The following is a 144,179-nucleotide window of genomic DNA, read 5'->3' on the forward strand; positions in this document are numbered from 1 at the left end:
GTTAGGAAATTGAATAAAGGTCAAAGAATGCGAATGAGTTTCAAAATGGATAGTGTTCTTCTCTGTGCCTTTACAGAAAGCTGTTCAAAAGTTCAAGAGTTACAGCTACAGAAGACGAGAAATTCATCATAGTTCAAAGCTCATTATAAGAAGGTCAGGTATGTCTTCTCATATCCACTGCTTGGCTTGATGTCTATAATGTCAGTGGCTTCACATGTAGTCAACATTTAACAGATATTATTTTTACAAGTAATAAAACACCTCGAGTTAGTTGATGATTTAGTGTGGCATGTTTTGAAATCATCACCACCGCAGTACATTAACATCAGCCGGTTTAAACTGTACACACAAGTACAGTGCTCATAAGTAAAAGAAACATTTAGCTGCAGGCACTCATTTTTCCCACCTCAGCAGCTTGAATGCACAGAGGGTGGGAATGACACCTTTTGCCACTCTAGATTACTAACAAAGGCGACATTAACTTTTATATTGCAATGTTGCCCATAAATAACTTGTTTAATTAGGGAAAGTAACCTGTGGTTTTGTGTTACCTAAAACCTAGCATTTGTCATAATAAGCCAACAGAATGAGGATGACACAACAGTACAAACATTTCAATGAACCCATTCAACCATTAAAGTGTGAAGAAGACACAAGTGTGTCCTCCCTGCTGAAAGGAGCGCTCAGGCAGTCTAAGGATTACCGACTACTGACAGTAATAATCATATCGGAACCTTTTTTTCTCTTTACATAACTCCACAGAATGCCTCTTGTAATGAAGATTGAAATAATACAATAGTGAAAAAGTAAACCATATGCAATAACTGTTCTTTGGAACTAAAATCTAGATTTGAGGGCTTACTCTGTGCTTGTTTTATAAACAATAGGATGGTGATTGAAGCTTACTGGAACTGTGCCTCAAGGTGAACTACTGAAGTCATACTGCTATTTAGGTTCAGAAAAGAGTGTATACACATGCAAACACATCTGGTAAGGAAAACAAAATGCTCATCTTAGCTTCAACGACCTACTGTAGTTTTTTTCAACACTTGTTTCAATTACTTTAATACTCTGGGGCTCAAAATGTTTTACCAGGGGTTGGGAAAGAGGGTTGATACTCACTTTTATCCGGTAGTAGCTGACCTCTAATAAACCTGCATTTAAGAATCACATGGTATGTTCAGCATTACAGGTTGAGCGAACTTCATGGCCTCACTGAATGGAAGAAATGTCTGGACTACTGCTGGGGCAGTCACTAGAACCAAGCCAGATTTCAATAAGTCAGTAAATATCCCAAACTGTATAATAGGATTCTTACCTGTGAAACCACACGGTCTAGTTTTACGTCTCACAATGTTAAAGGTTCACAATTAAAACAGTTAACTCATTTAATTACAGGGGTTAACCTACCAAAACATAATTATGACTATAGTTATAATTAACCCTGTTCATCACTCAGTACGAGTTTAACTCTTAAGTAAACAATTACACAAAACATTTAACTAACATTTAACTATTTAGCTAAGCTACATGTAAACAATGGACCTGAACTCAATAATGATTTCACTACTAAAGCAGAGAAAAACAATTAGACAACAGTAAACATATTTTTATACCTGGTATCAGTAAAACTCAACAACTGCGGGATGGAAACCTCAAATAATTCCACTAATTAAAGGCACTAATTTGCTTGCTTTGGTAGCTAATTTGGCTAGCTCTGGCTAATACAATAAACTTAGCTAGTTAGCTTAGACTAACACTACCTAAATCCCTGCAGACCGACAGGGTTTAACAATGCACACTAAACACTGTTATTAGTAAACACACTTGAACTGCTGTGTTGAGCTCTAAACAACAGCGATTAGCACTTTTATTAGCCTGGGAACTACTTGTGCTAAACGCTAAAGGTGCTTATTTATGTTAACCACTACCGTTAGCTAACTTATATTAACTAATGCTATGCTAATGCTAGCGCTAATCGCCAGCACATACACATATCCCAGCTTTGCACGCCAACTCAGATTCACTACATTATCTGTGAACAACACGTGTGTGTCTCGTTTACTGTCATGTGCACTGTGCTTTTCATCATAGCAGTCACTTTACAGTGTTCCTACCTGTGTACTATTGGTCTTGACTGTAAACTGACCGTAACGCAAAGATTTCCCTCTTCTGACCTTTATCGTGTTGCAGCCATACGCACATTCTCCTTAGTTTCTCACTGACACAACATGTTTCCGTTTTAAAATGTGGGGTTTCACCATTTTCTGTGGCGGTGGTCTTTAACGCATCTTTTGCATGCAAAATATGGTTCCATCTTCTTGTTATGAGATCTAATTACGCTGTTTAAATCATTTTAATTATTTTTAAAACTACATTGGGGCTTTTGATTGGACAAACCAACCCATTTTAAGGTGTTTCTATTTTCCATTATTTTACAGACCAGTCAATCCACCAACATTCAACATTCAACAACATGCAACATTTGTGTTTGTCAAATTTGGGGTTAAGGTGAATTTGTGCATGGGGATGTATGTATTTTGAGGTAAGATCAGCAGTACATGATTTGATAAACAAAAAATAATAATAATACATAAGGTTCATGCAATATCAGTTTCATGTTTGATTCATTCTGGCATAAAGCAATGTAATGACAACCAGTTTAATGAAGGCCAGTAAAACAGGCAGCCAGCTCAGCAACAGTAATACTGTAGTTCTGAAGAGGAGCGGATCAATGAGTTTGGCAGTGCACAAATCATACAGCCACAGAGGCGTACAAAAAGCTGCCAGCTGCTAGGACAGAGTGTGTGCTGGTCTGTGCTAACACAAATACCCATTCAACATCTCTGGCAGATTCAGCTGTGCTTGGGTGGCACAGGGGGATGTGCATCTCTGCTTAATGCTTTCCCTTGATGGAGCAGAAACACAGTTTGTTTTAGGCCTGTCATGGCCTGTTGGGGCTTTGCTCAATGGTGAAATGCCCTAATACATATTGATAATCATACACTGATGGTAATAGTAATAAACCACCTTTGTCACAGCGTTCAGGCATAGAAGAGTAGAACGGATTAGCCCAGGTATTATTTTCCTGTTCTTGGCCACTGCTGCTCTGTGAAATATCAAGCCAAGCTCATTGCATATTCTGCAAAGCACATATGGTGTTGTATTAAAAATTTGGAGGTAAATCCAGAGTTATTAAGCAGCAAGTGGAGCACTTGGAGGCCCAATGCAGCAAAACAACTTAATGTCAGTCACTAATCTAGTTGCAGGTGTTCAGAAGAGCAGAGCTCAATTAAACCAAATTGGCTTTCACACAGTTATTCAAATTAGTTTAGAATCAAACACTTGCAAACTAAATATGCTTACCTGGGCAGAATCGCTCTCTTCCCCTTAGCTCCCCCTCCCCCTGCTCCCAGACCAAGACTGTCAAGATAGGAGGAGCTGAAATCAAAATGAATTTACATTTAAATCAGCCTGGAAGCTGAACAAAAATGTGATCAGGGTCTGTGCTTTTCCAACTACCTTAATCAAAGTTTCGATGTGGTGACACATGTCCCATGAGAAGTTGCCTTGCTTCTAGCTCAAGAGAGGACCAAGATAATAAGTTATAAAAGCCCATGCTGCAATTAAACATCTATTAAAATCATAGTTTGCATGTCTGACAGAAAAAAATTCTAAACCTTGTTCCTGGTTTCTAGTTTACTTCTAGCTGAGTCCCATAAAGTAGGCCACAAGTCCTCTCCTGATAACCTTTTTAAAGAGGCATATGGTGACTTTCTTCATGTTTTGGAAATGATTTTTCTTTGAATATAAATAAAATGAAATATCCGTTGCTTCTGTATAATCTAGGACTGATAAATGGGGGGAAGGCACTACAAGATTAGATTAAATGTATAAACTTTTCATTTGTGGTTATCAGTCAGTTTCAAAATTAGATGTCACATTTTTCTCCATGAAGAATATAAGAGTCTTCATTCCCAGTATGATAAGACATTCCTGGAAAATAATTAATCAGCCTCTTCCTGTGGTTAACACTGCAAAATGCAGAGTAAGCCTGTGTATCTCAAAACCCAGCAGCTGCTTTGTATATCCTAATTGCACAGCTCATATTTTTTCTCTAAAACGTAAGACAAATTAAGCATGCTGTAGTTGTTTGGTTGAATTAATCACATTACTTAAAACTAGTTAGAGATTTGCTGTAACAGATGTGATACTGGCATCGAAATTTGAACATTTGAAGGACTGACTGTTGGCAACAAACCATTTCAAGCACCACTGACCTCACAGGACACAGAACATAATGCTATTTTGTATATAATTCAAAGGATATGCAAAAATGTTTGTACTGTGATAACATAAATGGCAAGCAACAGAGAACAGTACTCTCCCAATGTGAACATGTTCTTCATAATATTTGTGTATTTGAAATATATAGTATGTCCCACTTTATTCCTGTTGCTCTTTAGTTCATTCACAATTTTAAACTTCTATTTACATTTTCTTATCTTTTTACCCAATACCTTTGCTTTTTTATCTTGATTTTTACCTCTTTTCTTTCTTTGTATCTACCTCACTATCATATTCACTGGTCTAGTGAAGAGGAGGATCAGTCAAACTACCCCACTTACTTCATATCACATTGGGCCTATTCTTTCTCCATATCGTCACCATCATCATCATCTTATTCTCTCTCTGTCTCTCACTCTCTTTCTTCTTCTGTATATCAGCACTCTGGTGGACTAAAAGCAGAAGCCAATCAGACCAGCACATACTCTTCCCATCCACTCTGACTATTTCTGTCCTGATGTTATCATTGTCTCTCTCGTGTGTTCTGTCGAACGCGTCTGCGTTAGTATCTGCCTGTCTGTCGCTTTGTGCGGCTTTCTCTGTCTCTCCAGTTCAGCAGATAGAGATCAGTCAAATCCAGTGGGAAGCACACAGCATGTTAACAGAGCCCAAAAGCATCCGTGGGAAACGTAGCCCGGGATGAAAGGTCAACTGATGCTAAGTGAGTCTGTCACTGTCAACTAGAGGAAGGAAAGGGCTGGTGATCCACTCAGTCAAAAACTCACACTGGAAGTTGCTAAAAGAAATTTGGAGAAAATGAAGACCAGTGTGGCAGTTGAGCCTAAAAAAGGAGGAGGATGATATGGCTGACGTGTTAAATATATTTTTACTGCCAAAATTGGAAACTCCCTCCAGGAGATCCAGGAGAATACTCAAGACCTTTGCAGGCTATGACCTTCTGCATAAGCAAGAACAAATTAAAAATAAATGTGACTAAATACACTTGAAAATGCATGGGAATAGATTAGGATAGAATAAATTAGACTATCTCTATTGTGATTGTAATGCATACAGCAAAAATGTACCTTTTTGTCTAAAATTAGTCATAAAAAAGGAAACGACATCTCTTTTTCAAGATAATTAAATCTCAAAAAAGTGAGATTTGTGTAACAGTATAAAGTGTGTAAAACATGCATGCAGAAATATGTTGCTATTATTCTGTGCAGAAAAAAAATTAATAATAAAGAAAAGTTTATAAACAACTGAGGCACAGCCCTGTAAACAACCCCTCATTTATTATTTAACACAGAGACATGGTTCATCGCACACGAAGAGGCTTGAAGGTAACACATGATATTGAAAACTAATTTTTAGTAAGTTCGGTTTAGATCTTTTTCTAAAAGAGAGTTTGTGTACATTCCATCTACGACACTGCATCTTCCACTGTTTCCGTCTCATAGAGTATCCTGTGTTTTGCTGAAACTTAGGACCTCATGAAATGCCTCCAAGGGAAAACTAATGAGCAATTTTCTGATAATACAAACCCATTACCCTTGCAGTCAACATAATACATATGGTTCATTATGTGAATATAGACCCTGTTGCATTTTCTCACATGTGACGTAATACTGAGCTTTTTTTTTTTCTCTGACTACATTTTAAACATAAAAGGTGAAAATTGCACCATAAAATAAATTGTTTACATAGTAATTTGAATTTTACTTTTTTAATATCGCTCATCTTGCTTATATTTGTATACAATGTTGTCAGTAACTGTTATTACAAAGATTTCAGATTCTTTGATTTCTATCCAAGCCATTTTTATCTGCCTGCAGCCTTGGAGGTTCTTTGCTAACCCTAAAAATGGTTTGTAATTTTGAGGGATCGATATTTAAATTTAGTATGTTTAAAACTTCTGAACCGGGTACACAAATGCATTTGTGTATTACCTTATGTATAATGAACACATCAATATCAGTGTATTCATCTTTTTTGACACAGCCTTCGTTGATTTTTTTCCTTGTACTTTGATACTTTACAAAATGTCATTTACTTTTTCAGCATGCCAACTTTCAGCATGGCTACTAACAGATGAAATAGTAGGTGGGGTAATGTGATACAGATTGCATATTGCACATTGCATTGCAATTTTTTTTACATCGAGTTTCATTGTGTTTTGGTCCATATTCAAACTAATGTCTACTGAATGTTTGGGTTTAATTGTATAATTTAACTTTAATAACCCATCAGAGATCTTAGCTTTATTACATACAACCTCGAACAAGAAGTAACAACCTCTCAAATAAATAACTAGCTGCTCCATCATCATTGTTGTGGTTTGAACATATGGAAAATTTGTGGATGGTAACTTATAAGCAAATTTGCGTTTTAAGCAGTTTTACCATGCATTCGTTGCACTTATTTCCCTTCACAGATTTCTGCTTGGTGTCAGCTCCTTGTTTTTTCCACCCGCAAAATCGCATCCATTCTGCTAGAGACAGTAATCAAAGCACATATTGTACAGTGCAGAAGAGGTAGGGCCAACTTGGTAGTTTTTATTACAAACACACACTGGCTGAAACTCTGACTATAACATATTTTAAGGCTACCTGACATGATAGATGAGACGGTCCACCCTGTAGGATATTACCATTCTTCTGCAGTGTGTACTTTCACCTAGCTCTCTCTCAGCGTGGTGCTTGAATCCTATAAATACTGAAAGAGTGCCACCTTTTTAAAGTTTGTTCAGTTTTAACACTTATCTTGACAGCACATTTTTGTAGTTCATTTTTTCCCCTTGCAGACACCAGTGTTTGCATCAGAGCTGACTTTGCAAAAGGGACATCATCATCATGTTCATCGTGTAATAAAGTGATGCAAACAGTTACAAAATGCCAAAATGAAACTCAACAACTATGAGACCTGTACAGTAGTGAAGAGGAATTGTAGTTATTTTAGGGTTGTTTCTTTAACTAAATTTCCAATGTGCTCCTGTTAGAGATGCAAGTGAAACCACCATTGCTGATACCACGCACAGTGTGTCTGTGAGCAGTTGGATAAGGAATATATATTTGCTAAAGTACTGAGAAGGAAGTATTTTTTATACATTAGTTAATATTTTTGCAGAACGGGAACTCTAACAATATTATTATATTGGTTATTCCCTTATACTCGTTATATACATGTTTAACATTAGCTTTTTTGCCTTTGCATTTTTAATAGCAGCATAAACATGTAAATCTCTCGGCAGAGCTCGGCATATGAAAGCTCACACAAACATACCTGTACAGTGTAAACCCAACACACATTTTCAGAAAAAGGCTATTTGAAGGCAAATGTGTGAAATGAATAAACAGATTGTTCTTAGAGATCCAGTTGTTTAATTATGAGCAAGTTGAAAGCATGATAACAATCAAGTCATCTTTCTATATGTACTTTAACGGTAGATTACTGCCCTCTATTGTTAAGAACATGTTGTACGTTTTGCATAAACCACAACTTTGTGACTATTAAAAAGTCAGAGTTTGAAATTTTAAACTTTTTTTAAAAAAATCTGGAAGTAATTATATTGTGTGACATAATTTTAAAACAGAAAGTAGTAAAGTAGCTGTTTGTTGATACAGTATTGGTAATCTGCATTACAAAAAAAAAAAAAAAAGGTTTCAAAGTTCATCACACACACCAAGATTATGACCTCAAGCAAAGGGCTCTGTCCCATCCATCTCACACTATATAGATTATCTCATAGTAGTCTTTTGGAGATTCCACCTAGTCCTGAATTAATTAAAGTAAAACCATAACTTGTTGCCACTCACAGGTTTTGCAACCGACACATGGGACTGTAAAAGTAAATGTGATGACAGACTTTGCTATGATGGCTTTCACAACTGAAACTGATCAAAGTTTCCAAGGTTGTTGGCTTCAGACCACGCAGAGTGCTGTGCCCCATCCATCTCTGTGGCAACTTGGTTACCGCCGGCCAATCTGTGATTGCCCCCACCAATAATAGCATCACAATCAGGGCAGTTCCGACTCTCCATGGCCCCTCCACACTCTGTTATAACATAGACATGGCCATTAGGGCATTTGTGCCAGTGTCCAGGTCGCATGTTCATAGCTGAGACAATCATCTTCCTCTCATCCTCATCGATCCCCAAGCCACTAAGTGGAAGTTTGACATCTAGCTCCTTCATGGTTTCTTTCACTCTGTGTTGATCTTGCTCAGTGAACTGGCCAGACTTTTCCAGAACATTTCTTAGTTTTTCTACCTCTGATTGAATTTTGTCACTTTGCCCTCTTTTGTCTGCCATGTTGCAACGGACATTGAGTTGAGCCAAGAAGGTGAGTCTCTGTAGCTCTTGCTGCAAATCAAAGGCCTGTTGGTCTGTGAACTTTTGGTGGTTGCAAGTGAGGCACTGCACAAACACTTCAACATTCCTCCTAAAGCGGTAGCCATGTAAGAAACACATTTGTTTTTTTAACTTCAGTAGCTTTTCAACTCTTAGCAGGAAATGCATTTTGTTTTCCAGAACCCACAGATCATTTGATGTGAGATAGCGCTCCTTCAGTCTGTCATTCATTTCCATATACTCTTTGTGCTGAGTCATGTCACAGATGTCAAGGTTTTCCCTCCACTGTTTTTGAAGAGCTTTTCTCTGGTCTTCAAGGTCAGCCTGATGTCCATTTATCTTTTCTTTTACCATCTCTATCTCAGCCAGACTGCGATTAATTTGAGATCCATAGCGAAGATTCTTGCGGATTGGAGTTCGACACTTGGGACATTCCTTTAGTTTTATAGCCACCTGCTTTTCTTCATTTAGCTGCTGATTGTCATCCACACCCATGTACATATCCATGGCTGTGTATTCTACGATGTGTCCACAGTCCTCTAGCTGAATAAAAGAAGCCTCAGGGTCATCCTCAGTGCCAAAGAAAATTTCTGTGACCTCATCGGGATTGCAGATGCGACATTTGCTTGGGCATTTGTCTCCACAGAGACCTATGCATGGATGGCCACAAGTCAGGGTCTTTGGACAGGGCTCATTGCATGGTGGACGATCACATGGCTCATAGCAAAGCTTACTACACCTTTGGTGAGGGCACTGCCAGGTGCAAGGTTCCTTGCATGGAGTACAGGGCTGTCCGCATGGTTTCATACACTTACTGTGGGTGCAGCAATTCTCACAAGGTTTCTGACAAGGGGGGCAATTGCGAGTGCACGGCTCCCTACATTTGTGAGAGCATATCAGGAGACGTGTACACTCGTGAGAACATGGGACATGGAAGCGTCCCTGATGACATTTGCCACAGTTACCACGACAGGTATGGCCACATGCTAGCTGATGCTCACATGGGGTCCTACATCCAACCTGCTCAATCTGTGTTTTATAAAAGCAAGCATCTTGCTGACTGTGGCCACACCTTAGCTTTAAGGTGACCTTTACCTTGCAATTACTGGTACATGTTTTTCCGCAGACTGAATCACATGGATGTCCACAGCTGAGCGTTTTCTGGCAAGGCATTTGGCATACAAATGTACTTGGGTCCTGATGGCAAGGAACCATCTGTGTGTGCTCACACTGGGGAATGATCTTCTCAATCTTCTCTGGACATTTCTTTGGGCATTCTCTGTGACACACAAGTGTGCACCTGTGTTCTAGATGACATAAAACCTTCTGGCATGGCTTGCTACACTTGTACTTCTTGTGCTCAGGGTCATAGGGGTGACAGACTCTTGTGCACACATGGCCACAATCCAAACGAAACTTGCATGGCTGTGTACAGCCCCCCTCGGGAGCTTGTTTGAAGTCGTCGGCACGAGATGCTTTTACCTGTCGATCTGGATGATTCTGACAGCACAAGGTCAGCTCCTTTCCAATCTGGCCCTTCTCTCTCAAAGTGTGGAAGATGTTGCTCCACAGTTTGACTTGACTCAGCATTGTACTGTTGCCAATACAGTAGAGACCTTTCTTGGCACGAGACAAGGCTACACAGACACGATTGGAGATATTCAAAAAGCCAACTTTACCCTGCATGTTGCTGCGGACAAGAGACAACAAGACAATGTCATTCTCTTCTCCCTGGTACTTGTCCACTACATGCACTTTGACCCCCGTAAACTCGCTGGCAGGCATATGTTTGTGCAGACAGTGGAGCTGGCCAGTATAGGTTGTGAGAATGGTAATTTGCTCTGGTTTGTAATCCTGTAAGAGAAGATAGCGGCAAAGAGCAACTACAAACATCGCCTCATGTTGGTTCTGATGGCTCTTCCCATCTTTGATCTCTTCTTCCGGGTAGTTGTGCTCCACAAAGAATAAATCGGTTTTAAGGCCCTGTAAGACAGCAAATAATGAAAACAGATTCTATGTTACTCTTTGATATTTATCATATTACTTAGAATTCAGTATTCTTTATCTTATATTAATTGCCTGACTTTGAGTCACAACACATTTAGTCTCAGTCTAACAGACTATTGCAGATGATTTTTACCCATGCAGAAGAATAAACAGATATCCACTGCTAAGAAAAACAAGCAGGAGACACAGCAGGAGAGCAAATACAATATACACCTTGATGCTGTCATAGTCCAGCACAGAGGGGTGGTTTTCTAGTTCTGAGTAGATGTGTGGGGTCAGAAGACGGGCAATGTCTGGCCTCATACGATGCTAAAGAACAAAGAACAAAACAAACACAGAAAACCACATAAACATACGGAGGCTCCCAAACCTAAACCTATGTATTTTACTTATCTTTAACTGCATAATCTAAAAATGTCTACATTTTATAGATAAATAAAGATAGAAAGATAGATTTGGCAATTTCGGCAAAATTAAAATGAATGGATATAGAAAAAACACCTGGTAGTCGAGCCTGACAAAAGGAAGTCCCATGTTCACCAGCCGCTCAAACATGGACATCTCCAGGCTGAAGTTCTTAGCAAGGTCATATACTGTGGCACTGGGGCGCAGCTAAAGGAGAAATCACATGTTTATCATACACCCTAATTGGATTTGTTTCTATTTATTATTGTTAACACAAAAAAAATGTACAAACTGAGATCCTGGTCATTTTGTGCCTTAATAGCAGAAGTGTGCTTTAGTGAGCAATATGGCATTTTTTTTATAGGTTTTGTCAAACCTTTTTTTAATGTTTAGAGATGAGTTTGCATTTGTTTACCTGACACCAGAAATTGCAACTATTTATAGCTTTTACCCTTTTTCCATCCAGGGATAAAGTTTACTTGGAATATTTTCGGTACTACACTTCTAAAAAAAAAAAAAAAAAACCCTAGACTCTAAGCACATATGGGATGACTGTCATGGTCACTTGTTTAAGGTGCTCAGACAGTTTTATAAATTATAGCTAACATGTACACAGACACATTGAGAAGCAACTGCCTCAATAGTAGCAATCCTAGAAGGTATAAACAAAACTCTGCTTTTGGTTTGGTCCTACATTGACTTAATATAACTACAGGATGTATAATGCACTGTAACTTTCTTTTGCTGTCCTGTTAATTTTGTTTGTTTTTTTTTTTACTGATTTGCCTGTTTGTGTGTGCATGTGTCTGTGTGCAAATCAAATTTAGCTAGAGGACAGAGTGTGATTGTACATGTATGTGGGAGGGGTGTGGGGGAGGCAAGAAACATTCTAGTATAAATGTGAAGCATTGTGTTGTGTTCAATTCAACACAAAACCTGTGATTAATGAACAGCATAACAATGCCAAAGCTTATTTTACTTGGTACGTGTGATCCATCCACCTCCATTATATGCACAGATTCAAGTTTGGGTTCCATGAAAACAAAGCTCTGAACACTTTTTCTTTAAGTCAAAATTAATACTATCTAATGCCTTTAAACCCATAAAATACCTTTTTTTTTTTTAACTAATGTAATTGTTGAGTAGCTTAAATTGCACTTGATATATAAAAATAGCCATTGATTTCAAAGTCTGGGTACAATAAAAGTAAATTTCAAGTCGAACTCTATGTGAACTTCCTTGCCTAAACTTTTACTTTCAGTACTTCTGTAAGGAGGTCTGGTTTGTTTGTACATGCATAAATTTATGCATAAACAAACTAAAACAAGAAAATATTAGATCACACAGCAAGAAAACACCAGGATAGAATATTGAGATGTGTGAACTGTGTATAGTTGTGATACCATACCACAGATTTCTAAACAGGCTGTCTGGCCATATGTTCTTGGTAGGCCCTGACAAGTTGAAATAGTCCATGTCACTCATTCCTCCTATAACTCGGGTATGTTTTATATGTATTTTTTAACCCAACATTCTTTTCCGTCAAGACAACACACACACGCACCCACACAAAATCCCTCATGACAGGTTGTCTTTTAAATTTTCTTGTAGGCATCTCAATGAGGTCATCTTAGTCAAAGAATGTTGGCTTATTAAAATAGAGTTTAATGAATGCAGTCCTCCCAAGGGTTTAGGAAACTGTAATGGAAAACTTGCCTAATTTTTCTTACCTGCTGGTGGTCTCCTATAAGGATGAGGTGTTGGCAGGCCTGGCTCAGTGTGGTGATAGTATGAGCCTCAAGAACCTCGGCAGCCTCTTCTACAATCACCAGACTTGGACGCACTTCCTGCAGAGCTGTACGGAACTTCGCTGCTCCTGTTGTTGTCATGCCAATAACCTTTTGCACAGGATATATGTTAATTTACCCATAGTACTAGATTTTCACCTCTAATGTTTTTATGATTAATTGTATTACCACTTCAAGTTATATTTCAGCCTGTCCTTACAAATACAGTATTGCTAATTTGAACAGTCATTATCCTCAGTCTATATAATAGTGTTATTAGTCCATGGATGCTAATGTGAAAAGCCTTCAGTATTTTCTAGTCAAGAGTTATTCTAGAGGAATAAAGGTCCACTGGTTATGTGGCATGACTAGGTCATGTATTTAGAATGGCACTTTGCCAGTGCGTTCATAAATTGTAATTTACCAATAAAATGCCACTGACCTTTACTCTAATGGTAATGGAGTAAAAGCAGAAACATCAAAAATTTGTTTCTCAAAACCAACAACAAACAATCGCAACTTTCTGCATGTACCACTATACTCTATATAGTTCAACTGTTCAAGTGTAAACTGCAATATCTGAACCCCATACTGAGTTCAAAACTTATGTGAATCTGTTAACAATCCATAACTTCCTTCTCGATATCTAATAGTACATCAATGCATGAGCTCACATCAGAATTTGGGTATTTTTAATATTCTTTATTCATTTTTAATTTCTTTTAATTTATTATTTATAAGTTTTGCTGTTAGATCATTTGACTAAACCTAAATCTACTATAAAGCAATTTAAAATGATTCAATGAAATATTTCAAATGTTCTGTACCGTGGCTTTCTTAAGGAGACAGAGGCTCTCTTGTCGTTTTACATCAGCCAGTCTGTCCGCTGCACTCTGATAGGCCTGTTGAGATTCCAGGGCTCTGGTGCGAAGCTCCACCCTGTAGCGTGCCACCCACAACCTGCAGACATGATTAAATTAATAATAGCAAAACACAGTCAAAAAGTCAATTATATTAAAGCCTGAGCCTATTAATTTTCTCTACATCTGGAAGTCTAATCAGAGGTCAGAGGTAAAAAAAAATATATATAATGCCAATATTACTGTAAGTATAGACAACCAATTAGACATAAGACATATTTGCCTTGGAAGGAAACCTCCCTATTTGTTAGTTTAAATGTTTATTAAAACTATGTAAATATGACTCCTTACAGCAACATGGCTCTCTGAGGTAAGATGATCCACTGGGATACATTTTAGTGGTGATTACTTGACTTAATTATACGCACTGGGTATAGACTATTTCTACCAGACTGAGGTTGCTTGATGGATGAGAAGAGTGAAGGAGAAGTAAAAAATGAAAAAATATGAAGGCACAAGAGGGCAAAAATGTAAGAAAGGTACTAGGAGAGGTGATAGTATGGAAGAGTTGAAAAAGGAGATGCATACTGTAGTGAGTGAACAAGGGAAAGAGAAGCAAAACACAGGGACAGATGTACCGATAGAGTCGCCATCTGTCTGGGAGACTGAGGGTCCAAACATTGAGAATGTTATTTTCCTCCTCTTCAGTCATTGCCGAGCTCTTCTCTAACTCTTTTGCGATTTTCTTCTTCATCTTTTTCTTCTGCTCCTTTGGGATCTGTAGAGATCACTACAGGGTAAAACTCAAAACTTCAGATCCTCTGTTCATAGAGCATGCTAGTTATAAGCCGGAGTATAATGGGTGAACTAAGAGCAGCAGATGAGGAAGAAAAGTGGAGAAAAACGTCCGATGTTTAGCACATTTGTGACAGGGTATGCAAGCTACAAGCTTTTCAAAACAGCATTCCAAACATGTCATGAGTATTTACGACCAAGAGGCTTCTGTTGCTAAAGTAGCCCTTAAAGAAGGTCATCTGTTTCCTTTGTAGATTTAATTAAAGGGCCCCTTAGGAGTATGTGATCACTAGCAGTGCCATAGAGCAATGTTTTTTTTTTCCTTAATCAATGGCTGTTTGCACTGTGTGCGAGAAGGTGACATGACACACAGAATGGCCTCAGTCTATTCCACTGACTGACAGTTGGTGTCAATAACGTGCCAAGAGATGAAGTAGTGTGCCAATGATGGCGGGGAATATTGCAAACAAGTAAACATGTACTTAACGAATGAATGTTATAAATTATAAAGATCAGCTCTTCATACGTCTCGTTGTGAAAACGTGTTTTTTTAACACATTTCATAGCAAACCACCTAAGTGATGCTCTATGCTAAGAAACATCAAATGTAACTATAACTGTTTAAAACAGGATTATACAGGGTACTTATGTACACTGCAGCACCTGTGAAGATATATTGTTTTGGCAAGCCCTTAGATTCACTTTAAGAATGTGCATACATCTACACCAGTCCATTATTGTCGAAAATTAATGTGTGATGGAACAGAAATTGCAAAAATGTTAAACTCGTGAAATGTTAAACCTATTACAATCTCCACATGAAAAATTTCCTCTTAATTTTACCTCCCACTTTCCCTTTCTCTGCTCAGCCTGCATTTCATCTTGATTCAGGTTCATAGCCAGCATCATCTCTTCTATTGCTCTGATGTTGCAGTCTTCTTTCTTTCTGCGATTTCTACCACCTTTGGGACCCATGTTGTCTTCAATTATGCGGTCTGCCTGGATCAGATCTGCCTCCTCTGCTATTTCAATGAGGTCCTCTTCTTCCTGTCCTCTTGCTGTCTCTGCTGCTATATCTAACAGTACAGTAAGAATTTGCATAAGAATGATTTAATTCACCCAGTACAGTAAATATGCTTTTTTTATTATTATTTAAACCTTTTAATGTTACATGAAGCATATTAAAGACAAAGGTCCTCACAAACAGAAGGATAACAGAACTTAGTGAGGGGGCAGACAATATCAGTATACATTTAACATATGGTAGGCACTGTGCATTTCATGACAAATGGTAGGTCTTTATGGCTTATGTAGTCTTCTGTAGTTGAAATGGTCGAACTGATTTGAGTGTTAGATTATTTACTATTGCATAGCTACAAAATCCTGCTGCAGGAACATTTTAGACTTTTGAATTTCATGATTATTTTCGCTCTTTTCTGAGCTCTTAAATATTCATTCCTTCTGGCTTGGAGATTGCTGAAATTGTGCAGCAATGTGTGGCTAGTGTTCATACAAACTATTTTGGAATGGGAATGAAAATATGCCATTTTTACTCATCGGTAAAATGAGGCATTAAAATACAACACATAACTCCTAACCTGGGTACATTCCAGAAAACAGGCTAAAAAACAGAAAACAGGCTAAAAAAAAGAAGAGTTAACCCTGAAAAAACAGACTTTTATTGCCCTAAGTATTTACTTTAATCAACTCTAGTGGGCGCCTTACTATGACAGGTTACATCTGTTATTAAAATCCAATCTGCCACCATTTTGGAAGCAACAGCCTGTTTCACGTTTGGCCCTCCAAAGCTTAGCAAATGGCTCAAATTGATAGTATTGCAGTGCTGTATTTAATTTACACTACCTTACATTTTGTAGGGACTAAGTTCAGACCTTTTAGAACACATTCAATAATTTTCTTAACTACTCATATCACTAGACTTAATTTAAATTCATTACTTCTTTAATAATGTAATGAAATGACCTAGTCAGTCAATTACATTTTCACAGCATCCTCACACAGTGACTGTGAAACAACTTTACAAACGCAACACTTGATGTTCTGTTATTATTCCTGTACGAAAATGTGTTAGATTACAATGAAGATTAATTTTTGTTATTTGTTGTTTGCTAACATTATGGATAAATGTGCTGTTAATTGTTTCTAATCAGACCACTGCAGTTATTTTGAAGTGATATTTATACAGTATCAGTGAAAAGAAACCAATTATCAGATCCTCCTATATTGCTACAAAGGTGAACATGAAAAGTTTACCTTGATTTTCGTTCGCATCCTCTGTCTCCCTCTGCAGGAAGAAGGTGGAACCCAAACCCAGCCACTCCATCATCAGGCTTGACTTCTCATTCCAAATGTCAAAACCATCCTGTGTCTACAAATGTTTCATAAACATGAACTCACGAGTTTTCAATGTTTTCTGTTCTTCTTACCATATATATATTATATTTATTATTTATTCAGTAATACTCACAGGTGGTATATGCAGACTGTCCCAGTGCCCTTCTGAAATGAACTTCCTTAAGAAGCTTTCACGAAGGATGCCTTTTAGAGAACACTGCAGCTGCACAACCTGCTGCTGGATCTCTGCCTCCTCCTCATTGAGCTGCTTGTAAATCTGTAAAACAGGTGATGGAGAAATTACACAAGAATGTGTGATATACTGCAACTTGTAGAGCTGAGTACAGTGAAAAGCATATGATAGAACAAAAAGATAAGGTACAAAACACAATATTGATATGATAAACTTAAAACTTTTAATAAAAATTACAAAATCATTAGGAAGCATTTCATAATATACCTTTCATATACTGTATATGCAATACAAAAAAAGTGCAGAGCAACTTGAAACAAGTAAAGTTATAACACAGTCACAATATGGGTCAAGCAGCATGAACTCGCCTCATTATATGCAAGACGCAAGTGACCCGGAAGCGTACGTCTGAAGTGTTCTGAGTGGGTCAGCTCCCTGAGATTGAAACGCTTGAGGATCTCACTGTTGCTGCGGCCTCCTACTCTTACTATGCCACTTCGCAGAAATGTATGAATACCTTCAGATACAGAGGCAGAACAAATGCACAACACATCCCGTAAAACAGAAGTCTCAACTGTCTTCCATCACCTGTTCCGGGGAACAGAGCAGGAGTTTGCTAAGAAAAAAATATTCAATAAGATTTGAAATACATGTTGAATGTATTTGTGAATATTTCAGCTTCTAAACAAAAACACTTGTAATAAATTATTTGTATTGGGAAAATATGCATTCCTTTTTCTGACACAATACCTGACTGTGTTTTTAAAATCATTTTCCAAGTAACTCCCTCAACATATAAACTACATCTGGCATTATTAGAATTGGTGTCAATACTTACCCTCAAGAAACTGATCCAGAGCATGGTTGGTGTAACACACTACCAGCATTGGACCAATGTCATTTGCACCTTTCCTCAGACTCTGATTGGTCAACAGAGCCTGAGCAATCTTAAGGCCAACATATGTTTTTCCTAAGAAAGTGGAAGAAGCACAATAGTTTGATTTTAGGAGGAAATTTTAACCCTACAATTTTTTGTAATTTGTTATTTTGCAAATATGTAAAATACACTATATGTTTCATTTGAAAATTAATTAAGTCACTTGTCCAAAAATGTCTTTAAATGTCTTGCCAGTGCCAGGAGGTCCCTGAATGATAGCCAGCTCCTTTGTGATGGCCAGCTGGAAGGCTTTCATCTGAGACTCATCCAGTCCCAGCTCCTCCATTCTTGGCCACTCCTCTGCATTCAGGCAGTGAAACTGCTGTGCTCTCTGCTTATATTCAGGCTCAGCAATGGACGACAGGCTATATAAATCACATCTTTGCAGGTAAGCTGGAGGGTGCACATCTGTGCTGCATTCTACAATGTATCTAGAAGCATTAAGAACAGGGTGACATTTTTAGTTTGTATTACCTGTTTACAATGGGAATGTAGATATTAACACATTATTGCTAATATGTTATTTCATCAAAAGAAGCTTTCCTTAATAGAGCGCTATCAAATGCTCACAGTAAAACCCAATGCAATAAACATAAAATGATGAGTCTGAAATTTTTGCAGAGTGGCATTTACTTGATAATGATAATATAGTGCAACATTAGCAAATGTAGTGGAGAGTCACTATATTGCTGGAGTCATTTAATAAAGTTAATTACACAGCAATAACTATCTAAAGTTCCCTAATACATTTTAAAGTTAGTCATCATTGCCTACTGGTCATACTAGACCAAGTAAGGCTTTAGTGGCAAACCCTTTGCCTGTACTGACGTGAACAAGGGTGAATTTTATTGCCCATAGATTTAAGGTTTCAATTGAAAAAGTAAAGTGACAGATGGACAAAGAACCGTGTGTGTGTGTGTATACATGTATACATGCATACATATACACACACACACACACACACACACACACACACATATATATGTGCAAATAATATATATTATTGTACACACACACACACATATGTGCAGTTTTGAAAGAAACATGCTTTAATAAATGATGTTTCATTTAGTAAGTCGCAAGAGAAAGGTCTGAAGAGACAGCTGGCCAACAAAATGCCTCATATAATCATTTCTTTGTGGTATCTGTGAAGGGCATGGGACTGTAGACAATAACAGCGCCTTTGAACTCATCCATGCGTGGTAGCTTTTTGGGAATACCATGGCGATTTAATTAACTCAAGCCAGTTAAGAGTGTGATTGTTGACCTTGCTTTGTATTATTTCTCCACCCTGCTGTCCTTTGAAAATTTGAACTTGTTTCAAAAGTGCGGTGGGATTATGTCTTATCTATGACCTTGACAGCAAAATCTGGAACTTTCTCACAGCACACAATCACATACAAACACATACCTCTGAAAGGGCAGGTCGTCCTCACTCTGATCCTGTAGGCCCTCAAGGACATACCGATAGGCCTCAAAGTAGGCTGTGGTCTCAACCATCAGAAACACCTGATCCTTCTGTGGGAGAAAGTCAATTTAGTTCTGGTTTCTTGTCTTGTTTGTGTAGTTTGTTTTGTGGTGTTCTATCGCTGTGCATACTGTATGTTTCAATGAAATCAAATGACTGCAGATGACAATGAGCTTTAGTCTAACACTGTTACAACACAAATGGTAATGGTTGCATTTAATAAAACTGGTTCCTTACAAATAAAATACTTAAAAAATAACCAATCTTTCAGCATCCTTACATGTAAAACCAGGAAACTAACACAGCAACCATGCAGGAATTCACAGGACTGAATCCATATACCCTCTGTCCATTTTTAAATACACCTACCAAATCTAATGCAACTTAAAACAACTAGCCTAGAGTGATTCCTATATTCATTAAGGTTAAAATATTCAGTTTTGTCCAAGCTTTAGAGAAGTGTTATTACTGTAGTTATTTTTGAACAAGTTTATGGTGATTTTTGACATGAGAAGAGTTAACTTATATGTATATTCATATTTTGTCCATTCCATTCCTTTTAGGGAGAGCAGACTAAACAATAGAAGCCTCTCAGTACAGTATTTTGTCTATATGTACCTAATAAACTGCATACCTAAGGTACATTACAGCTATTGTAGATTAAGTAGCTGAAATCAGATGCTTAATAACTGCATGTGTTATGTCCTTATAAAGATCTGTTGCATGAAATGTACTTTCCCACCTGAACTTGGGCCAATTTGAATCTGCTTTCTTCAGTAAAAGTAATCTGGACCTGCCCCTTCTGCAGCTCTGTGGGATCCCGATCTGACACTGTAGCAAACAGGAAGCTCTCAAAATTATCAGAGGATAGGCAAACCAGAGAACCATAGAGCAGCCTCTTGGAGTTCTGCCAGCGCACAAACTGGAGAGAGGGTAGAGGAAGTATTATTGATGTAGATGTTAATGGACGTCTTTATATTTGCCATCTAAATAGCAGATATCCAGTGTATGCTGTAACATGTCTGTGTCACAGATTGCATAGTCAAATGTCATTTCAGAAATAAACAAGCCTCTTAAATGATACTTGGGCTAACCTTAAGTGGCTGAACGTTAAACTTGACTATGTAGGCAAGACCAGTATGTGTGCACTTGGGCATCAGTAGTCGTGTGTCAAAATATATTCGGATATCATCAAAGCGCTTTGTCCTCAGTGGCTTATCACTCTTTCCCATGCCCATCTGGTTCCAAAGCAACTCCTGGATTCCCTCGCGGAGGGGTCGCACAAAGTCCTCTCTCAGCAAACGGAAATGTGTGTCAAGGTAGAGATGGGTGCTTGTATAGCGCTGAGAGGTAAGGTTGGGTCTAAGGAAGGGCCTGTGGTCCTGTCGGAACTCCTCAGGAGTTGGGTAGATGGGTATGTCCCTAAAATCTTCATACTCTTCTTCACCTGGGTCAGAAACAGCCAGAGTTTATGTTTCTTACATATCTCTAAAATTTCCCAAAGATTTCCTGGCAAATTATGCTGTGTTGGCTTGACAGCAGTGTATCAAAATGTTTTAAAATATATACTATGGTGTGTATTATTACCTTCAGTGGGTAAGAGGGCATAGGTGTCCCTGTCTGATCGCAGGGTACCTTCTCTGGATCTCTCCTGGAAGTGCTGGACCAGGGTCTGGAGATTCTCACATGAATCCTCAATCTGTGGCTGGATGTTCACTCCTGATGCCCTCAGGGTGTTGATGGAGGCTTGGAGTAGCGTCAGAACCAGATGTACTGACTGGACTGAGCTCTTAGGATAGCTATTGAGCACCTAATAAGCATAAATCATCAGTATCTTATCACAGTTTTAGAAAAATGCAAAGTTTTCTGTAAGATTTAACCGTGTTGTTTATAACATGTGAGAAATTTCTGCATTTGTGCTTTTGTCATTTGAAAGTGTGGGCTTAGCTAGAAAGAGTCAATGTTTGTGATCTATAAATATGTAATAAATAATAACCAAACATTGGCTGTTGCTTATTTGGTTGTGTAGATCTGTTTCCCAAGGCTTTTGAGGAAATTTTTCCCATAGTTATTTGTAGATTTTGTTTAACTTCATTTGAAGTTACAGCGTGAAAATGATTGAATATACTTCAATTACAGAACATACATATTTACATATTTAATTGCACAGAACTTTTCACTTGCTTAAAAAACAGAGTTCTGTTTTTGCTATTTATCACTATCAAAGGCTACTCATATGAGTTTGCTTATTTTAGTTCAGACAGTGTCACTGTGTCCTTTTATGTATTAGATCATGTACTGTTTAGCTGAATTTACTAAAGGACTGTCCCATTGCTTCCTTTCTGTATTTACCTTTGAGATAATAGCCAGGATGTTTTCCAGTTGCTGTGGATACTGTGCCCTGCGGGCAGGGTTGGACTCTGTCACCATACCCACTAGATAATGGGGGAGGATTGTGCGAAAAAAACTTGAATCTTTCACAATTCCAGCCAGGTATTGCACAGTGGCTATCTCTGTCCGTGATTTTAAGGCTTTACAAATCACCAGACAGAGGAGTTTGACAAGGTCCTGCCTCATTTTTCCCTCATTCAGGACATCACGTAGGGCAGGGTTAGATGCCAGTGTGATGGCCACTACAGATGGGTCTTTTCCAGAGAGTTCTTCCAGTGTTTTATAGCCTAGACCACGGCCCTGTGGTGCCATGACTCTGCCTGTGGAATTTGATTCCCATCCACTACGCTCTTGTCCGTCTCCCTCAATCCCTCTTCTCTCACCCCCTCTAGCTCCCTTTGTACCCACACCATGACCTTCTGTCCTTACACCCATTTCTCTAATCCCACTCCTTGCTCTTTGTCTTTCAACTGCATTTGACTCTCCATTTTGTCGTAATCCACCTATCTGTCTGTCTGCACCTTCCCCTCCAGTTCCGCCGCCCCCTCTCGCTCCTCCTCTTGGTCTGCCTCCTCTTCTCACATCTCTTCCATCCCCTTTCCTTCTGTCTACTGCTGCTACTGCGCCTCCTACTGCTGCTGCTGCTGCTGCTGCTGCTGCTGCTCCTCCTCTTCCTCCAACTCTTCCACCTCTTCCTCCTCCTCCTCCTCCTCCTCTGCCTCTCCCATGCATCACTCCACTTCCTCCTCCATCTGTTTCATTCTTTCCTTGTTCTCTTCTCCTGTCCTCTTGTTCTTTTTCCTTGCCTCCGTTGGCCCCTCTTTGTTTTCTCCTTCTGTCTCTGTGGGCATTGTCATTTTGGCCAGTATCAGAATCTGGGGAGAAAACATTCATACAATGAGACCCTGAACAGTAATACCTTGGTTGCTAGCTATATGCAAAGGTTTAGTCTATACTTTATTGCAGTCTTATGCTGTATTATTACCATTATTAGGTTTTCTTCTCCCTGTTGTTAAAGTCAGTCTTTCCATGGTCTCGCATGTGGCAGTTGTTGAGATTTGGATTAGTAACACAGATTAATTCTGGGGGGGCAAGAAATTAGAGTCACAATGAAAGCAACAGATTTCAGCACAGTCAATCAAGAGTCTGAAAACGTGTCTGCATAAGCCTGTAAACAGAAAACATAACAGCTGCGAGTAATGTCTCACTACTGAGAAGTGGCTATTATCCATTCCTACTCATGGTCACCCCCCTCATTACTCCCATCATTATCAGTATGATTTGCAAGGTCACAGTAGCATTGGAGTCAGATAAGAAGGAATGATCTCACTGCTTCTTAGAAAATCAAAGCAGCTATTTGTCTTGCCTGTCTCTTTATTCTCAAGACTAAACTGTGATGTGCAGTACGTACTATATGAGTGCATGTGCCAGTAGGAGCACACTTAAACTATTCTTACTGTCATAGTAGACTAATGTGTGACATTTTGAATTTGAGTGCACATGGCATTCCAAGCATGAGCCTGTGTTTTGCTTGCAATTGCAATGATTTAGCCTAAATGAAGAGTGAGCCCCCTAACGGGCACACACAGGATCTACATGGGAGTGTAGGTTTCTTTTCATCAGAAATCTCAAGATCTTTAAAACCAAGACATGTCTTGTCATGAATCAACTGAAATATCCAAAGGCTTAACAATAGACTTGCCCAACTAGTTAAAAGGCTTAAAAATGACTTACCCAACTAACAAGGAAATGCCCAGTGACTTTTATCTGCTCGTGTTCTTATATCCAAACTCCACTATAATTCTATACATTTCTTATAGTTAATCATATTTAATTATTAGTCGAAAGCTTTATCTTTCTGTATTCGCTATTCTTAATATTATCTTCTTATTCATATTTAATAATAATTTGGACAGGTATCAAATGACTGAGCTTAAAAGTAACATAAAAGTTGAAAGAAAGAACATACCTTCCCCCCCGAAATCCACCTCCCTGTAATATCAAAGAAAAGAAGTAGGCTTGTTTGCTGTTACGTCGGTACAATCTGTCTAAACCTCCGAGCTGTTTGGATGCTCTGACTGCTCAGTTCAGGAAACAGCTTCTTAAATGCTCCGTCATTTTCGTTTTCGTTTCTTCTGAACAGGCACAAGCAGATTACAGTATGTGTGAGACAGGTTGCTGGATTTCCGGTGTTGTTATGAAGGAAGGCCTATCGCTGAGAAGCAGGTACTGAGGTATTTTAGTTAGAATATGAAAATATGAATGCCCAAAATGTCTCCATTACAATAAAAAAAAGCCCTCATTCATATTATTTTAGTGGGTCAAATTAAAAAGTGGAAGTATTATGTTGCTAAAACCGGGGAATGTGCGAAACTATAAATTATTTTTTTAACGTTTCGTTTGAGTGTTTTTAATTTAGCGTTAACGTTATTCTGCTTTTTTGTTCTTAGTTCATTCATTCAGCATGACTGTTTACTTCTAACTGTTCTTCTAATCGCTGTAACAAGTGAATTTCCCTGCTGTGGGATAAATAATGAAGTCTATCTGAAAGCGGATCCTCTGCTCAGTCCTTTAGGTAGGCTGAGTGACTTGTCTTTAATTAGGTCACTGTCGAGTTGTTGTTCTTTGTTTTAGTGGTGGACTACAAACCAACTCTAAGGTGCATTGCTGCCACCTACTGTATCGGAGTGTGTAATACTATCACCCTACTGGGTTCTTATATTTCGATGTTTCTTTTAGAAATTCATATATAGCACTTTGTGTTTGTAATTGATCATCTCCTATTTCTAATATTCATTTCCTTTCCCATTTCTTTAGCCTGTCTCTGTCAGTTTCGATTTTCCCGCAGCTCAACATTGTGTTCTAAAGTTTCCTTACGTTTACAAGAGATGCTACTGTCTGATCTTGACGTTCCAAGTATAGTTTATCATCAAGTTCTGTATGTCCAAATTTTAGTGTAGAAAAAAAAAATCCTCCTCCATATATTTACTTCTGCTGTTGTTTTTCATACTAACTGATTTTTGAATTTTATTATATTCTCTGCCATTATTACAATACAGGCACTATAATTAGGCTAAACAAAGAGAAGAAGCTCTGACGGACCACCTGAATATGTCGGTAGTCCAAAAATGTACAATTAATAACCAGTACTCCACTGAACCTGTCATAATTAGGCTACAATTCAAGAAGTTAGGTTACTTGTCATTTACCCTGATTAACAGTTGTACACTTTGCCTTTAATGTGACCAGTGGAAGTGCATGTGAAATCTATCATAAAGATTAACTGCAAACACTTATCCACAGTGCACATCTATTAATGCAATCAGTTTATCTACTGTTTCATCTAGGCCACTACATAGGCTATTGCCCTTGTCACTGACTTAACTGAACCTAATCAGCCGTTTGTTATAGCCTCAACAACTACAATAATATACACATTTATCAAACCTCTGACAGCAGTATGAACAGCAGTCTTCATAAACAACAGCAAGACAATAGACCTGACAGTAATAATGACTAGGCTACCACATAAAATATCATAAAAATAATTGTTACAAGCCCTGTGATGGACTGGTGACCTGTCCAGGCTGTACCCCTGCCTTTCACCCAAAGAGAGCTGGGATAGGCTCCAGCAGATCCCTGTGAATCTAAATAGGAATAAGTGGGTATAGATGATAGATGCATAAATGTTTACTTATGGTAAAAGGTCTGAGTATAGATCTGCAAACTAAAGACATTTGTTTTATTTATTTTAAATTTATTTATTCTAAATTTTATTTATTTTTTATTATTAATATTCAGTTTCAATAGAGCTGTTTTATTTGTCCCTCAATTTAAATGGTTGAGTCTGCAAATAATAATCCTTTTTTCTTTTTTTTTTTAAATCAGTGAGGAAGGTTATCCTCCTTCTCCTTCTCCTCCTTGTCACCTCCCATCACCGTGACGTCACAGGTCGGCCTGAGCAGGAAGTGTGGTTAAAGCTGATGTATCCTATTGGTCTCTTCAGGCAATGTAAATATGTAAACACGCTCCGATTAAACGCTGTTTTGTCAGTAGTCGGAACAACGATGGCTGAATTAGTGCGAACAGCGGTTTCACAACCAGGGCAGCATAGTGTCAGCTTGATAACCAGCTAACCAACCACAGGGCCGTGTTTGTATGAGGTTTGCTAATTGGACGGCTAAGCTAACGTTAGCTTCTAGTTGGCAGCCACGAAGAGCTAAATCGAGGTTAGCCGAACAAAGGAGGATGGCGAGTAATGTTATCTAACAAGGACACGTCAAGAGGCGGAGACAACAATGAAGAAATCAATAAGCGTTGGTGCCTCGTCACCTGTGAATGGAAGACAAGGTAACGTTAACGGTAAACCTGTCGTGTCTTCAGTCTGTCATACAGGGTGTTCCTGATATTTAAACAATAAAGCCAGTCTACTGATCGTTTTTAATCTAAGAAAACATGTCTGTGTCTAATAGCATTAGCTTACCACAGTCATTCGCTGCATGTAAAGTGTAAAAGCCAGCCCAGGCTGGCTGGCTGGGTAAAACTGGGTGTTCGTGTGTCTCAGACTGGGACAGCAAACGAAGGAGGAAAACTGCGGAGATCTCCCAGGCCCTGAGCGTGAGTCCAGTGGATGTGGCAGCTCTGAGGAGAATGGCGATCAGTGAGGGAGGACTGCTGACTGATGAGATACGCTGTCAAGTCTGGCCTCGGCTTCTCAACGTCCCCCCTCAGGTGCTGGATCAGGAACCAGGTAATGTCTTAGCTACACATGCATACTCATATGTAACATATACTACATGCCATCCAACATACCTAACTTTACCTCACTGTAAACCAAGAACGGACACAAAATCATAACCGGTGAAAATGCTCCCTTGACTAGTTTTGGTAACACTGACTGTGACATGTCTTCCTCAGAAACAGTAGACCGGGAGAATAACAAGGACTACAACCAGGTGCTTCTGGATGTCCAGCGGTCACTGCGGAGGTTCCCACCTGGTGAGTAGAGCTCTGTTGTGTAGAACACTAATATATATCTAAAGAACATGTATACTGTATTACCACTTATTACTTTAATTTTGGATCTGGTTCCAAGTTGGTAAAATAGCTAAAATCAGTAAGCTGGCATTTTTGATAACTTTAGGAGGATGTGGATTCAGAATTGATAAAATGCTATTGAATGCTATTGGAGCTTTAGTTATGAAAATTTGTTATTGGGTGTATTCATATTTACTGGGTTGCTAGTGCAGACGTACAGAAAGCATTATTAAGTGAATAAGCGTATATATTGTAATGTATTGTGGGTTTACAGGTATGCCAGACGAGCAGAGGGAGGGTCTTCAAGAAGAGCTCATTGACATCATACTTCGGGTTCTGAAACGTAATCCCCAGCTGCACTACTACCAAGGATACCATGACATTGTTGTCACCTTCTTATTGGTTCTGGGAGAGCGGCTCGCAACTGCTCTTGTAGAAAAGCTGTCCACACATCACCTCAGGTAGTTATAGCAAACTCAACTTGTTACTATCTCATGGTCAATTGGGCACACTAAAAGCACTGTTTCACCTTCTTTCTAAGGGACTTCATGGATCCCACCATGGACAACACGAAACATATTCTTAATTATTTGATGCCCATCATTGAGAAGGTCAACCCTGAGGTGCACGACTTCATGCAACAGTAAGACAGTCTGTTACAATGCTATTTTAATAACAACAGGCCAAATAAAATGATTTTCTCTCCCATGATAAGTTAGGTGTAAGTGAAACTTGGCAAAATAAAAATCCACTAAAGCTTTATCATGTAGTATGAACATGACATTTCTTTTATATAGCTTATCAGCATTTCCTGTTACGTGCTGACGTGGGCAAAAAAAAAAAAAAACACTTTTGTGTGCTGTTTGCTGTTGTAAGAGGATCTCTCTTCTGTGTCGATTTGTAGAGCTGAGGTGGGCACCGTCTTCGCTCTCAGTTGGCTGATCACCTGGTTTGGGCACGTCTTGTCAGACTTCCGCCATGTTGTGCGGTTGTATGACTTCTTTTTGGCCTGCCATCCATTGATGCCCATCTACTTTGCTGCTGTGGTGAGTTCCCTTATATAATCATCCTTCAATACTTATCTTTTCTATAACTGTCTATTTATATGAGGCTCTGCCATACCTTGGAGAAATGGATATACCATATTGAATCTTATACAATACATGGCTAACTGTCCCAGTATAAAAAGATCACAATAGTTTTGAAAAACCACAGCATACTGTACAATTGGCTAAGGTGCTCTTCTCAGGCATGTCAGCCCTGATTCTTTTTTTTTTTCCTTATTTTGGCTCTTTGACAAATGTGCTAATGTGTTTTATATGTACTGTTGTTGCAGATCGTACTGTACAGAGAGGAAGAGGTGTTGGAGTGCGAATGTGATATGGCGATGGTTCATCACCTGTTGTCACAAATTCCCCAGGACTTGCCATATGAGACCCTCATCAGCCGAGCCGGAGACCTCTTTGTCCAGTTTCCTCCTTCTGAACTGGCTAAAGAGGCTGCCTCACATGAAAGGTAGTGAACTCCTTAAATTTACCACGTTACCTTTACACAACAATTCTTATCTTCTTTTTATTTCTCTGCTTGTGCATTCGCACACTATAAGTATCTCAGTTTTTTCTGCTTCTGAACAGTTACTCACTGTTCTTTCATTAACCCTTCATTTTCTGTCTCTTTTGGTGTTTCTGTATCTTTCCTTTTATCTCCAAAGCATGGCAACCTCTACCTTCAAAGATTTTGAACTTGCATCCACTCAACAGCGGCCGGACTCTGTTCTACGCCGCAGACGCCGACAAAAACAGTCTGCACTGGAGGGCTCAGCAGCAAACTCAGTAGTAGCAGTGGCTCAGCCTTCAGCAGCTCGGCGGTTTGTTCGACTGGCCGTCATGGGTTTGACAGTGGCTTTAGGAGCCGCAGCTCTCGCAGTTGTGAACACAGCCTTGGAGTGGGCCCCCAAACTGGACTTATTCCCTTGAACTGCTCCTCCTTTACTCCTACACAGCAACCTATCTGTCCTTGACTGAATTTAGCTGTTGGGTTGGTTTCGAAAACCCCTTTAATTAAAACACAGACCCTGCAGTCAGGAACACTGTCTGGTCTTTAGGATGTGTGTAAACATCCTGCTGTATATAGAAAGGCCCCAGCTGAGGGGCATACACCAGTATAACATCTACAGCTACTGGTGTTTTGAAATGAAGAATCCATCCTGTTATGAAGAGACTGTATTTCTAAGAACTATTACTGATAATGTCGTTATAAAGTTTTATTTATATTTGGTATAACAATAATCTAATATTGAGTTATGCTCACAGAGATTGCTGAAAGCTTGGTGGACTCACTACACTTGAATCTGCTGCCAATTAAGAGAGCTGACGTGAATGTACAGTGAGAGTGTGTCTGTGTGTGTGTGTATGTAGTGTGTGGTCACAATCTGTTTGCTATCTGACACCCGGACTGAGACCAAATAGACAATTAGAATCCTCTCTTTGTATAATTTACTGTTTCTTAATATATACAGGTAGGTATGTGTGAAGCTGTATAGAGAAGTGGTCATGTCACACACTTTTGAAGGTCACCATTTTATAGTGGTTTTATTTATTTTTATCCACTCCTATCTTTAAATAAGACTGGCTTTTAAGTCAGAAAATAATTATTTCTCAGAATTCTTTACATTTAACAAAACATTTTGTTTGGGATTTTTGATGGGATCAAAATGGTCCTTGTGTAATCAAACTAAATGGATGATGGCCTGCTTGAGATTTCATTTTGTATGTCAAAACAGCTTTCACAGTCCAAAAGGCAAATATCATTTGAAAACAGTTTTAGAACTTTCTGGTCACTCCATTGTTTGATTGCACAACCTTAAAAATGTGTCTGTTTCATGACCACAACTGACTTGGGTATGTTTTCTGTGCCATGTCTTTTTGGAGTGGATGATTAAAATTCTTCACATAGTTTAGTAAGTCATTCACTTAATGCCTCAAACATCAATGGGGGACTGTGCTCACACTAACTGCATTAGTTGAGCAAAAATCACAGACGTTTGTTGGGTTGGCATTTTTGCTCGCTCCTGCTGGGGGTTGCTCAGTAAAAGTGCTCAAGCCTTCAAATTAATGGTGCCCAACGTTTTTTAACATTACCTTAGCTTTATTTAAACCCATGCCATTTAGTAAATTAGGAGAATGGGCAGAATTAATATTTCCAATGCGAATCAGTCCTCTTCGATCACAGTCATGGCAACTGCATAGGTTTCAACAGTATGCCGCTCATCGGAATACCCAAGTCTTAACAGAAAGTACATGGTGGATAGTTTAATTCTAAAATGGTCAATTTTGAGTGTGCGACATCTTTAACAGAAATCTTCAGAATTGTTGGTCACCATAATATTTTGCATAAGTCACTAAAGTAACATGTTGAGAAAAGGTGTTTTTGCTACTGTATATTTTGAACTGACTACCTGGGCATCCCAATTCCAATATGGTTGATCATTTCATTGCCCTTGAAGCGAACCACTGATTTGGCTGGTAAGAGATCTACAGAAGGTGGCCTGGATGTTCTGAGGTGCCTGACAGTATAGTTACTTAGCAGTATTGTCATGCACCATGTATCTGCACTCAGTGGTTTTCATTTATTGTCTTTGCACTAAATGATTTATCTGCCTTTTATGTTTATTTTGTTATCAATAAACTGTCATACTAATGTGGAGTTGTTCAAGAGAATGCTAATAAAGTACTGTTAAAATGTTCAGTATATTGGTTTGGATACTTATACGTCAATGTGCACACTAATTTACATTTACATAATGGGAGGTACATGTTTGCTGATATCCTTCACAGATCTTTTAAGATCTAGGATACTCTGATTGGAATAATATCTGCCCTATATACTTCTTTCACAAACCTTTATTTGCTTTGTAATGGAATTTACTCATTATCATCTAAAATCATATAAATCAAGTATATATTTTTTCTTTTGTGGAAAAAAATGTAGATGATCCAATCCTAGCTTGTACACTGGAGGTTTCAGATTTCTACATCATGCTTGTTCCATATTGGACTACAATTACTATCTTAACAACTTGTGATTTCTCAAAGTTATGCTTATAGGTTTGCATCTCAAGCACACTCAGATTGAAGATGAGTATAGAAAAACTGTTTCTTCAGCAGGTGAGGTGTGCAAATGACTTCTAGTGTCAAACTCTGCACATATAAGGCAAAGTAAGTGACGCAAAATACATTTTAACCTGAAGGACTAAGGTATATTTTAATATGGAAGATATTTAGTACATTTAAATATTTCTCAGATCAGGAAGAACCACCTGCACCTTGTATGCAATTTATTTTTTCCACATGTAGTTAACTTGATTAATTTAATGCAACAATAAATGACTCAATTGCATATTCCTTAGTATTTTGCCCACTTCAGGACAGCAATAATCCCGAGTAGACAGATATTTCATGTAAAGGTGAAACAACAAATTTCACAGATAAAGACAAAACACACTGCATATATAATACATTGCCTACTGCAATTCTTGAGGAATCAACATTTTGAAACTACAGATAAGATCTGACTCTCTGACAAAAATACATTATTTTACTAATATTCTGTTTTAAACCTGATACTTCAAAGTCATTAAGTGCACAAGAGCAGCTTGCTTTGCATTATGAACATTCATTCATTGTAAACACTTAAAGCAAAGGCCGTGACCAGTCTGATTAGCTGACTGATAAATCAATAATTTTGGTTGCTTATGAATTGTTAAAACCACAGTTAAACTGGTTACAACTTCAAAGGATGACATCACTTTGGTATTTTGGTTTGTTTCGTTCAATCAAAATATGAATTTTGAGTAGAACGGGCATAATTATTGCTGACACATCAAACTGAATTCTGATGAAAACAACATCCGGGGACCAAAATTTATATTACGCAAAAAATCATCAAAAAAAAGAAAAAAAAAAATTATTACTGCCGAAAATCCCAGTTGAGCTTATTTCCTCACATTTAGTATCATCAGCTACAGAGATGTAAAACGCCTGGCAGTTTGTATAGTTTATGTATACCATTTATATCCTTGCTTACCCCACCACTGAAGAAAATGCAGCAATATATGTTTTCCTGTCAGGGTACTGAAATCAATGCTGTCAGTAATGTCAAATTCAAACACATAAATGTGGTTGACAGAGCCCTACACATCAACTGAGGTCTATGTTTCTTCAGACAGTGCATGTGCTTGCAGCTGCATCTCTAATCTGTGTTCACTGGCTTCAGTGACAGTTTTGGCAGTTAGGATGACATGGCCGGTTATTTACTCGACATTTACAGCCACCAGATGTGTCGCCTGCGCCCTGTAAAAAGACAGAAAATTCTGATGCACATTTAAAACTCATAACTTCACTGGACACTGAACTGAGACTGTGTGAAAATATGCTTATGTGGCTCCGTGCAACTGTATGTGCGTATGTATTTACATTTGGTCCCCAGCGAGCTTGTTTGGTGACCCAGCAGATTTCAGTCTTGCACATCAAACAGCAGATCCAATCACAGCCATCCTTTTTTTGGACAATGATGTCACAGCGTGGGCACTTCATGGCCTCACCTTTCTGCAGCATGCTCTAAAGTGACATTCAGTAAATTAGCCAGAGGGAGGAACGTACAAAAATACAACAATCCAGACAATCAAAAAACGCAATACAAGTCCCTTGAAGGTGTTTTTAAAAAGCATGCAAAAATAACCCATAATCTGAAATTAAGACAAGTCCTTTGACTCAATACCATTTATAAGTCATGTTAGAGAGAACAGACCAGCCCAACCATTAAAGCTATATTTACAAAAGAGGTAACATTGAAAAAAAAAAAAAAAAAAAAAAGACTGATGGCAAAAAATGACCCACACTGGCTAAAATCTAATGAGGAGAGTATCATTGACTGTAAATAAGAAAGCCATTTACAATGAACAGAAATAATAAAAACAAGGTTTTTACTCTTCAATATTTTTCTCCAGCACCAGAGAGCAAATGCCTGTTTATTTAGTAAATTTTGACTTTCTGTCTAGGGATGTCACACAGAGCCTTAAGGTCGCCTTACCTCTAGCATCTGTTTAGTTTGCTGAGCTGCCTCGTCGTTCTGTGCTCTGATACGCAGGTCATCTTGGTACTCCTTACAATTCATGTCTTTATGGATTGCCTGAAAACATACACAGTGTTCTTTATGTTCAGTTACTATACAAAAAAGAAACCCTTCCTCAGTTAGTCTAATAAACGTAACGCAGCTACCCTGCAAAGAATGCAGTTGGTTTCTTGACAGAGTTCACAGTGGAACTCGTTGACGTCATCCTCGTAGATGCACCAGCCTCGGCAGTTGGGGGTTTGACAGTGGAAGCTGTGTTCGGAGCGGCTTTCCGCGATGTTCAGACGTAACTCCAAAAACCGCTGGTGCTCCTCTTCTGTGAGCAGCTGCATCCAGAATCATACAGTTGATAAAAAAACAGAGACAGAGCATGAGCGGTGACATACTGCATGACTGTCACCTTTACTTAAAAAAGTATGGAACATGTTACTGTACAAGTGTAGCGTCCAGGACGGACACTGAAGTAAATGTTGAAAACCTAATGAAAGCTCAGTTCATCCCCACTGACCTATTGTGGGACATTTGTTATTTGTGTCTGCTATGTTATTCATATGTTCTTCCATGCCTTGCCTGCTTTAGTCAAAACATTTTACAGGTTCTTACAGGACATTGTAACATTTGACTAGTTATTGTAAAGATTTTTTATTCTCACCGCGTTGATCTCTCGGTCCAGTATCTTACTGTCACATTTGTCAGGACAGGATACCTCACCATCTTGACTGTTCACTATTGTCCCTTTTAGACACTCCCTGAACAAAGGCACACGCGTGAAAAATTACAAACGTATACATGCATGAGAATTAGGCTTTAGACATTTTGCCAGTAATTATATATGTAGGGGCAGATGTAGACTTCAATAAAGTAAGCAAAAAAAAAAAAAAACTTTATCACTTTTACACCATACAACAAAGCTACAAAGATTTTTCCTGTCTGACCTGCAGAAGACGTGTAGACACTCTCTGAGGATGATGCCTTCTCCTGGCTCAATGGGGCAGAAGCAGACAGGACAGTCCATCTGTGTAGCGTTGGGGATGAGGTTCTGTTCTTCTGTCGCCAACAAGTCCAAGTAGTTCTTTTCTCGTTCCACCTTCTGAGCCTACAAGCACACATTATAAACTGATTTTACTGTAGTGCACGTTGATAGCTCCCCGTTAAACAACAACCAAAATGTGTTAATGAGTATGGATAATCAGATGTACATGAAATTTTGATATATATTTGACACCAGGAAGAAAAATTCTAGGAATTCTAGTTGCCTGATTTGTAATGAAGATCACTGTTACCTCCTCATACTGCAACATGGCCAACTCTTCTTGCTGAATTCGTAGCGCCTCCTGCTGGTCTGGCTGGTAGATGGCAGGCACCACATAATTGTCTGGCCGTTCCTCTCCACACATCTCACAGCCAGGACGCGTTGGCTTGTTCAGATATGTACATGTAGTACAGGCCCAGCCCAGCTACACAAAAACACAGGCTTACAGTATATTTGTACAGCCCCAGGACAAACACCATGTAGACCCTTACAGGCCAAGTCACATTGCAGACATACTTTGTATTCTGACCTGAGGTTTAGGAGCCACAGCAGGTTTAGCAGAAGGAGGTTTAGGAGGAAGAGGAGGAGGCGTGCATGGAACGTCTGAAAGGGGAGCTGTCTTCTCACCACCACCTCCGCCCAGCCCTCTGGGGAAAAGCTGCATCGACTCCACGATGCCTGAGATAGATTACCATCCTATAAAACTTCTATTTCACAGGGAAGTTGACTTGTCAGTTCCACTGGCTTTCGAGGGGAACTATCTAAAACCATTTCTGCTTATTTCCTCACACAGGCCTTATTATATGTATATTTTCAATACTGACATAGATGTGCCTGTATCATATAGCAAACCCTCTCAAATAAAAAAAAATGTTGCCTTGTGGGATTGGACAGTTTCTTTGCTTTCTTTACTTATTATCAGATCATATTTTCCTAACTGAGAAGTAGTAGTAAGTACTGTGTATGTAATTTATTATTCATATCAAACTAGAAGGTATAAAAACCATTATTGTTGCAAAAGGGAGGTAATATGATGCAGTGGTTATCACTGTTGTCTCACAGCAAGAAGGGTCTGGGTTCAGGCCCACAGGGGACCTGGGGCCTTTTTGAGTAGAGTCTGCATGTTCTTGTAGGTTTTTTCCAGCTTCACTGCTTTCCTCCCACAGTTCAAACATATGCAGGTTAGGTTCATGGGTGACTCTAAATTACCCGTAGGTGTGAATGTGAGTGTCAAGGATTGTCTGTCCAGAGTGTACCTGGCCTCTTCCCTGGTGACCACTGAGATTGGCTTCCAGTGCCCCCTGCGACCCTCTACAGTATTAGGAAAATAAATGATGGATGGATATTGTTGAGAAATTCTTACAATGCCTAACTCAACGGCTGCCTGAATAACTTGTCCTCTATCAGTTCCCATGAGTTTGGGTATATGTTTGAAAGTAGATTTGTCAATATTTGCGACAGACTGCATCAGTAGATTAACTGTAATAAACTCTTGATGTGTGTGTGTGTGTGTGCGTGTGTATACATGTTTTTCTGTGGTTGTGTGGACACATTTTACCATTCATGTGAGGACATTGTGGCTGGTCCTCACAACTTTGAATGGTTTGTTGAGGGTTAAGACTGGGTTTTCCCTAAAGAGTTAGGGTTAGGGGGGCTAGGGAATGCATTATGTCAATAAGTGTCCTCACAACTATAGTGAGACATGACTTTGTGTGTGTGTGTGTGTGTGTGTGCACTTGCATTTATTACTTGGTGGGGCCTTAGCTCAGGGAGCCCACCAACAGTGAGGGGCCCAAAGCCGTTGTGGGGCCCAAAATGCTGGGCCCCACACCGATTTCAATGAAATATAGCTCAGGAGACTCCCCTGATGTGTCTCTTGCGTTTTTCTCACTTGGCCCACTAGGTGACAAAGATCAGAATAGTGTGTGAGAAATGTGTTGTGAAATTTTTGCTCTCTAGCGGCAACTACAGGTTGGGGACTGGTAATGCCTCAGATACACACTTCCGGAAGTGTGTGTATCATTTCACCCAATAAGAACACACCTGGAATTTTAACCAATGACAGTAGGCCGTGTTGTTCCGCAAAGACGCTACTGTTTGTTTATCGGTGGTACCATCATTTTCTTCATGTCTGCAACAAGTAAGTGTGTTTTATTTGATTTTGACTTTGCTAATTTGATATTGTTTGTTCTTCTGCTTTAAGTCTTTATGCTATAAAAAGTCGAGTACAGTTTCAAAAACGGCGCCGTTCGGTGACGTCCCTTTCTGTCACACACGACGGTGTAAAAAGTTTGCATGCGTGGACGCAGTTTCCCATGTGCTAACGGGATGAATTTAAATGGCTCCCGTTAGCGTGCTGTTAGCAACTGGGCGTACTAAGAGCAGGGTTGCTAGCAGCACGCTAACCTTTAATGTTAGCTAGTTGTCCAAGTTACGGTTCACTTGGGCTTGATATTAGCTCTGACTGCGTAGCTGCTAGTGCTAGCAGCTGCTCACTAAGCTAACGTTAGTTTAACGTCGCAACATATTTGCTCCGAAAAATACATTACGCAGTTTAATGGGTCGGAGCCGTGATGTACATGGCGTTATGTTTGCAAGTACGGACATCTTTACGCGATTAGCACGCATTCATAATTTCATTATTATCATTACGATGTATAAACGTGATCCACAGTTGGCAACTTTCAAAGCAGTAACTTGTTGAATGTAAATTTAATGACAATATTGAGTGGCGTTCTTAAATAACGTAATATTGTGCAAAACGTGACAAATAATAATATTAGTATTATTAGTAGTATTCCTGGATGCTTTGCACTTTTGCCTTTACATTCTGGCCCTCTGTTTATGCATTGTTATTGTTGTTTTAATGCACTCTATGTATTTCATGCTGTATGCTTCCTTTTTCTCTCTGTAAGGTGACCTTGAGAGTTTGAAAGGTGCCATGAAATAAAATTTATTATTATTATTATTATTAAAAATAATATTTTGTGACATCTTTATTTTTTTCCTCTGAATTCTGAACAAACAGCCTCCAGCTGTGGCAGTTGAGGCCGAGATGTCTCCCATAGATCACCCTTCCCAGTATGAAAGTCAAGTTATCATAGGTACAATTCTACACCACCTCATCTGTTGTTTGTTTAAAATGGTATTAAGAATGTGATGCATTCCATCCACTTAAATGTTGCTGTGAGATTGGCTAATACCACTAGAAAAGGCCATGCAGTGTCCTTAAGGTTCAAGTTAACTGTTGTTTCAGAAATGGTTTTCCGCTGAGCTAACTTTTACAACTTAAACTTGTTAATATGGGATATCTATCAGTTCCTAATATGCTCTACCTTTTGACTGAATTCCAGGTGACTACCAAACAGTCTCCAGCTGTGGCATTTGAGGCCGAGATGTCTCCCATAGATCACCCTCCCCATGAGGATTCAAGCAGAGATGATGTCAGCACACAGGTACTGGAGTATGGAGTAATGTTGATGTTCTCACAAACCATTTTTCTGACCTGTACTCTGTAGTTCCATTATAATGACAGGAAGCTGTTCACACAGCTTTTCCAATACAATAATTCAGTCAGGATTACTTCTTGGATAGTTTGTTAAATTTGTGGTTGAAGGAATAGAGTTAACCTGATGTACATCTTTCTCTCACGGGCGTTCATACTGCCAGTTTACCTTACACACTTGTGTTTCTAGTCTTCCCTCATGGGGCCCTCATACAGCCAGTTTACCTTACACACTTGTGTTTCTAGTCTTCCCTCATGGGGCCCTCATACAGCCAGTTTACTTACACACTTGTTTCTAGTCTTCCCTCATGGGGCCCTCATACAGCCAGTTTACCTTACACACTTGTTTCTAGTCTTCCCTCATGGGGCCCTCACACAGCCAGTTTACCTCACACACAAAGATGATTTTCTAGTTTCTTTCCTTATGGGGCCCTCCCGTTTGGATCTCACCTTTAGTGATTTTGACATCAGTGTTGAAACACCTGGCAGTATGAAAGTCAAGTTATCATACGTACAATTCTACACCTCCTCATCTGTTGTTTGTTTAAAATGGTATTAAGAATGTGATGCATTCCATCCACTTAAATGTTGCTGTGAGATTGGCTAATACCACTAGAAAAGGCCATGCAGTGTCCTTAAGGTTCAAGTTAACTGTTGTTTCAAAAATGGTTTTCCGCTGAGCTAACTTTTACAACTTAAACTTGTTAATATGGGATATCTATCAGTTCCTAATATGCTCTACCTTTTGACTGAATTCCAGGTGACTACCAAACAGTCTCCAGCTGTGGCATTTGAGGCCGAGATGTCTCCCATAGATCACCCTCCCCATGAGGATTCAAGCAGAGATGATGTCAGCACACAGGTACTGGAGTAATGTTGATGTTCTCACAAACCATTTGTCTGACCTGTACTCTGTAGTTCCATTATAATGACAGGAAGCTGTTCACACAGCTTTTCCAATACAATAATTCAGTCAGGATTACTTCTTGGATAGTTTGTTAAATTTGTGGTTGAAGGAATAGAGTTAACCTGATGTACATCTTTCTCTCACGGGCGTTCATACTGCCAGTTTACCTTACACACTTGTGTTTCTAGTCTTCCCTCATGGGGCCCTCATACAGCCAGTTTACCTTACACACTTGTTTCTAGTCTTCCCTCATGGGGCCCTCATACAGCCAGTTTACCTTACACACTTGTTTCTAGTCTTCCCTCATGGGGCCCTCATACAGCCAGTTTACCTTACACACTTGTTTCTAGTCTTCCCTCATGGGGCCCTCATACAGCAAGTTTACTTTACTTGTTTCTAGTCTTCCCTCATTGGGCCCTCACACAGCCAGTTTACCTCACACACAAAGATGATTTTCTAGTTTCTTTCCTTATGGGGCCCTCCCGTTTGGATCTCACCTTTAGTGATTTTGACATCAGTGTTGAAACACCTGGCAGTATGAAAGTCAAGTTATCATATATACAATTCTACACCTCCTCATCTGTTGTTTGTTTAAAATGGTATTAAGAATGTGATGCATTCCATCCACTTAAATGTTGCTGTGAAATTGGCTGATATCTCTCATTACCATAATTAACAAGCTGTTTCTGAGGAGGTTTTGTCTTGAATTGCTATTATATAATATCATGTGCACCAATTATGTTTTAAACTTTTTAATTTAATATAGGTGGCTTTAAATATAAGTGTTCAGTGTCTGAGGATTTTCCCTAGTGGACTATCCCGATAGTAATGCAACGGATAGAGGCTCTATACACAAAAAACCAGGATGACCAAAAGCAATCTGGTATGCCACAGATACTTTGAATGCTAGTAAAATGTTGAATCAAGTGTTTACATAAAGTCCCTGTTCTCTCCTGGATTTTGATGGTATATAAACAAAATGCATAGCTATATATTAAGTAATTCCCTTATTCAAGATGGACCATGCATCAGATTTTATTGATCCTGTCTACAATTATGAGAGTGTAGTAGGCAAAAGTGATGAGGATAATGATGTTCCAAATCTCAAAAGGACAAAATATTAAAATTATTGGTACTATTATATTGTTTGTGTGAATCTAATGGATAATCATATTGTAACTCAACTCCTTTTTGCAGATGAACAGATTCCCCAGATTTTTCTGACGCTCTCTGATTCAAGCGATGACAGCATATAGAGACTTTGTTAGTTTGCTGCTTAATAACATGAAAATTCTGGTGTTTCTTGCAGTCAAAAGAAGCCGGGCACCAGATGAATGTGCTGCAGTAGAAAAGCATTTAAGAAAGTTTATAGTAATGAACCAAATTCCAGGTAAGATGGACTATTAGCGCTGCATTGCTGCAGAACCCCATGCCATGAGAAACCAAGACTGGAAAGCAGTTAAATACTCGAGTTACTGCAATGAGAAGAAAACTACAATGATTACTTTCTTTGAAAATGGTTAGAAACATGGCTAAGTTCTATGTTCAGAAACAAATGCTCTACCTCATGTCGGTGTGTCTCTAAAACTGTGGGTGCCTTCCCACTGGCCTTTACATTTTGTTTAAGCACTTTGAATTTGCCAGCACATGCACGCACTAAGCACACATTGATTCACTGTTTGTATGTTGCAAAAACGTTTAAAAAAATTAAAAAAAAAACAAACTTTTTGTTGTCACTTTGTTTGAAGTATCTGCCATTACAATATGTACTGTATTCATAAAGTCTTAGTCCGAAAAAGAACAATAGTGATCTTGGGGTGGTCATTGATTTGGGAAAAGTATCTATGGGAGTTATTGAGCAGATATAAATGTGAGTACTATGGTACTGCCCAGTCTACCTCAAGATGGTCTTAAAGATGAGGGTAACTATGATAGTGACTGAATTAACTGAACAATGGGAATTGGTTGGTGTAGCCTAGCAAGAGATGAGATGCTGCTTCTAATGGATGTAAAATAGAATAGAAATTTCTTTCACAAATAAGATAAAGAGAAACTGATAATGTCTCAAGATTTCGTTCCCTGCTACGATTTTAAAAACTGGAAATGTGTACGTGTGTGAATGTGTAGACCTCAAATACTGATCATTAGAGTCAGACCCTATAAGGGGCTGAAAAACTGGTGTGTGTACAAGTGGACCTCACAACTACTAAATGTTAGATATGGACCCCACAAGCTCTAGAAAAACTGGTTTGGAAATAAAAGTTTTGAATTCTCCTAAATGTAAGTGATATTTGTGGTCAGGATTTTTTTTTAAGCTTCTCTGATTTTTTACAGAGGTCTAGAACCACTGGAAAGGGTGGACCCCACAAGTGGGTAAAAAATTTTGGGGCCTCACGAAGTAGAAAAACAAGTATGTGTGTGTGTGTGTGTGAGATTACTGACCCTCTATGAGTAGCTGTTCCTGGTCCAGCTTGTGCTGATGCCGTGTGAGATGAGCAGCACGAGCGGAGAGGATAAACAGGAAAGCCTGGTCTCCATTCTGACGGATACCATGGCTGAACAACGTTTCCTGGTCCTGAGCCAAACGCTTCCCAATCACCCAACGCTGCAGCAAAGGGGAGAACCCAAAGTCCTGGTTTATCTGTGAACGTGAAGAGGGAGACAAAAACATGAAGCTGTAAATTCACAATGATTTAAAGGAAAATTATTCTCACATCTAAAGACAAGTGATGCAGGTCAGGTGTTCATGTATACGTATTTAAATAAAGCCACACAAATGACAGATTGAATGACAGACTCAACACATCAGGGCTCAGTGTAACGTTTACAGCTTGTATGACTGATGAGACATTACAGGTTGGTAAGATATTAAATATTAAATATTATTTAATAAATTTAATATTAAATATTATGAAATTGAATGTAAACATCAGAACTGTCACAACAGTACCTTGTCTTTAAGTTGTGCAATGGTCATGCCAGAAGAAACCAGAATATTCACTGGGATGTAGGTATCTGACTCAGCATCCTCCACTCCAACCCACAACCTACAGGACAGACAACAGAACTGTCAGTCTTGTGTTTCCTCCATAATGTTGTTAAATACAAATAAGTGTGTAGCCTGTAAGCACACACAGAGACACAGTCTTGTACTTACATATTTCTGTTATTAATTTCATGCCATACCTGACCTTCATTCCAATACAGTTACATAATTCAGCCCTGACTCTAAAAATAAACCCTGATCTTTAAGAGATGGAAACATTTCTTTACAAGTTTCAGTTTTGTAAACATTTGGCCACAATAAGGAAATCAAAGAGCATGACCAACAGGCGTGTCCCACCTTATGGAGTCCTGAGAGTAGGCCTGGTTGTTGATCCTGACAGACACTGGAAGAGAAAGCTGCGACAGCCTCTGACACAGCCGAACCGCTTCATCACTGTCCCCGCTGCTGAGGGCTGCGCTCAGAGACACGGCAAGTTCCTCCGCTGCGAAGGGACAGAAGCCTCAGAGGCTCATGTGACTTTTTATACGCTATTGTTTATTTGGTAACGATGGCTCTTCCCACTGGATCTAACTGCTTTATCGTGTGCAACACTGCAAATACTGTTTTATCTGGATTGCTTCACCACCCCCCTCAACCCCCCTAATATCAACAAATGTGCCAAAGGCCAATATGAAATTTTGAGATCGTCTACTTTAATTTGGTGGGACAGGTTTGTTTATGACTGATCAATTCAAATGATCACATCCACCTCACTTATAGTCAATAGAGAACAGCGACACATACAAAGCGCGTTAATCTCAGTGGGACAAAGTTGTTTTAGGAAATCGGTCTGTTATTGTTATCAGTGCGTAAGAAATGAAGACAGATCCGTCGTAACAAAACCGAAACCAAGTAGAGCTGCTCACCCTCTTTCAAGTTAACTTTCGGTGTAACGTCAGAGGCCATCATTACATCTGAAACCACAGGGAACGGAACGGTTCATGGCACAAATATCGTAGTTACGACAAAACAGATTTATTTGTAAGACAAGTTTACATCCAAACCTTCTCGGGCTCGATCGTGTTGCTGCGGTCCGGTCCGGTCCTGTCAGTTCCTCTACTCGCCTCTGTGCTAAGGAAGGCAGGCTGTTCTTCCGATTCAAGTAAAAAAAAACGTACAAGCTAAAGAAGACTTGTTCTTGTTTTGTTTTTCTGCTCGCACTCTCAGCGGCTGACAGGTGAGCTGAAGCGAAACTGATTCAAGTTCAGGAAGAGACAACGTGAAGGGATAGGTTTGGAATTGCTCTGCTGCGCCCCCTGTGGTACTCCTGAAAGGTTTCGAGTTTATGTTCTTGGTTTTTAAATACATTATAATATTATAATACGTTATAATATATATATATATATATGTGTGTGTGTGTGTGTGTGTGTGTGTGTGTGTGTATATACTCTTCATACACAAACTATTTGATTTTTAAATTCAATCTTTTATGTTATATAAATATATATATATGTTGCCTCTTTTTCATTTTTAATTGAAGGCAGATTATTGTGCTATCCTGAACCTACTAAATCTGAATCATTTTTACAACAATGCTTCAGTTTTATGACAGTCTGATAACCCTGCGTGCAACAGCATAGCCAGTGTACTTTAATATCTATAGGCCTAGACTATATAATCATAACAGAGCAGGCGTTTTATTTTCTTAAAATGGTGAAATCACTGACTTCTGGCATCCAGGAGATGGCAGTGTCTGACAATTGTTAGTCCAGTGGAATTTTACAGCTCAAAGTTGGCCTTGACATAGATGCATATATCAATACCATTAACATTTAAACCTTAGCTTGGACTTAAATGTTAGGATGACTCCATATGAGAGCACTTTATTGCTGCCAATAACCCCGATAGTGAAGTTGTGTCTCCTTCCATCACATCCGGGTTATTCGCTTGATAAGGAGTAGTTTTTAATTATAACCTTTGTATTGGATTTATGTATAGGATTACTGCACAAAGAAGTGAGTAGGCAGCTAAAGGCAACTGATCAGGTTCAGGCTTTTGGTCCAGATGCGCCGCGCAGATAAACGGGCCAGTCACAGAGGATCCAGCAGGAGGGGCTGGCAGCTCAGCTCAGCAGCGCACCACAAAGTTGCAGAGCATCCCTGAGTCGCCGCCTGCCTGCTTTCATTTGACATCGCTCACACCTGCAGCCTCCTCCTGTCCTCTACACTTCAGCCGTCACATCACCTCCACCTTTATTCCGTGTATCAAGGTGCGTCTCGACGCGTTCCAAGATGCTGGCTTGTGCGGAGATGATCACTATGTGCCTGCAGTCGGCCAAGCAGAAGCATCTCCGGGCTCAGCAGCAACAGCAGCCGCTGCACACCGCCGGACAGGGGCTTACTATCTTCCATGATGTGAGTGGATCTACTCTGTTGCATCACCGTGAAAAGTTGTATTCGTTCACCAGATTATCAGGGCTTTAGCTCTTCATGCTTTTGTATTCAAGCTTCCTATATTATAAACTGTAAAAGTCAAAATACTTTAAAACGAAATATTACAGCAAAGAAACACACTTGACATGTAGTGTGATTTAAAAACAGTTTGATTCATTTGACTGTCTTTTTTTTCTAGGATATTAAAGTGACAAGATGTTTTATCAGTATATCAGGTTACATAGTATTTGGCTCTGTCTGTGTGTGTGTGCGTGTGTGTGTGTGTGTGTGTGAAAGTAGGAAGAGCTGCAGCTGCTGCCTGTGCATGATAAATGAAGCTCTCAGTTGGACAGGTTTAGGGACTGCTAGGGGCTCTGCTCTTTTTGTTGTTGAAGACATACACATATACAAACATGTCAGGTCATTATTTACCATCACGCAATACACACAAAAAACACAAGGCAACAAAACACAACATATGAATGCATCATATGCGATCAGTCTGGTCTGTGTTGAGTTTTTTTTTTTTATGTCACTGACATTTATTTCTAGCTGTCTCCCTTTATCTCTTTAAGACACACACACACACGCGCACATACGCACATATTTACACACAAACATGTACACAGATGCACGTACCCCCATTTGGAGCTCAAACCAACAACCCCCGCTGCCTGATTAACCTACAATGCAGCAGCATCTATCCATCAGCACAGTAATTATCCATCCATCGCACACTGGTTTTCCCTGGGTTAGTAGGCCAGCGATGTGTCCAAATCTGAGCTACTGCAAAGTGACAGCCTTTTCCTCTGACACCAATGCAGAACACAGACAGGCCTGTCAAAAAAAGGATACATTACTCACATTTTGCAGATATGTCAGTGGACACACTGTACCTGAATTGGATACAGCGCCAGAGTGCGTCTGAATTTATTTTGCAGTCTTGCAGGGTTGTTCTGTCGATGGATCACCAACAGGCTACCTCTGCTCGATGATTCCCTGCTCAGGAACATAATGATTTTTGAATTGCATATGTAGGAGGTAATGGTGTCTCCTAAGCGAGACTTCTTTTTCATTACCATCCTCATCCACTCTTATGCTCATTGTTTCTTTAGATTAATTTCTGTATAGGTTACCTAGTTACTGAGACCCACACTGACAGATTTTGACTTTAGACTTATTTTTCTATTGAAATCAAGTCAAGCTCTCTTTTGCTTCTAAGGCACAAGAGGTGATTTTTCTTTTTAGCTCTTTAGAGATAATGCTAGTGGGTAAACCTTATTATTGCTTATTGATTTTCAATAGTCCACTGAACACACTCACAGACACAGTATAATGGGGTAACAAGCTAGGGTTATTAATTAATGTTAAAGTATTTTAACGTTTTGGAACCAGGGCATTTAGTTTTAAATTTTAAAATTTAAAATGCTGTACTTTGACATAGTGATAAGTGCCCTGTAATGTTAGATACAACAGTTGTAGCAACTTGTGTTCCCCACAGTGAAAGACAATGCCTGCAAAAGATGCTGGCTTGCTGGGGGGAGTTCTAATCCACATTGTTGACAGTTTTTTAAAGGTCTTTATTATTGTCTGTATCCAATGGTTTTGCATTTGTGAGGCTTACTCAATAAATAATAATAATAATAATAATACATTTTATTTCATGGCGCCTTTCAAAGTCTCAAGGTCACCTTACAGATAGAAAAGGAAGCATACAGCATGATATACATAGAGTGCATTAAAACAACAGTAACAAGAATACATAAACGGCGGGAGAGAATGTAAAGGCAAAAGCGTGGATTATCTAGGAAGTGGGCGAAGTACAGTAAAAGTAAATTGAAATACAGAAACCCAGATGACAGAACAACAAATATGAAACAGTATGAGACAATATGAAATAGGCAGAGGGTGGTAGGACATCACGGGCTGCTTTGAGAAGTTAAGAGAGTTAGGTGGAAAACGCTATACGGAACAGATATGTTTTGAGTGATGATTTAAAAGTTGATAAGTCCGGAGACGACCGGATGCGATGAGGGAGAATGTTCCAAAGGCGGGGCGCAGTGTGGCTGAAGGATCTAGCGCCCATGGTGGCCAGGCGCGCTGTAGGGGTGCAGAGGAGAGTGGAACTGGAGGAGCGGAGAGGACGAGGCGGAGAATAGATATGAAGTAGTTCAGTGATGTATGGTGGGGCAATAGAGTGGAGGGCTTTGTAGGTGAGAAGGAGGATTTTATAGTTTATACGGAAGGACACAGGGAGCCAGTGAAGTTGTTTAAGGACAGGGGTGATATGATGTGAGGATGGAGTTCTGGTGATGATTCGGGCAGCAGAGTTCTGGACAAGTTGAAGTTTGCGAAGTGATTTGAGAGGTAGACCAGTGAGGAGTGAGTTACAGTAATCCAAACGAGAGGTGACAAAGGCGTTAATGAGTATTGCCGTGCTATCGGTGGTGAGTGAGGAACGGATGCGGTTTATGTTACGGAGATGGGAGTAGGCCGACCGGGTAGTGGTATTGATATGCTGAGTGAAGGAGAGAGTACCGTCTAGGATGACACCCAGGCTTTTAACTTGGGGGGAGGGGGGGACAGTATTGTTGTCAATTTGAATGGAGAAGGTGCTGGTTTTAGAAAGGGTGGATCTGGTGCCCACGAGGAGAATTTCAGTTTTGTCAGGGTTGAGTTTCAAAAAGTTATGGGTGAACCAGGATTTGATATTATGTAAGCAGGTAAGGAGGGAGGGAGGGGGGAGGGTAGAAGATGGAGCAGCAGAGAGGTAGAGCTGGGTGTCGTCTGCATAACAGTGGAAATTGATGTTATGTTGCCTAAGGATATTTCCGAGAGGAAGGAGATAAATAATAAAGAGGAGGGGCCCCAGGACAGAGCCCTGAGGCACGCCACAACTGACAGTAGAGGGCTGGGAGTGGAAGTTCTGGAGATGGACGGACTGGGTGCGGTCAGATAGGTAGGAGGTGAACCATGAGAGGACCGAGCCGGCTATACCGATGGAAGCAAGGCGATGGAGGAGAATATTGTGTGAGATGGTGTCAAAAGCTGCAGTTAGGTCAAGGAGGATGAGGATGGAGACAAGGCCAGAGTCTGCGGCTACTAGGAGGTCGTTGGTGATTTTGACCAGGGCAGTTTCAGTGCTGTGAAGTTGGCGGAAACCAGATTGAAAGTGTTCGTATAGGCTATTGGCGGAAAGGTGGGTATGGACCTGGTGGTGAACAACTTTTTCCAGGATTTTGGAGAGGAACGGGAGATTGGAGATAGGGCGGAAGTTGTTAAGGTCGGCAGGATCGAGACCAGGTTTTTTTAGAATTGGTGAGATGATGGCTGTCTTGAGTGATGGGGGTACGATGCCAGAACTGAGGGAAGTGTGAATAATGTGGGTAAGATGAGGAAGGAGAGAGGGGAGACAGAGCTTGACGAGGTTGGTTGGTAGGGGGTCAAGTTTGCAGGTTGAGGGTTTGGATTTGAGGATCAGGGAAGAGATAACCGTGGTGGGTGGAATGATAAAACTCGAAAGCAGGGAGGATACTGGTAGAGAGGGAAGGGTACAGTGGAGGCAGTTCGCAGTGTCACAGATGGGGGGAAATTGCTGGTGTATATTTTCGATTTTTGATGAGAAGAAATCCAGGAAGTTATTGCACAAGGTGGTGGAGAGTGAAGGGAAGAGAGGAGTATCGGGAGGGCCCAATAAATTTTTGACAGTGGAGAAGAGGGAACGCGTGGAGCCAGAGGCGGATACAATAAGCGAGGCATAGAAGTCAGATTTTGTTTGAGTAATGGTTTGCTTGTACTTCAGTATGTGGTTTAGGTATAAGTCCTTGTGGGTGGATGAACCGGTTTTTTTGAAGAGACGTTCAAGGCGACGGGCTTGGGTTTTGAGGAGGCGGAGTTCGGGTGTGTACCATGGAGCAGAGTGCGTAAAGGATACAGATCTAGTTTTGAGTGGGGCGAAGGTGTTGAGTAGATTTCGTAGCTCACAGTTGAAATTGGATAACATGTTGGAGAGGGACGGTGTGTAATTAGTACATGAAAGGTTGTTGAGAGCAGCAGTGAAGGAGGGGAGGTCGATGTTCTTTAAGTTACGGAAGGTGATGGTGCGGGAGAGGTGGGTTTTGAAGAGAGGTAGTTTGGAGTTAAAGCAGACTAGTTTGTGGTCGGAGAAGAAGGTGTCGAGGGTAGAACATGACTGAACTGTGACGCCAGAGCAGCAGACTAAGTCGAGGGTGTGGCCTAGAGAATGTGTTGGGGAGGTGATGTATTGTTGGAGCCCAAAGCTGTCCAGACAGGAAATTAGGTCTTTTGTAGCGGTGTTGTTGGGATTGTCGAAGTGGATGTTAAAATCACCAAGAAGAATTATGTTGGCTGACAGAGAGATGAGGTCAGCTAAGAGGTCAGACAGTTCGTCCAAGAAGGTCGGGTTAGGTTTTGGTGGGCGGTAGATAGTGGCCAAGAAGGTTGGTGTGTGACCATGAATACGTACTATGAGAGCTTCAAAGGACTGGAAGGTGATAGTGGGGTGGATGGATATTTTGTATTTAAGGTTGTACAGTATGGCGAGGCCGCCACCGCGTCCCGAGAGGCGTGGATGGGTGAGATATGTGAAGCCAGGAGGAATAGATTGATTAAGTTCAGTGAAGTCATTGGGCTGCTGCCAGGTTTCAGTTAAGCACAGGATGTCGAGATTGTGTTTAAGAATAATGTCAAAGATGAGGGATGCTTTTTGAGAGAGGGAGCGAACGTTAAGAAGCCCAAAATGAGTGTTGTGGAAAGGTGTCGAGTCCATGTTTCTGGGGATGTTAGCTAGTACAGAGTGGTTGATCTGGCGTATACCTGATTTTCTAGACTGAGGTCGGGAGGATGACCAGATGGAGGGGATTGGTAGTATGGAGTCAGATAGTCAGGCATGTGGGACAGAATGGACAGATTGTCCAGTGTTAGTGTGTGGGGTACAGTGAACTGCATGTTGAATGTTGGTGGAAAGTATATGGGAGCCCAGGCGGTTAGGATGCAGACCATCTCCTGCAAAGAAGGCAGGTCGGTTCCAGAAGAGGTTGAAATTGTCGATGAATTGGAGATTGTAGGACAGGGAGACAGACTTGATCCAAGTGTTGAGACTGAGGATTCTACTGAAGCGGCCAGAGCCTCTTCCAAACGTGGGGATGGGACCAGACATGAAAATAGTCTTACCACAGTTGCTTAGGAGGTGGAGGAGAGAGATAAAATCTTTTTTAGTCAGTTCAGACCGGTGGAGTGACGTGTCACAAGTTCCAATATGAACAATCACTCTAGAGATGGAAGACGGAAGTGTTGGCAGTAATCCAGGAAGCATGGCCAAGATGTCAGAGGCCATAGCTCCAGGGAGACAGTGAGTAGTGGCGTTGAAAAAGCGTACATTCCTTATAATTGAGTCTCCGATGATTAACGTGGTTGGGGGGAAAAGGGGGCGTGGAGAAGACGCCAGTAGTTGGCCGTTTGAGTCGTGTCGTCTTGCTGACTGGCGGGGAGGCGGGGCGGTGACATCAGGTGCTGAGGTGGAAGGTGGAGGCGGCAGTTCGGTTGGTCCGTAGCTAGGGAGCCCGTGAGTGTGCCTGAGCACGGCCTCGCGAAGGATCCTACGGCGCACTGATGTAGTAGCTGAGCGGGATGGAGAAAGAATCCGCATCACTCCCTCGGATTTTCTCCCTCACATCTCTGTCCTCCCTCTCCCAGTGTTCATCTATTCTCCCTCCGCTCATGTTGCCCTGTTCTTGAGCAGGAAAAACACAAAGCAGAATAGGGTAGATAGAATATAATCAACAAAATATGATCATTAGCTTTGATTTCCTCTCTCCCAAATAGAAAATCTAATGCATGACAGCATGACAGCAAAACCTGAGAGAACCTACTGTCTTAACACCTGCCACCATGACACCAGAAAAGCAGCACTCTGGGAAGCAGGTCTGACCTTTTCTGGGCTTGCTGTAAATGATGCATTATCAAATCCTGACACTGGAGAGCCCAAAGACAGCCAAATAACAAACATTCTTTAATGATTCTCTACCTGATCTCCACTGAATAGAGCAGGAGGGATAAAAATGCTGCTTCCATGGATGCCAAAGAGAAAGAAAGAGAAGACTACTGACCAACCTAGAAATGACGAAGCTTAAAAGCAGGTAGAATATTCTTTTCAGATTCATATATCAAATAAGAACATTTCAGAATGTCATCATGCTACTAAAAGCAGTATTTAATTTAAGCAAATAACACAAAGACACAGACAGTAATTTCCAGGTTTACAGTCACTTTTAAGTCTAGACAGGTGATTCAGACATAGAGCAATGAGTGTGTTATGAAGTGGTTTGAATTCACCTGGCTCTTGTTATTAGTTGGATTGATGTAGCGAGACAGATATTGACAGATGGAGGGCAGACCTTGAGCTTGCTGACCTATGGAAAATGAAAGTGTGGGGCAGGTTTTGCTGTTATTAATAACCTGTAGGTCAAAAATGTCAATCCTGGCCGCTGCCTAACAATGTAAACAACAGACTGAGGGGGTTGAATAGAATCAATAGAAGCGAAAATAACATCACTTTTTTTTTTCACTGTCACTGGAAAATCTATGATGTAGTTAGACTCATCCTTGTAGGAGTTGCATTTTGTTCCTCTGTTTGATAATGGTTCTGCATGTAGGAAAAACAAAATCACATATGGAAATAGATGCTTAAGCAAATTAAAACTGAATTTGAATTTGTTTGAATTTGTTAAAAAATACAGATTTAAGAAACTTTTTGAATTAATCGATTCAGATTCAGTTTTCTCTACTCAGTTTTTGCAACTGAATGTTAACTTTTTGAAAAACAAATCTCTGTGCACAGTGGACTTGGGGGAAGATTCTCTTTTTTCATTATTTGACTGAGAATGATTCATGATAGAACAGGTTTTCCCCAGTTTGGCCCAGCCATCTAAACCATTTATTGGTTGTTAAAAGGTCAGTAATGTTGTTACGCAAACTGTCTATTGTAAAGATCTATTTGATTCTTAAGAGCTATTTTAAACTACTTTGTCCACAGTGCTTTAGCTTTTTTGTGCGTACAACAAGAAAATTCATTGAATGATTACAGCAGTCATATTGGGGGCACTAACCTTTAGTTTCAGTGTAGACAAGTGGTTTATGATTTATGATAATGGTTACACTGGGGGACCTATTTAAAACCTGTCAGACCATTAGTGCAGTGTTTCCGTGCAGTCGGTTGTCCTCAGATCCTGCCTTGTGCTTAGGTCTTTAGAAAATTGAATCCTTTTATATCTGCACCTATGTCTTTTGAAGCAATGCTATATAGCAGGGTTCCCATCATAATTGTCTTGTTTTGCATTTAATTTATGCTGTACAGTGAAGCCAGAAAGAATTCCTATTGTGTGGACCATAATGTTTTCAACAAACTAAATAAGATCCAGATTATGACAAACAAATTTCTTCTGTTGGCCAGAAGGCAGTCTAAGAGTGCTAGCAGCTGATTAAATGACAGCTGACATAACTTCAGCCACAAGCCATATCGTAACCTTGTGTCCTCTTCATTTCAGCCAACAAATGACACTGTTCTCATTCGGTTGCTGACTTCAGCTAATCTTTGCCAGTCACGTTTTCTAGGCTATTTACTGCAGAAGCAAAGCTCTTTTATACAAGTGGCAGTCTTTGGCAGTTGTGAATGTTTAAATCTCCATGCCAATTCCTGACCAATCAAAACAGACAGAACAGATTATTGGAAGCATGTTTTTTCTTTGGTACATACAAAAAAAACACTTTTGTATTCATCCTTGTCATATTAACATGGAGACTGCAAACACAGTAAAACACAGCAGAGATCTCACCTCTACACTTGTTGGGAAAATGTTTTGACAGGTAATGTTACCCAGTGCAGTTTGTGCTTTATATATGTGGTATTAAACAACTATGACACAAATTAATAAATTAACATTAATCCAGGTTGGAAACTGACAAACACTAACCATGAATAGAGGCAAATCACCGTTGCCTTTAGTCTCTGTATGAGGAAAATACTATAAAAACTGTTAATATAGAAAATGTCCAGCCCTAGCCTTTAATGCAGTTTGTCTATAAGTTGATTTTAATTTTGGAAACTTTTTTTCTTCTCATGCCACATGAGTTTGCAAGTTAACACCTATTTAGCCACTTTTTAGCACTTTGCTACTCAGCAATCTTACGCTGTTTGTGAAATTACTGTTTACTTCAGAAGTGATAACTGTTAAGCCTATTTTTGACAATCCAACTGGGATTCATTCCAACATGACTCACTCATTCAGTGTGTAACAGTCTTTGTAAATGTCCTTGTTAAAGTCATGTTTTTGTTTGGGCAGCAGACAAGAAATGAACCTTTAACATCAAACATCCTATTGTGATTTTTGATAAATTGCTATAATGTCTAATAATTTGTACCTGCCTATAGCAAGAATCCCTTTAGTGATGTTTGGCTACAAGTGATAACCATGTCCCCCTCTCCTCTTTTTACAGATTTTCCGCCGAGCAGACAAAAACGGTGAGTAAACAGTGCATGTTCTGTGATGAATCAGTTGTCACAGTGCAGAGGGGCAGAGAAATAAGGCATTTACATGATTGACTTTTCAAGTGAAGCTCCAGTCCTCTTCATGCTCCTACAACTTTCTCAGCCCAATTAAAATGATGCTAAGATGTTGGATTATACTCACAACTGGAAGAACATGTCACACAAAATAAAGCGCCTCTATGTCACTGTTGACAAAGATGACTGGGTGCTGTTTACAAATGAATGTGTGTCGTGTTCCAGCAGTGAATCACTGATAATATGGCTTTATTAGCAAGTGTAAACAAGGTATCCTAACACTGGGGGTGGGGGTAGTTTTGCTGAGCTTCTCATACACACATGCTTCCATGCTTCCTGACATAACCAAGAATATTTTTAGCTCTTACTAATGTTCATTTGGGGTTCCCCAAAGCAGATAAGTGTGAGGAATGGACCCCATGGGCTGTCTTATGCAGAAGTTGACAATTGTGCGAGGAATTCTTGTTTCTAAAACAATGGTCCTATAGTCTGTTTCAAAGTTGAGACATAAATGATATTACACAGTCTAACACAGATTGCAACCAAGATTATATCTGACTGTCTTACACAATGAGATATGCACTGTACTGTACCTGTATGATGACTGTTATTGCACACTACTGTATATAGGGCCCTCCAGAGCATTACAGCTATAGAGTTTCAATCCACTAAAGAAATACATGGGCTCAGGCAGGGTTTGTTGTTTGTTGTTTGATTCAGCTATTGGTAATACAGTATGTACCCCTGGAATAATAGTAGATCTGAAAAAGCACACAACACTTAAAAATCTTTTGTGTAACAACAATTGGCCTCATTGCCTCTGCTGGTGCGTGAATGTCCTGGCTAAACTATTCATTTATGTCTAACTATGATGAAATAAGGTGCCAACGCAAATCAGGAAAAAGTGGACGTCAACACAGGGGCTGCTTTTACAGAGGCTCTAATCAGCCTCCAAAACGGCAATTACTTCTCAACAGCTCTTAACCTTTGGTGCAGCGAGTTTTGTGCATGATGAATTGTTCTGTGGCTTCCAGCCAAATATATTCACTGTTAGATTTTCATTATAATGAGCTCAGCTGAGATGACTGTCATCACTGAACCAGCTGTGAAGAAGGAGGGGGAAGGAGCAATGTTAATTTAAAAGGAAAACTTAAGAACATAGGTAATCTTCTTTCTGTAATAAATCCCAGGCCTAGTATGTAATGTCATTAAAATAAAGATAAGGTCTCTTCAGCAGTAGAATTTGGTAAATAGTAAATGTATTATAAGTATGTTTACAGCTGTAATATATAATGAGATACCTTTATTGACTTAATGGGTGAAAAAATGTAAAAATTGGAATGAGACAAAACAATCCCAAATTGAAGCCATGTACTAAATTTATAATCTGGAGATTTTAACCATTTTGCATGGTCTTCATCGGTATGTTCATATGTTCATAGTGTCTTATACATCGTTTCCAGCCACAGCACGTAGGTTTTCTTCAGTGGATAAACTTTAATCAGCCCAGTGTATACTGCCCCAAAGGCAGAGTACACTCTGGACAGATTATCATAGAAACATCCAGACAGACAACCACTCACATTCACAACTATGGGTAATTTAAAGTGACAGATCAACCTAACCTGCATGTCCTTAATCTGTTGGAGGAAACTACTTGGAGAAAACCCACACAGACATGAGGAGAACACGGTCGAACAGAACCTTCATGTTGTGAGGCTATAGTGCTAACCACTGTGGCCCACCATGTCAACTTAGATATACATTAGATGTGTTATGCTTACAGCTGGTTCTTCTGCACACAGCATACAAATTGACAAAAAAATCTCTGTACAGAGATTTCACTTACTTATTCCATACGCTTTCCCTTTAAGCTACTGAACTTGTAGCTTTACTGACATAAATCACGTTCGTAACAACAGAGCAAACACCTTGAAAATATTATGCGACAGTTGAAAGCTCTGAAAAAGAGTAAGAGATTGTGAACCTTGACTTGACTTGCATCCTATAAGGATTAATAAAAGAAAACTTCACATTTTTTGGATACAGTCATAGAACACACACTTCCCTGCTGTTTTAATGTTCTATTTTCCTCCCCAGCTTCTAATGAACCTTCTCCTTCTCTTCTTCTGACATCTGCTCCAATATCGAGAAGAGCAGTCAACTTCAGACCATTAGTGAGGTGAAGAATAGGGAGGCATTAGGGTATGTGCTCTAAAAGCAGCATGCAGGCTTAAATTAGAATAAGGGAAGCTAAAAGGCACCTTATATCACAGACGTCCTCACAGATGGCCTGGTGGAACATATTTTAAGTAGACCATTGATACTAAGAATACCTGCATCAGAAAGGCTTTGAGTATATTGGGCATTGCATAAGAGTTTACCATATAGAAACAAGACCCATTTTCATAGTATTGCTAGTTTCTTCTGAATGCATTGGTGGGAATTTATGAGCCACTTAGAAGAGGCTGCCATAGGCGTAATCATTGAAGGGAAATAGTGCAGCCTACTTTGTGCCCTACTTTACAGGACCTCTTCACTTCCACATTTGGTTCTTGTTTACTCTGATCCTCTTGGGTTATACTATCCTGAATTAACTGACAAGGAGAAAAGTTGCACAGTTCACCAACCTATGCAATTTCTCTCAAAATATTTTCTCACCTTGAAATTAAATAAGTGGATACTTGCTAATTATAAAAAAGCATATGCGTATGCATATTGCTTTTGACTTAACCTGGGGTATGCTTTATGGCTACGTTTTGCTGCAAAAATGGAATTTCCTGTTCAGCTATGCGCTGTATGAAGGCTTAAACTGTGTAGGTTTTGCTTAAATTCATAGAGGATATTGAAGAGCTAGCTGGCACACTGGTGATTTATTGGTTCCAAATGAACGAGATCCAGTGATAAATGGTTATAGTTGAGTTTTTATTCCCATACTTTTTATGATTTTTTTTTTTTAAACTCGTTTCCATGTAATCTTAGAGCCTTTCTGTCCCATTCCTTGTTGCTATGTGAACAGACCATTTTATTTTAAAAACATTATATAATATGAAAAAATGTCACTAAAATCAAGGACAACTTTGTAGTACAAATTAAAATAAACTGGGCATATTCAGTTTATTTCAAAGAGCTCCTGCTTCCCTTTACACCAGGTAAACAACATTACATTTGCTTATGCAGAGTATAACTCATTTGCAGTCAGACTGTGCAGTTTTTCACCAAGGAAGCTCATGGTTGTTTTCTCTGAAAAATGCTCCAGAAATGGCTGCTGTAAAATCACACATAGAAAAAGAGAATGCTGCCTCATAAGTCGTGTATTATAGACCTAAATGTGTACATTATGAGTGAATTTCAAATGGATGATCTATTGTATGTCATTTAACCACGCATGACTGATTCATTTAAAGACGCCAGCTGACCTTTGGTTGATGTTGGGTTGAGTTTCTGTTCACTAACTGGATACTGGACAGTGAAGAGCCAATAAATTTCAGTGACATTTTAATGCAGCCAATTTTTAATAAAGCACACTGGTTAGAGGGTAGAACACAGAGTGATATGTACTAACACCATAGAAATAAAAAGATGATGTAAGGTGTTGTTTAATGCACATTGAGCTTAAGAAGGTTATGAAAATAAATGTCGTAATATATTTAAGAGCTTTACAGATTTAAATAAACCACTGTATCACATTATTTCTGGATATGCAAGGTGTGAGTGAAACAGAGGGTTTATGAACTCTTTAGGTCCATAGGGGGTTTGAGTTAGGATGTGCCAACTTTGGTATATCAATACTGCAAGGTTGAGATACTCTCCTCAAAGACAACAAATCAGTGCATGATCAGTATAAATGTTACAGCTGCATAACACATCATAAACAAATCTTATGCTGTTTATAATAGTAGAAATAAACCTCACTTCAGAACGTCACTTGACTAAACAAGGATGTCACATTGTCAAATTCAAATTCCTGCACAGTCCTCAGGTCATACAAAGAGATGAATGTGATAATGGTGATGATGCATAAATTAAAACTGAGAAGAGATATCACAGGTAACATGCTTAAGATAACATAATCCCCCAACCTAACTGTGGATCTTAATTTCCCTGATGCTTGTACTGTGATCATTTTATTCCATCTGTAACCATCATCCCTTAAGGATCTAAGTGAGAATAAAAGCAGGATTTCTGATTGGCATTTATTGCGTGTTTTGGACAATGTTTACATATTAAATTGTGTCTGTTTTGCACACATAGGCTGCTCCTATAGACCGGCTTTATATTTGTTACTATTATTATGGGCAGGCAGATAGTGTTGACTTTAGACAGTGACCAGTCATGGTTCCTATTTGAATATGGATGTAAATTCTAAATTTAACATGGGATTTTAGTGTTTTCAAAGAAAACACAAGCTAAAAAGTCACAGAAAACAGACTTAAAAGTTAGTTAACAAGCGACTCAAAAAAATATTTTTTTTATATCAATCAATAATAGAAGAATTTACCACATAGAGGCACAGTGTTGTGTATTTGTTGTGACCGTCCTTTTTTGTGCGGAAGACCTTAGGCCCAGAACTGTAATCATCCATCATCATCCAGCAAGGACATTATCAAGAGTGTCACTTCTGAGTATAACTGCTGCCGATCTAGTAGTTTGGCAGACCAAATATAGGGAGTCTTCCAAATACAACCCTGTGAGAGAAGACAAAGACATGTGGAGGGATCTTTAGTCCCAGATGGACAAACTAACTACAGATGGCGTCAAAATATAAGTAAAACTTTGCAAACTAAGCATACATGGTATAAAAATACCATTAAAGTGTGATGATAATGAATGAATGTAGGTTCCTGATAATGCTCTACATAAAATCTGAATTAAAAGGTAATGAACTTTACATTAAGAGTAACATAATGTTCTGTACCATGTGCAAGGTCACTCACTGAGATAAAGGAAAAACAGATGTGTTTCATTCAAATTTATTTCGCTTTCTTAACATCGGTTTATGTGTTGGTGCACTTTTAATATTTATTTTTGTACTCTGTATCTTTTGACAGTAGAATAAAAAAGGAAAAGAGACAAACTTTTCCTTAAATCCCTAAGGATCTTTAAAATCTTATTGTCTTTTGGTTTTGGGTGAAGGAGGGAGTAGCAAATAGAGAATGAGAGGAACATAAAGCCAAACTGGAGAAGACTATGCATTTTTTTCTGACCAGCAAATTAAACATTCTGGTCAGAGATCAGTGTCAAACAGGCTCCAGCTTAACAGATGGTTTTCAAGCATGCCCTTGAGTTTTCAGCTTTGCTGAGTCAACCAACCAGAGCTTTATGGTATATATACTCACATAATGCCTTGTCTTTGTGTAGACAGCAACATTATTTGGATGAATTGCTCAATGGAGTTTAACTGCATTTGTCATCCTGCATTCAGAAGGTTTAAAAGCAGAACCAAATAAAAAATGGGTGTCAATAATTTCCATATGGGCTGAGTAATGACATGGCTGGGTTTCATATTTTTGCTTCAGTAGCTGTCTGACCCTCAAACCATTTGTTTGCCACAAATGCTTGACAATCACAGTCATTTGCCTGTCTTAGCTGTTTTATCACCCATCATTTTGGTCTATCCTTCAGTCACATTAAGTCACTGGGTAAACAACTCCCTCCAGTGTATTCTACCCATTAATCTGATTTCTGATTGCTCTGCAGTATTCTCTATAGACACCAATGTATCTGTTGGTTTGGAATACTTTATGAGGATTAAAACATCTAGCAGTTTCCCTCTGGCAGTCTAACTGCTGACTGATCTGTGCAATGTGTGCCAGCAGACAGATTGATGGTAGGCTCACAAAGGAGCACTTCTTCACAGATGACAACCAAGCTATTTATCTTTAGTTATTGATTTTTGTGCACATTGTCTGTCACAATAAGCTGTGTTCCCAGTTAACCAGGTTGAGGTCTGAAGTGGGAAATTCCAGTCTGCTGACAGCATGAAGTTTTGTCAATTTTGAAGTTCTATTCTGTGCAGTAGTTCCAAGCAATATATGGTGTAGTGCAGTTTTAGTTTTTAGGACTAACTTTTTCCTCAGGCCATACATGCTGCAAACATAACACTGAGCTAAAACATGACTTTTGTTTGATTATACAACAAATTCACTGTCGTAGAAACAGTTCATTTACTTGGCATAAAATGAATGAATAACAATTTTGATGATTGTTGTGTGGACAAAACAATCTGAAAATGTAATATTGTATTATGGAAAATTAAAGTTATTTTTCACTACTTTCTGACATTGTATAGACTAAATCGTTCTGTTTAACAGATTGATTGAAAAAAAAAAATTCGTTTCAGCTCCATAAATCACCAAAGCTATATTCCGGGAAATGACAATAAGAATGGAAAGAATATGGCAGGAAGGATATAGATTAAAGCAAAGAACCAATTTGCACTCCTTTGGTTGCCATCAGTTTGTAAGATTAGTTTACTATCACACCAGAGATAGAAAAGGGGATATAGAAACAAGACAAGGTAAACACAACGTAATATTATACTACAGGTTATTATTATGCTGTTATTGTGTGTTCTATCATTTCTGATCTGTGTTTCAGATGATGGCAAGCTGTCATTTGAAGAGTTTAACACTTACTTTGCGGATGGGATCCTGACTACCGAAGAGCTACAGGAGCTGTTCTACTCCATAGATGGCCGACAAAATAAGTGAGTTTTTTTATTTGAAATTGATTCAGAATTTCATCATAGTGCGATTCATTATAAGATTTTTTTTTTCTTTCCTAAATTTACTTTGTTAAGTAGCCTCACAACAGTGTTCAGCTAACACCTGAAGTGTTTAGAGCTTAAACACACAGATAAAGTGTTTCTTTCAAGTCATCAGATACAGGCTTAATTCCTCAAAGCAGGTTGAATTAGTGTTTATCCCATTCCTTTGGATATGAAGTACTGTGGACTACACTGGCTACTTCCTCTGAAATTGCAATAAAAGAAATCAGCCTCTCGGTCGCTGATGAAATCACTGCAATGCAGAGCAATGTATGTTTGTGAAGCCAGTTGTCATCATTATCTTTGGCAGATTACAATTTGTATTCATGAGAGGTGTGCAGACTTTTTTCTCTCTGCAATTTTTTTGTATCGTACCAGCACTTGGAAGACTAAAGTTTTTTAACTTGACGGCAAAGCCACGTGTCAACACACGCAAAAGTCACTGTAATGATTAGACCATATACTCACAGGCATAAACAAATTTACATATACACACAGTTTTAAAATTGAATTTGTCAGAAGTTTTTTTTTTTTTTTTTGTACCCAACCATTTAGAGTTTGTATTTTTTTTTTTGGCTCCAATAACAGCATCACCACAAAATAAATGGCATTTACATGCTTTTAGGCTGTGACACATCAGACCTCTCTAAACCCGTTTCCAGCTTTGAGGCAGTTGGCATGAGCTAAGCTCTGATGTCTAATTAAAGGCCTTTCTTGTTCTGAGATAAGACTCTTGTTAATTATATGATATCAGTTATGGAAGAAAATAATTTTCACAATGTGCGCAGGCTTTGAAGATTTTGCTTAAGGTCATATAGCAAAGAGAATATTCCCTTTCAGCTAAATACATAGAAAACGATTAATTATCTTTTGGATCAGTGTGATGGTAGCCTGAAACATAGCTGAGCAGTTACTTACTATCACTATCAAAATGGAAATTTACAACAGTAAGCGACAGACCAGACACTGTGTGAGGTTTTTAATAACACAAGCCATTAACTAGCTTTGCTTATGGTCTGCATCTGACAGTGAAAATGGCCTATAAAATGCCATTAAAGCAGCATGGGAAACTCATACAGAAATGCTTCTGCCTTTATCAAACTGAGATACTGAGAATAACGTGGCCTCCAGTGTAATAATTTCTGCCATGACTGGTAAACAAAGAAGTATTGATTTCAGCGTTTTTATTAACAGTTGCATGAGTTTGCAAAGGCACTGCCACAACTCCAACTACATTTATTCCTAGATAGAAAGCTACACAATGTTCTTCATGTCGAATTTTAAAAGAACAACAATGAGTCAGTTTTTGTTTCAGGTAATGATCAGATACTGTAATAGGCTGTTCTAATAAATGTTGTACTAATTTAACTGATTTTAACACAGTGTCTTGCATATGTGTCTTCCTTGGGCAAACACTGTAATATTCACATAGTACAGAGGTGTCAATCTCTCTAGCAGAACTGAGGAGCGGCACAACTTTTTCTAATTAACTTTCTCAATATTTTTCCCATTTATCTCCTCTCATGCTCTGCCCTGCAGTAATCTGGACACTGACAAGCTATCAGGTTGGTGCGACAGTGCTTTGTCTGATTTATTGTACCAGACTACATTAATTTATGTAAATGTCGTGTCATTTAAATTCACCAACTTCACTCTTTGTTGTCTTATCTATGAATTCATATTTTTGGTGGTTAGTTGCATAGAAAACATTAAAGCAATAACTTTGACATACTTTGTTAGAAAATTAGGCCTATTTTTCTAGTAAACTGAAAAGATTGGTCAGAGGGTGTTTCACTTAGAATAACTAACCCTCTCCCTAATCCTAACCCTAGCTGGAAACAGTCTTTGATTATTGTACAGGTTAAACAAATAATACACTGATTTAGCAAGTTAATTAGTGAGATGTCAGTGGATGTGTCTGTGGATGTGGACAGCGCCAGGCAGTTTCCAAAGTTTCCAGTCTTTGTGCTAAGATAAACTAACCAGCTGCTTTTGCTAGATTGGAATTTATTTAACAATCATGTTACCAATCTACTCATCTAACTTTCCAAAACCACTGTGAAGCAATTAACCTATTATCTAAAATGTCAAGCTATTCAGATAAATCCTTGTTAGATTTCCTCAGATGAAACAAACATTTGATCTGCAACATATACCACCACCATCCACTTGCAATACTGATCTGTAAATATGTAAAAAAAAAAAAAAAAAAATCTGGCAGAACTGTTGACCTATATTTTTTTTATCATCTGTGTGTGTTAGATGGCCTGAATAAAGTGAAGAGAAATAGGGCAGAGACTGGTAAATACCAGTAGTACCCAGAATAAAACCTCTGCATAATTTATTGAATGGGAATGGCATCTTTTCCAACTGACATCAAAAGAAGTTAACTGTTCTCCACAACGGTTCCTGTTCCCCTTGTCTTAGCTTTAGTTCACTGAATATGATGCCGGCGTTGCTGAGTTTCTTACACAATGATGGAGTGAAATTCAGTTAGATAACCTAATTGATTTGAAAGGCTTCCCTCACACACTCTCTTGCTGTGATTTATTTCAACCGTTAAATAAAACATTTTCTCAGTTTTGTAAATGACATAAATTCATAAATGTCTTCATTTCATTTGGTTATATCTGGTGTGAAATAGCTCTATCAAGCTTCTGTGTTTAACAGTACACAGATGTGACCTGTTATATTAGCTGATGTAAATGACATTTACAACAACACAGATTAATTTCATGATGTGGTAAGTGCTGACAGCTACAGCCATAAAATAAATTCAACAATTTTAACTCAACTTCTTTATAAACTTAAATATTTTATTCTCGCGGCCCTTGTCATGGTCTGCTTTTAACTGGCATGTGTTGTGGCAGCATGTGAGAGTTTGTCTTCAGGAGTCAAAATAAACATTGACCTGTTCGTTGCAACCACATTGACAACCTGTTTCCTCTTTCCTGTTAGATTATTTTTCTCAGCACCTGGGGGAGTATCTCAATGTCCTTTCAGCTCTCGAGAGCTTGAATGTTGCCATTTTAAAGGCAATGGATAAAACTAAAGAGGTAAATATTCACCAGAATCTATGACACCATTTAAAATGTGTTTTATGAATCATTTAGCTCTGTTAAAATTACCATGGATGTAGTTTAGGGTAGGAGAGATGTGTCCGTACTGTATATGACTATCTATGAATGTGAATCATGTAACCACTGCAGAAAATGGTTCATTTGACGGGTGCAAGTATATCCAGTGTTTAATAAAAGACTCCCAATTCGATGCATTATTTTATTGCAGTTGACAAGACATTTTAAAATGACCTCAGGACTTTCTGAGATAACAGCCTCATATTTGGGGATTGCTTGGTAAATGAGAAGAAGAGTAATGAGGACTGAATAATTATGCGTCCTTCCTTCTCTATTGTGGCGCTTCTTTAAAGCTGTCAGAGTGGGGAACTCCCTAGAGGATTGTGCAGTCGCTAGTTAGCAGCTGTGGTATGTCATGGTGTGCTCTGGATTGCTAATCCCATGATGCATTTCCAGTAGAGGCTACTTGTCATTATAGGTTTATACGAGGAGCTACTGTACTGTTACTTCATTAGCACATTGCATGAATAAGACTCCTCTGAGAATGCATAATCATGTTTGTGTTTAGGGACTCAAGCAGCAATTATGTCTCCCATTAAATTTCTTCTTTCTCACCTCAAAATGTGGATATGCAATACAAAATAATGGACGTGTTCAGAGAATTAATTAGCCAGTTTGTTTGCAGCTGTCACGGTGCTTTTACTGTAATTGCTTTGTAGAAGTTAAAAAACCTTCCATTTTTGTATGGTCCGTCTCTGAGATGTCTACTTGCTTCTGTTCTGCAATGCTCAGCTTTACCCTCCCTGTCTATGTGTCTCTCTGTCTGGCAGGAGTACCAGGGTTCAAGTGTGTTGGGCCAGTTTGTCACCAGGTTCATGCTACGTGAGACATCCAGCCAGCTGCTATCACTACAGAGATCACTGCAGTGTGCCATGGAGGCTGTGGAAGAGCAGAGCAGTCCTGCCCCGTTAGTACTGTAATATGACACAGTCTGTATTGTGTGCTACGTGCAGGTTGCGAGTCACCGTCCATACTATGCTGCATTAGTTGGGGAGTGTTAGTGTTAGAGTGGCTGTCAGATCTCACTACATGTTCCTATGTTCCTGTCTACATTCAGTTTCATAGTACATGTGGAGGGAGTGTGGTGTTCTTGCAAATATCTTTTTTTTTTAAGTCAGTCAGTCCCTAATGGATAGGGAGTCGGACTTGTAACCCAAAAGTTGCGGGTTCGAGTCTCAGGACCGGCAGGAATTGTTGGTGGGGTGGGGTGAATAGCCAGCGCTCTGTCCACCTTCAATACCATGACTGAGGTGAGACCCTTGAGCAAGGCACCAGACCCCCAGTTGCTCCCCAGGCACCGCAGCGGTGGCTGCACACTGCTCCAGGTGTGTGTGCACTTTGGGATGGGTTAAATGCAGAGCACAAATTCTGAGTATGGGTCATCATACTTGGCTACACAAGTCACTTTCATTTTTTTCATGACCATGAGCTGGTCAGCCATGAGCATCATATTTCTATAATATAACCAAGTCTTCTAGATGCTTTAACTTAAACGCACCTCATATTGTAAAATCCAAAACCGTAAACTCTTGACCCCACTGACTGGTCTGTTGTGAAATTAGCTTCTATACATTATGTCTCTCTCTCAAGCAAAGTATTGCATTACTCAATCACAATCAGCAAAGTAAAATACTGTACAAAATATATTGCACTGTGTTCATACACATAATTTAAAGTGCTACAGGAAAGCAGTCCTATAATGCATTACCAGTGTCACCTCTAATCTGTTAAAAGTGCAAAGATGTTAGTGAAGTCTGCATTGGCCTAAGTAATAAGACTGTTGAGCTTATCTGATGCCTGTCCCTGTATATCAAGGTATGCCTTTCAGCACAAAGCTTTGAATGTGCTGCGTTGCATTGTCTCAGTCACTCTCTTGCTTCGCTAACAGATAGGCTGCTTGAAATTCAGTATGTTTGTCAGAGAGTAACTCTTTTATTAAATGTAAATAGAACTTAATACCAGTTTGGGATTTGGTGAAGTACTGGGTCTGATTCACTGTATTGTGTACTGTGTATTATTCGTTTTGTAATACATTGTAGTTTATGAAAGAGCTCAGCACATGCTCTAACTTTTTTTTTTTTTTTTTTTTTTTGATGTGCCACAGGTCAAAATCATGACAAAAGATTGTCAGATACTTTTAACTGATTGATAGCATTTTAATTAATAAGGATACTTTCCATTACTTTTTGTGGCTACTTTGGTAACATCATTAACGGCCAAGCTGTCTGCTGCACTGTCAGTACCGGGCTCAGCAGACATCTCCTCTCACCCCTCTGGGTGCCACAGTGATATTGGAAATTGAGTGATTATAGCCAAGGTGAATTATTGAGAGGGGACTGGGTGAGGCAGAGTGGGAGCAGAAGGAGAAAGGATGATAAGCCTGGCATTGAAATACAGAGCAAGTGAGTCATGAAGCAAAAGAAAGCAGTGAAAGATAAATACAAAAAGAATAACAAAATGGCACAGAAATCCTGAGGCAGACTGAAAAAAGGAGAGAGGGGGCATACAAAAGGACATGATGAGGAGCTTTTTGCTGCAAATAACTCTTTTAAGATTGTTCAAACAGGTATAGATTTTGAAAAAAAGAAAGAGTGAGTGTGTTAGTGTTGGGAGGGGCAGAATTAGCGACATATTGAGTTGGCAACAAACAGGTTGTTTCTCTCCCTTTTGCTTCCCTGCAGTAGATTTATGGCTGTTGCAGTGGCCTTTGGGCTCCAGGCTGTTCTCAGCATGAGAACCTTCTAGCAATGCGCTCCCTCTGCGCTGTCAGCGTGACACTGCACACACACACAAACATAATGGCATGCGCACACACAAACACAACAAAAGGAGGGTGAGAGAGGCACACATTAATAAGAACAGACAAATTCGCATGGGAATTTAGACCCACGGGCACAGAGGCACACACACAAGTGGAATCAAAGTTTAAACATTCACTCCAACACACACACACGCACGCACACACACTCACACATACACACACTTGTTTCCATTTTTCATAGGGACATTCCATTGACTTACATTTCCTGGGCACTTACCTAACCTTAACCATAACCAACACCTGCGTAACCCTAAACCTATCCCTAATCTTAAAGCAAGTCGGTTCTTTAAAATTCAGTTATTTACATGGTGGAGACCTGGATTTTGTCCCCATGAGCTGAGTCCCTAACATGTTTCATTCCTCCCACAATGTAGGAAAAAGATGTATACACACACACACACATACATTGTGTCACACTCTCTTAACAACACAGTGTTGACATCCTGCCCTTGACAGACATGACAGGAAATGCCTTTCCATCGATGACAGAGCTGTGTGTGTGTCTTTGTATGTGTGTGTATGAATATTTTGAGTGTGGAAGTGAAGGGACTGGTCATTGTTAACACCCAGCATGTGGGTTAATAAGCACTGATGTGTATCTGGCACTTAATGTTTTCCCCCCCTTGTCTGGACACTTGCTGTTTATCACGGGCTCTTGGTATTTCTGCCCCATTGACTGCATTCTCTCTATCTCGCCACAGAGATTAACCTGTCTCTTTCTGATTTAAATCAATTATTAATGCATCCTTCCTCATCTCTGTCCATGCTTCCCTCTCTCTTGTTCTTGTTCCTTTCTTCCTTTCTCCCTATCGTCTTCCTATATGGTTACTTTGCTCCATACTTTCCTTCCATATTTTCCTCTTCATTGCCCATGTGACTCTCTCTATCCAATGATGTTTGTCTCTCGGGGTGTCCACCGCTGTCGTGGCAGGAGAGAGGTTAAGGGACCTGAGCTGACAGCGCTACAGAGTAATGGCAGGCGATGTGGTCGCAGGGTCTACAATAATGTGTGCATGTCTCCATCAGTTCCCTGCACTGGCATCCTGACCACAGGTATGAGGGGTATCTAGTTATATCAAGCTCCTAATTTACGAAAAACTGGTCTCTATTTTAACTATATAGTCAAGCCAAAAAAAAAAAAGTACCAATTTTTTTTTTTTTTGAGCCACACAACTCCATTATTGTGTAAATGTGATTAAAAACAAATAAAAGCCATGCTGCTGCACTCTGAGACATATTGCCTCATTGCACTGACAAGTTTATTTTCTCTTTAATGAGTATTTTTCTTGTGAAGCAGCACCATGGGTCCAGACACTCCTATCTCTTCTTCTTATCAGCAGCATAGTAAAACTGATTGAACAGATTTTGGTCCAGAGTTTGTAACTATAGCAGAGTATAAATGAAGAGGAATGTCTGCTAAAGATTAAGGAGCATTTAAGGGTGCCTGTCAGGTTGTATTTTCAGCATGTTCGTGTGGCCATTAAATATAACACTGGTGATATTCCATATTTTGACACTATCAGCAAATCCCATGATCCATTTCTCTTCCTACTTTATTACCAAGAGGCGCTCAGACCTAAGTCTATTGCTACAGAAGACTTAAATTTCTAAACGCAGGTTGCAAATATATACCTATATTAAAATGTTACAACAGCATTCATTGTGTTTTTGCAGCCATTACTCAAGCAAGAGGAAATACTGCAAACTGCACTGTTCATTTTATCATAATTAAGATCTCACCCAGTGCGGCAGTGGACTTCACTGATGTGTTTTTGGACAGAACTGACAAAACTATGGCATAGAGGAATTGGATGTATTGAACTTTAACTAAAAGAGAAATTTGTTTTTGGATTTGTCTTTTCATTGTAATGTAGTATACTGGGAGCAGTTGTATTGTATTGTATTGTGTGCAGTTGTATTTTATTGTATTGTGTGCAGGCAGTAAGCTTTCCCAAAAGGCTTTTTTTCACTGCTGTTGTTCTGCAGTACTCAAGGACTAAATCACAAATATTCAGTCTTCAGAGACATCATGAACTGTGGCTCGCAACAAACAAAAATTTCAATCATCTGAATCAAAATGTCGTTTTCATTAATAAAAAATGCCTTATTATACAGTTATTGTTAGGTGCATGATTCTTTTTTCAAATGTGGGAATAGTTATACAATAGGCTACAATATATAGAATATTTTTTTAACAATTTCCACAAGAAAGAATTTTCATATATTGTAAATTAACAGGCAATTCTGCTGTTTCAGGTCTGAACCTGGAGGATGGAGAGAACTGGTGCTCTCAAATAAACAGGCTGCAGCAACTTCTGGATAAGCTGGAGTGCCAGGTAAACCTTTTTTCTTTATGTCCTGATGTGGACAATGATGTACTTCTGGAACAGACACTCCACTAATTTTGTTCTCATCTTCCTGTGTCCTGTCTCTTTTAATTCTTAATATTTATTTTTATCTTCGGCACTCATTATGTGTGTAGGCACACAGCTTTGCAAGCTGTACATGAGAAACAATGAGATTTAATAAACAAGTGTTAGACTAAAAGTAATGAAAATTTGTAAATTTAGTAGTTGCCACAGCAACACCACCTCACGGAAACTTACTGCTGAAGGTAAAATGATTTTGGGTCATCTTCATAGATTTTCCTTATACTGTCCCAATCACTTCTGTTACTGTGTCTATACTTTATTGCCATTTTTCTCATGTGAACAAGTTTTGAAAGGTGCTACAGATGTTGCAATTTTCATTATTTGTGAAAATGTTAGGCAGAGCTTTAATATTGTAATCATCCTTAAATGTAAAGAATACATAACCTTTCTAAAACTACTAAAGTAACTAAGATTGAGAGTCATTTTGTCACAGGCTTCCACCTCATAGTCAGTATTAAATGACATATGTAGAGGATATGCAAAATACAGGCACTGAATGCATTCGCTTTTCTAACATTATTTGATTTTGGTGCCTATTGTGTTACAGTGAAAGAATAATTAATTAAGTTTTTGAGGTGTTACAGTCTAAGGGGCCACACAAGCAGCACTGCAGTGAGCATATGTCTGTAGCAATACCTGTAACTGTACTCATTCAACTGCTATGTACCATTCAACTGCAAGTGTATTTCCACCATGCACTGGTTGGATGGTATAGTTTTTGTATCTGCACTGTTGTGTGTAGTAATGTTATTTCGTGTGAGAGTTTAAATTTGATTCAACTTCATGTTGACAGAAATTTTATTTTTCAGAGGATTTCATTAAAAAAATATTTTTTCTAAGAGGAGCTCTGTATGTCTGTCAAACACAGTGGCCTCTCATTTCTCATTTTGTATCCTATGACTCGTTCTCACTATCACATCTCGAAGCCTGTTTCATGCTTTCCTGCCCCATTTCTGCTCCACCCCCTTCTCCCGGCCTGTTCTTTTCTTTATTAACTCCTGTTGTTCCCATCTTTTGATGTTCATTTTTTCCCCCCTCTCCTTTTGGTCTCTCTGAAAGCATTTTTTCTTTCTAGTCCTTGGTTTTATCAACCTACAGGGACTCAGAGTGTAATATCAAAGCAATTCATAACCTGCAGCATGTTCTGAGTTCACAATCCATCTTCACACCTCAACGCCACCACCATCACACACACCTTCTGTCCATCTTGCTCCTGCTGCTGTCTCTAATGTATGGCTCTCTGTGTACACACACACACACACACACACACACACACTCACAAAAACAACTATAACCATGAATACGATAAGCTTATTATTATTATTATTATTTTACTCAATTTTACGTAGCACACAGGCATTTAACTCTTCTTGATTACAGGTGGCTCAGTGGTTTAATTTGTTCCCATTCCTCTGGCATCACTGATCATTCCTACTGACATGTTTAAACCAAAAACCCTTTTCTTTTGTTTGCTATCTTCTTGTTTCAGGGGCCCAAGTTGGAGCCACTGAAAGAGGACCCACTGGCTAGCACATACAAGTCTGTAAGTCTGCCCTGATCTCACCTGGAATTCTGTCTTGTGTGAATCACTGGAAGTAGATTTTAATTTGTGGCAAGTATTGTATCATCATTAGAGTAGTATATTTTTTTATATTGACAGTCATTGTGAACAGTTCATCATCATGAAACACTTCACTGGTGCGTGGAATTAATTATACAACATAAATGGGCCTTGGGCCAGTCACATATCAACTCCTGAGAAGGTGAGAATTTAGAAAAAGTCCCTGAATGCTTCAGGCCTTATAAGACAAATGTTTAAGTGGACATTTTACATAATGTTGAATTTTGCTTAGCCACACACATGCATACACACAAGGAAGAAAAAGTTAGCATTGAGTACAATCAAATATTCAAGGCTATACAGTGAGTGACCTGAGTACTCCGAGCATGGATTGAGTAGCTTCTAGGTTTGAATGCAATTGGGACTTTTCTGGAGAAGAGAGGTGGTCTATGAAAGCTACCCTGACTACATGAAGGTTAAAAAAGTCATGCTTCTTCTCTGTCTGAGGCTATACTGCACTGCTGAATTGTTTTATAGACAACAGTCTTCCAGCCAGTTTACAGTGTGTTGCTTGTCCCTACCTTAGAATATGAAAATCAGGACGCTTGTCAGACTTACCAGACCTTTGTCGTCATGGTAACAATCATACAACCATCCCAGTCAAAACTGTACCAGACCTTCATCATCATGAAATGATTCATAACCACAAGGTTATGATTATGGAACCATCATGGATTGATTAGGTTTATGCACAAAAACATCTTAAGATCATAATTTGGGTTAAAATAACTATTTTCATGTTACAGGACCATCACCCCCATGGTTACAACAATAAACATGTGGTTAACAGTACAGTCATGAAAAAAAACACTGTGTTTCTCAATGCAATAAATTACTGCTGTTTTGAGGGAAAATCCTGTTTTCTGACCCATCCATACACTCCAACCTCCTGCTAGTGTGGACATTCCTCGCGCTATGTATGCCTACTATGTCACCTAACTTCCTCCTTTGGGCATATCATAATTACTTGAGTCACTAGAAGTTGCACAACTATAACAATCATATGACTATTTCACTGGAATGGTTGTGATTTTAAATTTTGACTGATAAGCGTCCTTTGGATCTTCTTTTTACCCTATTTGACTCTGTACAATTCCAGGAGTTAGATTATGTTTCAAAAGGCTGACAAGAAATTATTTAAGCTCGTTTTCAGCTGCACTCAGCAATCCCTCTCACTAGAAGCTGCATTTTACTCATCCAGTTGCCCTCTAAATGTCAAGCAGTACATCTGTTTCTTTTTCAAACAAATGACAATAGAACTACATGTACCAGTGATTATAGTCTTTTTTTTTTTTTTTTTTTTTGAGGTGTTACAGTCTAAGTTGTCTGACCTTGGATCTGACTATATTTAGTTTATTCACATATGATCAAAAGAAGATGTCTGATGCATCATCCATTTGAGAGCTAGAAATGATTTGGAAAACACAGGCAGCTGAGATTACAACCTACTGCTATGTGTAACTATGGTGACAGTTATAATAAGTATTTTTATTAGTGTAAAAGTGGTATAACAGTGTTTTTATACTGGTTGATAAAATTGAAATTGTACAAAGATCAATGATCTGTTTGTATTTCTTTTAAGGTCATGAAATAAGCTGTCCAAAATAAAACCCAGTAAAAATCTAATAAAAAATTGCACTCAGCCTCTCCTCATGACAAACTGAGTGATCAAATGCACACACAGATGTAATTGATAAATCCTTGTAATTTTTCACTGTGCACTATGCACAAAGGTGTTTTTGTTTTGTTTTTGTTTTGTCTTGACATTTTGAGGAAACCAGCCTTCCATTACAACCGAGGTGAAGTTTCATACTTTTTGGTAGAAAGCAGTTGTTCTTCATAGGGAGGCTGTGTTCAGTTTCTGAATAAGATTTTTGAGCTATCAGCACCATAAATTGAAGTCCATCCTCCTTCATTGTATTGAGACAGCAAAAAAAAAAACATCTGAAGAGATTTCAGAAATAGATATCTCAAAACAAAACCTACACGTCACACAAATGTGATTCAAGTCTGTGGAAACAATGTTCACAAACCCTTCTATAAGGTGGTTTTGACTTTATATTGGCTGCAGTATTGACTTACTCTTCCACTGAGCTGATGAGAAGGTAAAGCAGGCAGGAGGCTGTGGAAGATCACACACCAGGAAGAGGATCTTAGCTCAGCCCTACTTCCCTGAGGAGGACTCTGAATCACTGCCAGTTTCAGGGATGTTGCTCTGTAACTGGCACAATGATCTATAAAGATCAAAATGATCTATTTTTTTAATGTGTCTTCTTGTCTTCCTGAAGCATATGTGAGTTCGTGTTTAGTTGAGGAGGAATAACCTCCCAGCTGCTGTTATCAATGCATTATATGAAGAAAGTGGCAAGCTATAGTGAAGGATAATGATTGGATATAATGGCAGCACAGTTATCATAGTGTGGGTCTACTTTGCTGTGTTTTTGAGTCATCAGAGTTTAGAATGGACCTGAAATTAGCCCCGAGCTTATTTTGTGCAACTGCTTCCATTCAGACTTTCAGCTACACTGAAAAACAAAGCTAAAGTGCTGGGAATGTGTCGTAAGTGGGTGCACTATACAAAGAAGCGTCACATTCACTTATTTATATCTCATCTGTTGTTAGATGGTGAGATATTCACCCTTAGGAGGGTACAGTTCCCATCAAATGCTTCAAAAGTATCCAGTTTGACAATCTCTAAACATGTCTGGACCTCAGGAGGTGATATGAGACTGATGCCTCTTCACTCAATCACTCACTCACACACTCACACTGTTCTTCGGGGCAGTGAATTGTTTAATGTGTTATTTCACCTCTTTGTTTTGTCTCTTTCTTCCAGCAGAACATCCTGCTGGTTCAGAGGCAGATGTCAGTGACCGATGAAAATCTGGGCAATTTCCAGAAAGTTCTGAAGAACTACATCGATGCCACCTCAGCTCACTCTGACAACTTGCAGTGCGTGGCTTGTTTGTTTTCAGGCAAAGCCGTATATATTTTAGACATTGTGTCCGGCTCTGCAGCTGAGGCAACATTTTTAATACTGAGGCAGTGCTGAGTCTGTATTTTCAAACTGTTCCAAAGCGAATGTCCATGGGTAAAAAAAGAATAGAAAAAATTCCATTAGCACTTTCTCATCAACCATCCTGGGATATCAGTTTAGCTATTAAATGACCCCAAATTGTGAGCGACTTGATTGAAAATGAGTTTTTCAGTAATAATAGTTCTGCAGTTTCACAAAATGGAGCTATCTCTAACTGTATGAGAATAAGTCCTCATTTTCTTTTAATGCTAGTGACTGTCTTCCTTTATTCCTTGCTTAGTTCTGACATCTCTAAATCTCTTAAAAGTCAAACTTTTGAGTGCAGACTTTCATTCACTTTGTATCCTCTTCTTGCCCTACTCTGCTTTTCTTCTCTCGATGTCAGTGTGTCCGTTCAGAAGCTCCCGGGAAAGTCGTGTTACATAATGTATGAGTTCTGGCAAAGCCGCATGTCTTGGATGAGGTGAGGGCATGCATGTGTGTGTGTGTGTGTGTGTGTGTGTGTGTCTCTCTGTGCGCGTATGTGATGCGTATACCTGGTATTACTCACTTTGGAGACTTCTTCATGGGGAACAGATGCTGTCCTCGCTATGTAAAGCAGTGAATTTTAGAGTGCTTTAGGGTTAGGCAGGTAATGGCTATAGTTAAGGTTAGAATAAGTCTCCAGGAAATTAATGTAAGTCAATGTAGGAAAATCAATGTGTCTGTGCAAAAAATTATCATTATTGTTATCATTAATATGTGGAAGGCATATACAGTATTTTTGTGCGCGCGCGCATGTGTGTGTGTCATATTGGCAAACCTCTGGCAGTTTTAATTTTGTGATTGGAAATCTTCCCCGCCAGTGAAGATGAGCAGATGGCTTATCTCTTGGTTCGCACACACACGCTCACACACACACACACACACACAAATAATATCTATGCCTTCATTTAATCATAAGATTTTTGCACATTCCTGCTAGACATAGTACCTTACAATTTTAAATTAAAAAATGAAAAGTTCCATAAAACACATGAATATGATCACTTTCTTCTGACCTTCTTCTCTTTTTTGCTGCATTTTTATTTTTATTGTGCGTATTTGTTGCTTGTCTCTGCAGCTATCAGCAGTCAAACAGCAGTAAAGATTTCCAGCGCTGCATTATTGACATGTTGGAGGATGCTGAAGTAGTGTCTACTATGCTACTCCCAGGTTTGTATCTCATTAATATAAAATATATATATTTTACATATACAAACTTGTACAAGTGAATTGCATGTAACGATTTTCAATGAGACCAAGCTACATTTTGTACAATTTCACATTTATGTAGAGTTAGACATTGATCTCCTCTATATGTGTTAACATCGGTCGAGAAAAATACTGTAATTGTCAGGCACAAACATTATGATGGCTTTAACTTGGTTATGAGGTATGAGGCTCTACTGCACCACCGTGATTGCACATTAGGCCCAAACTCGTGTGCCAAGAGCTTTCTAGTAAGTCTTACTTTTCTTCCTGTTCAGGTGCTCATTGCCTTTGAGGTGTGTCATTTTTCTGCTGGTTTAAAAAAAAATCATTAGAAAAATATCTGGAGTAGACAGCAATTTGATGTAAGTACTCATGTCAGGGGCCTGCTCATAGTGACTGCATATTGCAAGGCTTTGGAATAGTCTAATGGCTTGGTATTCAGCATCTCAGGCCATGCTGAAAAGGGTTTATATGTGCCCCAACTGACCGTTGAACGTTGGGAGAGTCTGGTGTTTGGCTCACATGCAACAGATCAGACGTGCGTATGGTCAATATAAAGAAACAAGGTTTTATCTGCCTTCATTTCAGACACATTTTCATGTGACAATAAGCAAAATAGGAGCTTTGTTCATGGCAATATGACTCAAATCTGATGCAAATACCTTTTTTCTCTTCAGCACGTCCTTGACTCCTCAGCAGGATCAGCACATGGCAGAATGGCATGAATCACTGTCACGCCAGCCCAAGTTACAATCATGACTCCTTTCTCGTCTTGGCATTTGATTAATTTGTCGCAGGCCTCTAAATATGCTTCAGAAAGCAAAAGCTTTAATGATTATTTCTGCCATTACAGATGGTGATTTAGCTGCGTGGGCTGCATGGGTTGTGATCGTTGCTAGGTTACTGTACATGGTTGTTTACATCCACATCTGTGACTTGCATGTGTGCGTGCACACATAACCTAACACAGGACTCAGATATACCTGCTTTTGAAAGTGTAATAAAGAAAAATCTCATAACAAAAACCAGAGTCAGAGTTAGACATTAATAAAAACAACCCAACAATAGCCCATGTAGGCTAAGTGTTAGGTACCTCACAGGATTATTGCGATAATTTAGCAAACTGAAAGAGGTTCCTCAAAAAATTGCAATATATACAGTCAATATTTGATTAAACTTCAAATGAAGAAGGAACAAAAAAATGAAATATACGCTGCAGTGTCACTAAATATTCTTGATTAATTGATCTTGGAAGTTTTTCATTTTTCTTTTCCTTTGGTAAAGAGCTTTTTAAAGGTGTCTTAAGTTGTCCTATTAGATGCAAACAGGTTTGATTGGTTATAAGGTTAATTATGGACAACCAGTAACGACAGAATCTATCACTTCTATGTGTTGGGCACATCAGAAGCGTAGAGAGGAAATGACTCTGGAATAGAATACAGCTTAATAGAAAGCTGAATAATAGAAATATAAATAAGCATATAATTCTGCTGCTCTTTGCAGTCGCTGTTATCGGTGCCACTGACAGTCACCCAACACTGCCTTCATATTATTTCCAGGAGGAGCTTTGCAGCAGCAGACAGGATAAGGTTATTTAGTTAATGCTTGATTAGCACTAAGACGCTGTAGATGTTCACATATGAAGTAAATGCTAACTAGGACAAGTTAAACATACAGTACTGTGTAATGATTTGCTTTGTAACTGCCCTGTGCTTTCTGGATTTAAATGTAGAAAATATGTGGGTACTTTGAAACCGCTGAACAAAACCCTCTACAAAGCTGGGATTTCCAAACAATTACGAATAATTTTGATTACCCCCAAATTAACTAAATCATTGACAAAATGGAGTTTAATTAAATCAAAATTCAGCTTAATGATTTTTAAATGTGCCTGACTCTTCCCTAAGGAATCATAAATTGCCCTGAGTCATACAGTAAATTGGTCTGACATGACCTAACTCAGTCTCTGCATGTGTGTTTCCTCAGCTTCCTGGTGGATTATGACTAACAACTAACAACCGAATCCAGAATGTCACATCTACTGCCTACACTGTCACACGGACAAAGACACACTGGTGCACAACCCACCCACCACATGCACACACTCACTGAAACACACACACACACACGCACACACATGCACGCATACACAGAAGAATTCAAAATGCATCCATGTGTTTCAAAGCAACAGGGAACTGACACAATGGCGTCATCCAGCATTCTCCAGCAGCATCTTTTAATGCTCCTCTCTCTTCGGCTGCTCATTATTGTGCCACTTATATCAAAAGGGATAGTTGCACCTCATAGCCAAGCTATAGACTTGAAAGTGACTGATTCTCTGCAATGCAAACACCAGTTCTTCTTTCTCATAACCAAGTCTTTCACTTGTGCTATAGCCTCCTTTATCTTGCAGTGTTTTTTCTGACATCCCTTACAGTGGTAAACAACCAAAAAGATGCTAGTATAGGTGACTAGAGTAAATATGATTGGAGCGACAGTTACCATGCGAGTAGTGTTTTGTGCTTTTGATGAGTTGTTTACTGATAAATAAAATTAAATAGAATGAAAAAAAGCAGAGAGGATAAAAGCATAATGAAGCGTTACTGTGGCCTAAACGTGCATGCTGATGACTGTGAGCAAGAGCTTTCAGGAATAGTTCTTTTAAATCATGTTTGTATATGCTGTATGATATTGTAGCACTGTTTTTCTTTCATTTAGCTCCTGTCATGTGCACAGAATGCCAAATTAGCTATCATTATAACAGCTACACTTGCCCTGACATCTATTTATTACTACATGTAGTGTTTAGTTATTTCTGTCTCCTCAATCTGCAGTCTGAGATGCATTCTTTGTCTCTCTAAAAATCTCTAAAAATGTGCATATCTAAAGGAAATAAGACTTTATGAGGAGAGTTCATTGTCTCACTACATAATAAAGAGGAAAATCTATTTAATGTATCATGTATTTATTTTGATGATGGTAGTTTCTTCCATTTGTACATATTAACATTTCTGTTGTGCTTTGGTTTGGCAATAACCACCAATAATTGTAAACAAACTGAAAAAGAACTTTAATAAAATCATTACAGCTACTAATTGTTTTGACAAGTGAAATGCTTCGAATGTTTTATTTGTGACAGTATATTTTCCTAATGTAATACACCTCACGCCTTTTAAATAATTTAGCCTTTCAATAAATACTCAGATGTTTCCATTTCCATTGTTTACATTACTTCCTACTCAAAATTTTTAATTAGCTATAATCAGTTTTTTTATAATCAAGCATTAAATGACAACTTTAATGCTTTTGCTTGGAATGGTGAATCTAAAGAGAATCGTCACCCATAATTGTGTTAAGAAACATTTTAGTTGGGATTTGATTAAAACAACACATGCATATACTCAAACCTTATACTATAAAAAATCAAATGAGGGTAAAACAACTCAAGAGTGACTGAATTAGGTTATAATTCTAAGCTCCAAATTAACCTGACATTAATTAAAGTTAAAGTCTGGCACACACACAAAAAAAAAAAAATCTTTCAAACCACTCCTTTTTATATTTCTACTCATCAGTGTTCTGAAAGCTATGAATTTCCCACAGTGCTTTGAAATAAAGACAGCACTTCAACTTATGCTATCAAACAAAGGCACCTCCCTGACCAAGGTTATCCAACTGTGAAAGCAGGTGTGCAGGGGACTTATTCAGTCTAACTTACAGACTCCAATGCACCAGTGGCTCATGCATATTTCTGACTTTGTCACCAATTGCATATTTATAGGCTATCAACATTTTAATGGCTCATAAGTTAATATTATAAATATATATATTTGTGTAGCAGAAGTACTCATCTTGCTATCCTAATTGAACTGAATTATTTTCATTGTACAGGTTTAATGAAATTATGCTTAGGTGAACCTTTACAGGTACAATGGGTATCAGGTTGGGAGCCATAGCATCACGCCATCATAGAAATCCAGTCTCTTGTCTCCCCCATACTGCAGATGGAGGTTTAGAGCATAATGCAACAGCAGTGCACTTCTACACACAGTGCTCTGCAGATGTATGTATATGTGCATCCTGCTTCCTTTTCCCTTTGCAATGAGCCTATGGCAATGAAAGGTCCAGAGTCCTCCTTTCAGCCAGCAGCCTGTCTTTTGATGACAGGAACTCATAATTGCTGAAATTGTTTGTGCCAAATTTAAAAAGGCACACACGTGCGTGCACAGGCGCATGGGCTGCATTGCACTGATTGCTGGGGCTGGAATATTTGATTGCATGATTGTTACTGGCAAATTGAAGTCCTCTCATCTTTAGCCTCCTGTCAGGCAGGCTGACTGCTGGTAAGGCAGAATGAATATGCAGTGGCCATCGGTGCAGCCATGTAGATGAGGCTAGGAAGCTGTATCAACACCTCCTGTTCCTCATCTATTCCTCAAAATGCTATGGGGCAAGTGTCATCACTACAACTATTACTAACACTACAAAACAGTGTCTAATTTAAAATAGAAATAAAGCCTGTTGCTCTTTAAAGTGGAATATTAACAGCACACCAGATGTCACAGGCTGATGAGTGATGAAACACAGATGGAGTACTGGAACATTTTTTTACTAGTTATTTTCCTTGTTCTCCCAACAGCAACTGAGCCACAACAATAACATAGCTGCTATAAAGTTCACTGAAACACTAATGTTTAAAGTACAGTTCATTCTGACCTGTTGTTCTGACATTAGAGGATTAATAAGGAATAAAGGTATTTAATAAATGTACTATAAAAACATTAAAATAGCTTTTGCTGAACCAAAATGGCAACCATATGCATTATCAAAAATGTGGTTGGGTTTTATAAAACACTTAAAGATGATACATTTTAAGAAATCAGGGAATTGCTTCTAAATGTAAACTCCACCTCAGGCATCTCTTAAACTACTATAAAAATAACATGATTTTACCTCTGTTTATAGCTGATGTTCTGCAAGGCTAACAGTGTTGGTACAGCGATTCCTGCAATATATTGTATTTCTTGGTAATATAGCAGGGATGAACTCACTCAGTCTATTCCATTTTTGCAGACAATGACACTGCTGCTGATGCATGAGCAATATGCATATTGAATTGAATGTATTACTGAATGTATTATTCCCTCAAAATACAAACAGTCTCCGGAGAGTTTGTCTTCCAGTTGGTTTATATATTCCGACTGAAACAACATAAGCGCGGATATGCTTCTAGTGGATTTTAATTGGATAGATATATATATGTGTGCTATTATTCAATACATTGTTTAAAATAAATAAAAAGCCTGTGATGGCTCTGGCACATTTCTGTACCTTATTAACTTTAGCTCTGTAATATTTTTCATTACGTTTTCCCTGTTTGTGAAACAACATTTTGTGTGTGTGTGTGTGTGTGTGTGTGTGTGTGCGTGTGTGTGTGTGTGATACACATGAATAGCCAAAGTCAAGGTTTAAATTTTGTACAGTTATTTCAAACGATACCGTTCTCAGAATTACACTGTTGCCTTTGTATCTTTCCTTTAGCAGGAGAGAAAAGAAAGAGGCCCTTTTAATCTCTTTCAGGTAGGTGACCTTGGCCAAGATATGGGCACAACACAGCTCATCACTTGAGAGAGCCAAGGGCCAGGGCTAAGGTGACCAAACAACATCTGTTGTCCTGTTTCATCACTCCCTCTTGCCATTTACTCCACCTTGGTTACTTTATTGTGCAGAAGGCAAGGCACAGAAGAGATCCAAAGTCAAAGCCCGTGTCACCTCTCTTTGTCTGTGTTGAACGGAAATAAAGTGGTGAATGTAGAGCGCACAAAACCTTGAAGAATGTCAACATGTAGGTAGAAGATGGATATACCATATTCATTTTAAAACTGAACGTGTCATTGTTTGTTAGCTCACATACACATTTTTAACCATTATAACTCATAAACCCAACAATACATCAAGAATTAGCATTTATTCCATAAGATCAATGCATCAAATAAAAATAACGCACTACAGAGCACTACAAAATAAATGATTTTTTGCATCTGATTTGTTTAAGTATGAGTTATCTCCACAGGAATATAGACAGTGGGGCTCAAAAGTTAAAAAAAAAAAAAAAAAGCAACAGCTGTTGTCCTATTTCATGACTCAGTTTGACCATTTCCGTCATTCTGGAAAGTTTATTGTGGGGGAGGCAACTTGGTCAGAGGGCATCTACTCTCTGAAAGAACAAGTCACATGGATTTTGCCATTTACACTATACACTGCTAAATAACACCTGTAGTATTTATTACCCCAACCTAATATTGTTCATATGATCAAATAAGAAAACAACAATTTTTATATCCAAATTTGATTTTATGGAGATGATTTCTCTGTAGCTTTATGTTCTCATTTGTCTCATTGCTTTCACCTGTGTTGTTCTCTCTCCCTCTTAGTGTGTGTTCTCCTGGGCAACTAGGTGATGAGCCACACCTGATGCTCATTAGGGATCAGGTGGATCAGGCATTTAAGCCAGCTCTCCACTTCACCCAGTTTCCAGATTGCACTGCAATCCTTGTTCATATGAGCTGTCTTGTCATTGTCAGAGTTCCTTGTATGCTTAGTTCTTTTTACTTCCTCAGGCTTTTGTGTGTTCCTGGTTTACTGTGTTCTTGCCTGTGAAAATATCTTTGATGAACTTTAGAGGTATTTATAGGCAGATTTTATTATATGTGGGCAGGGTCAGGTGAGCTTTAATACTAAGCTAACCAGTTGCATACATATTTACTATTCAAGAATGAGGGTGAGCAGCATTGTGGTTAGCAGTGTTGCTAACCCAGCAGGGACCTTTCTGTGTGGAGTTTGCATGTTCTCCCTATGCTTGTGTGGGTTTTCTCCAGGTACTCCGGTTTCCTCCCACTGTCCAATAACATGTATGTCAGGTTGATTGGTGACTCTAAATTGCCCATATGAGTGAGTGTGATATACATAATGGATGGATGAAAGAATAGGGACAGGAATCTTCTCATCTCTCTTCCTGGGAGTGCAAATGAGGAAAGACAAAATGAGTTAGTATCTTCCAGTTTCTGATTGGCTGAACACACCTGATCCAGGTAATCAGCAGGGGGTAGGACAGGGATAGTTGGAAAACAAGCAGGACAGTGACCCTTGAGCATCAGGGTTGGGCAGCCCTGGCTTAGATGCTCTATTGTGTATAGCTGGCAAAAAATTCCATATCTTTTATTTTATTTCATCTATTATTTTTATTCTATTTAGTCCTTTCTGTTTTTATTACATATTCTACCCTCTTCATTACTTATTTTACCTCTCCTCTACCTTGCGAGCAATGAAAACGTAATTATGTTCATATGCATACTTGTGACGTAAAAATTAAAGACAAAGTTGAATCTGAATCTGAATATCCATCATCTGTACCCACTTGTTCCTATTTAGGTTCACAGGGATCTGTGGAGCCTATCCCAGCTCTCTTTTGGGGTGAAAGGCAGGGGTACACCCTGGACAGGTCACCAGTCCATTGCAGTGAATTCTATATAAAGATTCTTATTAATAGCCAAATAGAAAACATGAAAGCTAGAATCTTGAACACATTATGCTGTGTCCATGTAACAGCTGAGCCACAGCATGAAATCATTCACTACGTTATCTTTAGGATGAAGCAAATATCACGATCCTGTTACTAGACAGACACTAAAATAAACTCTCATTCTCGCACAACCGCTGATACGCACAATGAAATGTAGAGAACAGATGAGTCATGTTACATTTTTGGATCAACTAATGGTCATTAAATATACTTTAAAATCATAGCCTTTTGTGTAGTTATGTACTTCAATAATATCATAAAAACAACAAAAACAAACCCGCTTGCAAAAATAACAACAGGGTTTAGTGCTCAGCAGGTGGCAGGTGAACAGAGAGGCTGCTAGGTTTACAGACATGTGTTTGGAGTTCACTACGTTAGTTTATTTGTCCAACAAGGGAAAATGTCACAGTGCAGGTGATCAAACTGATTTCCAGGTGTATATCATTATTTGACATTATAAATATGACATTACTGTACTAAATCTGTACCGATAAATAATCCAGATATGATTGGTTTGTGTGAAACATGGCTTAAACCAAACCTTTTCTAACTATCAAAGGAAGGGTTCTGATCAGTCTCTTCAATTGCATAGATTATGCAAGTGTTTTCTCTTATTTCGAGTTCAAATGTATTTCCTACTACAAGCTGGTATTATTGAGCAAATACCGGCAGCCCTGGCTCCTTTCATTTCAGGAAAGCCTCTGCTGAAAATTGTACCATTTACTCAAATCATCTGTCTGCTCTAGTATCTTGGATCCAGTTGAACCTCTTTCTAGCTTACAGCCAAGCAGGTTTACATCCTGGTTTGCTTAAGGAACACATGGCCTTAAGCGTGTCTGGAGGACACTGGAGCACAGATGGTGCAAATCAAAACTGGAAGCTTTCTATCTCCAGTGGCAGAAGTGAGCACTAAAATACAGATGTGCTCTGTTTTTGCTGAATACTTTTAATTACCACATAAAACTGGCACTGTGACTGCTAGCTGCCATCTAACTGAAGCAGATGTATAACTGATACACAGATATGGTTAATCCTCTACTCAGAAAATCACAGCTTTATTCAGTCTCTTAATTGAGTAAGCACTATGTGGATCAGTTACAGGTTAACACATGACACACCTGAAAGATGCAGTGGCTCATAATGATTATTTCACTTAAACCATGATTATTTGCTACAGATTTGAAAATAATTAAAAAAATATTAATTTGTAATGTAAAGTAGAATATTTTAAAACTTAAAAATTACTAGTCGAGAGGTGTACACTTCAAGAAAAATTATGGATAACTTGTGTTGTGATGAGCACGTCTGAGAAAGAGAGAGGCTAATAGCTTTTTAGACTATAAAGGTCTGTGGAATAGTGTTGTGGAATAAATTCATGTACCAGAAGCTATGGGATGTGATTAAAGATAGTCGTGCATTACAGATCATTGCAACAAGTCACACACATTTAGGATCTTCCAACTTTGCAATGAGATGCAAAGCAGGAAGATTAAACTTCTTAAACATTATCTTATACTGCCACCTTGTGGGTACACGTGATATTACATCCTTCTATGGCCTGTTGGCTTTTGATTGGAATGATTTAATGTAAAACACAATGATAACTACAGTAACTGATACTGATTTTAAATACAAACCACTTAGAATTCTAATTATGTTTAGTGGAGGGAAAATTATACATAATACATGACAGATCTTCTCGCCAAGAGCCTCCCCCTTACTTCACACCTGAATTCAAAGATGCTTACTGCATATTTCATCAGGAGTCACTGAATGATTCACAAGATTAAAGAGACAAATAGGATGCAAAAATCAGAGACTTGAGTGGTTTTTGAGAGGAACCTCACCATTACTGCAGCAAAACATGTTTCCTGAATAAGGTGTTGCTGTTTTTAATTAAGATTTTCTAAGATGTTATGTAAAAATAACACATTCAGTAAAAGCAAAAATAAACAGCTTATATTTCTGAAAAATGTTTTGAAACCAAATATTTGAAATACTCAATAGTTTATATTAAAGGATTAGAATATGTTCCCAGTTAAGCTTAATTAGTGCAGTGCTAAGTACACAACATAAAACAATTTTTGCTTCAGTGTAAAGAGTGTTATTTGGTTTAACTAACAAAATACCTCCCAATGTAACAGTTTGTGTCAACCTTCTTGAGGCTCTGGCACCCATCTTTTGTTTTTGTGAAATGTGAAATATTTAGCAGCATCTAGTGGTGAGATTGCAGAAGGCAACCTTCTGAGCATGCCTCACAACCCAGGTGTGAGAGAGGGTACAGTGTCTGTCACCTTTAAAATAAAACATGATTTCCTGTTTACAGCCAGTTGTTTGTCCATTCTGGGCTACTGTAGAAACATGGTAGTGCAACATGGCTGCTTCTGTGAAAGAAGACCTGCTCCCTGTGTAGATTTAAAATGCTCATCTTGAGATTGTGAAAATGTAACGGTTGGTATTTCAAATGATTACATACTAATGACAACATATTTATGAATATTGTATTCCATTTGTGCCAATAGAATAATTACATGTAATTACAGTACATTACAATAATTACAATGAACCTTTGATGGTGAAGTACAATTTAATCATTGAGTTCCTGAGTTTCACATTTTTCCACTGTGTTCATTTTAATTAAAAAATTAATATAAGTCAATCTGTTAAGGAAAAGATGTTTATATTCATCATGGTCACCTTCCAACACCATGATTTGTGTTTTGAAATGACTTGATTGATTTGATAGCTTCACATCATCATGTCTATCAATCCATTCTCTATACCACTTAGTTCAATTCACGGTAGGTTGGAGCCAATCCCAACCGACATTGGGCAAGAGGCGAACTGCACCTTGCACAGACTGACAGTCTATCACAGGGCTGACACATAGAGACAGACAAACACTCACATTCACACCAATAAGAAATTTAAAATCATAAACCAATTAACCTAACTCCAAAGTGGGGTCGCGACAAACATGAAAACTCCCCACATTTTAAGCCAGAACCTTTTTGCTGTGAGGTGACAGTGTTAACCACCGCACCGTGACACCCTAATGTCATCATGTATGCATGACAAGTTCAATCACAGCACAGAAATAACACTTTCTGAAGTGATTTCTTTATTTCATACTTCATTTCAATGTATCTTTTTTATATGAAGTTATGCCTCATAAGAAAAGAACATGTTTAAAGAACAAAAGGGAAATTGTGGCTCACAAAATAAAGGCATTCTCTCATAATATTTTTTACAAAGTCATCTTACAGCGAACAAAAACAAGAACAATGTCTGTAACAGCAGAGTACAATAAAACAATGTTCCACACTAAACCTTTTCATTTTAGTCTAATCATGACAAAAGAAAAAAAGAACAGAATGACCTGTACATACAAATACAGTTTAGCTCCTGAGTTTCTCCCTGGGTCAGTCCGTGCTCTAAACATGCACCACAGCAATGTAGCATCAATTAATATTTAATGTTTGAAAAGCTGTGCCACAAACATCTTTTTTTCTGATGAAACATTGCGGCTATGGACATTTTGGACATCTGACCCTGCCATGCACGACCGGTGATGTGAACAAGTGCCAAAATGAAACTCCAACCAGAAAAAAGTCATAACTGAATCTTCCTGTGCTTACTTGATCCAGTCGCCATCACCTTTACCTCTGTTCTTTGAAGATGATCCGATGATCCAAAATGAAAACTGCGGACCAGAGTTCCTAGTTAAGCTTATTATAAAAGTATATATGACATGTGGGGTAAGTGTATAGTTATCTCTTGTTCACAAGGACATTTACAGGCAAAGACAATGACACTCTTTAGTGACTGATAACTTTGGTGATGCAGAAACGGCTTGAGATACCTGAACACTTTGTTTTTATATTGCTTTGACAAAATGAATTATATGCATTACAATATTCACTGACGGCACGACTGTTTGACACACAATCACACATATGGAAACCTGACAAGAAGTTGGCAAGCAAATATTTAGGTATACAGAAGAGCTACAGAGAAAGCTCTCATGTGGTCTACTGTCAAGACTTTTCCTACATGACAAAGACAGATGTTTTATGGCTGGTGCTATTACACTGTTTACATTTACCACCACCACCTCGCCTGTTTAAATTCATATATAACAAAACGAGTGGAATTCATATATAACATACCTCGCTGCTTTTTAATCTCTGCTGTCTTTGCTCATATGCCTACTTTTCATTATTTCCTCTCAGTTGCCAGAGATAAACTGAGCTCAATCGTCAGTTTTTTCCTCCCCTTGCAGATCCAAGATTTGGGGTTTTGGATGAAGACAAACACGTTTCCATCTGTTACGGAGATCTGTTCATCGAATGAATGCATTCGAGACGAGTCCTTCTGTTCTTTGCCAAAGCCAAAGTCCCAGTTGCCATATCACTCAAACAGTCATCCATAATCTGTCCTTTTTATCTGCCAAAGATTATGATGAAAAATCTGTTATCCTAACTTAACCCACAAATAGTTCCCTCATGCTGCAGATTTAATTCTTCCCTTTTAAAGAAGTGGACGGGTGACACCACTGAAGTCCTTCACCTCCTAGTGTCCATTGGTTTCAGGGGCTGAGGCAGGGGTGCACGGTGTGGAGGAGCGAGAAGCAACTGAAGCCTTCTCTCCCCCTGGACTGCAGACTGAGGGCACGCTGTCAGGGGCCTTGACACCTGCCAGGCCAACAGGAGACATCCCAGCTGCTGCTGCTGCTGCAGCAGCTACCCTACTCGCACTGATGGCAGAAGCTGGTTTAGGTTGAGCCTGAAGTCCTGGGCTACAGATGAGGTGGTGCCTTTCCCAGTCTTTGTGTTGGCAGAAGGAGCCACAGTAGCGAGCAGCATTGCAGCCACTGCACGTCTCGCTAGCTTTGCGGCCACAATTCCAGCAGCACTGAGAAGGAAAGGAGGAACAACTGTGGGTTTTCAACACCATACAATATAAAGTCAGGAAACTTTCTCACTTGCAGATCTGTATCTCGGGAATCTGAGCAAGCCTTCTATAAAATAAAAGTTTATAAGCCTGAATTTGGCCTCTTGGGGGCAGTGAAAACAAGCTGTAAACCAAGACTGACATTCACCTTTTAAGCTGACATTGAACTAACTGAGTCAAATACTCGGCTCTTAATCTGAAATCTGGAAGACCTACTTAGTTTGCCACAAAGTGCAGGAAAAATAGTATGCAGTTGGTCTTTAAGAGAACAGCTGAAAACAGCTTCATGCGTTTGAATGATGGCCAGAGCAAAGCAAGGCAATAAACTGAAAGACAGGGAAACGGTATATTGTGCTGAGGGTGATAAAAAAAAAAAAATCTTTGGCTTCGTTTGTTTCTTTATTTATCTTTTGGGTTGGTTTGTTTGCTACTATCTACATTTCTGCTCACCTCGCTGGAATCCTCCTGTTCATTGATGACCATGATGGCATCTTCTTGAGCCTTTCTCTTTGCTTCAGCCAGAGTCTTTTCCATTTTTGCCCTCTCAGCAGCAATCATCTCAAAAGCCTTCTGCTCGGCCTCTGCTACTGCTTTCTGAACCTCGTCCATGGCCTGACGCTTTACTTCATTCACTGCCTCTTCTATATATCAGGAGACACAAGCATTTCAAGTTTTGTTCACCTTATTTAAAATCTGCACAGCTGCATCATTAAAAACAGACCACAGATCAGCACAATTACTGCTTTAATATAATTAATTATGATTATCACTGTGCCAAAAAACAAAAACAAAACAAAAAAAAACCTAGAAACCTTAGATCATCAAAATTCTAAGGTTAATTGTGTTCTAATGATGTTCTTACCAGCTTTCCTCCAGATCTCATCTTTAACGTATGCTGAGCCTGGCCGTGGAGCAAAGTCGCGCTGGGAGTCTATGGGAAAGCAGAGACAGAAGGGATTAGCACCTGCCAGGGCTTACAAAGATATTAAGATGATTAATTGTTGAAATAATGGTTTAAATTCTAAATGCTTTTTGAGTGACAGCCTAATCAAGGTAACAGGTGCTTACAACGAGGCCACACAGGCAGCCAGTTATATTATCTTACCCATCTAGTCTTTTATTTTCTCTTCAGTGCAATCAAGTCTGCATATCTAGGCCACACAACCAACATAATTGTTGTTTATTAGAGTCTTGGACTGATCTGAGATCTGACAGCTTTACAAAGGAATGTGCTTGGCTTGGAGGGAATTGCGGACCCACAAGCTGTGTCAACATTCTGGCTGTTCCCTCAAATCTCTCCCTCTCTCTCTGCTTCTCAATTCATTTCTGTGTTGCTACTGCGCTCTGCCTCTCCAACAACGCCGCCTTGCTCAGCTCCTCTTCCCCCAGTCTCCGATATACCTGCTCTTACCACTGCTTTCTCTCTTTAAATGTATCTACATCCTTGGTCTTGCACCAAGCCTCCGTGCACTCTCTGCCATCATTTCCACCCCCACTACAGTTTTCCTTAGCCTGAGCCCAGGCAGGCAGGCAGGCAGGCAGGCTTCCCAGCTGGGGGCCCAGATGGTGCTCTGGCGAGTCAGCCAGCTCTGGGTTTCTGAGTCTGCAGGACGGCAGGACGGCCCTTCTGTGGCCGATATGGCCGAGGCCAGTCCTGGCACCTGTCTTTGACTATGGACCAGCAGGGGGACAGCAAGGCTGGCACTCATAGAGAACACTGCCAGTACACAGCAGACTGGGGGGCTAACTGTGGAAGGACTCACTAACACACTGACATGTGACTGCTTTTTTGATGACCACTAGACAGTGTAATAAATATGAAATGGAAGCAAGGCTGACCTGGTTTGTATTCAGATCTTTTAGTATCAAGTAATGTCCAAACCTGCTACCTAGTATCTGCTGAGCTACATGAAAATTAGTGATGCTTTAAGCAGTGTCCAGAATCCAAATAAATCAATGAATGAAATTGGATTCATGCTCAGGTACCGTATTCATGGAAAAAGTTGAGGTGTAAGTTTTTATTGATTTGGCTGCTTCTTGCCATCATAACACTATTCTTGTGAAAAACAATCACGACACCAGAAGCACCGGTCTCTGTCAAATACTAATATCCTTTAACTGCAAATACTCACCTGACTCTGCAGAGTGGGGGCTGTGTGTCTTGGAGAAGGGAGCAGAGCTTCCTTTGCGCAGGTCCTCCTGCTCACTCGAACGCCGTCTCCAGTAGTTGAGCTCTTCACGATCTGACTCCTGGCACCGTCTGAGCACACTCACTGACCTCCGTGTCTTTTCCACCATGTCCACAATGCAATTTAACACCTGAGCACACAAAAAAATTATTGACTAAGCTTGCTTTTAGATGTTAATCAAAAAAATGGTATGTTAATCATGTATCTGAATGAAATATAAGAGGAGGGAGCTGTGTTCATTGTATCTAACAATTGTTAGAATGGAATTTAGAGTGTAAATATTATAGTAAAGCATCTTCAGCCACCCTGGTTTCATCAATCCATAACATCAATGTAGAGATGAACAAGAGTCTGATGGTTTTAAGAATGTAAAACAAATTTTGCATTCTAAATTCTTTCTATATCACAACCCATTAGCAGGGCTGGTCGTTGTCAGTAGACTTACATGGTCCAGATGCCTCCATTCATCAGCCCACTCTCTGTCTGTCAGTCTGTGGTCAACTGGTTCCTCGCGGTAGCCCCCGTTAGTGCCTGATTAAAACACACACAAGACAGACCACAGGCCAGTGTGATTAACATTCTTCCTAATGTAAGAGAAGCCACAAGTGACAGGCATACACACACCTTTCACTCACTATCTGTATCATGGTAAGTGCTTGTGCTTTAAAACAACCAACGTTGTCTTAACTTTAAATTTTGAGACACTTCACCACAAGAAAAATCATGGACAAATTTTCCAGATCAAAACTGACCTTGTGTACACTTTCCTCACAGAAGAGACATGACTCAAAGGTCTTTACAAATTACAAATGATAGGAAGGAGGTAAATTGGGAGTAAATAATAAAAGATTTAAGATGCAAGATGAACCAAGGGATCGTGAGCAAGAAGGGTGCGGTGAAAAGGAAAGAGAAGCATGCGATGCAAAACAGACTCCCAGCACCCAGAGACTGAGCACATCTGGAAGTCAGCTGTCAACCACACACACATACACACACTCTCCAGACTTCTCCCTTAGCGCCTCCCCTCCTGGAGCTCACAGCATTCCAGTAGGGAGACACTCAGGCTGAGTGGAGTGGCTCCACTCCTAAACACAACCAGCCGATCTGACAGTCACTGTGGACCATTACAACCATGAATATATATACACACACACACGCACACACATACACACTGAACTATCTGATTCTAGTTCATTAAATCCACAACACCATGACTTAAGCAATATCTAATTGTACATTTTACAGCTATAATAGTTTGTTTCACACAAAAGCTTGTGATTTGGATACATATACATCTACACAGAGACTGCATTAACACACAGACACACACACACACACTGACTACAAAGATGCAAACCACAGTGTCCTAGTGCACACAAGGCCTGCTGAAGAGAATAATGATTCCCTGATATACACACTCACTAGCCTTCCTCTCGACCTCTTCTCTAGTCCTGGTTCTCATCAATGTTCAAAGCCGCGAGTGTGTGGACTGATGTGTTTATGTGTGTATGTGTCCATGTGTGCCTATGAGTTAAGTGGCGGCAGGCGGGCGGGAGGCTGTCAGACAAGGGACTAAGGCCTCATAAACACAGCGCCTCTACCATGAACATATCAAGGTGTGCGTGTGTGTCTGTGCCTATGAGCTACTGCTGTTTCCACTGTGTGCTGACAAGCCCCAAATGGAGGGCAGATATACACCAGAGGAGATTCAATCCTGCCTGGACAGTATGGCTCTGTTTATACACACATGGGCTCTGGAGACATATGAGGAGGACTATGCTAACACACAGACCACCCGTTATCAAACACTGAATATAATGTGTGTATGTCTGTGTGTCTTTTTCTATGCAAATCTCTAAGTGTATTTATCAGCCACTTGCACTCAGATTATTGTACAGAACCAGAGCCTGGTAAAGGTTTAGTGTTTAGTAATGGCATTCTTCAATCGGTGAGTTTATGTGATTTGACGCCTCTGTGGTTGTCTGGAACTAACTTTCCTAATTGCAACAAGATTAGCAATTTCACCATGACATGAGAGTAATATCTGATGCTGTTTGTTTTAATGAACTGAACATCTTCCACACTACAAGCCATGACTAAGACTTCTCCAACTCTTATCATACCTAATAATGTAAAAAGAATAACATAAACCCATTTGTCATGAACTTCAAATCTTTAGAAATAGTGATTGTGTTAAAAAAAAAACAACCTGTAATACAAACTATATAAACTAACTTTAGAAGCATAATTAAGGGTTCATATCATGTACCAGGAAGTCTGGGCCGGTCTTTCAGCTCACGAATCTCTAGCATGCGTTGGCTGTGCTCACGGTGTAGGATATGTGGTGCTGCGATGTCGTCCAGAGCATAATGCTGCAAGGGTGGAGGGGTTGGGTGAAGCTGGGCGTTGAGGGGCAGTGGGTGGGCGGGGCTGTGTCGGGGAGCAGGGCTGATGGTGCAAATTCTTTTCGCAGCGGGCTCCATGGCTATGGGTGGCCGTTCATGAAAACCATTCTCTTTTGCCCTGAAAACAGACAATAACACAGATCACAAATCAAGACTGTGTTTATGTACATTTCTACCAACATTTCGGTTATTTGTCTTGATGGGCACATTTTTTTATGATTTTCTCAAACCTGCTGGGACTGTGTCTCTTAGTTCCAGATTCAGGAGGCTCCATCAGCAGCTCTGACGAGTCTGGAGAGGAGGCCAAAGTGGTGCTTAGCAGGAGGTGCTCATGCTGGGACAGATACTGGGCTGGGGTCTGCTTGGCTGCCCGTGCGCAATGGAGCAGCTCCCTCTGCAGCAGGGGTAGGTTTGCCTGCAAAGAAAGGAACTTGTAAGGCTTTGTTCTAATTTGTACACTAGACTAGAGATTAGAAAGAAATCTGAATATTCACAGAACATTACTGCACCAGGAGACCAATAAAAAAAACAAAGTACTGGGCTGCTTTAAAGAACAGGAGGGGAGATCTGGAACAATCAAACTAGAATTATGTTACACAGACCAAAAACAAAAAAAAAAAACTAAGCGACAGAGTGCAGATCTACCTCCTTGTGGAAGATGTGCTGGCTGGGAGAATGAGGGTTTAAATGGATAGGGGTAGTTGATTCCTTGAGGTCTGACCGTAGGGCTAGAGTCCTAAGCGCAATATGCTGGTCATAGCAGATATACAGAGGTTATATGTTAACTTTTCAAAATAAATGATACACAGGCTCCACTTCTCCCTCATTTCTTAAGCTCTGTCTTTTTTTAATATATTTATCTGTGACTGTCTCCATCTTATCTTTCCATCTTATGTTTGTTCCCTGCAGTTCCCTAATTAGGAACAGACTCCGGTGTGTTTGCAATTACACCACTTCCTCACTCCCACTTCTTGAGCAACCAGCTAAATAACCACACCATTCTAGTTCTGACTTTGACCTTCTCTTCTCACGTAGTTCTTTCAACCACCCTCTAGCTGATTCTGGAAACCCTGACCCATTGTCCATCCCATTTGACCAGTTGATCCTTACAACATCTCCCTAAAGATGCTGATACTTCTGCTTTATGGTCTACTCTCTACAACACCCATGTGCTCTCTTTTGCCTGTCTCCACTGCTCCTCTGCTTCCCTTCTTTCCCTGGGGCCCCAGCTAGCAGACACATGTGCTGTGTGTCAGTTGAGCAGAGGGAACTCTGGGGTTCAGCCAGGCGGATGCTAGATTGGCAGAGCCTTGGTAGCTGAATGCTCTTTTTAACGGGACGGCAGCTCCATATGGTGCACTGAAGCCCATAAAAAAAAGGGAAGGGGACACTTTATAGGCATGTTCCACACTTCCGAGTCCCCGCTTTTCCCTCTCTCCTCCTCGCCCACCTCTCTCGCGTTTTCAGCTCCTCACCCCTTGACTTTATCCCATCTGTCTCTTTCAACCTTCTTTCCCTCTTTCTTAAGACAGACTCCTCCTCCTTTGCCATAAATTAGTGAAAGGAGGAGAATGGAGGGAATTTCTTGTCTCACTCTCAGACAGACAGATGGAGGGGCTCCAAAGGTGAGTAAGAGGTAAAGTGTGGAGAAAAAAAAGCTGATTTTGACTGCTTGAGGTTAGTACAACTGAGTGAAGATTTATGTGCTGCTTTACTGAGGGGAGCTCCTAAAAAGTATACTCTTGCAAACTCCCCTGGTTACAAAGGGGCTCAAGAGACTGTTTAACACACACACACACGCACACACACACACACACATCTGTTGCTTGTCAAGTCAGCGCACAAATCTTGATAGTTACTTTGAACCACTGAGAAATCGTTTATTGTATTAGAAAACCTACACAAAGGCCTATTTATAGACCACTGCATTGTATCTTGGAAACACAGTAATAAAGTGTAATGAATCTATTATTTTTTTCATCACCAAGACTCAAGCTGTAACGCCCAGTTGAAATTAAGGGTATGTTGGTGTCAAGAACCTCCTGTTTATCACTTGTTATTCTGAGGTTAATAACGTACAGTGGTTGAGAAGAAGGGGTAATGTTTTCAGTATGGCTCGATGATTCTGAGAGGCCACAAACTAACCAAAAAATTATTTCAGAAGGGGGAAGAAAGAGATTGAATAGAATAATGCAAAGCAAATATAGAGAGTTGGAGAGGATGATGAAGATGTGTTTACCTTGAGGAAAGGAATAACAAATGGCCGTAATGGGAAGTTGGTGGCCTCCTGAAGCCGTGAGTGAAACTCCTCAATGGTAACTGTTGAATTCTAGATATGAAGTGAAAAGTGATGTTTTGAGAAAAAACACCAAACGAACCAGATGCCTATGAATTACATTCTCAAGTCAGTAAACAAAAGAGAAAAATGCCTTTTTTCAAGACACTGTTTCATTTATTCATCTTTAACATGATAATAATGGACTTACCACGAGGGCCAGAACTAGGCTTCGGACGCTGTCTCCAATCTCAGGAGAAATGTCATTGCCAAACTGCTGCAGTGTGGTCAGGAAACGTTTCAGCTTGCTCAGCTGTCGAGCCCCGCAGGTGGCCGGCAGCTGCTGGTTAGCCAGCGATGAGGAAGAGGAAGAGGATGGTCCGTTGCTGTAACGCTGCGGTGGAGATGGTACTGCATTCAGCGTTGGTGGGGAATGATGATTCCCATTGGTCACTGGGGAGGAAAGGTGAGATGAACGGCATATGATTAACAAAGGTGCAACTAACAGTTCAGTGGAACTGATTAATTTGGACTAGAAACAAATGCAACAAAGCAGTACCAGCAGAGACTTTTTGGGGAAGAAATCAAAGACATTCTTGACGAGAAAGAATTTAAGTATGACCCTTACATGCCGTGGTAGAAAAAGAGGCCGGTCGAGGGCCGCTGGGGTTGACAGAAGGCAAGGGTGGCATAGTGGAGCTGGCGCTGCTGCTGGGGGCTGATCTGGAATGAGTCTTAGCATCCACAGGAGAACCGGGCATGGCAGGGCTCTTCTTCTCTCTACTATCTGCACAAAAAGACAGAGAGAGAGAGAAGTGAGGTCAGCACAAGCACAATTGTACAAAATAGGTTTTCTTGAAAACCACAAAAAAATGAAGGAATTTAACTCACTATAGCTACCCCTTGACAAATAAATACATAAAAGACCACTAACTTTCCATCAGCTCAGTGGTTTAAAAAAATCCAAAAGCTTCAGGTCTATAGTCACAAAAGAAAACAAAAATGCCCACTCCCCCCCAGCCCACTTCACATCATACAAAACATAATGCCAGGGCCTCAACTACCCTGCCACCCCCATCAAAGAGCCAGATGTCTAAAAGTTTGGGCCTTCACTCCCAACTATTCAGATCAATAACAGAAGAAATGGTGAAGAAGCCTATTGTGAGGGAGAAGAATGTCCCCTGGTTGAGCTACCCAATAAAAATAGAGGGGCAGGGGGGCCAGAAAGAGAAAGGACGGGACTATTTCACGCTTTACTAACAAGATCTACAAAGCTTTTGAATGTTAAATGAAACTTCTCAATATGCTATTGCCGCTGAATGCGACCACCAGATAAGAGGTTTGGAGAAAGTGTAATGGGGGTATGGTGGTGGTGAGATGTGGGATCAGAAGCTGTCTTTGTCTCCTCAAGATCCATGAAGGCTGGGTCCCGTCCCCATTTAGAGTGGATCAGACTTTTCTAACTGCTTCAAGAATGGACGATTAATAGACAAGCATGGTCCCACAGGTCATGGGTCAGCAAAGAGCAGCTTTTTAAATGTGGTTTCATGGTTTTAGGGCTTTGCTGTCAATGGCACCCTTTATATCTTTTTCACAGCTATGAACTCTGTATGAGCTTGATCCACAGGGTCCCAGTTTATAAAGGATTAAGTTGGATAATTTAAGCCATCAGCAGGCAACATAGGAGAACTTAAAAGAAGGCATAACTCTTATTGAATGAATATGAAACATTTTGGTTTGTATGTCAGCAAATTGCAAAAATATGTAAACACATAAAAAAAAAATCAATGCATTAATAAGCTATATTCCAAAAATCCATGTGTGCACACGTATATATGTAAAAACCTAGCTGAACCTTTACTTTGTGTGATCTTCAAACCTTTCTTCAAGCCCATCTAAATGCACAGTTTTTAAATTAGCCCTATGGAACTCATCTGTCATGTCTGCAACTCATTATACAGCTTTGACTGTTCCTCCATCTGTTTTGCCATCCTCTTCACTCTCTCTCTCTGTCTCTTTCCCCCTCATTCTTTCTCAGCCTGGTGGCCTGCCTGCCATCGCCCCACCTGTTCACCAACCCAGGGGGCAGGAAGGAGAGATCTATGCAGACACTTGGACTGTCATACCCACAACACACGCGGTCTGCCACTGCACCGCAGGAAGCAGCCTGCAGCATGCACGCACACCGGTTCCAAAGCTCTGCACACTCCATCCGTATGGCCAGGAAATTAGACTGACATCTCAATAACAGAATAAACGGGGCATATGGCCTTAGTGTCAACACTGTTACTGTGTAAACAACTTTATATATACACACAATTAAGATTTGGGCATTCAGTTCGTGCTATATGGTAGTGTTGCATGAACATGTATTCACACGTCCTTTGTTGAAATGTTGACAATTCGCAACAGTTCTCAACTGGCAGTGAACAGTAGCTTTGTGTCCAAATTGACTGCCATCCTTGTGACGCTTTAAAACACTGTTGTGTGTGACAGGCAGCTCATAGAATAGGCACATGGACTTAGTTGGCACTTTATTTGGTACACCTAGCTAAAATTATTGCAGTCTAATACAGCGGTCCTGTTTTTAATCATGCCTCTATGAAGGGACTTTTTGTTCAAACTTTTTTTTTTTTTAGAGATTTAGAGAACTTTTTATCTCCATTGCATTTCAATGACAGAAGTTTATATTATTTTGTAGGCCACATTTATGTTAATGACAATTGGTTACAACAAAACAGGAACCCCTCTTGTATAATGCGATATAGTTCAACAGCAGCACAAACTCACATACTGTGGAATCAATTCTTCTCTAAAACAGCGTGGTGTACCCTAATAAACTGTCAACTCAGTGTATATCTTACTGTGCATCCATTTAAGCATCAAGCTGAGAAATTAGGTTGCAGGAGTGTTCACACAGTCAATCTTAAGATGTCGATTGGTCTGTTGTTAACCATGCCAGAGGTAATGGCCAAAAACAGGAGACATCAGGTGTGTGTGCATGTAGTGCCGACAGCCCAGAGAGAATTGCCTCTGCTTGTCAATTAGACAGCGTACATAGTTGGATGACTTCATCCGGCTCGCGAGCACCTGAGTCCACCATATATAGTCACAGGACAGTCAGGAGAGGCAGCTGTCACAGCAGCAGAACACTCTCATGCACACACTGGGTGCAAAGTAGTCAAATGTTAACTCAGGTGAATATTGGCCTAGAGGAGGATGTGGGGTGTTTGTCTGGTCTAAATGCCACCTGTCATCATTGCTCTAACGGAACAAAGGGAAGGTACACAAAGCTCCTCACCACACATCAACAGGATTACATGAAAATGTCATGAAGCAAAGACAACACGATGAAGCAGAGGCAACAACGCTGAGAGCAGACCAATGCATGCTGAATATAAAACACTCCTCTGAAATACTTCAGACATGTCAAGATGATATAACCAAAAATAAGTAGAAATGCTGATCACATCTTTCTGTGCTTCTTTTTTTCCCCAATTCTCCTCTCACTGCTTTTCACACAGATATACAGACACACACAAAGTTTTATAGCCTTGTAACTTACTTATTAGGCTGGCTTATTTGCTTTCTACAACAGTTGTGATTGCAGGGATGGAAAAGTAACATACATCAGTGGTGATGGCTGTTGTTGCTAGCCAGGTGTTCCGTGTTTGTTCAGCTTCAGGTGACGCTCGTCTGCATTAAAACATTCACTCGGCCTTAATTGCCTCTGTCTCTGCAGGTGATGCAGAATGAGGCTCAAAAAGGCAGAGAGAGGGAGAAAGAGAAAAGGACTACCGAGCCACTACCGTGACAGAAAGCAATCCATTAAATAATGAAATTGGAAATGATGAGGCAAATAGAGAGCAGAGAATATTTATTTAGCTCCTTACTCTGAGGATGGATAACTTGCTTTGAGTCACTACAAAATAAATTATGCTTTGGATGATGTATAAATAAATGTGTTCAGTGTTAAGCTCTTGGTTTAACTCTGAAGTGTAAACTCTCTGTTAAGGTTAGGCAGCTGTGAGTCATTAGGCATGTGTCTACAAGTGTGTGTGTGTGTGTGTGTGTGTGTGTGTGTGTGTGTGTGTGTGTGTGTGTGTGTGTGATGCTGGCTTGTGTGCATACCCATGTTGTGCTCCTATCACTGTACTGTCACTGTAGATGAGGTGAGAGAAGATGTAAGACAGGCCTATCACTGAGCAAAAAGATAATTCACAGCCTGTGAAATGTTACAACAATGTGAGGTCAGAACGCACACATTAACAACCACGGGGGCCCACATGAACATGCAATGCAGCTAATTGGATCAAATCTCGTCACAGCCTGAGAAATAAATTTTTTGTGTTTTATTTGTATAAAGAAGGTTTGTATTTGAATAAGGTTTGTATTTGAATAAGGTTTGTATTTGAATAAGGTATATTGTGTTTAGTCAAGCTGACTATGTACTGCATGACACTAACCAATTACAAACCAAGCTTCATTAAAAAAATGCCTTGTATTAAGGACCAAAGCTGTTCCTTGTTTGTTGAGAACTTGAGTTGTTAAAATTATTTTCTGTTTGCTACAAAAGTGTGTTTCCCAACATCTGTTTCTTGTAGTCTTAGGTGATGTGAAAAGGTGATAAATGAAATGAAAAAGTATAGAAAAAAAAGAGAAAGAAAAAAGTCATCTTTAAGCTGAAGGGACAAGGTAATAGCCCCCTTAGCGCCCATGCAACTGATGGGCACTTCTCTCTACTCCTCCTCCTACACCATATGGATCTAATCGGCCAAGAGCCGGCCAGCTGGGACCTCCAACAGTCACCTGTGAGGGAGAAGGGGGGGCTGCAGAAGGGACTGCTGGAGCCTCCTCCACTAAGCCAAGGCAGCCCCCTCCTCCACACACACACACACACACACACACACACACAAATCTCTGCCTTCTCTGCAAGAAGGAGGAGGGAGGTGTAGGGAGGGGAGGGGAGGCACGAGGCGACTGAATGCGAGTGAGTGGACTTAAATGCCGGGGAGACAAAGGCTGCACCTGGTCCCCGTCCGTCCATGCACACCACCACAATACAGCACACATCTGTTCTTCTATCCTGCACTCCCTCCTGACCTCCATCCACCCACACAAACACACCACAAAGACAAGGGTGCATGCACCACATCCACTTATGAAACAGTTAATTCAATAGTGCATGGTCACTCTCAGTGTCAGGTTGTTGTTTTAACCTCACAACTAAACAACAAGTTCAAGGACTTATGTTTAGTGTATAGGGGTGTATGGTGTCAAATGTCTTAAAATCAGGAGACACGTGTCAACTCTGCTTATTTCAATCAACTTCATTTATATTATTGCTCTCTTGGGACTGACACCACATCATACAGTTGCTTAAGCAGCCAACAAATGCTTTTTACTACCTAGTTTACAATATACTGGTTTACAACAGGTCATTCAAATATATATCCATACAGGCATTATTTTCAACGCAAGTTCTTTATTAATACAAACAGTAAATTTGATGTCTTTGATCCATGGTTTCACTGTGACTTTGGTGGCATTTTTATGACAATAATGTATCTCTGCTTATAGCTAAATTGACTTATAAGCATTCCAGTTATGGTCCAAAAGTTGCCTGTGTATCATCATGGTAACACCTTTGCAGACACTCTGAGAGTTTAAAATGACTGAATAAGAAACTAGTCTGCACAAATTATTCACCAGAGGTGGAGAAGGAGGGATATAAGCAGGGAGAGAATGATGGTGGATGGGTGGGAGGGAATAACAAGGACAGAAAATACTGTTTTCATTTGGTTTCATCAGAAAGGCGAGCCTGGTTGTCAGACTGAGAGCCAGGCTGTTTTTCTTGGCTCTCATTACCACCTTCCAGCCCCATAGACTACATATTTGGAGAAAACCCAATGTCAACACTCTTCTCCTCACTAGCTAAGGGAGGGGAGAAATGGGGAGGTGGCAATGTTGACACTAAGAGGGGGAAGTAAAAGAAAGATGTACATATAGCAAGAAAAAGTTGGGGGAAAAGAGGAGATATTTTGGCGAAAGACAAATAGGGGTGAGGGAGGGGACAGAAAACATACATGTGACTTCCACGCACACGTGAAAAAATACAGATGTGAGAGAAGCCCTCACATAACATCGTCAGTCAGTGAAATAATTGCAAAAACACTGCTATAATACATCATGCCACATAGTGAAAAAAGGGAACGAGGGATGGAAATGTACTTAGTGGCAGTGCGAGAAAGAAAGCAAAACAGGGGACGGCAAAGCAGACAGACATCGTCCATAAAAACTAAGAATGAGCAGTAAAAAGAGGCACAGTGTTGTGATGCTGGAAGCAGAGATTGGGGGAGGTTTGGCAGAGGCCGCATAGCAAGATCAGACAGTGTCTACGTGTACTTGGAGTCAGACCACAGGGAAAAGACCGACTAGATGGGATTTGAATTCTGTGACCTTTAAACACACCAAAACACTACAGTCCATCATAACTCATATCACCATGTTTTATAGCTGCTGCAGTTTTGGAGTTGGAAGGATCTTCAAACCCAATTTCTTTATCAGCAAGGACCAAAATTTGGTGCCAAAGCCTATTATAGAAGAGCAAAGTGAGTTCTGGTAGATTTCTGAACAGAACTTTAAATGACAAGCATCTAAATCACTCCCCAGGATTGGATGTCAATCAAACTGTCACAGTAGAATCAGTATAAAACATAAACTGCATTAAAAAAATCTATACTCTTACACATAAGATAGCATAAGCAACATCTAGTTTCAAACAGTAATTTACAGTGGCACACTCCAGTTCCTAATTCTATTTCTGGTAGTATTACAAATTACATAAGCTGTGGGTTCAGTAAGATAGTTCAATAAGGTTTATGGCTGGGAACTGAGTAAATGTAGTAAATTATAATATGTAATAAACTATATGTCAAGTATTTGACATAGACTCACACACACATCTGTGTAGTTTCATTTGGCCTCTGTTAGAGGCTCCATTGTCACCGGGTCACCTGAATGTGTGTTCTTCAGAGTGGCACAAACTTCAAACAGAGACACACATCTGCATCACACACATCTGGGCCATAGGGGCTAGAGCGTTGTGTGTGTGTCTGCGTGCGTGCGTGTGTGTGTGTGTGTGTGTGTGTGTGTGTGTGTGTGTGTGTGTGTGTGTGTGTGTGTGTGTGTGCGTGTGTGTTGGCCTCGATTACCAGGTGTTGGATTTGTCATTGGCTGAGTGGACAGAGGATAGCTATCCCTGATGTAACACATACACACCTGTGAAATGGCCTGCCACATACCCACACAAATAAAAACTGTGACATAAAAGGAACAATTCAAGTCTGTCAATCACAACCTCAAACCACAAAAGGCATGTTACTCACACACACATCCACAGACGCTCTCACACCAGCTCCCCTTTACTGAGGCCAGTAGATTATCTGCCTATCTGGTTACGACCCTTCTCACCTCTCCGGAACTAATTGGTTAGCCTGCCCATCAATCATCATGGGCCTCATAATTTAAAGCCAAAACCTTCAAGTGAAAAACAATAATAACAACAGAAACCATAGCATGACCTGTAAATATGTTGCGGTGTCCTTATTTATGTTATCACCCCTGCATGCGTCATTTCAGGGTGAAAAAGATCATATAAAGACAAAACAGACTTAGAGCTTCCCTGACACGTAAGAAAGATCTGCCTTGAGCATTACGACTGCTCATCCTCAACTGCACATTTGGGGTGACATATATATGCAGATACAGCCTGGACTAGTGAGTTACAGTAGTTCATAAAACAAAATACAAGCTCTAGACATGAAAAAACAAAGTGAACATTAAGACTGGCCTGTTACAGACCAGGTGTCAGAGGCCTTTACAGCCAAATGGTCTGGGCTCAGGTCCAACCAGATGTTGCTATCAACACGAGCCATGCTGAAGACATTTACACAGCACTTAGTACAATAACTCAGTAGGCTTTGTGTTTAGGTCCATCTCAAGACCTTCACAGGCGATTTATGGGGGCATTTGTCTTGAATTTATTGATATTTTTGCTTAGATGCTGCTCTCTCATAGATTAGTTAATATTGTCAATATGTCACCGAGAGTACTAGACTCTGTTCTCTGATCAGTTCAAAAACATGCCGTCATCAACACGTGTTGTAAAGAACACTGAAAGTGAGTCATGAGCGCATGAGCAAGGCTTAAGAAAAACTGCTACCAATTCTACTCAATGTATTGTAATAAAACAAAGACATTATCTTTTCTGCAAGCATGCTGTTACCCTCAGGATTTGGGGATGCAGTGAATTAAATCCGAGCAGGAGGAATAGTCCGCAGAGCCCATAAACAGAGCTGTGGGCAAGCTTAGCCCAGCTGTATAAAAAAAAAACAGAGCTCAACAGCTGCTGAAAGAGACAGATAAGTAAAACAAAAAGGCCAGCTGTGCTCAAAACAATGAGGAGAATGAGACAGAGATAGCTGTGAAGGATGTGCACTTGTGAATGTGTGGGCAGATGTGCATGTGTACTGTGTGGGTGTTAAGTGCACAGATGTTTAAGAACACAGTGTATCACTTTTTAGTAGGTCCAATACTTTTTGAGGGCTTTACTGTAATTCCAACAAAGAATTTTCTTCTACAAACAACATGCTGATGTGTCTACTAAAGCATTTTAGTCGCAGCCAAGCAAATGATAAGAGGCAAAAGTTTTCTTTTTTCAGTAAAACTGCACTCATTTTTTTGCCAGCACTTTCTCAAAAAGAGTCAGGGAACTGGAGAAAAAATAATGACTAAGAGGGACAATTCCTGAAGAGAGCAGCAACACCCATTCCTTGTCCACCCACACACATACATGCTTTTTGCTTTTGCAGGCTCGCTTGAGAATCAACTCTTTCATTTGGGTTTCACATTGGAAAATTACCACCTTTCCAGGAAAGTTACACAAGTTTTTTTTTTTTCTTTCACAGGGGTCCACAAAATGTCAGCATCCCTTCTGTCTATCTGTGCCTGCATAATTAAAATTAAAATGCTTTATTTGAGGAATCTTGCTGAGGTCATTTTACAGCCTTTTAAGCATGTGCTGATACCTTCTGAAACCACACCAGCCTAGTAAATAAAGACTGTCCTGGGTCACTGAGTTTCTCTCTCAAGCCAGCTAAGTGTGGGTAGACCTCTGACTCATGCACTTAGCACAAGGACAGGGGTTCGCATACAATGTCAACGGGGTTGCAGTAGGAGAGAGGGAGGAACAGCTAGATGCTCATTGACACAGATCTGCATCTGCGCACACAGAACCACACACACACACATACACCGAGCCATTCATCCAGTCAGAAGACATTCCTGATGATGAAATAATCTTTCAGAGTGCTACTTGTAGTTAGTGAGCGGTTTCTGTTGAGTAAATGACCTAACACTTTCATATCCACACACACACATACACACACACACACACACACACAAACAAATTAACAAGCGCACACATTCAAACACACACACACACACACACACACACAAACAAATTAACAAGCGCACACATTCAAACACACAACCTCCCACTGAACCCCTGGAGCCAGATATCATAGACCTTGCCACTGGAACTAATAGAGCACTTCCTGCATCAAACTGTTGAAGCAGCTACTCTATTTCATGTGTGTGTGTGTATGTATGTGTGTACGTGTGTGTGCGTGTGTGTGCATGTTGAAAAAAGGGGTCCTATGTAGGTGAATTCTACAGATAAAAGAATAGTGAGCATGGGTCATGGTAATCTTTATTTATTGCTACACTTTCACTACACAATTCACAGCTGGGATTGAGGTCAGAAAGAAAACAACTCCAGAAAACTACAAGACAAGCAACCTTGTACTTAGACACAATGTCTACAAGACACCTGGTACACACATGCATGCACACAGATTCACTTCCGTAGACTCACCCACACATACACGTGAACCTCAAAGCCACATAAATTCAAGACAAAAACTTTCCATCAGGAATGAATGGAGGTAAAATTAAATCTAATAAACTGAAATAAAATAAACCGAAACCATGCATCCTCGATTGCTGCACAAACACACACACATACAGAGTGCCTGTTCTCAGGAGTTTGACAGTGTCCAGCAGACCAGACAGGGGTCTCTGGTTTGAGATTGTGCAGCTGACAGTCGCTCCTATCTCCCTGATGGACTGGCCTGGTCTGGTGTGACACTAGCCAGGTCTCTGCCTTTTCTCCGTCTGCTTCCCCCTCACACACCTCCTCCCCATGCGCAAAAACAGGTTAGGTGGGTAACTTATCAAAAAAAAAAAAAAAAAAGTGTTCCAACATTGTGGAGTCACTTGTACATAATATCCATAACACAACAATGTGACATTTGCACTCTGTTGGGATCCACATTCCGACTGATGTCAGTGTTGTGTAACATGTAGGCTCAGCATGAAAGACAGACACAGCAGTTTCCCTCCTCTTCCCATATGGAATACTGTACAACAGATGCACACGTCTTCTTTACCTAGTTTCTTCTGCTCTGCTTGCCATGTGGAAAAACTGATTACTATCTGAATAAATCACAGCTGAGAGTGATAAGCCCCTTTCACACATGGAGCCAATCTTAATGATGGGTTTATCTATATATAGTCCACTTCTTTTTTTTTTAATGTCCACACAGAGGTCTTCCACAGTTTGAAAAAAGGAAAAGTCTGTCCCAACATATCAAACCTATTACAGGTAGATTAGTGTTTTAATTCCAACAACCTATTCAAGAATTTAACTCCTGCTACCCATGTTCACATGATGCCAAACATAAAGAGTTGCCAAAATATTTAATACATGAGATGCATTTGCATTGCACATGCAGATAGAAAATTCTGAGAGGTGACGATATAGTTCTTAGTTTTAAGAAGATGACTGTACACATATTGAAATTTCTTCAACAATCAATACTTTGTCCATATGCCAACAAAAGTTTCCTGTGCACAGGTAAAGGAAGCAGGGAGGCAAATTCATCCCTCTTTTCCTCCTCCCTCATTAGACAAGGATGAAGAGATAAAGAGGAAAGGATGAGACACCATCTGTACAGTACAGATCAGCTCTGAGAATTAGGATGATACACACACACACACACACACACACACACACACATGCATTATGCACATAATCACACTGTTTGAGAAGTAGACCCACTCACTCATTCATAAATAGAGAAAAATGAACAGTAAAATGAAACACAATTACCAGGCTGAAATTCCCACTCATCTCTCCTACCTCCACTCTAGTAGAGTCCACTCTTCAGTCCTTTGAGAAAGTCAGCTGCACTGGTGGGGGTTATCTTTCTTATACTTTCCTTTTTGTCTCTTTCTGAGACTCCACGCCTTCATATGTCAGGCATGTGTTTGCATTCCCACATATGTGAGCTCCAGTGTGGCGAAGGCCAGAGCCAGAGACGCAGATGGCACCCAGATGGAGACAGATAGCCGAGCAGACCAGCGCAGCACTGCACTAACACACATACACTCCCTCTTTTTCCTACTTTGTCTCTGTCTTTGCTGTTTCTTTATGTGAAGCTCTTCAGATTTCCCTTACTATCGCCTTCACTCAGTCTGCCTCCACTGCTGTAGATGTCTTTAACTCTCTTCTTCTCTCACTGAATTTACGTCTTCTCTCGTGCTTGCTCTCTCAAGCTCTGAGCTTCCCACTTTCTCAACATCTCTCTTTCGGCTCTAGCTCCTCCCCTCTTTTCCCACACACTGTTCTGCTCTCTGTTTGCTCCAGTGACGTCACAAGCCCCATCCCCCGAGCCTCCCGAGTCCCCATTCCCCTATGGATCCTGGCCAATCATCCACTGCTCACTGGCTCTATTCAACCTGCATTCACCGGCAATGGACCCTGCAATTAACATAACTAATTGCTTTGGCACCTAAAGGCTAAACAAGAAGCTGTGCCAAGGGAGACAAAAGTGTGTGTGCATCTGCATGTGTGTGTCTGTGTGTGAAGGAGGGAGGGGGTCCCTACCACCCTCCCCTCTGGCCTTTCCTGAGACATGGGGATCCCCCTTTAAAATGTTTTTATACAAACCACCCCCTTCCAGCCTCTTTCTTTCATCATTCATTTCTTTTCTCTTAGCTCCTTAATGCCTCGCCAGCCAACCCATTGGGGGACACTTGAGGAGCATGAATGAGTTATTCTTCTCTCTTCTTCTACTCTCTTATCCTCTGCGCTCCATCTTCACTGAGTTAAACTTAAATCATTGTCTGATTTATGCCTGACCTTGTGAACAAGTGGTACCGTTGAGCGAATGCAGGGTAAGACAATAGAGCCCGGCTGAGACTGGGCAGCCAACATGCTTTATTTACTCCTACCTATTATTCCCCCCATCAGTTTACCTCTAGAAAGTAGCATGGATGGTGCTAAGTTCATTCTAAGCCTGGAGTAAATGAGACATTAATCTGTTTTTAATTAGGCGACTGACAATTGAGAGAACATGATCAACATGTGAATGTCAACAAACAAGCAAATTCTGTCCTACAAACACAAACAGTTCATTAGGAGAAATGCTGGCTGTTCCCTTTGACATCACGCACAATCAAATGAAGTGCAGAGTATAACTTGATGTAGTCTGTAGTCTGGGTATGTTTTTTTCTGCACTTGTGGAACACATGAGAAATGAACACGAATGCGATCATATTGTTTGTATGCAATCACACAAAGGTTTATTGTGGGTTATTATATTGGCCAAGGTTGTCAAAAACTATGTTTGAGTGAATAATCATCCATAATAACCTCTTTCTCCCCTCCCGTCTCCTTGTAGGCCTGCTCTATTCAGTGTGCATCTGGTCAGCCAGCAGGCTCAGAGGCAGGGCCAGGTGGCTGTGAGAGCGGAAGAAGGAGGGGGCGGAAAGATGGAGAAATGAGGAAGGCCTAACATTTGACGCTATATAATGCAATCTACATGCTACTGTAGCACATAAAAACTGTAACTGACAACATCTGATAGACAAAGGGCAAAAGTAAACAGATTTACATCCAGGTGTAATGACTGGGATGTGGCAGATTAGTGGCCATGCCCATTTGAATCTTGTGTCACCTTTCCTCATAGGCTGAAAACTGAATTCACTCAAGTTACCACCAATACCCCAAAAGGATAAATCGTATTTAATTCTAAACAAATCTCCTTATAGTTTTCTGGAAACACAAAGATTCTCCAATGCAGGGGTAATACAAAAAGAGGCAAACATGACATTAAATGTTTTATGTCATTTTTCAGTATGGTAGGCCATATAACTAACAATTATTCCATTCGTCACTTCAGGAACTGGTGAATTAAAACATACACATTTAGTTCACACTGGCAGCTAAAACAAAAGAGCAAGAAACTGATTCCTTTTCTGTTGAAAATCCACTAATTTGACTAAATGACACAACCACAGTAATTTGAACATAGGACAGGTTTGTGTAATCATATGCATGACTTGTCACTTCCACCAAACATGCTAAACAAAGTTGCACACGTTTGTCATATAATTTCCAAAATGCCAAATATGTACAAGCTTTTTACAGTTTTACTGTTACCCCAGGGGGAAACACAAAAAAAAACTGATCATTGCATAGAAGTTAAAAAGCAGAAGTAGTCGACGTACAAAAGAGTAATTATGCTCTATGTGTGCATACTGTATGGCCTCCTTTTACTGGGGCTGATGAAGCCTCGTGCAGCTGTTTGTCATTGTGTGCATGTGTGTGAGATAAAGAGCGAGCAAAAGAACGACAGAACAAGAGAGTATCTAGCATCTGTTTCTGTTCACACGCTCCCTTGCCAAACTTCCACTTTTAGAAAAAGTAAACAGCATTTTTTAAGAGGACAAAATAAAATGAAAGGAAGGGAAGAGGGAACAGGGGATTTTAGGACTTGGTGATTAAGTAAACGAGATAGGAATCGTTTTTTTTTTTGCAGGCATGTTTGTGAATTTAAAACTACAGATTGAGGCAACAAAAGTTTAATGTACTGTAACTATGACAGTATATTTGCATTCCTTTTTTGAATTATTCCATTTGTATTAAGCGGTAGTGTTTTTCATATACATAAGGTTAATAAAAACCACACTGATGGTATTTCACACACAAGTAATACTAATTTGCAACAAACTCCATCCATTCATCTTTAACAGTCTTTACACAGCTGAATCACTGGATGCGCATGGAAAACAGTGGGGTTTTTTTAAGTGTAATTATCATAACAATAGATGCTGATCCAGCCTGTGCATGGCTGCATAAATGGCCCATGTGCATGTGAATAGGACATCTGACAGTATAAGGGGACTCCATTTTAGTGAAAAACTGATTAACGTGGGATAGATGGTTTTTAAAACCAGCAACAGAAGCACATCAAAACAATAACAAGGGACTCTACAGGTTTAGGCATGTTATAACAGGGAACAGGTATAATAGAGCTAAAACACCAAGAAGTTTAAAGGCTTAACAAGTACAAAGATACTAGATTGGGGGTTCACCTTCCTTTCGGACAGAACTGTACAACTCGTGACAATTAATGACAGCAGCAAACAAGTTTGTCCTTGTTTTCCATTTCTGAATGTCCAAAGAACTGCAGCCACAGGAGGCAGCAAAAACAGCCAACAAGTCAACTGAAGAGAAAATGAGTCCAAAAATAAGAAATCCTGATTGAATATAGACATGCTTGATATTTTCATTAACAAGCTTCTAGTGTAGCTAACAGTGGGAAATTGGGAAATGTAAGATATTCTTTGATGGAACAAGGGTCCCTTAGGCAACAGGGCTCATCAGCACCACTGGGTGTTTAGAAAACCGAAAGACTTCTCCAACGCACACAGTGTGCCACTGGGATCACATTTACTTTCCTAAGGCAATACAAGTCACACATGGTGAGAGAATTTTGTTCCCAGCATTCACTGAGGAGTGTGAAAGGGTAATCTGAGTGACGGGATTTCACTGAGAGAGTTGATGCCAAATCAGTGTGAAATGATGACAGAGATCTTCATAAGCTGAAAAAAAAAAAAAAAAAAAACTATGGTGCCGCTTTCTTTTCTTTTCCCAGCCACAGCTTCCTACAGTCAAAAGCTTACCCAGTCTGCACTGTGTTCAGACAATCTTTGCGAGATTTTGTGTGCATGTGGTGGATGATTTTGTGACGTGAGTGCGACCTTATCAGTTATCAAGCTTGTTTATTGCCTTACTTTGAGAAATGTGATCTTGAACAGCTCATTTTCTGCCCCGATTCCCACCAGCCTCAACCTCACTGGCCAGAAGATCTCTATAGGGCCCCGACACAAGAACTGCTGCAAATAAAGAAATATTTGCATTGTATTGCCTCAAGACAACATGCATATCTTTTATGTACACAGCAAAGACAGATGACTGCCACTAAGCAATCAGTCAAAGACAAATGATAAACAAAAGAAGCTATAATTCCCATGCCTCTGTGGATGTGTTCCCTTCAACCCTTCATCTGTTGCATGTGCATGTGCAGAAAGGCCACACAAAGGGGTTAAATGATTGGTTGGCTGGGTGAAAGTACCAATCTCTGCCAATAAGAGCTGATTAGAGTCATCAGTGCCAGACAAAACACAAAAACTAAACAGTTTCGACCTAAAAGTCCAGTTGCCATGACTCAACCTTTAGACCCTTTGTAAGATGGTTACATGCTCTCTCTCATCTCCTTCCTCCCTCTCTTTCTAACTATCTGATAAAAATGGCTCTTTCGATTAATTGTTCATGTTGCTCTTTTTCCCGCCAAACCTCACAATTCCTGCCTAGCCTTGTCTCTAAGGATCTTACCAGCATGGTTCCCCTCCCTCTCTCCTTCCCCTCTTTCCCTCCATCGCATCAATTTTCAGATTCCTGATGTTAGCTAATCTGATGTAGTCATAGATTTCCCTGTCTGATCTAGCATGGCCACATTTTCCATTACATCTTCTACATTTATCTAATAGGGATATGTCATTTTCCAGGTCCATGTCTGTCTGGAAGACCGTTTACTATTAAAAAAAAAACACTATTAGCGATCAAACATGCTACTTCTCGGTAGTATCAAAGCTAAAGTGAGGACCATTTGCAGGGTCAGATAAATCATACACAAAAAAAAAAAAAAAAAAATAGCCAAGAGCGCTTTTACTGTACGAAATGGTTCTGGACAGTGAAATTAGAGGATGTGTCCTGGAGGATGGCAAGATGAGGCTCCCACATCCCTCACTTCTGTGCCCTTAATTACCAAAGAAACATAAAAAAACGTTTAAATATATTCTTCTTCCTCCACTTTTACTTAAATGATACATGGCAAACCACAAAATGGTTCTGGTAAGCTACTGGGCTGAATGAATAAACCATTTCATAAACATGCCTGATGACATAGACTTAAGTTTCAGGGCAATGACTCCGATTTTCTGACTCTTTCTGTTATCACTTAGCATGCGGTTTAAAACCAGCCAATGATTGGTGCTCTACTTAGATATCTGCTACTGTGTTAAGACGCCTGCACAACACAGACCTGGTTGGTTGTATCTGTATCTTTTGTGTGTAATGTGTGACCCTTATTAACAATGTCTATGATAAATGGTAAATGAGAGCATCCTGTAGAGCTTAGATCCACTGATGTCTCGCACATCTCATACAAGCCACCTGCATTGTCTATTCTAACACTTTTATTCTGGAGCTCTTTCATTTCTGACACATTATTCATCAACAGCCCATCATTGGCATAAAGAAATTATGTTCATCAAGATGGGCTGTTAAGGTCATGTAGGTCATGACTCCACCAGAGCTGGGATCCCCAGTCACTCTGAGATGAATAATCTCCAATGTGAAGGGAAACATTTTCAAGAATCTCTAGTAAATACACTTGCCAGCTAATGAAGATTTGATCATAGCAGGAGCTGGATGACTGAGAATCTCTGCGAACCATTAAAGAGAATATGTTTTTGTTTCTTCAAAAATGCCAATGTAGTGTAAATGGGAACCCAAAGACTGCATTAGTCTGGGCGGTTATGAACTATACTGAATCCCTAAAGAGTCATTCACAACTCATCCCAAAGCTGTTAAAAACAAATGGGATGCTGGTCAGAGGGGTCCCACAGTGCTCTGACACAAAACAACCACTGACTGGTACTTTACCCCCTCCTGACATCCCTCTGGCTCAAACACGCCTTTCCCCTCCCAGTGCCCCCCTCTGTCCTTCCATTCCATGACTATTGTGTCCTCCTTTTCAGGCATCCTCATATCACCCATAACAAATGGGTCCCGTATTTTCCTGTCTCTCCTCCTCCCCCCCCTTTCTCTTATTTTCTCTCTCTCTCTCTCCATCTCTCTCTTTTTCTCCTTCACTCCGATGAAAGGCAGGCATTGAGCCGGCAGTGGCATTCCAAAACCTCAGCCCTCGGCTCCAGTGTGTCTGGCTATTCAACACTGCTGGGAGCCATTAGTTTAAGTAAGGCCTGACCCGCCTACTCACCCACGGAAAACCCTCAGATCTCCTATTACACTCAGCACACAGAGGGGAGACACACGGCTGCTCTTCGGGTGCAAAGAGTATGAATACTAGACAGGCAAAAAGAGATGAGTAAATATAAGGAGTGCGGTGATGAGGGCAAGAGAGCGATGCACTGTATGAGTGTGCACATAACTGAGAAAGTGTTTGTGTGCTGGTATGAGAGATCAGCTAAATGTGTGCTTAAAATTTATGAGTGGCGGGTCACGCGCTCACTTGGCTGCATCTTCCTAAAGTTTCCACACAGCGAATCCAAGTCCATTGCCAGACGCCAAACCCTTCTTACCAGTAACTCTCCTTAAACGATCTACAACAACCACATGCTTTTCACAGTCTCTCCAGCCACTCTGTTGTTTAACTTATGTAGCAGATACGCCTTTAGGGATATCCATCTATGGCACTCGCAGTTCAATCTTTAAATGCAGCAGTTTTGCTAATTACAAAATGATACCATAGACTCACAACTTTCTCTTTGTTGCCAGGCTGGGCCAATTGTCGGCACATAAACATGAATAGTTCTCATAAACAACTCCGTGTTTGGGAGAAGTCGCGTGTTAAAAGAGTGTCTGCTTTGTAAGACATGGAGAAGCCCACACACAGAGAGTGAGTCTAGACATACCTCACAGTACAACTGTATTTAGGTGACACTGTTGTATATTGTTTATAGTCACAAAGAGTTGACTTGTGTGAGATTTAATTTGAAATTCATCTTTAGGTCATATCATATAGGTTGACATGAGAATTTGCTGAGGGAATCGAGTCAAATTGGTATCTGGATAATATGTTTCCACTGTTATACTCACTAATACAACGCATATACAGAATTCAATTCTAAATGATTATGGCCTAAATCATTTTAAGTGAAAAATCACCTAAAAATCCAGGAATCACTGACAGAAGCGGGAGAAGTCACAACAGAGGTGACAAATTGGTAAAAGAGAGGAGCCATATAATTCATTATAATTCAGAACAGGATAAATACTGTTCTGTTTTCAAAGTTGTTACAATAACTGGCTGTGTCACAAGTCATAACAACTCCCACACTTGTCAAAGCCAGAAGACTAAGAAAGGAAAAGTTGTCTTTGCCGAAAAGCAGATGACAACACCACCTACAATATAAAGTTACTTTATACTCTGCGTATTTTTGCCTGATGTGGGTGTAAAGCCTCCTACCAGCACTTGATTCTACATAAACCTTCAATCTTTTTTTTTTTTTTCTCTCCCAGAGGCTGCAAGAGCAGCTGTGTTGTTCTCTTCCCTGGTGATGGCCACACCTGTGATCTGCAGGTGGTTCATCTGGCGGCGGAGCCGGGAACACCTGGCCAAGCAGAGATACAGCCTCCAGGCTTTGCTCTCTCTGTGTGTTTGTGTGTGTATGTGTAATAGTTAGATTTCTCAAGGGCTCAATTAAAGCTGAGGGTAGATAACGGCTGCTTTTCCTCACAGACACATTCAAAGGCATGTGTTGGCATTTCCCAAAGTTAAGCCTCAGGGATGTTTGGACTTGTCAATGTTGCAATACAATCCTTAATTTGAGTGTGTGTAATGGAGAGGAGGTGTCTTCACAGTTGTACTTTTTCTGTTTTTTTTTTTTTTTTTAAGACATAACAAGCCACAATAAACCTCCTGCTTATTTCTGAGTAGTTCCTCAGATTTCCAGAAAATCATCCAAATAACTCCTAACAGAACAACGGTGGATTGCAGCAGCACCTGCTTTGTTGTTGCTTTGCAGATATAACCCAAGTATGACATCTCACTACAGTACACCTGCTAGGACATATAAGCAAAAAAAAAAAAAAAAAACAAGAGATACACCAGCTGAGCACAAGACACATAAACACCAGCACCCGGAACACATTCCACCCCGAGAGCAAGAACAAACACAGTGCAACGCAAGTTTATGTGTGTGTAACAGAAGAGCAGGTCCTGTTCTCTGACAGAACAACGCCCAGCAGGACTGAAATCAGAGACAGGACAGATGAGGTGAACTTGACAAAAGTCATAAAACTCACAACTGGTACGAGGGGAGAAACACTCCAAAGTGATATTGGTTTAGGCTAAGATCCTGTGTCACATTCACTTCATGTGTCTGTGTTTGTGAGTCTGATAAAGTGAGACTAGGCTAAGGCCACACATTATCACCATAATATGTGAAGGATATGACACAGTGATTATCTGGGTCAGGGTCTTTGCTGGAAATATGTCTTGGTAATGCTTTATTTAAACATTACATGTGGTTCTGCTGAAAATAATTTCAGCTCCTTCAATACAAGAAATTTTACAGACAAAAAGAAGAGAACAACGACATGAAATTTTCTATAAAACTAAGGAAAAAATGACAATTGGAAAGAGGATAAAAAAAAATCAGGGGTTTAAGAAAACTGTGGTATTGCCAATATGTTGTCAAACCATGAACTGAGAGTCTTCAGTACAAACTCATACGCAGCTGGATGTTAGCATTCCTCTGGGTGATGACAGGCCAAGTGCAGTTGGACTTCGCTTGGTGGCCAAGATACAACAAGTGGGAATGGAGGGAAGGATAAAGACAGATAAACAGAAATGGAAAAAAAAGAATGGGGACAGAAGGGAATCGAGGGAAGAAAGACTGGCGAACAAAGAGGAATGGCTGCAGGGAGGCCGAACGTGAGACAGAAGCTCTGGAGTAACCCTGGAAGGCGTGGAGAAAAGGTGGAACCAATGCTAACTCCTTTTTGTCTAAGCCAAGAGGAAAGTGACGGGAGTTGGGGGGGGGGGGGGGGGGGGTTGAAAGGCATGAGGAGTGGGAATGGAGGGACAAGAGCATTAAAAAAGTATAATGTGGTGATACGTTCCTTTCACTTGCTTTTTTTTTTCTTAACCTAACCACTCTAAAGTGACTGGGCCCTTTAGTTCCTCGCCAATGTTCTTCCTCTTAAAGTAGAAGAGTGAATAAATGCCTGCACACACTCGTGCGACCTGCATCCCATCGTCGCGATAAAGGATACATGTTTTTTTTTTTTTCCCAAGATGATTTATAAGAAATACTTTTAACAGAAGGACATACAAAAGAAGACTTAATCTCTTTTGGTTGAATGTTTCAAAAAAAATATGCAAAGCCACTCTCAAACCACTTGAGCTGCCTTTTCGGAATAGTCAAATGTGTCAAAATGATGTTTACGCTATCTAGTGACACCTGAATACAGAGGTCATAACGGTGGCTGGCGGTATAACAAAACAACAGTGTTAACAACGCTCAGAAGCCGAGCTGAGACCTGCGATCAAGAGTGAAAAGCACAGAGCTGGGTTATCTTTCAGAAGCAGAAAAGTGATGTTTTGTCAAGTGGTAGGTGAGCAGGGCCACTCTAACAGCCCTTGTCTCTTGTACGGCTGGTATTTCTGAGGACTATTATTGTCGGGTTATCCTCAGCACAAGATCACATCTGGATCCTATCCTCCCAGCCGCTCCATGTAGTACCGCATAGCAACAAGAAACAGCTGTGCAAAACTGGCTTCAATTAGCCTCACATTCTCCCTGACAGTTAATCCCTTTCTACTCTCCTTCTCTTGCTGTTTTTTTTTTTTTTTTTTTGGTTTTTTTTTTTTTTTGGTCACCCCTCTCTATCTCTTTTTTTAAGTTTTGCTTCAGATTGCTACACCGTCTGAAGTAATAGACAGGGGAACACAGTGTGCTGAATTGGAAACAGACAACAGGACAGAATTCTCAGAGATCTCATGAAACACGTTACATGACAAATCCTATCTATATGAAAAGACTGATTATGCTGTTTGCCGTGGTCTGGGACTCAACACAAGGGATCCTGATAACAGGCTGCAGAGATGATATATTTTCATTACATGTCATCGGGTAATAAATGCCTCATTACAATTATGGTTAATTTAAATCCTCCACTCCAATTTTCACAGCGTGGGATTATTAACAGTAGATGGGATATATGACACTTTCAATTAAAGTCTGTATAAATTTCTCATTTGGTCACATATTATAACTCAAACAGAAGATGCCAGATTCTTTGTTGTGGTCGTTAACTTGTGAAGCATTGGGCAACACAGTGACCTCATAAATCCAGTCTTTAAACATCTTTTTCTCCCTTTAAAACCACACTTAGCAAATACTTACATGTGATCCAACAGCGCAGCACACTGAATATAATGTTGCTGCACATGAGTCATTAATGGAAATCAGCTGAGCTCAAAGCAGTTCAACTGCACACCATCTTCACTCAACTGAACTTCACCGGGGAATCAAGCTTAGATAGGTCCTGTGATAGGAAATGGGAGCCAGATTTGAGGTAAAGGGAACTGATCTGATGGGCCTGATGAGTAAATCTGGAAGGTTCTGCAGTCACTGTAGCCCTGGGGCTTGAGTAAAACACTAACAGGTGGTAGTGCTGGTGGAAAAGACCCACGCAGAGACCAGAGGGAGTGAGAAGGATACTGGGCTCACAGCTTGACATGCACAAACACACACCCAAGCACATGCATTTCGCAAAAACACAGCCAATCTCATACATGACACATAGCAACACACCGAAACAAGCACTTGCATCACACCTAAAAAAGACAAAAAACATGGAAACTACTGCATGTATTTTCAACATGTACACTTTTAAATATACATCACATGCATAGAAAAACCTTCAAAACATACACACATACATACTAACATCCCACAAATACGAGAAATTGTGCAGTGGTGACTCAGAAAAGATCTGCAAGAACCTCTCTAATCCTACAGCACAGGCAAATTCTCCCACAGGACAAAAGGCAAAGGGCCCACGTCTGGCAACGCTAACAGCACACTCAAGCCAAAACCAATTAGGTTTCTAATGCAAACCTGCAGGGCCCCTTTGTCGTTTATTTCCCCTTTTAATGTCAGTGGATTGGAATCTGACTCTCTAACCCACCCCAAAGAAAATAAGGGAAAAGGCAAATGGGGAAATTATCCGGGTTTCCAAATTATCCACATGTTTTTGAGTAAAGTTAATTGAATCAAGGAAGAATGGAAATGATTGACTAGTGTGAGCAATGTTGAGCCTACATGATCTTTAACACATTTTCTCCCAGTGTACACACAGCATCCCTGTTCCCAGGGGACTATTTAGGCTTCAGCATAACATGAAATTATTTAAACTAAACAAAAATTACAGAAAAACAAAGGAACAGACTATACATTTGATCTTATTTTATCTTTTTGGTGGTTATAGTTAGAGCAGAATTTTACAGGAGTTACCTTCAAACCCAGTATCCATCATATTTACAGTTTCACATTACTGTACGCACTCTGCTGCTCCCTGGTGGCCACTCTAGCTTTCATCATCATCTTTATAGTCATCACCGCAACAACGCCATCAGCATTACACTCATGTCTTTGTCATGCAGTTTTTCTTTGCTTTTCTTTTTTTTGTTACTGGTGAAACAAGGGAGTTCTCAAGGGAGCCACAATGGCACACAGGGGCCTACAGTCAAGCCCTCAGGCCCCGTTGACCCCACTTGCATTGCAGGACTGTACTATTGACCTCTGATGTAAAACAGGCAAAAACCACAGGCAAAGAGGAAAAAACCTCCTTCTGGCATCAAGCATCAGCTCAGGCCCAGTTTCACACCGCCTGGTGTTTTTGTCTTGAAAAGCTGTAAACTGCAGATGGTGGAAAGACAGAAAAAAAAAACTTTGTGTGATGGATTAAGGCTCCAAATCCTCAACTGAAAAGACATAGATTGAAAGCTGCTATTCAATCAAAGGGGAGCATAATAGCAGTCTTGTGGGGGCCATATAAGGGATAATACATCGAATAGAGGGTGTGTTATGCATAGTTTATTCTCACTCTTTAATGGATCTTAATGAGCGTACGATCTCAGCAGACAAGGGGATGACAGACTTTTTGTTTGGTCATTATAATGATTTGATATGATCTGAAGCCAAGCATTCAGGTCTCTACTGAGGACTTAGTGCACTCCGTAGGAGAAGAGCATGAAAGTAATAAAAAGGGAAAGTTTTTTCTTCCGCTCACATTATGCAGATAAGAGGTAGCTCTGCTGCATTTTGATTACCAGGCAAAGATAACCAATTAGCTGCGATTATGGTTCTTAATTATGAAGATAAAACAAAAATGTAAGATAAATGCACATAGTCCTGGTGAAACAGAATAAATATGTCAGGTGACATATTCATATTCAGGTAACTCAGGTACTGATACTTCACTGTATCCAGCATGCAAAGACATTATCAAACTCTACTTACAGGTTAAAGCACTTGGCATTCCGACCATGCTCCTCGTTATTTGGGGAGTTTTCCTCTGGCAGCAAAAAAAAAAAAAAAAAAAAAAAAAATATGATGGCTGTCCTTCAGTTTCTCTACCCGATTAAACACTTCAAAAACATTGTGGAATTAAAGCAGCAGAGAGAAACACAATCTGCAGGAGACGATATCGATCCCGGTGTTCAGCAGTGGGCATCAGGTAGGCTATCTATTCTCTGGCGAGGGAGCATTTGCATGGGCGGTACTATTTGTAAGCACTGAACCAGAAAGCCAATAACGTTCCGTTACAGCGGGGGAAACAGTGTCTTCGGTAATGATTAACTCCGAGCGACAACAATAGGACACCGGCGCTCAGCTCCTATAATCCTCACAGCAGACACACTTCCATCGCCTTGAGCAAAGTCGTTTATGACCTCGGCTTGTTGGTGTATTGATTTTGTTTTCTCATAGCCTCAACATAAAGCCTGGAATGCCTCCACAAATTGTCATTGAAACAAGCAAGGATACGGCTTGATGAAACTAAAAATGATGGATTTGTTATCGATACCGGGTAGCCGTAAGGAATGGATTGGTTTTAAATTTAAAATGTTGAACGGTGCAACTGTGCGTAAAGTTAAAATTAGATTTGAGCCTCATCACACTAAGAGAGAACTTTCTCTTAACACAAAAACCTACACAGTCATAATGGAGCTGGACTCCATCCAGGGTCTTACGTGTTATTATTCTTTACAAGCATACTATTTGGATGCTGGCTGAGAAGGCTGTGGGTTGTACCACCCCCGACACACACATACACACACACACACACACACACACACACCACCCACATATGCCACACGCTGCTGTCCTCCCCCTTCACTCCTGCCAGGCTGCCACCTGCTCTCTGCAGCATGCTGCACAGCTGCTCTGCTACAATAACAAATTAAGGTCCACTGTGGCAGGCAGGAGTCATTACCTACAGCTCCTACTATGGAAGAGCCAAGGAGCCATCAGCTGTGTGTGGGGGACACAGGTTTCCCCCTTCATGTGTAAAGTGGGGGTGGCCAAGGGCCACTAATTGTTCTGATTTGGAGCTGAGGACTGCTACTGTCTGGGGACACAGAACACAAGAGTTACCACTTGCTGTGTCACTATCAGAAGAATATCACGTGCTGCTGAACTTGCTGTTTTCGAAGTGACAGAAGGAGAAAATAAATGCAATTTTTTTTAGATTCATACTGAAAAAGTTAGGATGTACTTGTATTTATTAGGATGTATTTATTTGCTTGATATAAGCACTCCAAAAAGTCAAAGTCAAAAATTAATACATAAAATAAAAACATGCTGAATTCACATATGTCTTTCAGGCGGAAAAAAACTCAGAATTCAATGACTTCACCATTCAACGAATCAATCCAGACTAAACCTCTGACTGCGACAACAATGTCTTGTCAACCAGCTCCGTGGCAGGTTAACAAAGAATTGACTAGTCAGTTAGCAGGAGGCTGAAGTCAAAGAAGAAACAGGCTCAGACGGTGGTGGGATTTGTCGTGGCCATTATGGTCCCCCCTGTGTGACAGCTGGCCGTTGCCCCCCTTGATCGCCTTTCAGCGTCTTTGTCAGGCCGCCTTTAATCACACCAGCAGGACTGTTACACAGCAAATCAGCTGACCTGACCTACAGGCTGAATGAATGACTGTTTAGTGTGCTGAAGGAAAAACTTTTGAAAGCATGTTATCCATTAATATTATTTCAGGAAAAAATTTTCACTGTGATGAAAGTAATGTATTCATCTTAAAATGCATGGGCCTGCCAAGATCATGGCAGATGCCCTGTATATATGAAAATTCATTGATGGTCACTGCTTCTTCATATGGAAAAATGAAAGCAGTTCTGATCACTATTTTTATACTTTGGTTAATTTTCACTGCTCTTATTTTAGTGAAGCATCCAGCTGCTGTCAGTCAAAACAGTCTAAAACCCACAGTTAGCTATAGCCGCCCACTGTTATAATAATATAATTAATAATAAAGTTAATAATATATTGTTGAGCAATTGTCTTGAATGTGTTTACCTCTGGGCAAACAAAATAACTGAAGAGTTTAAAATGGAGGTGGCTGTAATACGACAGCTTTATAACAGTTGTGTCACACAAGCTTCAGGTAATCTACATCAACAGTTTTCATGTATCACTTATTTTGACAGAAATACATTTTACTGTGTCATATGCTGTGGTGCGTAGACACTAAAATACCTTTTGTATGAAAAATGTAGCTTGAAATGGAAAACTTACTGTAGAGAAACTTCAAATCTTTGTACCGCCCTGACCCCACATAATTACTCTTCAACCTCAAGAAGCACCGACTGCCTCGCCTCTCCGCTCAGTCTGCTCTGTTAAGTAATCACTTCTTCGGAGTGGTCTGACAGTGCCAACAGCACAGTGAAAGGATGCCATAAACATATGAGCCCACATATTTACCCTCTGTAACCCTGCTCACGTACTCTCTCCACTGTTACACTGATTGACCAGAAGGATTACAATTCCCCATGAGATAATGTATTCTCCAATTATTTTCTTTTTAACTTAAGAGTATTGAGTCAAGGCAGGGGCAAGTCATTAGCTAGGACTGTTTACCCTACTTTCTCTGCAGTCATGCCATCTGCGTGAGCTCAGTAGGTTTCATAAGGCCTGGCAGATATGACACCTCCACAAAACCTGTTCCCTTTTATTCATTGTTTTATTCCATCCAATATTATTTTTTCTCTCCAGCAAGCCTTCCTTCTTATCCCCTCTGTTGTCTTTTCACAACTTCACTTCCCTCAGCAACAATTTTTTCATGATTTATTTCTCTTCACCTATTGTACACCTCATTTCTCGTATTACAAGCACCACACCTCTGTTCTCTTCTCCTCCTGTCATCCCCAACAGCTGACAGGCCAGACTTTGCCACTTCACCCACGCCGACCTGAGCCAGCTCACTCGTCCGTGTGGGAGCCAGGGCCAAGGCCAGGGTTTCTGCTGGGGGTGGGTGCAGGGGGCTGAGGACAGCAAGATGGCCCTAGTCTTCATAATCATTCATTGCCTGCTGATCCTTCTGTCCACAGCCTCCTCCAATTCCCCCTGCTTTTTTGTCTTCCTCATGTCAGGGCCACACGGCACGCGTATCAGCTGAGCCCAGGATGGTCAGAGTCAACAGGGTCAGGTGGCAGACGCCTGGTTAATTCTCCTGAGGCTGCAGAGTGCTTGTGTCAGCTCACACAAACGGATTCTGAAATGCACAGATAGAGATGAACACATTTGCATTTACACAGACACAGATGCACAGCATTAGTGGCACAAAATAAGACAGTGCCGACAGTAGATAGAGCATGATAGACAGAGCTAAAGTGATGAGGGGATTGATGAGGGTCTGTCAGACAAACAGATAGATCAGCATTAAGAAGGAGGAGGGGAAGATTATAAACACATGACCAGATGGAAAGAGAGATAGCCCTATTATGTAGATCCTTCCATCCCTCTGCCCTGTCTCTTCTTTTCTTGGATCCCTCATGCATATATATCTTTACATTATTCAGTAGGTTATAATGAGAGTAACTGAATGTTGTGGGGGTTAAGAAAGTGGTTGCTGGGAGATATAGATGGCAGAAGGTGGGCCACAGGTGTACAAGCCTGAGACTTATTCTTCTGTTTGACCTCTCATTATCACCCCCAAGTGCTCCTTCATTATTATCCGATGTCCTCGGGTGTTAAGGGAGCAGCATGGTGCATCTGTCTTCCACAGTCTGTGCACAGTCATTCATATTTTGAGAATAATTTATGCCATATTTTTCAATCTATTATTGGCTCCTCATCTGCTTGTCTGTTTGTGAGTTTAATCATCTGTGTTTTGATTTTTGAATATCTTTCTCCCCTTTCCGCAGTGTGACTAGTGACGTTGTTACTGGAAGGTCCTCATGAGTAGCATGGCTCCCACTCGCTTTGAGAGATTAAAACACCACAGTCATCACTTATCTAATTGCCTCTTTTAATTTAAATCTTTTCCAAACTTACTTACTTACATATGCACATCTCTTTTTAATCTTCTTGTTTCTTATTTTGTCTCTGATCAGTTCATGTATCTATCCACCAGCCTGTCCTAGATCGCCTGTAGAGGAGAGGTCTGTTCTGTTGTTACAGAGGAACAGGTGGAGCAGGCTAACAGTCAGCACAGGCTTGACTCACACACACACACACACACACACACACACACACACACACACACACACACACACACACACACACACACACGCAAGCTGCAGGGAGGCAGGCAGTCAGCCACTCAGACACAGGCCCATATGGTAGACCTCTGGAGCTGTTGCCCTTAGCAGAGCAGGGGAGGGATGCAGGATGTAGAGATGGCTGGAGGATGGCAGGAGCAGGAGGAGGTTGAAATTAATCACCAGGCCACCCCAACCGTCCACTGTCTTTGGGGAGTTAAGACATGCATATATGTGGCTGATTGAACTAGGGGTGTTAGGACAGCAAAAGAGTGTGGGGGCTGTAGTGTGTTTGGTAAATTTTTAAATATTAAAATAAAAATAGACATTTACACAATGTATTCTTTTAAATTTCCCTCAGTTTAGTCACAGTTCTTTGCAGTACTGGAGGAAATGTTCAGATCTCCTACACACTTAAATATAAGTTTAAAAATTCCCACTCAAGTGTAGTGAAGTGGTATAAGTGCTACACTACTATACTCAAGTAAACTGTTTAAGTGTACTCTATATTCACTACATCAGCATTTAAACAGTGAAGCATTTTTGGAGCACAGTTGGATCTGGCTTGAAACAATAGCTCTGATGTTTAAGTCCTGATGTGAGCTTCAGTGCAGTGGATGTGTATCATTACTGGGTCAACAGTTTAAGGAAATAAGGAAATTAAAGATTATGTGTATCAAGGCCAACACATCTGACATTGTTCACCTAATATGCATGCAAACACATTCAAATGCTTTTAAAACCAAAACTCATTGCTTCATCTCAAGTCCAGTGTTCTGGAGTAGCCAAAGCAATGAGTATATCTCACTTACTTATTGGAGCCATTGTGCATATATTTCCTTATGACAAGTAACTTTTCAGTACTATGCATGACTACATCAACTCCAAATACAAATATATTCTTTATGAGAGGACATCTTTTCTTTTGTTTGTGAGAGGTCCTTTCAAATCCTGTTGTTCTGAACCTTTGAAAAAAAAATATTAAGGCCCTGTACTGTGAAAGATGGGCTGGCCACCTGTCACTCATATCACAAAGGACGAGACCAACAGATGTATAGACAGGAGGTCAGATGGTCAAACACTAATGCTAAACATGATTAGGTAGACGCACTACTTAAGCCGGGCACTGCTGTCACAGTTCCCTATTCATTGTTCCTGAGTTGTTTATATGCGTTGATCAATGTATATACAAACTGGTGCATTGGCTTTTAGTTTGTTAAATGTTAGCTAAAAGTCAGATTCTTCTCTGTGTTCAATGGTTAGTAACTGTCTGCTGCATGCTCGCCATGTAGAATACAACAGACTGACCATTGTTATATTTCTTTAAAGGTGCATGGCTTAGATGCTGAGTAAATTCATTTGTTTTATTATTGATGCACTGTGGCTAGACATGTAGTGGATTTGAACTTAATAACAGGGGTGCATTTAATCCTGGGACAGACTGTGGTGGGACAACGTTAGCTGACGACACACTAATCTTTAATCTTTTATCTAAATAAGGCATATTGTAAATGTATGAAAATAAGTGTGCTTTAACTAGGTCAACGAGATTATAATTGGTCAGAGCCAACCATATTATGATGCTGATATTTTTCATAAAGTCGTTGCCCATAATTCAAGTGTCACCTTAATTTTATTTCTGTGTGTTACATATCAAAACATAAAAATGTTCCTAAATGTATTTTAGACAAAAAATGTAGAAAATGTTGAAAATCTGCATCATGTTCAAACAGATATCCTTGCCTGGCACTAATATATTTAAATGCATGTCTTTCTTATTGTAATGGAGCCATTTAATCACTAGGAGGAGACAGAAGCTTAGGAACCCAAAAGACCTCTGCTGAGCCGAATATCCAGTTTATGTATTATGTTCGATTGATGCATGAAATTCAGTTAGGGAAAATGACGCTACAACTCACTGCAGGCCATATCAAAGCAAACATGAACTAATAATAAATGAATGCAGCAGTTTGGGTTTGGAATAGGTTGTTTGCTTAGCTGCTTTTATGTTATAATCAGGTTTTATTAACAAATGAGCATCTGTAAACCATCTGAATGGGTTGAGAGTGATTTTCAGTCACTGTTCCAAACTTGTTTTCATTAAGGCTGCAATTGCCCCTCACCAGCCCACCCAGACGAATGTTTTCTAAAATTGGGTGCTACAACTTCGTTGCTATTTCACCTGCTGTGAAGCAGATGCAACATAGGCTGCCACACACGCAGCTGAATGGGTAGCACATTACTTGCAGATGCAATGGAGCATGGGAAACGTGGACTGCTTCATCAGCTTGTCTCAGTGACTCAGGCATGTTATAAATGTCTGCTCTGTATCTAAGTGCACCTCTGCTGAGTCACCAAGCCAGTGCCATACTTATATATGTTGAGGTGGCGTCATAGTTTATTAATGCTGAAACCACAGCTTATTAAAGTGACTTTCAAACAAACATGAGAGGGAATATTGAGTGGTTTCAATTATTTGAAATATATTTTATGGAAATAAAGAGGATTAGAGATATGCAGTTAGTTATTTGTGCATGCCTCAGGCAGAATAATTGCAGTTTCACATGAAAATACTTGACTTGTGGAAAGTGGAAACAAATTTAAATAAATCAGGGAAAAGTTGTTTTCAGAGAGGATGTTATTCAAAATGAAGTCTTGTGGATTGAAAATAAGGGAAATGAATCAGAACTGGGGTGCACAGAAAGCGAAAAAACTGGGATCCCACTTTTTGGTATAAAACTCAACTATACACATCATATGAATGACATTTTTTCCAAATCACATTGCCATGAGCACATACATGTCTGCAATGGGTGCCTACTGATCTCAACAATACACCAGCAGCAAACTTCTTAACTAATAATTATGTTATGTCTTTTTAGTCATCCCTTGATCCAGTATGTAATCCCTGCTAGAGGGAAGATCTTCCACCCTTAGTAGCACATCATGCCTGTCCTGTGTTTGCCTTGTATTAAGATCCTGCTTGTTATTAAGGGGTTTTATATTTATAGCAACCTAAACGTTCCTCTTCTTTGTGAATCAGATGTTGAGAGACAACTAAATCCAAATGATTCTTTATTCTGAGCTGACAGGGAGAATCAGGCGTCTTAATTCAGATGTTAACAGGGTTTAAGTTGTGGATTTCACGCCTGATATGAGCCACGGCAGAGTGGTAGTATTTGTGTGAAAACAGACAGAACATCTGTCTACATCAGTGCTGTGATTTTGACTCTTCTGGGCACATTGCAAATTAGATCTGTGATCTGAGCCCGCGGGTTCAATGCACTTGAAATAAATAAATAACTCAAAACTTAATTATATGTGACTCAACCGCACACAGTTCTTTAATAGGGGGGACTCAAATTGACGCTCTTTGAACTTTGAGAGTGTGTCAACGCCACTAGCAATCCTATCACCCTCAATTAACTTTGCTTCTCACTACTGGATAAACCTCTTTGGGGGCGGACAGAGTCGAGGGAGAGAGGGGGGAATTGTGTGTCTGCATGCCCCCGCGCAGCCCAGCCCAGCCCTTCACCCCTATCTCTTTACAGGACTGCCAGCCCGTCCAGAGTTATTCCAGGAATGCGTTGAACATGGCTGCCGCGATGAAGGCGCAGAAAACGGGACTGCTAGAACTTCGTGTGACCGTGGACCGCTGGATCCGGGTGTTGGCCACTCTTACCGAGGACACGCTCACGGTAAATCCCGGGGAGGGTGCCGAAGAGTCCGCCGCGAAGCCCAACCCGACTCCCGCCGGTGCTATCAACGGAGACCCCCCGAACCTCAGCTCGTCCCCGGTCCCGGAAACCATCACAAACGTGAAGCGCACCGTGCGAGTTACCAAGCAAGATGTTGGAGGACTGGGAATCAGCATCAAAGGTAAGACGGCTCACTTAATGAACTGTTGACACAAGTTTCTGCTAAGTTAGGAGGTGGAGTGTAGTTTCTGTCAACGACGTCGGAAAAAACAAGAAAAAAACAAAAAACAAAACCGTCGACTTGTCAGTTAACTTGTCTTGACTTCAGACTGACCCTTAAGCCTCATCAATGTGCGATAAATTCAACTTTAACGTTGCACAGCTTGTTCTAACTCAGAGTAAAATAATTCAGGGCGAAGTCTTAGCACAGAAAACCAACGGACAGCAGTGATTCTTCTCACGCTGAGCTGCCCCTCAACCATTCCACTCTCCCGGAGCTGACAAGCAGCTCACGTTACTGTCGTGTTAGGACATGGATTTAATAGTTTGCCCCCACAAACTGAGGTAAATACACATTGTTTTATTACAACTTGTTCTCCCTTTGGGTTAGAAAAAAAAAAAAAAGTTTCCTCAATTGACTAACATTAGATATGTCTTTTTCCTCCAAAACACCTGTTAGAACTCAGAATAGCCACCAATAATGGATTTACACTACAAATGAAAGTTTGGACACATTTTGTCAAGGTGTGATCAGACTTTTTGACTGGTGGTGTATTTTTTGTTTGCATTAATAATGGGTCAAACAGACACACTAAAGTCAGATGATAGCTTGTCGAATGGAGACATCCTGCCTTTGACAGAGTGGCAGTGGGTTACAAACCAATATATCAAGTGTGCAGTTGCTTTTTTTGGGGGGTTATAAAAGCTTTTTTCCCCTCTTTTTTTAATTTCAGGCCTTGTTTCTGAAGGGGTGCCTATAACTGCAGCAAAAATAATTGTCATGTCTAATAAAGTGCTATACTGGTGAAAGCAGAGAGAGTGCTGTTTGTACCCAATATAACCTTTTCACATGGGTTAATTTTTTTTTTCTGTCAGATTTTTGCTTTGAATGAACAAAAGCGAGCACCCTAACTAGATGCACATCATGGTTATGCCACTGTTGCTCCCCGACTTCTCAATGGGTAAATGTTGTGACCTTACAATGTCATGCAAACCATCTTTACATACTTGCATTATGTACTCTGTAGTAAATGCTAAATGCCATTTCCTTGTCCTATTTCCTTGACATGCAGCAACAGGCTACTCTCTGAAAGTGAAAACAACTGGGGGGGGGGGGGGGGCTGAGCTATAAATACAAAAGATAAAACAATAGCGCAGGATGAGGTGCAATGTTCCGATTTAATTTTCTGGAGGTCGAGATCATTGTTTACAATTTTGTTTAATATCTTGTGACAACATCAACTCAGTAAATGGTGAAAAACAAATCAGATATGTATGTGTATATGCTGTGTATGTTTGTGTGTGTGTGTGCATTCTCTCTGAACTTATGCATGTAAGTTAAAGCCTCCACTGCCTGAAAGGCCTGCATGTATTGACAGGTTATCATTTGGCCATTGGGCGATGCATGGGGATGATTTGATGGACAGGTGTAGACTTGCACCATTGTCATGTTGCAGAGATGGCTCATCATTATAGCTGCCGGTGACATGTTAATTTTAGCTCCCACACCATTGTCACCACCACAAACAACAAATTCAGCCTCTAATGACATAAATGTAATGTCCATCTCTCTAGAAATAGGAGGCTTTGAAATTCAGACAGCATGTTATTAAAACAAAATCATAGATGACACCCTGCTGACGTGACATTGTTGTGATGTTGTTTGTTCACAAGCATTTATGAAGAGAGGCAGGAAAATGGGTTTGAAGAGGGATAGAAAGAAAAGGAATATATACCAAGAGAATTAGGTGAAATGAAAGAAAGAATATAGTAAAATATTAATAAGAAAGAGGGTGAAGCTATGAAAAGAACAGCGCAGAAATTGTCAGGGACTAGCTGATACCACATTGTGAACAGCTGAGAGGAGCAGCCCACCGCAGACAGTTGTCATTGGCTAAAGATGAAAGCTATGTGGCTGGGAGCACAGTACTCCACTAGTGTTAATTTTAGGGAGCCCACCCCAGCTTGCAGAAAAACCACGGAGGCAGTCAACCTTTACTCTCACATGTCTAAATTTAAGAGGAGAGGCTAGGAAGCAAGGATCCAGGTCTGTAGACGAGTCGCTTGGTCAGAGTGAGGAAGAGTGTGCTTCAGCAACCCAGCAGCAACAATTTGGGTGTGAGCTTGGTGTGTTTTACTGCAGTGGAAGTGAGACCAATTTTGAGTTTGAAATTAAGCAGCTGATGCAAAGTGGCACATGGCTGTTTTGTGGGCTTAATGACTTCCTGTACATTGTTTTAATTGTCCCAGTGTGGCTTCATGTGTGTTGAAATGCTTAGGTCTTTGTGTGTTGTGGCTCAAAAGCTTTTGTCACAGACCAGCTCAGTTACTCACAGAATATATTTCTGCCTGTTTCAAGGCTTAGGTGCAGATGGATGTAACCAAGCGATTAATAAAAAGGGATTCTCTCCATATTTGGACCTGCAGGCTCATCAGGCATATATACCCTCAGTTTTGAAATTGTGTTGATTGTGTCATTTCATTCACTCTATGATGACTTTTGACAAAGTGCTGATTAAGCAAAATTCTTTGAAAGTAGAATTAGCACATTCTTAGTACAAAAATATCTAATTAGACACATGCAAGTGATGTTTAAAGCAGTACCATTCATTTACCTGTCATGGGTAGCTCCAGTGACTCCAATCCACCTCCACCACCACCACCTTCTGCTCAGTTGAGTGACAGGCTGCCAGCTGGAGGTTGCTGAACTGTGTTTGACTTTAAAGGTTTGGGGATGGAAGGTAGGGAAGGGAAGGGAATATTAGAGGATTAAGGATTGTGTAGGAGAGACAGATATATTGGCAGTATTTTTCCCACAATATGTCAAGGATGTTTATGCAGTTGTCTCAATAAAAGATATTTGAGATTGAAAATAAATCTGAAAATATGTGAAGAGAGGAAGAGAAATTGCAGGGAGATATAAAGGTGGGAAAAGGCAGCTGTGTATTTGTCATTGTTTCTGGCCCTTTGCTCCACTGGGTGTGCCAAAGGAGCAAATGAGAACCTGCGTTGAATTTCATTGGGACGGTCAATGTTAGCCTCTGAGAGTGCTCAGAATAAACATGTTTTCAGTCAAATCATTTTTTTTACTTATCTTTTAGTCAGAAGGAAATTGAAGATATAGCTGTTTGGGGAAGCTGTTACAGCTAACTGCACATGGATCCGGGGGAACTTACCGGCTCACCTGATTACTCAGGTCTATATTCGTGTGCACTCAGACAGTTATATCTTGTTATATCTTCTCAGTGTGTAGAATGACTTGATTGAAATCATGTTTATTCATAGTATTCAGATGCTAATATTATCTCCCTGATGACTTCTGTTTAAAGTTCTCATTTCCCCAGATCTCTGCAAAATTGGCACTAGCTTTGAGTCAAAATACCTAATTTTACAGGAAATATAGCAAGTTAAAAAAAAACTTTAATACTCTAGTTTGTCAAGGAAGAAAGTGAAAAACTTGATGACCTGATGTAAGGAATGTATCCTTACATCAGGTCAGTTTGTTAGGCTCCCTTATCATTCAATCATTTCAGTCAAGTAAGACCAAATTATTTAGTGTCCAATGTTGACACAAAAAACGTTTTTGTAGAAGACATAAATTTAAGTGTACAGTTTGTGTTTTGCTAGTACTGTGGAGTCTTTATGTAGATACTGGGAATTACAGAGCTATGTAATTCGCTACAGCTTCTGCGGTGGTGCAAAGTGGGGGCAAAGGTAACCTGAAGGTTAGAGAAAGAACTTGTGACTGGAAGGTATTCAAATTTAATCCTCAGACCTGCTGACAAAGTTTGTACGGGGGTGAACAGGACACTGGCCTCACAGGGTGCCAGACAATCAGTTGGGATTCAGAACCATTAAGGTGTTTCCATCTTGATTGTGTTGGATGCTGGTCAGTTATTTCTTATAAGTATAGGCATGCATCACCTATTACATAGTATCTCAGCTTGTTTTAAAGAATCAAATAGGAGTTTCCTACAAAGCAACTCAAGGCAACTTTGTTTGTACACTAGATTTCAAATATAGAGTGCTTTACCTATAGGTACAGTAACAGACTGAAAGTCAACAAAAAGAAAAACATGTTTTGCAGTTCTAAAAATAGACAAAAACAGCATAGATAATGATAAACTGTGTTCTTTATAGGGTCTTTATAATGAGAACTTCTGCAAATCGTGTTTATGTTCCGTTACAAACTTTCATTACAATTCCTAATTATATAAAATATTTAAAACAAGGTCATGATTGTCACCATCAATATTGCTGAAAGTTCCCCTTCATCTCAACCTCCAGTTTCTACCAGCAAATCTTGATTGAGAAACTCAGTCAGGCAGCATTGCCTCAATTCAGTCAGTGATCTAGAAAACAGACTGACTAGTAGCTGTAACTAGTCAGAGCAGTCAAGTGGCAGATAAATCCCTCTTTCCAAAACTTGAGTGGCATGGTGGTTGACATGCATTGTAAGAGCATATCACCTCAACACTGGTTTTTTTTTTTTTTTTTTTTTTTTAGGCTTCTAAGGAAGATACATGAGTCAAATCCCAAGGAATCACCCAGAGGAAGAAACCTGTAGAAGATGTATTTGAAATTAATTAAATGTAATCTTCTTTTGGATAATTTCTCACTAGCCCGAAGGCCAGAGTCCAACTGCTGGCTGACGTTAACGACAATATTTCTCATGAAGACTGAAAGCCCACAGCAAGAGGCAGATCCATCAGTTTTCTAGCTGACCTTCATTTAATGAGATTGAGAAATGGAGAGAAAGGAAGAGCTGGGAAACTGCAGAAGTTAGTATAGCAGGGTAACCACTGCTCTCTGTGTCTGTCCTTATATGCTGTTTAAACTGTGGTTTAAACGCACTGACGGTCACTATAAATGCTCACGTATGAGGAGCACTGTGCAGCTGGAATGAAAATAAATGTAGTACTGAGGCTGTTTTATTTGACGTTACAGCTACTAGTCAGTCTGTTTTCTAGAGAAGAACTTAATTCCAAGCTTGTTCCTGCACAGGCAACAATATAAAGGTTTTGGTTGCTGAAACAAATGTGAGATGACACAACATTATTTTTGTTCTTGTCATGCAGGAGGGAAGGAGAACAAAATGCCAATCCTCATCTCCAAGATTTTTAAGGGGCTGGCTGCTGACCAGACTGAGGCACTTTACGTTGGTGATGCCATACTGTCTGTCAATGGTTATGACTTACGGGAGGCCACACATGATGAGGCTGTGCAAGCTCTGAAGAAAACTGGCAAAGAAGTCATCCTTGAAGGTAAGATATTTTCATTCAGAAAAGCACCAATCTTAAGCAGACTCTAGCTTTTTTTTTTCTTTGTGTGATGTGTGATGTTTTTTTTTAATCACTGCTGTGCCGTAAAGACGTTCTGCAGTGTGACAGGAGACTTCAAGTTACCTACAAGACACAGGCAAAGCACTTTATGTATATTTGTCAATACTGTCATCCTTAGATCCTTAGACTTAGGAGAGAACAAAATTCACATCTCCCATAAAAATTAATTAAGCACCTGTATCTAAATCTACCCTGTCTACTCTGTACAGCTCCAAATAGATAGATGAAAATGATGGGAACTTTGGAAACTGTGATAGTTCTCCAGCACTTTCATCTTCATAAGCAGCTATAGATGTTGAGCTGAGAGAGACGATCTGTTAAATCAGAACTTTGATCAAACTTCCTTGGAAACGTCCAAATAATAAGTTAAACTGAAGGAGAAAGAGGAAACCATAGGCCCAAATTTCAAGAATAATGTTGCAGCTCACACCTCTGGGCATCTTAGCATGCTAATGAGCAGTCTTCCTGAACATCTAACACTTTTGACACTAATAGAAAATACTTTGAAACTTCAGAAGTAAGAATCGTGGCAACCATATGAGGTAGGACTTGCTGTGCATAGGGAGGCTTGCGATGGAGCCAGCAGGTGTTTGCAGGTATTTTTCTTTCCTCTTGCTCTAATGTATTCAATGAGCTACCAGAGCTAATGCATCTTTTTGTCCGTTTTTGTCTCATTCTTATTGTTTAGTCATTTGCTGGATGTTTTTGTGCATGCATATGAGTGTTTGTGTACTTAAAAGCAAGTCTGCATCATTTGTTTGTGCGTGCAAGGGAAAAGGGTTAAAAACAATTTTTCCTCTTGCCAACTGATTGCATCAGAGAAATTTTTTGTCTCCCCACCAAGCTGACTTAAAATCAGTGGGTCGAAATTGTAATGTGTTTTTTTACAAAAGCACAGACTGTCTAAAAGGCAATGGTTGATGTTTTATACTGGATGTTTCTATTCAAAGAAAATATCTTTTTTCAGAATCCATAAAACTTGACATGTTTTATATCTTGCTTTTATTTTATTATTTTTTATTGCTCTGTATATTCTCTACTTGTCAAGGTCTGTGGTTTGAGAGTTTACCCACAGAGTAAACAGAGGCTAACAGTTATATTCAGTGATGTGAATCAAACAGATGCCTCAGTCCATAGATGCTATAAATGTATGCTTCCAGATGAAAACCTAGTTAATCTCCTCAGACACAGGATAAAGAAACACTAGCAATTATGTATTTCCACAGCTAAAAAATTGGTCTTTAAATTTATTGAGCTGTATGAAACAAGAATTACTCAGTGCATGAAACATCACATAAACTATCCATTGGAGAAAATTATTATTTTCAATAAAGGAAGATGGGGGCACTTAAACCAGATTTAGCAGTTGTCCGTATGACAGCATTTCTTTGGGTTAGCTTTCATAGTGGTCCAGTGTCAGCGTCAGTCAGCAGAGCAGACAGTGCTAGAGCTACAGCCAGGGGAAATCACTGTAAATCCCTCTGCCTTGCTTGTCCACAATCAGGCAGAAAAGTGTGGCTATCAGAGAGTTGAACCAGTGCTGCTCTGTGATCCGTTATGTCAGGAATCATTTCATGGGTTTCCCTTCTCCCCAAGGACCTGATAGAAGACTGAAAGAGGCTTGAGGGCTCACTGTAGGGAGATGGTTGTGTGTGTGTGTGTGTGTGTGTGTGTGTGTGTGTGTGTGTGTGTGTGTGCATTTATGTGGATGTGTATTTTTTGATGTCCTGTGATGCATTTGCTGTTTGTGTCTGTCTGATGGAGATGGCAGGATGTCGGAAAGCATATCTGTCGAGAAGCCTGGGAGTATTTTTAGGGAATAGAGGAAATGAAGAATGAAAGTTTTTCGTCAACTCTTGAGGGCTAGCAGCTTTTCAGCTGCAGTTTCAGAGATTTAGGTTTTATTTCAAGACAAATTCTGCATCATAAAATACACAAATACATATGACTTGAAGTATAAGTGCAACATTTATTTTGGTTTTGGCATTTTATCAAAATACAGAGAAACACAGTGAGAAGCAAACTCCTTCTTGGCACCACTGCAGTGTTAAAGGTCAGGGTAGGAGTCTTTCTTACATGTGTACAGCAACAAAGAAGCCACCACCGCTGTGCTCAAGGCATTTTTCATTGCTCTGTGAAATTCATAACACAAACGGCCTTGAATGAGATGAAGGAGAAGCTGCCTCCATCACATTAAAATATCTGAAATATGTGAGCAATAATACTTGAAACTGTCAGATAAGGACTTTTACAACATTTAAAGGAGTTACCTTAGAAGTGGTTGGCATCCTGTGCTTCTGGTAGGATTTCTTCCCCTTTTTGACTCTTTTGGAAGTCATATGGATAAATATTTTTAATAATTTATGTTATACAGATTTATGCTCACTGAGATTAATGCAGCTTTGACTGTTGCAGCAGAACATGTAAGACATTAATGTTGAGCTTTGCTTTATACCTTCTAGCACTGCAATCAAGCTAAACAATGTTGTCAAGGATGCTATGGATTTCTTTCAATTTGTGTGCAGTGGCTGAAAGTTTGTTTTCAAAATGCTCTTCATCCCTAAGATTAGAAAACCAGAAAGGTGTATATAAGATTTGTTTTTTTTATTGGTTAACGTGTTACCTTAAGGTGCCAATGTGTATATGGCACAGCTGGAAATAGTTCTTCCACTGTTTACATTATAGATTTTTAATAAATATGATTTCAGTGCCCTACACAGTTGCTTAGCAGCCAACAGCAGAAGAAAGCGGCAGGACTGGGCAGCTCCCAGGTGTGAGTGTGAATGTGTATAAAAAAACCTCTCACCATAAATAAAAATTTGTGTCTGTCTATTTGAAAGGAAAACAACTTGCGCCTTACTATATGTTCCCAGTAGGCTGCCCTCGGTTCCCCTTCCCCTGTCGCACCTTACATCAAAATGGTGATGGAATAATCAATGTGTGGGTGAGACAGAGGAACAGCAAACATAAGAGAGGGTCAGATAAATATAGCCGACCAGATGAAACTATAAAACCACAGATTCCTTCATTTCCTCCCAGCGACATTTACAGCCTAAGTGTATTTGTGCAGAGGTGTGTGAGCACATGTGCTGTGTCCATAGAGTGGTGCATAGGGCAGCATCACATTTTTCAAGTCACCCACACCTTATCACACCTGAATGTGCCTTCATAATAGAGTCATTGAGTTTCTGCCACAGTAAGTGTGGAGATTTATATATCAATTATGTCAAATGTTAAAATGAGAACATCATAAAACAGTTGGATGTGGCTTTAAAGAACAGAAATGAACAAATGTGAAATGAGTAAGAAATTAGGCCAGAATGAAAAGAACTTGCAGAAACATATGAAGCAACTCTAGATGACCTGGATGAGTGATGAACAGTATGTTCAATATGGTCGCTGAACTGTCCCACTGCCTTCTGCCCTGTTTTAATTTAGATTCTGTTCTCACTAAAAATGCAGTCATCATTGTCACCAGCTTAACAGCCAAGACAGGCTCTGTTCCACTGCTCTATGAAGAAACCATGGACCTACTGTTTGTGTGCGCGTACTTGTATGGGCAACAGTGCGAAGGCTGGTTTGAGTTTTGTACAGTGGGAGTGAGGGTGTTCTGGGAAAGTGAGGACATTTGGGCTGCTCCTCACTTCCTAACACACCTTGAAAGGGCTGTTTGAGGTTAGGTTTTAGGATTACAGTTAGAATGAATTTTAGGATGTGATTAGGGTAAGGGTTGGGATTAATACTTAATTATCATGGTTAAAGTTAGAGTTAGTGAATCACTATTCTCATAAAAATGGTTGTACAAATGTGCATGTGCGTACATGTGGATGTGAAAGAAAGGGTTAGTGGTAGGGGTACTTCAGTGCTAAAATGTTCCCTGGGAAACCACGGTCTGACCAAAAGCACACAGTAAGTATTATACACCCACATACTTACACTCATGAAAACATTGACAAAGTGTAAAGATAGGAGAGGAAGAGTACATATGGGCTACAGGACACAGGTATTCTGAGTGTGAATGTTGGAGGAGAGGACAGATAGAGTGTGTGTCCTGTGAGGTTTTTTGATAGAGGGCAGGTGTATGTCAGTATGTGTGTGTATGTGGGTGCTTTTCATCTGTCCTAAAAATTTGAATGCTGGTACATTGTGTTTCAAAGCACAGGAAACAAATGTAACACACTCTTCACCAGAGTGATGGACAAGGAAAAGGGGACTTACTGACTGAACAGACATGCAATGCTGCTGCAATAAATAGTAAGCTCCTGGAAATAAGCAGAGAAGATCACAAAATACAAGTTAAACCTTCCATCCTATTTGTGTCAGGAAGTGAGGACCGGACTGAACTCCTTACACCAACACCCAGCCGTGTCCATGGTCCATGTCATCCATCTTCAGAGTACAGCATGGCTGGGTCATCATATATAAATGAACAAACCACAATGTGGAAAATATAGTGGTCAGTGAAAGCAGAAGCAACTGACCTGATTAGCACAATAGAGTACTGATTTTAATATCTTGAATGACTGAAGTAGTAGAAAATTCTTACAAGTATTTGTTTTTATTATTGTTCCATCTGGCACCAAAAAAGAAAAAAAACGTGGCATCAAAAGGTACGCGATGTGGATGGTCTTGTTCCATGTGGCTATGCTCATTTTTTACTTGATGAAATATTGGCTTCATATAGCTGCAATCTTCCCCTTGTCTAGAACTACTTTTTGCATGGGACAGTTTGTGTAGTTGCATAGTCTCCTGCTTTTTCTCATATGGCACACAGCCAGTGTGCCAACATGAATTATTGAGTAACTTAGCACAAAGTCCAGTGAATATGTAATGTTTTACACCAAATTAAGAAAACATGAACACATAATTGTTGCTTGACAATGAATAACCTGTATGTCATCTACTTCTCTGTCATGCTGAATGCTGTTTGATTTGAATTGCCCTTCTCTATACACAATATATATGGTGCTCAAACTAAATTGCGGGTATCTTGTATCCTAAGGGATACAATTAAAGCTGAAACACAAATGTGGGTTATTAAAAGTAAGGATTGAATCTGTTATTATTGTGTAGGTCTTTCCTTTATCTGATCATTATCTCAAAGCCAACACCTTTCTAGAATAAGTGTGCATGTCCCTGCAGTTCTTAAATTTAGGCACCTTGGATATACAGTATCGACGTGCCAGGGACCAAGAGATAACCTCTAATAAGCTTTGTCACCACTATGTTTAGACCCTACCTGGCAGGTACAGTCATATTTTGAATCCGGGTTTCATTACATCTTTTAATATGAAATTCCAGTGAACACTGATAGGATCTTTATCTTTCTTAAATAAATGTGACGATGTTGTCATCCTCTATCATTTCCTGTGCATTAATACTTGCTTTAAATTTGTCAGAATGTGAAAATTCAGTATGCACAAGCATGAGTATGTTTAAGGACTGCCTGAGGTGAGCTTAGATTTTAAGAGGTTCATTTGTGCCTGTTGTGAGTGTTGAAGCTGAAGGCTGCTTTGTCAGCATTCTCAGCAAGAGCTAACCCTAACCCTAATCTCAGTGGCTTTCTCTCTTTGACACACACACACACACAGCTCATGCATTCCCTTTGCATCAGATCCCTTTACTGGCTGTGTCTATGTTCCAAACATGCATTCGTATGGTTAGGTGTGTGTTAATAATCAACTGTATCATGGTGTACCTGTTAAACAGTACATCACCTACTTGTAGTCATTGACGATGATCATAGTGATCATACACCAGTATTGTTTGGACTGTTAATACAAGGAAAACAGTGCAGCCCCTCAGAAGGCTGAAGAGTTCAGACCAGCAGCTTGAGTAACATTGTGCTTTCAAAGCTAAAAATCATTTCCTATCTACAAATCAAGCCCTTCAAGGACATGTGTGAATATATCCCCTGAAAAGACGATACATACCATTTAGTCTTTTTAAGCTAAGCCAGCAGAGATATATACCCGTGCCTTATCTTCCAGCTCTGATTCAAGGCTGGTTAAGTGAGTGATTTATGGAATATAATGACTTTGGGGTATACGGTTTAAAGCTCCTCACTGGGACGCGGTGTGCTGCTGGCTAAAAATGTGCACTATTCTTTCTTTGTCTAAAGTTCATTCTGCACAAATTCAGGTTCTGTTGCTAAAGCTTATTATGTGTCCTGTTGTCTGTTGCCACACATAATATAATCTGTAAATGGACTGAACTCATGTACTGTATATAGGCACATGCACACCTACTCCTAGCTACACTCCTAATCCAGAGGGTAGCCTCTGTCCCCTGCCAGACAGGTACTCAGAGAAGCAAGTGAGATTTTCTTAATTCACAGGTTTCAACTGTAAATTCTCAGGTGGGAGCCCAGTCAGAGATGTGAAAGTTTGTGTTTCTGTGTATCAACTAACCTATTCATCAGGTGGGTGGCAGCAGCAGCAGCAGCAGCAGCAGAGCATAACCCTGTGATTTGGACAATTTTTCCAGTAGTATTTTTTGTATGTCCATCCTGTGTATCTTGCTTCTCAACAAATATATGCCAAATTCTGAGAATTATTATACATTTGCTGGAAGTAAGTGTGGTCTTATTTTTTTATACACCCACTGTCACCTCATAAAATATGTCTTTTAAAACATGTGCACAATACTATCCTTTAGACAGTGTTGCAGATAAAAACTACTTCTCTCTTGAGTGGGAGACCAATTTAAAGTCGTGGTGTGGCAGATCCCAGTTTGTATTTATTTATTTTTTTGCTCTTTATCCTAATTTGACCTGCCTGTCAAATTTAATTGCAAGTTGAAAAGTGCATCTGCATGTGGCAATATTTCAGTGTGGACCTGTGAATCAAACAGGATGGTTTACTTATGAGCCCGAGCACAATTAATATACGCCTGGTAAACATGACTATGTGATAAGATTCTAAACTAGATTTTTCTTCAAAATTCATACTTTTCAGAAGATACAAAATGCATGAACCCAACCTGTTTGGATTTGAGGAACCTTTCGGCAGAGTGGTGGTATGTTATCTATGTTTTAAGCAAGCTGATTGACGTCATAACTGCCTGCACTTGTATAGCTGTGCCAATGACATTATCTCCTAATTAAAACTTTCTGCCTCTCGCTCATGTGACAGAATAATTACTACTTTTAAAATAACTTCTCTTGTAGTCTGACTGAATCCCTCAGCAAACTTCTCTCCAGTTTCTTGGTACCTACTGTTTCTTTGTTCTGAGTCCTTACTTTTCTCTTCTTTGCTCCAATAGCCCTGATTTTAACAATAGATACATTTCAGATGTAACATTAGGCTTTGAATTGTTTTCTAGAGTGGTGTAGTTCAAGGCCTGTGTAGTATATAGTGTGAGGAAAAAAGGCATATGTCCTCCCATATACTTTTCTTTACACTAACCTAGATAAGTTGATGTAGTCTGTCCTTTCACTTGCAGTGGAAAAAGCATCTTCTAGGATTCCCACATATACTGCAGGTCTAGGCCAAGTTGTAATTGAAAATACTTTTTGTGTTTGACTCGATGCATTTAGGTTTGGATCTTCCCAGGACACAAGAAGGTGTGTGCTGTTATTGAAATGATTCTGACACTTTGGAAAAAACAAATCTCACCCATCTGGTGGTCCAATTCCTAAAAGTAAACCCTTGCCATCTTTCAGAAAAGTCAAACCTTTTGACTGTCTTGCTCCAGACTTATTGTGCTGCATTCTAGCTCAATTTATTTGGGAAATCTACAATTGTAGCACTCATTATATAGTGTGTTATCATGCCAGAAACTTGCTGCCCCTATTCATTAATCACAAAGAAATAGCCAGGAAGGAGCACCAAAGTCAATTTACAGTGTATGTATTTAAATCAACCCTTGTTACTGGAAATAATCAGAAATATCTTGTCCACACCAGGCATCTCCTTCAGTAGTTTTTCGTGTACTGTAGCTGTTTCTTTCCTGACTGTCAGAGCGAATCCCTGCTGTGAAACCTCTAACCCTCTGTACACAAAGCCTGGTTACTTTTCCTTCAGAGCTGCTGGTCTGTAAAGACATTGTGCTTAGACTCAGCGAGGGGAATGGATTAACCCACAAAATAACATAGCTTTATTAAATCACAACTCACTCTCAAACCCTTTTCCCTCTGTGGTGTCAGGTTTGCTTAACAGGCCCCCTCTGAACCCCACTGTTCTGATCCCAGGCCTCTGATAAATTGGTGGCCCAGTCTTTGTGCCACTCTCTCACTTCATTACAAGCTTAGACTCCACTGAACCATCTCATAGTTTTGTGCAGAATGTGCATGTTTGGATTGGAAGAGGGTGGACAATAGGCACTAAATGTGGTTTTTGCAGCCATTATTCAGAATAAATTAGTTAATACATCTACACAGAAACACAGACAAATAAAGAAAAACATTAACAATTAGCTGGTCTAAAAATTGCTGATATGCCAGCCAACCTATTGGCCATTTATTATTTTGCTGTATACTTTAGCACAATTTTCATATTCAAATCTACATATGTTTTCGTATATACACATAACCCACTATATTATATATCAGTGTACATCCTGTAACTTCAGTGACAGTTATAATCTTATGATATTATAATTTGTAATCTTTCAGCACCCAGTACAACATATTGAGAAACATGTTTCTATCTATTTGTTTGACTCAGGAATGAAAATTAAGGGTAAATGAGCTGATAAGGCACACAACAAATGACTGCTTTGAGTCAGTTTGAGCTAATGTGGCCTACACGAACCTAGAAATGGAAAAATTCTTGTTATTATTATTTTGCTTCTCAGGGAGAAAACAGGTCTCCAGACACAAAATAAAACAAAAAAATGGTAAAGTACAAATATCTGCAGCTGAACCTCCTTTTTACTCTGTTCTTGTCCTCTGCCAGATCCTGTTAGAAAGTTTCCCTCACTTTCACTTTGTTGAATTAGGATAATTAAATCTCCTGACACACTATGCAAAGTAATCAAATCTGCACTCTGGCAGTATGTGAATTAGTTTGAAAGGCTGCTTCAGTGTACTCTGCCCTCCCTCTGTCTTTCTCTCTGCCTCTCTCATACTATACCTTACACCCCTCAGGTTGGCATTTATCCATGATTTTAATGAGGTGTGCTATAGGAACGGTGAACTTATCTAAATCATTCAGAGCAGGGGAACTCTTCTCTGACTGACTGACACTGCCAGAAGAGACACACATTAATCAGCAAACTGCTGGACACACAGAAACCCAGTATTTATTATTGCATGAGATCCTAGTGATCATTTAAAAGAAGCATGAACACGCATTGTTCACAAATGTGAAGACATGATTCAAACATATGTGGATTCATAATTGAGAGCAGAAAACAAAACGATGGATTTCTAGCCTTTGTGGTCTGTTTTTTTTGTTTTTTTGTTTTGTTTTTTTTTTTAGAAATATGGATTCATCTTTTTTCCCTTAATGCTTCTCTAATCAACATAATATGAACAGCCAATAAAATGACAGTGTGCTTCATTTCCAAAATTGGTCTTTTCACCGAAAAAGCTGAAAACCCACTGTGTAGTACTTGCATATTATAAAACAGCAGTTAGCGGCTAGTGGAGCATCTAACAGCTAAAAGGCCAAACTATTCCTCAAGAGTTGGTGGAGACCAAAGAAGAGCTACATGGAGCGTTGATATACCCTTTTTGAGTAGACAAAAACAAATCTTCAAATGAATAATAATATTGTTACATGTCTGCTGGATGTCTAAATAGGCAATTGTTAACACCATATGGTTTCTATAGACTCATCAGTATTTATAGCTTTGTGGGCTGCTCTTATGTGGCCAAAAAAAATCAAATTCGGTTTTTAGATATTTATTTATTCCAGTTGGTTGGAATGTACTCTACAATGCCTGTAGCCCGTTTGTAATGTGATTTCCATTACTTATCAGATGATATATAAGCTGATATGATCTGGCATTAATTCAAATTGGAGAGTCCATGCTTGTGCTGCTTGCGTGTTCCTGTTTGCATGCCTAAGTTTGTTTACTAAATCTATAAAACCATCAACATCTGTCAGATATTAAATTACATCCTCTTTTGCACAATCCATATCTTAACTGTTGCAACATGTAAAAGTCTCCTGTTCCTACATCATCTGATTTATGATTGGCAGACATCGTAAGTGAGCTCAGTAATAGCTTTTATTTTCTTATTTATGATGTTGTTTTGGTTCAGGACATCTTTTCTCGTTGGTGGTGTGACACTGGGACATTCTTTCCCTGACATGGTTTACAGAGCCAACAGCGTGCTTCTGAGGTTGCTAACTGGCCAATGACATTCCAGCTGCTCCCACGGTAACCAGAGGAGGAGGGAGGAGGGCTTGGTGTTTAGGGCTTTGTGTGTTCTCCGACAAGCCAGTGCCACTGTTTGACCACCAAGTATAGAAGCATGTTATTGTCCTGTTATAAAACAATATATCTCTAAATATAAAATGATTCCTGAAAAACAAAACAGGATGATTTAGATTTTTGCTTCTATACAGTGTGTGGATGCAGACAAACGGGTAAAATAACACAACAATATAATCAACACAACAGCAGGTATTGGCTGAGAACTGTTTTCAGCATTTTTTTACTGTCCAAGGAACTGAGAAACAACAGTTAAGTGAAATGTGTCAAAATTGAATTGGTCAGGATTTGTGAGGTTTAATATAAAGATTTCAGCGGGAAAAGCTCAGTGGCAGATTCTGCAGAATAAGCAAAGAAACATATGACACCCACAAACACACACACAAACATACACACACCTAATACAAAAGTAGTTTCACTGGCTGCCAGATAAGCTAAAATAACAGTGCCATCTCAGCTAATTTTAGCTCTGTATTGAATGCGCCGCGACTGGTGTTTCTGGCAACATTTCTGGCTTAGCTGTATATTCGGTCTCTGTATTGCCTGTCTCACTCTTTGTTCTTACTCCAATCTTCTTTATATTCCTGTCTCTCTCTATATTCTATGTTTATTTCTTTCCTCGTCCTCCCTCTCTCTCTTCTCTGTTTTATTAAGCACTCTGCCTGAAACCTATCTTGTCCAATTAGTTGTGTGGGCACACAGCTAATGCGTAACATTTCTAATCTGGAAAACACCAGTGCAATCATTTCCACATCACTTTTTGCAAAATAGTAAAGCCTCTTTACACACATTTCCTTAAACCTGTTACAATTGGCGTTTTCTCCTAGCCCACTTTGTTCTGCAGTTTTTGCAGCATGAAACACATACAGTACATAACCTCAGTCTTGCATAATAGAGAGTAATGACCACTGAAAACAGAGCGCTGTTTGCATGCCAGATATTAGCACCTGCAGCTGTGTTGGTTCTCATTCTCATTACTTTCTCTGACTGACTTTCAAAGAAATTTGTTATACGAAGTGTAACACTATTTGCATGAGTGAAACAACCTTACCACTTCAAATAACCATTATTGAAGTGCCAGTCTTCACTGTGCTGTCGCCCACAAGAGGACTTATTGAATTAATCTCGCAGATCTCTATTATTCACTATAGTTGCTGAGTTGAAGTGATCTTCTATGATGGCTTCCACTCAAAACAATCATTTAAGCAATCCCGTTTCCATTCCCAGTCGTGTAGCCTTGCCTGCCATATTGAGATTGACCACATCAATTCTGAATGGCCTTGGCTACCCCCATGGTACAGACATCAATGGGTTGGCACTAGAACAAATGGACAGAAGCTCATTTCTATGAAACACTGCGCTTGCAATTTGACAGCTACTTCAAAGCTGTAGTTGATACATGTTGGTTGCGCACTACTTGATACATATTCCTAGTGTACACATTCCCAGTATGTCTGGTGTTGTCATACACATTTTTTTTTTTGACATACTGAACTGATTTTTGCATAGTGCAAGTGAGGCGAGTAAACAAGTGAAAGTATGTAGAGATAAGCATTCGTAGACCATTTAATGGGTCTACATTAGGGTCATATAAGCGTGTATGGTGACAGATTCAGAGATTCACAAAACATGCGGAAATAGAAACAGAGTGGTTAACTCAAAAGGGCGATTTTACACCCAAATCCTTAAAATCCAGTTAGAATGGACTTATAGGACTAGGTAAAAATATTATACCTGTGTTTTGCTACCAACACAAACCTAATGACCTAGTGTAGTGATTCCAGGAATGTTTTTGGATATGTATTATTTATATGTTCATCTCTATGTTTGCATGTGTGTCTACTGCTACAAATGTTTGAGCAAGTATTTCTGTTAAACCCTCCCCTCAATATGGGTGTAAATGGGTGTCACAGGAAATCATTCTGGTAGGTCAATATGTGAGGCAAGCATTTTCAGAACTCTTAAACCAAAGCAGGGAAAAGAGTTTTTCTCTTGAATGATTCTTTTTAGATTAGACAGAAAAACGTTGGTGAGAGATTATTTAAATTTGAATTATTGATATAATCCACTCTCTGACATTGACAAGGAAGTGAGCTCATGGCTGAAGATAGGTAAAGAGAGGGAAAGATTAGAGATTCAGAATAATAGCACTGAAAAACCGCAAGAGTTTTGAAAGGAAAAAGAGATGCAGGCAAAGGGACAGTGAATGTTGTGCTGACTCTGAAGACTTACTGTATGCTTATAGTTTTCAGCATCTAGGTCATGCCCTTTTCCACAGTAACATAAGCTGCCTACAGATATGCACTGTCATCTCTAAAAACTCTGTCACATAGTTTTTAAATGCTGACATAATGTTTGGAAAAGAACCGGAGTAATTTTTTTTCCAGGTCCTAAGATGAGGTAACATTTGTGCAACATTTTGAACACCAATGGAACTAATAATAGCATTCAAGAAAAGTCACACTCATACCGTGCCTGGAGGTGGCTTTGTGTGACACTGAATGTTGTCGCTCTGTTAAGGGTGAGATAATACAGTACATACCATCCTTCGATGCATGCTCTTATGTGCTAGATCACCATTGTGTGAGCAGGGCATCTGTAGCATTGGGACCTTTTGAACAGAGTCAACTGGCAGATGTGTGAAAGCTAACAGTTGTTACACTGGCAAATGAAACAAGCAGTGTTCTAGATGAAATGTCTGAAAGCATCTTTACATAGTGAGGAGGTGAGTTAGGGGTGCTGAGCGTTCCTTGTATTGAGCCTTTCAGACAGACCCTTCTATAACTTTTGACCCTCTTTTTAAGTAGTCACTGTGCTACCTCCTGATAGTACTGCACTTCTTGTGGTGAAATAAAACAGAAGGAACCACCACACTGATTTATTGCTTGATGTTTATTTAAAATAACTGTAAGACTGCTTGCCTAAGGAACTGTTTGGCTGGGGCTCCTGCTTAGGGAGTGGTGGAAGCCCCCTCTTTCACCCAAGTTGTCCTGTGCTATGACTCTTCTACTTGCCCTCTGGCTACATGCTGCTCGTGCTGTGCAAGAAGAGCACTTCATACTTCCCCAGTGAAACCAGAGCTCTGCGTTCAGCCTCATGTCTTGCCATGTCCTTTGAGCTATTTTTACTCCAGCAGTGGCTACTTCTGCCAAGCCCATACCACAGCCTACTGGACTGTGAGGCCATGCTTTCTATATGTGTGTGTGTGTGTGCGTGTGTGTGTGTGTGCGTGTGCGTGTGTGTGTGTGTGTGTAGGTGAATGTGTCAAAACTGCTTCTAAAGAAGACATACAGAGCAAATCACAATTGATTTTGTAACACGTGTAAAACTAGCTTATAGCTAACATAAAACATGTGATTATGGGAGCTCTTGAATATGGCCAGAGACCTTTGTTTCCCATTCTGCTCCTTTATTTCCAATCATCTCGCTGTAATACCACCCGTCTGATTAAGACCCTCCCAGTTATCCATTTTTTTGCTATGACTACTTACCAAATATGGTAGCGTAATGCCATTGTGATGAAACATCATCTAAACGCTCAGAGATCTTGTAAAACAATACTTTTTAACAACACTAGTTATCAGATAACATAGTACAGTTGTAGTTATGTGGAAACAAACCAAGAAAAGCAAAA

At 39.8% G+C, this 144,179-nt stretch overlaps 6 protein-coding genes across 10 annotated transcripts in view; 3 read left to right on the forward strand and 3 right to left on the reverse strand.

Moving 5' to 3' along the window:
• Positions 1–7,836: 7,836 nt before the first annotated feature.
• On the reverse strand, positions 7,837–23,961 carry znfx1 (zinc finger, NFX1-type containing 1). Its single transcript, XM_026306171.1, has 19 exons — positions 23,804–23,961; positions 22,820–22,916; positions 21,796–22,709; positions 21,031–21,253; positions 20,538–20,890; positions 20,186–20,365; positions 19,387–19,493; positions 18,168–18,406; positions 17,877–18,008; positions 17,407–17,555; positions 16,979–17,122; positions 16,765–16,879; positions 15,334–15,566; positions 14,334–14,473; positions 13,663–13,795; positions 12,779–12,946; positions 11,145–11,255; positions 10,857–10,952; positions 7,837–10,619 (listed from the first exon to the last, which is right to left on the reverse strand). The coding sequence occupies exons 2-19, from the start codon at positions 22,863–22,865 to the stop codon at positions 8,169–8,171; spliced, it is 5,934 nt and encodes a 1,977-aa protein (XP_026161956.1). The 5' UTR covers positions 22,866–22,916; positions 23,804–23,961; the 3' UTR covers positions 7,837–8,168.
• Positions 23,962–25,777: 1,816 nt separating this feature from the next.
• On the forward strand, positions 25,778–30,614 carry tbc1d20 (TBC1 domain family, member 20). Its single transcript, XM_026305959.1, has 8 exons — positions 25,778–26,184; positions 26,399–26,584; positions 26,752–26,832; positions 27,146–27,332; positions 27,413–27,514; positions 27,776–27,917; positions 28,208–28,386; positions 28,583–30,614. Exons 1-8 carry the CDS (start codon positions 26,133–26,135, stop codon positions 28,845–28,847), a joined length of 1,194 nt encoding a protein of 397 aa, XP_026161744.1. The 5' UTR covers positions 25,778–26,132; the 3' UTR covers positions 28,848–30,614.
• A 489-nt stretch (positions 30,615–31,103) lies between these two features.
• Positions 31,104–42,685, reverse strand: rbck1 (RanBP-type and C3HC4-type zinc finger containing 1). The gene is made up of 13 exons (XM_026305958.2): positions 42,499–42,685; positions 42,361–42,408; positions 41,792–41,936; positions 41,399–41,495; positions 40,891–41,089; positions 34,566–34,714; positions 34,287–34,460; positions 33,939–34,099; positions 33,656–33,752; positions 33,150–33,329; positions 32,962–33,060; positions 32,346–32,489; positions 31,104–32,222 (listed from the first exon to the last, which is right to left on the reverse strand). Exons 2-13 carry the CDS (start codon positions 42,401–42,403, stop codon positions 32,142–32,144), a joined length of 1,569 nt encoding a protein of 522 aa, XP_026161743.1. The 5' UTR covers positions 42,404–42,408; positions 42,499–42,685; the 3' UTR covers positions 31,104–32,141.
• A 59-nt stretch (positions 42,686–42,744) lies between these two features.
• Positions 42,745–76,528, forward strand: necab3 (N-terminal EF-hand calcium binding protein 3). Of its 4 annotated transcripts, none has more exons than XM_026305961.1 (14): positions 42,745–42,768; positions 43,704–43,848; positions 52,381–52,405; positions 59,048–59,156; positions 60,756–60,781; positions 62,175–62,272; positions 63,124–63,260; positions 66,106–66,227; positions 67,431–67,510; positions 69,096–69,149; positions 72,064–72,179; positions 72,650–72,727; positions 73,367–73,458; positions 75,484–76,528. In XM_026305961.1, exons 2-14 carry the CDS (start codon positions 43,726–43,728, stop codon positions 75,510–75,512), a joined length of 1,089 nt encoding a protein of 362 aa, XP_026161746.1. In that variant the 5' UTR covers positions 42,745–42,768; positions 43,704–43,725; the 3' UTR covers positions 75,513–76,528. The 4 variants fall into 4 exon arrangements, with proteins under 4 accessions (XP_026161746.1, XP_026161748.1, XP_026161747.1 ...); XM_026305963.1 differs by lacking the exons at positions 42,745–42,768; positions 75,484–76,528 and adding exons at positions 73,773–73,790; positions 74,175–74,535 and having other exon boundaries at positions 42,998–43,848; XM_026305962.1 differs by lacking the exon at positions 42,745–42,768 and having other exon boundaries at positions 42,998–43,848; positions 72,067–72,179.
• A 7,159-nt stretch (positions 76,529–83,687) lies between these two features.
• cbfa2t2 (CBFA2/RUNX1 partner transcriptional co-repressor 2) lies at positions 83,688–116,698 on the reverse strand. Of its 2 annotated transcripts, none has more exons than XM_026307862.1 (11): positions 116,650–116,698; positions 93,530–93,688; positions 93,113–93,354; positions 92,866–92,955; positions 90,857–91,041; positions 90,491–90,744; positions 88,667–88,752; positions 88,165–88,351; positions 86,895–86,963; positions 86,483–86,673; positions 83,688–85,993 (listed from the first exon to the last, which is right to left on the reverse strand). In XM_026307862.1, the coding sequence occupies exons 1-11, from the start codon at positions 116,675–116,677 to the stop codon at positions 85,652–85,654; spliced, it is 1,833 nt and encodes a 610-aa protein (XP_026163647.1). In that variant the 5' UTR covers positions 116,678–116,698; the 3' UTR covers positions 83,688–85,651. The 2 variants fall into 2 exon arrangements, with proteins under 2 accessions (XP_026163647.1, XP_026163648.1); XM_026307863.1 differs by lacking the exon at positions 116,650–116,698 and adding an exon at positions 104,165–104,568 and having other exon boundaries at positions 85,652–85,993.
• A 7,657-nt stretch (positions 116,699–124,355) lies between these two features.
• The window catches only part of snta1 (syntrophin, alpha 1), a 25,637-nt gene continuing 5,813 nt past the window's right edge, over positions 124,356–144,179 (forward strand). The window contains exons 1-2 of the mRNA XM_026307622.1: positions 124,356–124,782; positions 129,899–130,084. Of these exons, the coding sequence (XP_026163407.1) occupies positions 124,407–124,782; positions 129,899–130,084 (562 nt within the window). The 5' untranslated portion in view covers positions 124,356–124,406. The remainder of the gene's footprint in view (positions 124,783–129,898; positions 130,085–144,179) is intronic.

This window comes from Mastacembelus armatus, chromosome 5 (assembly GCF_900324485.2).
Source record: "Mastacembelus armatus chromosome 5, fMasArm1.2, whole genome shotgun sequence".
Taxonomy (NCBI): domain Eukaryota; kingdom Metazoa; phylum Chordata; class Actinopteri; order Synbranchiformes; family Mastacembelidae; genus Mastacembelus; species Mastacembelus armatus.

Bases quoted from the DNA above. Each gene is read 5' to 3' on its own strand.
- znfx1 (XM_026306171.1), bottom strand. From the start codon at position 22,865: ATGGAAAGACTGACTTTAACAACAGGGAGAAGAAAACCTAATAATG. The intron at 17,123-17,406 runs GCGAGTTCATGC...CCTGTTTTACAG, and splicing joins TGCGTCTTGCATATAATGAG to ATTTACAAGCAGCTCAATGA. The intron at 16,880-16,978 runs GTGAGTATTACT...AAACATTTGTAG, and splicing joins ACAGTCTGCATATACCACCT to ACACAGGATGGTTTTGACAT.
- tbc1d20 (XM_026305959.1), top strand. From the start codon at position 26,133: ATGAAGAAATCAATAAGCGTTGGTGCCTCGTCACCTGTGAATGGAAGA. The intron at 26,833-27,145 runs GTGAGTAGAGCT...GTGGGTTTACAG, and splicing joins ACTGCGGAGGTTCCCACCTG to GTATGCCAGACGAGCAGAGG. The intron at 28,387-28,582 runs GTAGTGAACTCC...TTATCTCCAAAG, and splicing joins GAGGCTGCCTCACATGAAAG to CATGGCAACCTCTACCTTCA.
- rbck1 (XM_026305958.2), bottom strand. From the start codon at position 42,403: ATGATGGCCTCTGACGTTACACCGAAAGTTAACTTGAAAGAGG. The intron at 34,715-40,890 runs GTCAGTAATCTC...AATCTATCTCAG, and splicing joins GGAACAGCTACTCATAGAGG to GCATCGTGGAGTCGATGCAG. The intron at 32,223-32,345 runs GTAAATACATAC...GTCTTTTTACAG, and splicing joins AAGCTCGCTGGGGACCAAAT to GGCGCAGGCGACACATCTGG.
- necab3 (XM_026305961.1), top strand. From the start codon at position 43,726: ATGCTGGCTTGTGCGGAGATGATCACTATGTGCCTGCAGTCGGCCAAG. The intron at 63,261-66,105 runs GTTAGTACTGTA...CTGTCGTGGCAG, and splicing joins GAGCAGAGCAGTCCTGCCCC to GAGAGAGGTTAAGGGACCTG. The intron at 72,728-73,366 runs GTGAGGGCATGC...TTGTCTCTGCAG, and splicing joins AGCCGCATGTCTTGGATGAG to CTATCAGCAGTCAAACAGCA.
- cbfa2t2 (XM_026307862.1), bottom strand. From the start codon at position 116,677: ATGGTCGGAATGCCAAGTGCTTTAACCT. The intron at 88,352-88,666 runs GTAAGTCTACTG...TTGTGTGCTCAG, and splicing joins AATGGAGGCATCTGGACCAT to GTGTTAAATTGCATTGTGGA. The intron at 85,994-86,482 runs GTGAGCAGAAAT...TTTCCTTCTCAG, and splicing joins AACAGGAGGATTCCAGCGAG to TGCTGCTGGAATTGTGGCCG.